Consider the following 135,985-nt stretch of genomic DNA (forward strand, 5'->3'; position numbering starts at 1 on the left):
GTCTCAGTGGCTCAGTGTCAGTTGAGTGAGTGGATGCTCCTTCTCCTGTTTGCACCCGATGGATTTGCCTATCAGTATCAGCACATGTTCTCCTGTTCAAAAACAACAAGCTATCTAAGACCACATGTGTCTGTCTGTCAGGGCGTACGACCGCACTGCTTTACTGAACACTGCATGAGTGTGTGTGTGTGTGTGTGTGTTTATATCTCTGCCTCTTTTTCACTTCTCCATTTTGTATTACCGAGAAGCCATTTTCACAACAATGATAGACGGACTTGATTAGCATGCACATATTGTCAGACACACACACACACACACACACACACACACACACACACACACACACACACACACACACACACACACACACACACACACACACACACACACACACACACACACACACACACACACACATGTTTCAACTCAACTCTCATTTATATTTAATTTTCTATTTGGTAGTGTGGGATGAAACATGGGGGTCCTAAAGGCAGTTCATTTAATTGTTCTCAAAAATAGAATATTGATGATCTTCAAAATCTTCATGTCAACATTGACTGCTCTCTGATAGATGTTATAGGCATGATCACACTTCCCCACAAATAAATAGATTGTTGTCTTAAAATTACAGCTTAAATGTTTATCTTCTCAAACATTTGGACCCTGCATCTATGAATATTCTAAACATATCTTTCTGTGAATAAAATATGCAGTCATTGATAATAGTATAGGAAATAGGAAAACTAGAATCTGTTTGATTACATTAGCAGAATATGCTTTGAAATTCAATCAGATGGAGGTTGGATAACATTATAAAAGAGCCACTGTTTTGGTCCACACCTGCATATGATTGCTGTGTTCAGATGTGCCCCAAAAAGTCTAACAAAAGGGTCCCATTATTAAACATTGTAGTTTAAAGAAATCCTTTAAAAAACTTCCTGATTTCCTTGGTTTGTGCCACTGCTGGACTAGGGTTCTAAAAGACAGGAAATTAAGATGAAAACATTTGAAAATATATAGCTTGTGGAGTGTGCCTTCAGTGCTGTCTGAGATTTGGGTCTAACAGCAGCAACAGCAGGTCTGCAGGGCCTGGGTTAGACCCCTCGGTGCTGTTGTCTTATTTCTGCCACTTCGATTTTAACCCAAAAACTAAATGTAATCATAGCTGTACTAAAAAGTGGTGCGGGAATGAGTCCTAAACCTGGAAATGAGTCTGCAACTGATAGCAGAAATAGAAAACTCAGTTTGAACTGCTTAAATCTAATGCCCTTGGATTTAATAGCAGTATTAGGAGTATAGCAGGATGGTGTTAGTGCATAGAGTATTCCAGGAACAACAAGTCCTCCAACTCATATGACCAAAATGGGCCGATTGTTCAGGTCCTTATTACGACCAAATATGTCGTTTGTTCAAGCGCTTAATACGTCCTATAATTACGTTTTAAAGTTTTCGCCCTCTAGTTCTCCCGTTGAATGCAAACGTTACAGATGGTCGTTTATTCACAAATAACCCTCTCTGTAAAATCCTAAATTGTAGGATAGTTTGGCCATTAAAACGCTTTTTGATTAGATTTCTAGCGAGAAGTGTATATTAGGGCTGAACGATATACCGTGTCATGGCGATAACCGCGATATGCGAATGCGCGATATTCACACCGCAGGGACGTGCGGTTTTATTCATTTAAAAAAAAAAAAATGCTAACGCACTTTAGCACAGAATTCAAAATAAAGATACCCTTATTACTTATCGAAACTGCACATACAATATATCCGATTAAAGCTGAGACTCCACAGATTATTTAAGTATAGTATCTAAGCGATCCGATCTCGCAACAGGGGAAGCAAACACAGACATCACAACACGTACCTTTTACGGAGCTTCTAGGGGAGATCGTCTCACCGTAGCTGTCAATCTGATCAAAAGACGTGTTCAATGGCATTAAAACGAGAAAAAACGCGGCTGAATCGGTTGATCCATAGGTTGATAATTAGGGATGCACGATATTGGTTTTTTGAAACCGATACCGATAACTTCCTGCTTCTCAAGACCGATACGATAACCGATAATAAAAACATTTTTACGCCACTAATTATTTTAACGCGATTAACGCATGTGTATTTTTTTTCCTTGGCCGCCCCGTAGTTTCAGAGCGCATCGAGTTTAAAATACCATCTACTGTACAAGCTGATGCTGACAGCCCCGCTCCTGCCGCCCGCTTGTGGCAGACCACACTTCCACGCTCACCGGCAGGCACCGACTGGCCATCTGGAGGACCGGGAGGGTGTGTGTATGTGTGGCCCGAGCGAGCGAGAGAGAGACCTTACCTGCATTGTTGTTGTTAGCATCTGGTGCTAGCTAGCTGCGCTAACGGATATAAGGAGCTGCTTAAATGAAAACAGAGGAGCGACATTTCGCCATAACTGCGCCGAGCACTTGACTTTATGCAGGAAGCCAGACAGTGGGACATTGTACAAAAAGTCAGCACACTCAGCACGGATAGTGCGCAACATGATTGCAGCGTCCAGGCAGCTCCGGTTCGAGCATATGCCTTGAGTTGCACATAGCTCCAACGCCCATACCACCGACGACATGTTTGGTTACTGTCCTGGCTTCACGGCCGCACACCATTTACATCACAGCCAGGCATGAGTTAGGGAGCGCTGGATTTGTGAAGAACTCCCCTTTTCCTAAACCACTAATACCACAGTACTGGTAAAACGGGAGGAGCCGAGTGAAAAACAAGCGTCCCTCATCCCAATCCACCCACACCGCAGTATTTTTTCTTTTTTATTACCCAAAAAATATATTGTATATTATCGGGGCTATTAATACTGGTATCGGGTTTATCGGGATGACGTCATAATTCCTAATATCGGACCGATAATTATCGGGCCGATAATTATCGTGCATCCCTATTGATAATGTATATGTGGCTTTGAAGCAATTGTTTATTATCCATAATTCCCTTTTTATGTAAAAATCGGAGCACAAAAGTTAGCTACTAATGGTAGTCACCAGAGTGTATGCAGCTTCCGGTTTTGGCTACGCGTCACTCTCACTCCTTATTTGGTAATGTGTGTGTGTTAGACTGCGCTGGACTGCCGCATCGCCAAGACCGGAAGCAGCAGCCACTCTGGTGGCTACCATCAGCAGCTAACTTTTGCTCTGCGATTTTTACATAAAAATGGAATTATGGATTATAAATGAAATGTATAGGTTAAAAACCTATGGATTAACCGATTCAGCCGCGTTTTTTCTCGTTTTAATGCCATTGAACACGTCTTTTGATCAGATTGACAGCTACGGTGAGACATCTCCCCTAGAAGCTACGTAAAGGTACGTGTTGTGATGTCTGTGTTTGCTTCCTCTGTCCGAGTTCGGATCACTCAGTGATGATACTATATACCTAAATAATCTGTGGAACCTCAGCTTTAATCGGATATCTTGTATGTGCAGCTACGATAAGTAATAAGGGTACTTTTATCTTGAGTTCTGTGCCAAAGTGCGTTAGCATTTTTCGCTCGGGTCATTTAGATGCTTCTTATGAGACTTGTGTTTTGTTTTGGTAAAAATGGTTTGTATCGTCAGTTAGCTGAGATTATTTCCGTTAATCTGGTATAACACATTAATAGGTTCTTAAATATTAAGATCCCCTGAGACACTGTGTCGTGAAAAAAAAAAGTAAAGTACCCGCCGGGACTTTGGGGCTTAACAGGTTAAAAAAAACGCAATATATACCGCAGGGGGGGGGGAAATCGCGATGTCAGTTTTTTTCAATATCGTGCAGCCCTAGTGTATATTGTACTTTTAGAATCCACGTCCAGTCTATATGTAGGATCTATAGTTTGATAGATATTACGAAGATGATTTGAGGTATACGGCAGCCTCCATGTAAAGTTACGGGTTGAAAACAGTATTTCCGGTCTCGACGTTTTCATAATAAAACCAATGATCAAACGATTTAAGTGATATCTGCAGTACTCATCAACTAAAAAACATCAGTTTATCCTTGTTAATTATACGACATGTATTGGTTTAAATTGTGTACAATGCTTTTGTGTTTTTCCCATAGGTTTTTCTCTTTCGATTCTGAGAGAAACCTTTCTTTTTTCAGAGGTTTTGATAGGCTAAAACATCGATTGTTTAGCCGCAATGCATGTCGGGATATGGTGTTTATGCGATATGAAATCGGAATTTTTTTTTTTTTAAATAAAATAATACTTTATTCCGAGTGTTCTTGCTTTTCTCTTTGGAAGTCACATAGCGGCATTGTAATACACGGTTCGGCTGCATTAAATATTACATATCTGCCGTAGATATTTATTTACAGAGCCCTGATCAGAAGACCTTTTGACAAACTGTAAGAAATGCCGGCAAAACTGAATACGTGACGAGGTTAACCTCTGAATTGTAGTGGAGTAGAACAAAGTAGTATGCTGCTGTAACAAAAACATTTCCCAACTTGGGATCAATAAAGTATATCTTATCTTATCTTATCTTAAGATGATCGATGGCTACTGACATATTTGCAAAATGTGCCTCTGAACCTTGACAAGTGCATGTTTCAGGCTTATCAATGAACAACAGGAGAGGTCACAGACATAAGACCAGCTGTTAAATAAAGCTCTTCTGACCTTACGGTACGTCCACACAGCAGCTTTAGACGAATCTTCCACCGCTTCCAACGCTTCTCTGCCCATTGACTTTGAATGGGGATGACGTCACTTTGCCTCGCTTTTCGCCGAACTGCATTGTGTGGGAGCAAAGCGAAGATTTCCAGGATTTCCAGGATTCAAAAGTTGAGCAATGTTCAACTTTTGAAGCTGAGCTGGAAGCATCAGCCAATCAAATCACGTTTATGCAAATCTGACAGTAGAAGCGCTAGCCAATCAAACCGCGTGTAAGCAGGGAGAACCAGACCGCAGTTCATTTCCTCATATTCCAAACGAGAAATTACGGTAGCAAATCACTCGGTTCTTTACGACCAGAACTATTAACGGGATACAAACCGGAGGAACCAGGCATGGAGGGAGGTGGCAGAGACAGTGGTAGGTTTTCGCCTGTTTGGGGAGTTTATATATATATTGCTCGCATAAAATCCCTGGGGTTTTTTGCTTTGTATGTCGGGGGCGGGAGATTCATGTGATTGGTTGTTGGTCGCGTTGCTCGCAAAAAATCCCCAAGCTTTCAGACATGCCCAGCTCCAAGATTTTCAAGATTTTTGAAAGGCTGCTCTGTGGACGTACCGTTAGGTGTCATGTGGGTATATTAATTCACCCATTTATTAATTATATGTTTTAAATTTTATAACACCACTGTGTTTCATATCCCCTAAACCAGGGCTTCTCAAACTCCGGACCAAACTGCAAATCAATCCGGACCGAACCCTGTGTCCCATTATAAAAAAAAATAATATAAGAAAATAAATTAATTGAAGTGGACCTTTTATGCTATATTGGAAAAATATATTGTAGAGCCATACCTATACAAAACATGTCTGTGAAATGTTTTGCACAGTTCACCCATTGTAGCCATGCCTCATACTGCTCATACCATACATCCATGGCTCATACCCCTCTTTTGCAGCCCTGCTAGAGAAATGCGGATTTTGGGTCCTTAGCTTTAAAAAATAAAAAGAGGAGGCGGAGCTAATGCCTGATCAGAATTCTACCGGAGATAAAGTTAAATTCTCCTGTGATAAAACGCCATCCTGTTCTAAACCACATCAAAGATTATTTCTGAAACAGTATGGAGCTCAAATTCAATTCAATTCAATTCAAAACCTTTATTTATCCAGGTAAAATCCCATTGAGATCAATGATCTCTTTTTCAAGGGAGACCTGCAGCAGTAGGTTCCACAAGAAGACATAAAAACTAGGGCCGGGACTCGATTAAAAAAATTAATCTAATTAATTAGAGGCTTTGTAATTAATTAATCGAAATTAATCGCATTTTTAATCGCATATACATATTTGACCTAAGAACAGTGAGAAGCAATTTTTTTTCACATGGATTTTAGTATACCATTAGGCGCATTCACACCGCAGTACTTTTCCCACAAAGGTTCATGAGAATTAGTTCATGAGAACTCTTTGAACCTGGGGGTGGATTAGGCAAATGAAAGCCGCTGACGTCACTTCTTCTTCTTCTGCTTTGGGTTTACTGGCAGGCCGCAAACCACTTCACGGCGTATACTGCCGCCCAAAGTCCCCGGCCGGGAAGTCCCCGGAGTTGGGACTGGCTTCAGTAGAAGCTGCTGGGAGTCCCTGCAGCCTACCGAGTAAATCGCCAGAACGCCGACACCTCCTCATCTCCACCGCTCCCATGTTTTATTTTGTGTTGCCATAAGTTAGTCTCTCTGCGTTTCTGCGCTGGGCTAATGCTAATAATGCTAATGCGAGGGATAATAAAATGGCGGCTTCACAAAACTTTTTGGGAGTTTTACGGGGCGTGGTTTGCAATCCGCCCAGCCAATCAGAAATATAGCTCTTTTCTCACAAGAGAGCCGTACGAAAGTCCCTGCTCTCTAGCAGCTCTCTGCTCTCTAGCAGGGACTTTCGTGGGGGTAAAAAGGTTCTCATTAACTAATTTTAGTACTGGTTCTTTTTGGTGTGAACGCGATAAAAGAGGCTAACGTCCACGCTAGCTGCTATATGTTTTGCATTGAGGTGATACTTGAGGCTTGATGTGCTGCGGTGATATGCGAATTCCTTTTTGCATAATTTGCACACAACCGTGCTCTTATCGACGCTTCCATCCGTCCGTTTTTTAAAACATTTCCCACTGTTGTTCACTGTGGTTTGTTGTTGTCTGAAGTCATGAACGTTAGTTGGTGCTCCAGTATAATCGGTACGCCTGAAACTCATCCAGTGAGAAACGTTCCGCGGTGCAAAAATAACTGCGATTAAAATGCGTTAATTTTTTTAACGCGTTAATTTTTGTGTAATTAATTAATCTTAATTAACGCGTTAAAGTCCCGGCCCTAATAAAAACATAAACAACAAAAGGACATCATACAGCAAAATGTACAGGGATTACAATGTACATATTTAACCACATGTACAGGTACCAACAGCATCTGATTTTGTAGCATCCAACCGAGCTTTAAAAACATGTAGTGGTACTAGCTTGGTAATTTTCCATTATTTTTGCAGACTGTTCCATGTTAGTGGAGCTGCACATCTAAAAGCTTTCTTCCCTAAGACAGTCCTAGCACTTGGCACATTTAATAAAACCACAGCATGCGATCTCAGGCAATAAGTACTTTCAATTCGCAGAGAGATCAGGGAGCAGATATAAGATGGTAGTTTATCCAACATGGCTTTGTAAATGAAAAAGTACCAGTGACTGAGCCTCCGTACAGTAAGTGATGGCATAACCGCCTTGGTATACAGGGTACAGTGATGCGTAAGTGCTTTACAATTTGTCAAAAATCTCAGTGCACTGTGATACGCAGCATCTAACTTGCTCAGGTAATTGGCAGGTGCATTCATATATAACAAATCACCATAGTCCAGCACAGGTAAAAAGGTCACAGTGACTAGCCTTTTCTTGGCCTCAAGCGAGAAACAGGACTTATTTCTGTAAAAGAAACCTAGCCTAACCCTCAGCTTTTTAAGCAGGTTATTGACATGAAGTTTAAAAGTGAGACAGTCATCAAGCCAGATACCCAAGTATTTGTAACAAGTAACCACTTCAAGTTGTATTCCTTGCGTAGTTACAATATCCAAAGTAGTCTCTGGTGTATTTTTAGCTTTAGCTTTCGAAAAGTGCATTACCTTGGTTTTATCCACATTTAAAAGAAGCTTAAGCTCAGAGAGCTGAGCCTGAATAATGTTAAAAACAGCCTGTAATTTAACAACAGCCTCGTTAATCGAGGGACCTGCACAGTACATAACGGTATCGTCCGCATTAAAATGTAAGGTTGCTCCTTCGACATTTTCACCTAAACTATTAATATAGATAGAGAATAATAGCGGACCTAAAACTGAACCTTGTGGTACACCATTAGTGATGTTTAGCCACTCAGAAGACAGCCCATCAAACTGAACACATTGGGACCTTTCAGAGAGGTAGTTTACAAACCACCCCACTGCATGGCTGGATATGCCTATACTGACCAGCCTTTGCTTCAAAATGCGATGATCGACAGTATCAAAAGCTTTGGATCGGTCAACAAATAGAGCTGCACAACTCTGCTTATTATCTAAAATACTCGTAATATCATTCACCACTTTCATTGTGGCAGTGATGGTGCTATGTTGCTTTCTGAAGCCTGACTGATGTTTAGACAGGATGTCATTGTTACATAAAAACACCTTTACTTGTTCACTCACTAGGCGTTCAAGAACCTTGTTCAGAACTGACAATTTATAGATGGGTCTATAATTGTTTAATAAGGTGGCCTCCCCTCCTTTTAGTAGTGGCAGGACATAAGCTGACTTCCATACTTTTGGGATTTTGTTCGTGCTGAGGGAGAGGTTAAAAAGAGTAGTGAGAGGTGGAGCAATAAAATCTGCAGCTATCTTTAAAAAGAAAGGTTCTACGTTGTCCGGACCAGCCGGCTTTTTAGGACCCGTCCAATTCCAGTTTTGGAAAGTCTGCCGTGGTTCCATTCCATTTCATAGAGCTGTTTGACGCTCAGCGTAAACTTGTCGCACTGCCACTCCAACATCCAATCACAGGGCTTGATGACTAATCACGGGGTTTGTAAAGCAAGGCAGATGTTGTGGTCCCAAACGATAGCTGGGGATTCTGGGTAGTGTAGTGTCTTCGGAAACTGTAGTGTCTAAACTCCGAAAAAACTATTTGTTTCTCTGAATCAAAGGTTAAAAACACAAAAGCATTGTACACAATTTAAACCAATCAATATTGTGTAATTAACAAGGATAAACTGATGTTTTTTAGTGGATGAGTAATGCAGATATCACTGTGTAATCATTTGACAGTGAGGGGAATATATCCGGTTTTATTATGAAAACTTCGAGACCGGAAAAACTGTTTTCACCCACGCTAACTTTACATGGAAGCTGCATACACGTTATCCTGGCGAGACCTCAAATTATCTTCGTAATATCTATCAAACTATAGATCCTACACATCCACTGGACGTGGATTCTAAGAGTACAATATACACTTCTCGCCAGAAATTGAATCAAAAAGCATTTTAATGGCCAAACTATTCCACAATTTAGGATTTTCCAGAGAGGGTTATTTGTGAATAAACGTCCCTCCGGAGCGTTTGCAATGAACGGGCCCGGGAACATGTTGTTTCTTACATGACCACTAGAGCACCTCTAGTGGTCGTGTAAGAAACAACATGCACTTTAAAACGTGTCTCTGGGTCGTAATAAGGGCATGAACAATAGGCCTATATGGTCGTTTTTTGTAGGAGGACAGGCTGTCCAGGAATGAGTCCTAAACCCAGAAATGGGTTAGCCATTTAGCACTTCTGGTCTCCCTTGTCTCAAACTTAAAAAACATTTGAAAGTGTTTGTGGCTAGATTACTGAATTCAAGTCTGTGGTTCAAACCAACTGAAACGTTTTCAATCTTTTGTTTGACGACTTAAAACATGTCAGTAAATATCCCACTGGTGAATATCACAAGCCTCTATGTGTCTTAATAACGGCGACTGCTATTGATTGTCTAAATGAGACCGAACATCAGTCCGCCTTTAGCTTAGCTTTGTGGACGTGAGTCATGCGACTGTGATGTAGTTCATTTCAATCATTTCCTGATTTAAAGACTCATTCCTGTCAGCCATCAGTCAGGGAAGCACTCCTTCCTCTGGGCGGAGGGCAGACTGAACGTTAGCTTGCAAATGCTAGTAGATATATCAATACATAGACGTATTTGACATAATGTCACAATTACTTCTTCACATTACCAAATGTAAATTCTAACCATACCTTATGCATTGCACCTGCCATTTGAGAGAGCAGGAAATAGTTTCCTTTCTAATATTGTCTGTATAACCTCTAACCTCTAACCTCTGATAATGGAGACCATTACCTTTGTTCGACTTCCTCTTCTTAGTGTTTGATAAATCTGCGTGGCAGGATGATCTTGACCTCTTCATTCAGAGAGAGTCCATAGCGGAGCAGACAGAAGGACGACTCTGCAAATGCTCCCAGGTCTGCAGACTGCTGCACTCAGAGGATACGCTCGGTGCTTCTTTAAGACGGTTTTCATCACTTACACACATTTAGCCTGCGTGAGAAAAATGCACAGTCCTTGGAACCTTGGGACTTCCTATATATTTAGTCAAGTTTAATAAAGTTTCAAATGAACAATATCTTGTAAAACAAAAAACGACAAATCTAATTCCATTTGAGATATAATCCAGTAAATGGAAATGGGGAAAATGAACAAAGAGGGAAAGAGAGAGGCGTTGATAAAGTATCTGTGGACACATGTTAACATTCCTCCCACTTCCTGTCCACTTGAAGGAGACAGGAGAGACAACTGACGGCCTCTGAGAGGTTAATGTCTGCTGAACAATGATCATGCATGTCTGTGTGTGAGAGAGTGTGTGTGTGTGTGTGTGTGTTATATGTGTGTGAGTGGGTCAGTGTAAGTGGTGAATCTGGCTGAGTAAACTAAACACTGAGAGAGACACTCAAAGAGCCATCAGAGCTTTTTGTACTGCTGACAAGAGCTCTTCGTGGAGACAGACATCCATCCAGAACAACCTTTACAAAGCCAAGCAGTTACACCTTCAACAGCAGAAATCTGCAGCGCCGTTCAAAACAAACTGCGTTCATATGCGTTAAAGCTGAATTTCCACATTGAGATCACTTGTAATCTCCTAACTGGCTCCAAACTGAACATATTGCTTCCCCTTCACTGGTTGATTTTTAGGAAGCCATAAGCAGACACTTTTTTTTTATAAGCACGTTTCTTACACAGGGATAAGCGTATACAGAGAGGTTTAAATGTTAACAACACACTAAAAGGTGCAAATTAATATGAAGTTAAAACAATATTATTCAAATTCAAGCAAATAAAGGTGGAATGACAAAAAAGGGGTAGATCTAAATAGAGCGAGCATCTGCTGTATTGAGTTTGTAACGCGCTGGAAAAAGGTCAGAATTGAGATTTATATATAAAATATATATTTCTGAAAGCTGAAGATCACATTTCAAAATATATATATAAGTATACTTTGCATATAATATTACATCTTCGATCGTAACGTTTTATAACAGCAGGAGTGGACCTGGTACCAGATTCCTGGGCGTCATATTGAATCATTAGAATCATTCATTGAAGGGGCCATCATCAGGACTCCTGTGTGCATCTAAATGTAAAATAGGAAGAACATGAATATTGGATTGCTGATAGACATGCTCATTCTCTGCTTGTCCTATACTTTACATTTGGAACATGTCATGAACATAAATGTACCTCTCTAGACTCTAATTAAATGTTTAACACATGTTTAACTTTATGATTAAAAGACCAATATTGACTTGAATTTTTACTTGACAAGGCAAACTGATTTGATCCTGATCAAAACAAGAGAGAAATAATGATGTTGATGAATAATAGTAGAAAGTGATTTAAAGAATTGTTGATTGTGAAGCAATGGTGAGGAGAGAAGCAGCATCTGGATAGTTGATTACACGTATTTGATTCATGTATTCTGTCAAAAAGGAAAACATGTACTTACATTTGTTTGGACATGGACATAACAATAACATAAGGGAGATGACATTCCCATCTCAATACAATAAGTGTGAGAGCACTCATTAGACAAAAACAGAAGAACAAAACAAGACAACAAATGAATACATAAATATAAATATAAACAACAGTCAATAGGATTGCTTCAACATGTCATTGGTTGACAGCTCAATACAACCGCAAACCCCACGCATAACATACATGTGTATTGTTCCTTATAATCCCACTCCTCGTTAGAGCTGATTGTTTTCCATACTATGGTGTGTTGAGCTACTCTTTGATTTTTTTGTGGCAATAATCTTTTCCAAAAGAAACTGTATTTTCAATCTACTTTTCAAACACCATAAATTCTGATTTCTCCTTGATTAAGTTTAAAAATAAGTATGTTAACATGTACTTATTTGGTGCCCTCTGCAGGGCAGCAGGCGTCAGTGCTCGAGACACAATAATGAAAACTTGAAACTTGAATCAAGTTGTTGACTGGTCCCACTGATAGATTTGCAACATTTTCACACAACACACAGTATTTGATTCATGGAAAACATTCATATTAAAAATACTGAACTTCAACTTGACAACGTCATCCATAAAAACACTAAATGAATGTTACAAAGACTACAGTAAAACCATTTTGAACATTACGGAAAATCTGATACAAACATAGCAAACCAACTCAAACACAACAAGGAAAGATATCTCATCTCACCACTGTGATGGAAAACCTCTCTCAAACCTGTATACACTCACATCTCCTTCAGACCCTACAATGGACTTCATATTCCAATAGAACATGGGAAAAGGCTTCATAATCCAAAGCAATAATCATTCCAGAACAAAACGTGTAATTACATCCTCTGCATATCTAGGAATACTAACATAAGTATAAAGAGTAAAAGCTCATTTACAGAAAACACATCTCAGCACAAAATGCACATAATGGGATTCATGGGATCAGACATGTAGTCAATTTAGGTAACATATCTGTGTATGATTTATGTATGTGCTTATTTACAAACTGAATAGAATAATACAACTAAACCAAACCCATCCTGCAAAGCCACATGCGACCCCTGTGACTTGTCTGCAAATTCTTGAATAAGTGAAAAAAAAGAAAATAGAATAACACACCATGGAGCCAATATAGGGTAATCTCTAAGATAGGCGTATTATCCCTGCTGCCAGTCTTTGTTGCTAAGCGAATCACACCCTGGAGGCAGTTTTCCATGAGATTTAGAGGCAAATTGTGTATTTCCCAAAATGTCAAACTGATACTTAACACATTGTAGTGGGAGCCTGGCCCTGCCTGAAACATCTGGACAACCTCTGTGGCTGTAGCAGGGGAGCGTCTCCATCCAGGATGTCCTTCAGGGGGATTTGTTAGCAGTGTAGCTTACAATGGAGGTCAGCAGTTGTATAGCAGCCTGTGGCCCGGACACACAGGGGAGCTGGCAGGAAGCTGGCAGAGCATGGAGAGGAAGAGCTCTCGGAGAGAAGAATAGCAGAGGGACAGTCCAGAGCCCTCGCTGCAGTGACCCATCCTCTTTCAAAGGGGACACAATCATAAGGGTTAGTGTTTGGTGATATGAAACACTAACAGACCTGCAATAAACATGGCTAAGTGAAACAAATTGTCAACATCAGTCACATCTGTCAGAGGCGGAATAAGACCTTGTACTTTAGTAAAAGCCACTACACCAGAGTAGGAATAACCTGCTACAAGTAAAAGTCCTGCATTCAAAATGTCAAGTAAAAGTAAAAAAAATGTAGCATCATAATATACTTAGTACCAAAAGTAAAAGTACTTATTATGCATAGTGTCTGAAAACACTAAATAAAGTAGTGCAGTGATAATGTATTTGTGTAGGTCGACCTGGATGTATGCATTGCAAGGGCTCCCTGGAGTAAAAGCAATGGGATTTTTCACGGTTGCCTGACTTCACGTCACCACTGTGAAGCTAAGCTAATGTTCGGGGTGATAACGTTTAGTAGTCTCATTTAGTCATGGATGTTTGACAATAACTTAAATTGTCTTTCTGTAAAAAAAAAAAGGGACTAAAACATGCTGCCCAAAACACGGGTATGAGATTATTGTATAAATAGGCAATTGGTGAATATCCAAATAAGATATTAAACTTTTGTATCTCTTATTCATGCGAGTAAAATACACATCACAAACTGGAAGTAAAGAATGTATGCCACACCAGTCCTTACGGGTTTTAGTATTGTCCAAGACCCTGTATTGTATATATCGAAATGGGGTCTGTGGTGGACTAGAGAAGGACAAGTATTTAAATGGTTACTGGTAAGAATACCTATGAAAATCTTGTGGATGTGCTTTTGGCTAACTCACAGGACGATAAATGAAATGCGTGGATGGATGGGCTGTTTCGAGGATAGGATTCGACTAACAGCAGAATGTGATACCGATGCTCACACACATCTGCTCCTCTCTAATGTGTTTCTCTTCTTTAAATCCCTTACAGTGATGCAACAAGTTGACAGTTACTTATTTAGACAAGTGTTTTTACTTGACGATCTGGATTCACTCAACACATGTTCAATACAAATCACAATGATTTTACCTATAGCCCTAACTATTACCAGGAAAACAATCTACATCTCACATTGGTTTGATCTAATAACGCAAAGATTATCAATGGAAGGACTGCAGGATATCAGCACCCTAAACCCTCAAGTTTAGTAAAATATACAAAGGACATGACCTCAGTGTCCTCAATGTTAGCCTCATAGAGCCTGACAGAAAGAACTAGAGAAAGCAATTCCTGAAGAAATTGCTAGTGGGAATGCTTTATGCTGAAAAGCTGACGCTGAACTGCTATGCTGAAATGTAATGTGTAAAAAGAAAGTGAAGAATTTAGATTGAAATGACACATGAACACTGGGGGCTTGAATGTGTGATGAGAGAAGAAAAGAAAGTAAAAAGGCTTGGAAAAGAAGCAGAATATTTGAAGTGCAAACCTTTGAACTAACTTGATGGTGAATGATCTGTCGCCATGCCAACGGCATTTGATGACTCCCCATAATACGCTTAGATAATAATAATAATAATAATAATAAATGATATTTATATAGCGCCTTTCAAGGGACCCAAGGTCGCTGTACATGGTGGACAAACAAAACAAACAGACAATCAACGGGCAAACCAAATAAATAAATAAAGGAAGCCAGGGGACCAGAAAAGGGCTAGGGCCCGAAGGCCAGGGTGAACAGGTGTGTTTTTAGTGATAATTTGAAGATGTCCAGGGAGGCAGCATTACGGATCTCGGCAGGAAGTGCATTCCAGAGGGTGGGGGCCGCAACACTGAATGCCCTGTCACCAACAGTTCGGAGGCGAGAGTGGGGGATGGAGAGCAGGCCCGTGTCTGAGGACCGCAGACTCCGAGAAGGGGTGTAGGGATGGAGGAGGTCCGATAAGTACTGGGGGGCGAGGGTATGGAGGGACTTGTACGTGAGGATGAGTGTTTTGTATTGAATCCGGGACTTGACCGGCAGCCAATGTAGGTGGATGAGGGTGGGGGTGATATGGTGCCATGGCTTGGTGTGGGTGAGAAGCCTGGCGGCAGAGTTCTGGACGTATTGGAGCCTATCCAGGGTTTTGCTGGGAACCTCGGACAGGACTCCATTGCAATAGTCCAGACGGGATGTAATGAAGGCGTGTACCAGGGTTTCTGCCACAGAGTCAGAGAGAGAAGGCCGGATTCTGGCAATGTTTTTTAGGTGGTAGAAGGCGGATTTGGTGACAGATTTGACGTGCGCCTGGAAAGAGAGGGTGGTATCCAGGATGACTCCCAGGTTGCGGACTTCAGTGGACGGGGAGATAGAGCAGCCGTCAATGGAGAGAAGCAGGTCTCCAACCTTCTGGAGCTGCGTCTTGGGAGCCACAATCATGAGCTCTGTTTTATTGCTGTTGATTTTGAGCAGGTTTGATGACATCCAGTTTTTTATGTCCTGTAGGCAGTTGACAAGGGATTGAGGGGGGAGCTGAGTGGACGGTTTGGTGGAGAGATAGAGCTGTGTGTCATCAGCATAAGAGTGAAAGCTGAGACCATGTTGGCGGATGATTTGACCAAGTGGGAGCATGTAGATATTGAATAGGAGGGGACCAAGCACAGAGCCTTGAGGTACACCTTGGTTGACTGGGGCGGGAGGGGAGCTGCAGTCACTGATGGTGACAAAGTTTTTCCTGTTAGACAGGTAGGACTCGAACCAGGCAAGAGCTGTGTCACTGAGGCCAAGGTAGTCAGACAGGCGGCTGAGGAGGATGGAATGGGATATGGTATCGAAGGCTGCTGAGAGGTCCAGGAGGATGAGAATGCTGATAAGGCCATAATCAGATGCGATGAGGAGGTCGTTTGTGATTTTGATGAGGGCAGTCTCAGTACTGTGATATGGTCTGGAGCCAGACTGGAGGGGTTCGTAGAGCTCATGCAGTGACATGTGGTGTTGCAGTTGTGCGGCAACTGCTCTTTCCAGGATCTTGCTCACGAATGGGAGGTTTGAGATCGGCTGGTGGTTGTTGAGGTCCTCCGGGTCCAAGCCAGGCTTCTTCAGGATTGGAGAGACTGAGGCAGTTTTGAGGCAGGGTGGGACTGTGCCAGAAGACAGGGACAAGTTCACAATGTCAACAATGATGGGGCAGATGGTGGATAGAGCTGCCTTGACCAAGGCTGTGGGCATGGGGTCAAGAGAGCAGGTCGATGTCTTGGCCTTAGTAACCAGCTTGGTAATTTGGATGACATCCACTGGGGAGAAGGTGGAGAGGCAACACCTAGGTGGATGAGTAATACCTTGTGTCTGGGGTGCGGTTGAAGTAGGTGGGGGGCCAGGCACCAGAAGCTGCTGGTGGATGGAATCAACTTTTTCCTGGAAGAAATCCAGAAACTTCGAGCAGAGATCAAGAGCACCTGGGGGATGGGGGGGATCAAGGGGGCGGAGAAGCCGGTTTATGGTTGAGAACAGCATTCTCGGTTGGGATTGTTGGATGCCAATGAGGGTGGAGTAGTAGGAAGACCTAGCCAGGGAGAGGGCTTCTTTGTAGACCTTTACATGGTCCTGGTATGGCGAGGTCAGTTCTTGTTTTGAGTCTCTCTAGCCGACGACCAGAACCTGTGAAGTTTTGGGCCGTTAGGAACATTTTCACTGAAGTTATGAGAAAACCGTGTTTCATGGCGAGCATTGTGTTGCCATGGCAACGGCATTTGAAGGAATCTCAAAACTGTCCCGTAGATGTCTTCACGGCTGGACATGTGAAGTTTGAGCACTTTTTGAACATTTTCATAGGAGTTCATCTTTTATGGCGAGGGATCCATGGAAACGGCATATGATGACACCCAATAATTGACGTAGAGCTGTTGAGGGCAGGACCATTAACCATTATCTGAAGTCTGCTGCTCTGAGCATGTCAGTTGGAGTGATGACATCATTGTGTTCCATGACACAGGTGTTTATATTTGAGCTAACGAGGTGTGCAGAGATCAAAGGTTTCCATGGTGATCAGTGAGAGGCATGGGCGTCGCAGCCATTATATGAGGGTGGGACAAGTCCCCCCCACTTTTTCAAATGATTAGTTTAGACCCCCCCCACTTTTACCATGTGGAAAGTCCGTGAATCGGTCTATCCACTCGCCACACTTTGTAGAGCGCTGTGTCAGTGCTTCATATCAAATCCATTCCACTTGCTTATTGAGAGAATGCCCAAATCAATGAAACTCCGTACCATGTTTTCACTGCTACTTTGTACCAAGGCAGATTCTCACATAGCGCGCATGTTCAAGGAGTGTTGCCATAGTTGGACAGCTCAGATCTGTTGTTTGAAGCGATGCCGGTAGCGGAGGTAAGGCACACACACCAAATGTTCAGGAAATAGTTAATACAGCGAAAATCAAAGCTGACGATCTCTTGGTTTGATATGTTTTCTCCCCCAGACAACATGGACATAAGAACATTTTTTTTCAAAGAAGTTAAGTTAACAGTGATGGCGGCGGCAAAAGCGTCTCACTTCTGGAGAGGAGTTTCGTCTTTATGTCATGATAGAGAGATACAAATACTGAATAGTTTAGATGAGAAAAGGCATCAAAATGCCAGGTTACTAGTATTTATCATGTAAACAGGGAACATGAATAACCCCATATCTCTGTGCTCATGTAAACACCATATCCCCAATATGATCATAACAGGGATAATACTCATAAACGGCTTACTGATGTCCATGTAGAGACGCAGTCAGTGTGTTTTTTACTGGAGCCTCAGTTCGATAAGAGATTATTTTCTGAGTTCTTTAACTTAGGTACTCTCTCTCAAAATGGTAATGTGCATTATGTTTTAATTATACTTCTTATCATTCAGAAGCTTTTTGTGTGTGTTTATGTTTTACTGAGTGCTTATTGAGGCAATTTCTATCCCAGTATTCAGTTAACTATTTATTTTCTGTGCACATTACATAGACTAGCTAATATTCTACCTACTGCTTGGGGCTTTGAGTCTTCAAAATATCCAATGTCACAGACTGGGACTTACTTTAGAGTCAGTTGTATTTACATTCATTATGACTTGTTATGATTCAATGTGAAAGAGTATACTCCCCAACAAATAATGATCACTCACTTCACCACCTCTCTTGACATCTAGGCGCTTGAGAGTGAGTCAGAGGCAGAACACAGGGACAGTGGAGAGAGGTCCATTGCTGAGGTGAGTGATGAAAGGGATATGACAGTTTAGAGTAAATTGTGATGTGGACTCTCATCCCAGAATTTTAAGGAAATCAGTGGGGATATTGAACAGGAAACATTTCAGTCAAGGGGCATCATATGACCAATATAGACAGAAGAGCAACATTTATTTGAACATTTAAGTCAATGATACCATTCCTAGGTGAACTTAACATCTGTATGGAGTCAGATCAGTCTCAATATTAATAAATGCTCACAGAAGGATTCACAAATGTATTTTGCGATGTATATATAAATGACTCTCCACAACAATATCTCTCAATGCACAAAATATTTATTGTTGTATATAAATGTACAAAAACATTTAAACTGCTTTTTATTAATTCAAAGACGGCTCTGAATTAATAATCAAATATGTTTCCTTTCTTTACTACTGGATGAAATTACAAAATGTACCCATCATTTTCCTCATGCTAGTATAGCCACATAAAAGTATCAAACCACCATCTACTATTTTTTTTTTCTCCCCCACACCCCCTCTTAAAAATGTCCCCCCCACATTCAGGATTCTTCCTACGCCCATGAGAGGAGAGCCTTTCCATTGTTCTGAATGAGAGATAAACCTGTTACATGTGAACGTTTTGTTGAAGAACCGTAACAGATATCGGTGAAATTTCAAAGCGTGAAGCATGTCAAGGAACTTGAGCATCTGAAGTGTACTTTTTGTGTACTTTCGGGTTAATAATGTGGCATTTTTGGCAGATTAACTAAAGGTGTGCGGCTGCTGTGGTGGGGATCAATGAGGCTTAACTTACAATGGGGTTTAATGGAGACATGTTGAAAGCTTTTGTCACTTCATGCCCTCAAGAGGCATATTGTTTAATTATTTTTGCTTAATTTTTTCTAATTTTTCAAGCTACGAGATGTTTTCCTACGTTTCCCATTACAAATTATGCCTCAGGAATGTAGGGTTTGGGAATTATGGCAGGTTTAAAAGAAAATATGTATGGAATGCCATTTAAGCCAACATTTTATAAATACATATATAATTAAATAAATACATATATATATATATATATATATATTAGGGCCGGGACTTTAACGCGTTAATTAAGATTAATTAATTACACAAAAATTAACGCGTTAAAAAAATTAACGCATTTTAATCGCACTTATTTTTGCACCGCGGAACGTTTCTCACTGGATGAGTTTCAGGCGTACCGATTATACTGGAACACCAACTAACGTTCATGACTTCAGACAACAACAAACCACAGTGAACAACAGTGGGAAATGTTGTTTTTAAAAACGGACGGATGGAAGCGTCGATAAGAGCACGGTTGTGTGCAAATTATGCAAAAAGGAATTCGCATATCACCGCAGCACATCAAGCCTCAAGTATCACCTCAATGCAAAACATATAGCAGCTAGCGTGGAAGCTAGCGTGGACGTTAGCCTCTTTTATCGCGTTCACACCAAAAAGAGCCGGTACTAAAATGTGTTAATGAGAACCTTTTTACCCCCACGAAAGTCCCTGCTAGAGAGCAGAGAGCTGCTAGAGAGCAGGGACTTTCGTGCGGCTCTCTTGTGAGAAAAGAGCTATATTTCTGATTGGCTGGGCGGATTGCAAACCACGCCCCGTAAAACTCCCAAAAAGTTTTGTGAAGCCGCCATTTTATTATCCTCGCATTAGCATTATTAGCATTAGCCCAGCGCAGAAACGCAGAGAGGCTAACTTATGGCAACACAAAATAAAACATGGGAGCGGTGGAGATGAGGAGGTGTCGGCGTTCTGGCGATTTACTCGGAAGGCTGCTGGGACTCCCAGCAGCTTCTACTGAAGCCAGTCCCTAACTCCGGGGACTTCCGGCCGGGGACTTTGGGCGGCAGTATACGCCGTGAAGTGGTTTGCGGCCTGCCAGTAAACCCAAAGCAGAAGAAGAAGAAGTGACGTCAGCGGCTTCATTTGCCTAATCCACCCCCAGGTTCAAAGAGTTCTCATGAACTAAATTCTCATGAACCTTTGTGGGAAAAGTACTGCAGTGTGAATGCGCCTAATGGTATACTAAAATCCATGTGAAAAAAAATTGCTTCTCACTGTTCTTAGGTCAAATATGTATATGCGATTAAAAATGCGATTAATTAATTACAAAGCCTCTAATTAATTAGATTAATTTTTTTAATCGAGTCCCGGCCCTAATATATATATATATATGCCTATGAAATAAATTCTGAAATAAATAAACGAGGCAATACATATGTATACATGTACTGTACATTTAAATACACATTTATTTATTTCATGGGACTTTTATTTCATAATGACACATTTATTTATTTCAAGAGACTTGTATTTCATAATGACACGTTTATTTATTTCAAGAGACTTTTATTTCATAATGACACATTTATTTATTTCAAGAGACTTGTATTTCATAATGACACGTTTATTTATTTCAGGGGACTTGTATTTCATAATGACACATTTATTTATTTCAGGGGACTTGTATTTCATAATGACACATTTCCATTCCTTATGCAAATGAACAGGGCGTGGTTAGCTCACAGATCCAGACCAAAGCAACAGCACCACAACACTGACTCAATAGCTCTTGTTTCACACTCCAGTACTCTTAAGTGGTTTTCAAACTGCCAATAAACCAAACCGGTTCCGGTTCAAGAACCGTTCTTGTGCTTAACTGGTTCTTCTCTGGTTCTGAGTCCAGAGCCAGTTCCGGGCTACAGCCTGATTTAGCTCTGGTTCTTCCTGTTTCAGCCGCAGCCGAGCCGCCGGCTCTAAACACCGAAAACCGGTTCTTAGCTGACCCCACTTGGCTGCCCGGCAAGAACCAAGAACCACGCTCACGTCGGAAGGGGGCTAGATTAACCTGAGCCATAATAACAGTTTATGGCGAGTACGGAAAATGAAAGTTGTAACAAGCAGTAGCGCTGAGCAAAGTGACTAGAACACAACCACACACTTATAAAAAAAATAACACACTTTATAAAGGCAGGGAACACTAACTAGGCTTCGTGTGATTCTGTTTATTTGTACCTTACTTTGACCATCCGTTCACTGTCATTGATCATTGTGGAGAGCAGGCAGAAGTGTTGTTTTGTATTATAGCAGCTATCTGTCACAAGTTAGACACTTCTATTATTGTTTGTTTGGTGGCTCATCTAAACTCTCCTGTCATTTCAGATCCCGCCTTCCTCCAGGCCCTTGTAATCAGCTCACTTCCCTCACCTGGTCTCCCCAGCCCTTCCCCTCACCTGTTACTCATTCCCTAATCACTCCACAGTATTTATACCACCTCACTATCACTGGTCCTTTGCCAGATTGTCTTGTCGTTTCCGCCAAGCTCTCCAGTGAGTGTTGTTCTCTAGCCTAGATTTTTGTCCTGCCCGGTTTTTGATCCCTGCCTGCCTGTTTACGGATCTCGAGTTCCTGCCTGCTCCCTGTCTGGTTTGGTTGCCTGTCTGACGGATTTCCTGGTTTTGACCCTGCCTGTCCCTGACCTGAATAAACTGAACATTGCAATACACTGGTTGTATCTGAGTCGTGCTATTGGGTTCTGATCTGTACCTGTGATCGTGACACTATCAGATGGAATCAATACATGGGCTGCACAGGTTGTGCTGTCGGACTATCACAAGTAGAATCATAATCAGTGCTTGAATTGGGCCGGTACTCACCGGTACGCAGTACCGGGACTTCTGATTTGTACCCATCTGGTACCGTACCAGTGCACGGTACGGCGGTACTCAGTACCCAGTAGATGCGTTATGAGGTGCCATCGCCGCTTTGCCCGCCTCGCCCACGGAGCAGCCGTCTTCGTCGCCCCAAACACTGCCACCCCTCGGCGGCCCGAAAGTGCCAGAGGACCTCGGCAAAACAGAGCCTGCCCAGGTATATTTAAACAAGTTCCCAACTCGCCTGTACAGTGGGGTAAGGTGCTCATTTATCAGCTCATGGTTTCAAAACAGAGATTGGCTGGAATTTCCTGTAAAAAAGATGCCATCTTCTGCTATGCCTGTAGACATTTCGGTTCAAATACATCTAACTCCGATGCCTTCACCACAATTGTACCAGAGTACCAAACGCTGTCTCCTGGTACTCTGTAACTCACTAAAATGAAATACTATATGACAGTAAAACAAGAATAGAGTTTAAAAGGGGAGTGATTTGTAAAATATCCATAAAGAAAAAGTAAATCTGTTTACAGTTCTGTTTCATATGGATGTTGAGAGATGTATCCATAGTAGAGATGTTAAGATTCACCGATTCGCATCGGTGCACCGGCATAAACGTTCAAGATGCGAGTGCACCGGTTGAAAGAGTGCACATCGGCTACAGTTTGGGTTGAACCGGGTTGAACTCGCGATGCATCGATTGCGTAGCGTCTTTGCATCGGTAAAAAAAACGATTCATTCATATAAAATCCCCTCATCTTGTCAACGCTCAGCAGAGACGATCTTTGATATTTGCTTCGCCACTACGGAGGCCGAGAGTCTCAGTTATCAACACACACGGAAGTTGAGGAGAAAGAGAAACACAGCGCACCGAAAAATACCTACAAATCAAACGTTTGGCAACACTTCGGTAAAATGTGCCTGTAGAAAACGGCTTATGCCACAATAGGATAGCAACAAGTAGTCAAGATAGTCAGATTAGCTTTGGTTGCTGTTGCATAACTGCGGTCAACTCAGCCGTCTCTCTCTTAATAGCGCCTTTACGGTAATCGCTGTACAAGAGTAAAATAATGCTTTTTTTTTTTACTCAGTCCTAGTTTGACTGCTACAATAAAATTAAGTTTTTACTGTGTACTTTTTGGGTACTCTCTCAAAGTCCCCTCCTGAGAAGAAAATCATGCCACTTCTACTATATTTGATGAGATACAATTATTTCTAGCAATAAGTTCTTAATAAAATTGGTAATGTTGGACTCAGTGCTTGTTAGACTACTACCCCAAATACAATGAAGTACTTTTATTGTGTACTTTGAGTAATACTCTGTCAAACTCCCTTCCCGAGTACAATAATGCATGTTTTTAGCTATCTTTGATGAGAGATAAAATGATATTTTGCCATCTCGCCCCCTTCCGACGTGAGCGTGGTTCTTGCCGGGCAGCCAAGTGGGGTCAGCTAAGAACCGGTTTTCGGTGTTAGAGCTGGCGGCTCCGCTGCGGCTAAAACAGGAAGAACCAGAGCTAAATCCGGCTGTAGCCCGGAACTGGCTCTGGACTCAGAACCAGTTAAGCACCAGAAAAGCACAAGAACGCTTCTTGAACAGGAACCGGTTTATTGGCAGTTTGTGTTACAGGTCCCCGATATGAGGACCACAGTAACAGTTATGATACCTGTATGGTGCAGGTGAAACAGAAGTAATGAGGACACGTTGTGTTCAGTTTCCTTCCAGATTACTTCTCCTGAGGTTGTTTTATTACACAAAATCATATAAACATATTATCTTATGCATTTCAGTTTCGATTTACATTCCTCAATAACCATTCACATACCTTCACTCTGTCTGTATGTTACTCTTTTATGTGATAAACACATGTTGAATTGAATTTCACATTCAATAAAATCTTACCTTAAATACATTTGTATACTGTATTAACCTGTATTTAATACTACTCTTCTTTTTGCTTTCACTTAAAAGTAGTATTTCATGACCCCTCTAACCTGTCATGTTGACTATTTACCTTCTGCCATTAATGGCAGGTCACTAAAATGCACTACTGAAACATATTAAAGTGTAACAAACAACCTTACTGTTTTACCAACAGTAACTAACTTATAACCCTTACAAAGTACATATTTATTACAAACTCACAATCACTATACATGCATGCAAATACTCGGTGTGCGGGAGCCTTCAGATATAGGCTACTAGCCTCATCCCAATACCCCTCCTCGACTCCTCTCTTCCCCTCCTCCGGGACTTGACCCGGAAATCGATCAAGACACGCCATTTTGAAGGACGTCCCAATAGCTGAAATGCACACGGAGGAGTCGAGGAGGGGTGAGGGAGGAGACGAAAGGGAGGATACACGCGAGCAGACTATGCGGAAGTGTTTTCACTACTTGCGTATAAAAGCCCCGCCCCCACCTTCACAGCTGGTCCATTTCAACAGAGGAAAACCGACAACTAGAAGATGAGTGGAAAAGCGTCACATAAATGTATAAGTGCTCACAGCTCCGTGGGAATTATTATGTGCAATTCATTTCTAAAAGGCTTTCACATTACTATAATTATATTTTTATTTAAATGTAGGCTACATTTTACAGTACTAAAACGGAACACAAAAGCAGGACCAACCATCATACATTGAATTCCTTGACTAACAAGAGAAAGATTCATTAATTTAATTAAATATGTAACAACAAATTGGCCGGTTCTAAGGGGTTATTCAGGTTCTGGTCCAGGCTCTCGTCATCTCACGCCTAGACTACTGCAACTCCCTCCTGGCTGGTCTACCTGCATGTGCCATCCGACCTCTGCAGCTCATCCAGAATGCAGCGGCTCGTCTGGTCTTCAACCTTCCTAAATTTTCCCACACTACTCCGCTCCTCCGCTCCCTTCACTGGCTTCCGGTAACTGCTAGAATCCACTTCAAGACACTGGTACTTGCTTACCATGCTGCGAATGGATCTGGCCCTTCGTACATCCAGGACATGATTAAACCGTACACCCCAGCGCGTGCACTACGCTCTGCATCAGCCAAACGACTCGCTGCGCCCTCGCTGCGAGGGGGACCCAAGTTCCCATCGGCGAAAACACGTGGGTTTGCTATCCTGGCTCCAGGATGGTGGAATGAGCTCCCCATTGACATCAGGACGGCAGATAGCTTGCACATCTTCCGGCGCAAACTGAAAACTCATCTCTTTCGACTCCACTTCGAGCGATAGAACTATTAACGAAGCACTTTTATACTAATAAAGGACTGGCTTATCTAAAGCCAGTTGAGTAGCACTTGAAATGTTTTTGCTCTATGAAGTCTGATGTACTTATATGATTCTGTTTTCTTCAAGTTGTATTTTGTTGGTCGAACGCACTTATTGTAAGTCGCTTTGGATAAAAGCGTCAGCTAAATGCAATGTAATGTAAGCCCGAAGAGAGGGGATACAGCTGTGCACATGTCATCATTAACAGACGTCGTTTAAGAGTGACGTTTGAGTGAACGAGGACATCCCAATCAGTACCTGAGGACTCCTCTGTCCTCGCGTCACCTCCTCAGCCTCATCCCAATACCCCTCCTCGACTCCTCTCTTCCCCTCCTCCGGGACTTGACCCGGAAATCGATCAAGACACGCCATGTTGAAGGACGTCCCAATAGGCTCTGTGCACAAGATGGCGTCTATCAACTTCCGCCGGCTGGGTGTGCGGCTGAGTACTTCCGGTTTGAGTACAGAGTTTTGACAGCTTGACAATTTGTTATGTCACACAGAGAGCAAGAATGAGCGGATTTCGGGGTAAAGAAAAGCGATTGGCCTTCCAGCGTGTAAGAAAGTCAGCACTACATTGCTGTGTGCCCCTTTGTACAAATTCGTCCCGTTATCAGAATCAGAATACCTTTAGTCTCACAGAGGGGAAATTTGCAGCGTTGAAGCAGGAAAGAGCCACAGACAGCTTAGTGTTGAATATCTTACATGCGTTAAAAAGTACTAAGTTATAATATAATAAACAATATGCTAAAGAAGTACTAAGTTATAATATAATAAACAATATGCTAAAAAAAAGTTACATAATTTTCAAAATCTGTGACGTTTCGCTCTCTCAAAAGTTGGGCCATTTTACATGGATGTATAATAAGATCTGGATACAGTGTGGGAGGCGGGGCCTCATTCATTCCTATGAGAGTTGCTCAATGGCGCATTATGACAAAATGGCCCAACTTTTGAGAGAGTGAAATGTCACAGATTACCCGGCATGCCTGAGAAGTACCCGTATGTGCACTCATAGAGCATGCGCAACTTTAACCACGCCGCCCAAAAGGCTCGTTCACATTAAGCACGTGAATTTGCGTACACGTAACAGCACCGCACGTTCATGACAGCATGGTACTGGATTTATGTTAACGAGGCGGCAGTTAGCAGCTAGCTAGTAAATTATGCTAAGTTACACATCAATCGTTATGTAGGCTACTTTTATATTACGCTGACATCAGGATCTAGTGATATCCAAGCAACAGAGCTTCATTTAGCACTTGGTAATATATAAAAATGTGTATGTTGAAGCCTGTTATGATCAATTATGAGTTAAAACTTTATCTAAAAAGTAAAGCTGATGATGGATTACTGTGGTGGAGTTCAAATAACAATAGCCTATTTCTTTTTGAAATGTGATGGAGTAAAAGGATAGTAACTGTGATTATTCATGTTAAGTAGCCCACAAGTAACTAAAACAATTGCAAGTGCAATAAGAAGCTACAGGAACGTTAATCTACGTCGGTAATATTAACTTTATTTAATACAACATTTACGGTACAATATTTACATCATACAGCCCATGTAGTATAATATTTTACAAATGATAAATTACAGCAAACATGTGCAATATATCCATTATTACAGCTCCGTGGGCTGGCAGTAAGGCGATATGGTCCGTTGTTATTGTGCATCCATGGGTAAAGAGAAACTCATGTTGTACTGAACACGTAACTTGAACGTGCCGGGCGGCGCGGTCCCGTGGGTTAGATGCGCGTTCATAATGCCGAGGGAAATAACTCTCAGAATAACGTTATAAGCAAATGTTTACAACTTGAGGAACGAATGTTTTTAATAAGGGCTATACAAACGTTCATACTGGGTAGTTTATTTAGTTTAAAAAAAAATTATCCAACGAGTTACAGACCATTCTTTCCCCATGTAAGTCAATGGGAAAAAGTGTTTCCGGGCCCAGCAACCTAAAGGAAGTGTAGTACCGCCGTTTGACCAGCACGAATATTCTCATCAGACTCCGGCGCACTTCCTGGGGGCTCGCCATTTTGTCATCATGCGCTAATGAGCAACTCTCATAGGAATGAATGAGGCCCCGCCTCCCACGCTGTATCCAGTTCGAGGAGGGGTGAGGGAGGAGGGGAAGTGACGTCCGTTTGTGATGATGCTACACAGCTGATCGTTTGACAGCAGCCAGCTCTGTCCCCATTATTTCCACACACACCCCCACCTCTGTTAGTACACATTTACTGACACAAACATTTGTATCATCTGTTGTAGACCCAAACACATTAAATAAAATAAGAACTCATACTCAAAAAAGATAAACGCCATTCTTAAAATGTATAAACGAAAAAAGCGATCATGAATATGTTTCCGATAAATGAAGAAAATGATTTTTGACCACTTTGTTGTTCAGATATATCACATGTGTAACTAAATTATACATTAATTGAAACAAAACACTGAGGAGTGACTCCCGTGAGGTTCATGTATTTTCTTCACTCCGCTGGGAAACTGCTCTCATCTCAAGAAGCATCAGATCAGTGCATGCACTGCATCGTCCAATCAGTGAGCGATACACAGTAAGGGGGCGGGGTGAGTGTCTGAGGATTTCATCGAAGGATGGTCTGGTGGTTCCTCAGTTATAGCTCCTCCATTATTGATCCTCCGGCAAACATAAGGCCATTGGGACGCTACTCAAGATCGCGGAGACAAATCAACTTCCGGTGAGACCGAGGAGCGAGGAAATTAAAAATAAGAGAAGTGAGAAGGGCCCTAGGGCTCTGGTCTGGATCTTAAACAATAATTTCCATGTCAAAAAGTCACAGTTTGTCGTAAAACTGTTGAAATATAAGACTATGAAAAATACGCAACTAGAAAGATTACAAATCCCAGAATCCCGGTCCCGCATGCTGGCTCTTACGGAACCGACTAACGCCCCTTGTGTGTATGTACAGCTCTCAACATGCCCAGACTTGTAGTGATTTTAACCTCTTTTAATACTTTTCGCCTCATTCTGAAAGAAAGAAGTGAAATGTGCCAACGTGACGGCCATCTTGGTGTGTGGTGTGAGACGGGAGCAAGCGGCAAACTCTGGGGAACAGCCGGGAAGCCAATACGGAAGTGCCACACACTGCAGTTCATACATGGGCCGCTAGGGACTGGCTGCAGAAAGGAGCAATTTCCATAGACCCCATGTTAAAATGCCCAACTTTACAGCAGAAAAAAACATGTTTCTACCCATGGATGCAATAAATATTATTATCGATATAGTTAGATTCCACCTTCATGATTATGAATCTGTGAGTGAATTGTTTTCTAACACGACCCTTTTATTTATATTAGGTCTTAAAGTTTTTGCATAAATTAGGGCGTGGTCACGTTGATGGACACGTACATGCCTTACGGCCCCTATACGCGACGGCGTGCGTTATCGCTTGCCGGCGGGGGGTCTGAAACTCGACCAACAACCAATCACATGAATCTCCCGCCCCAGACACACAAGCACGCGGTTTGATTGGCTAGAGCTTGTACTGGCATATGATTCGATTGGCTGACGCCTCCGTCGAAGCGTCAAAAGTAGAACATTGCTCTACTTTTGCAGAGAGCACCGCGAGAGAAGCTACGCTTTGCTCCCACAATGCAGTTCGGCGAATCGTGACGTCACCCCATTCAAAGTGAATAGGCAGAAGCGTTGAAGCGGCAACGCACGCCGCCGTGTGTAGGTAGGGTTGCCAACTTTCAGAAATGGAGAAACGGGACACATGCATGTGTTCCCCGTGCGCGCGAGGATTTTCGGGTTTCTGGCGGATTTAGTTACTTTTTTTTGTTACTTTATTTCGGGCTTAGGGTTATGTTATTTCATTCTTTTTGGGGAGCCAGCCCCCTAGGGTTCGAGGGGTCAAACCCCCCAAAACCCTCAAAATGCATAGAAAACTATGCATACCTATAACACAATACAAACACAATGGTCTTACACCTGCATTAGGCTACTACATCACATTGTACATCAGCATGTTCAAATCGGATAGGTGGGCACTAGGGACATCTGGGCACCTCGATGTAAAATTGACTATTTTGTCCAAAATGTTAAAAAATAAATATTTGAAAAATGGTATTAAGTAATGCAAAGTATACATGATGTGAACATGCACGGTACATCATTATTAGACTTAATGTTATCCTTCAACCAACCATTTTCCCAGCAATCAGCTGACTGACTCTCTCACACACACACACACACACACACACACACACACACACACACACACACACACACACACACACACACACACACAGAAACATATTTTTTATTTTTCCCTTTACACGGGAGTCCGGGACAAACATAGTCCCGTACGGGACACGCCCCTTTTGGCTCAAATACAGGAGGTCCCGGCTAATACAGGAGATCCCGGCTAATACGGGACGGTTGGCAACCAAGCGGCAAACTCTGGGGAACAGCCGGTACGCCAATATGGAAGTGCCACACACTGCAGTTCATACATGGGCTGCTAGGGACTGGCTGCAGAAAGGAGCAATTTCCATAGATCCCCATGTTAAAATGCCCAACTTTACAGCAGAAAAAAACATGTTTCTACCCATGGATGCAATAAATATTATTATCGATATAGTTAGATTCCACCTTCATGATTATGAATCTGTGAGTGAATTGTTTTCTAACACGACCCTTTTATTTATATTAGGTCTTAACGTTTTTGCATAAATTAGGGCGTGGTCACTTTGATGGACACGTACATGCCTCACTGTCAGCTAACAGCAACTTGTCCACTCTGCTAGGCTACAACCATAGAGGCTACAACGTTAGTTAGTCATAGTACTGTACTTGACCCTTTAGCTTTAGCTGTGTTCGTGGTGATTGTGCCTTTTAGGGAATATTGTTACAAATACCAGACAATTAAAATGTCGTGCTGTGCGCTTGAATGTACTAACAGAACTTCCAAGAAGTCTAAAATGATAATATTATACATGTTAACCCCGTTCGCAGGTGTTTGTGTGCTTGGTAGCTTAGCTTGTTACTTATTAGCCAGCTAAGGACGTAACCCTTTATGCATACATATACATTTTAGTTTATGATTCAGCCTTGGGTAAGACTTTTATAGTCTATGGCTATGACGCCCATAATGCTAAACGGGAGCAAATGTTAATAGGGGACCCAATTATCCCAATGGTGGCCGCCGGAACTAACGGAGCCGCAGGAGGCTAGCTCCAGCCGGCGTCTCGGAGCTAGCCCACTGCGGCTCCGTTAGGTCCGGGCGGTGGAGTCCGTCTTTTCTCAACGTGTGAATGACAAGCATTAAGAATAACAAAATATAGCTAATTCTCATGCAGATTGTCTCATTTGATTATGAATGTAACGTTTATATAGGGGAACTACACTGTTAGCAGTAACTTGGTATGCATGTATTTCATGTTAGCTTAGCTTCTTAGCCTGAGCTAGCTCTGTTTACTTCCAGTTCGGAGGCAGCAGGTCCCGCCTCGGCTCCGCCTCTTTGCCCTTATTTGGAGCAGGCGGGATTAGACTCTGACGTCACAGTCGATACGTTAGTGGCCGACTCCGCCTACTAAGGGCTTCACGGCAACTCTGCAGAATCCTATGGGTGACGTCACGGACACTGCGTCCATTTATATATACAGTCTATGGACGGGAGATGTAGTTCATTGAGCGGTTTCAAACAAAAAAAGTGTTACTTCACAGTTTTACGACACATTTTAATTGTTTTGACTTGTTAAATTATCTTTTAAATTGACAAACATCATATGTGTAAATCGTGGCACAATTCAAACGGGATCGAAAGATAATCTTTCTCTCTCCATTGACTTTTCCGAAATAAGGTCCCATGGAGCTCAACTGGAAAGGGAGGTACTTCGCCTCTCTATAAATGGGCCCAGCGCCATATAGATAGAAGAGTTACGACAACGGAAGTCCAAAAACGGTTATCGTCACGTGGTTCATGTAGACGAGGATCGTTCCCCGGAAGTTCATGGCGGGCAATGTGAATACATTGATAACAGGAGATAGAACTACGGTTTTTGGTAATTATTAGTGAATAAAGGTTTTGATTTGCAATATTTATACAACAAATCAATACGTGTATGTATTTACATCAATATGTTTTAAAAAATAAAATAGAATTTGCTAATATTAAGTGATAATATTAGGATTAGTGTGAACAACTAGTTTACATGTTAGGCTAACAGTGCCTTGGTTAAAGAGCCTGTTGCTGTTTATTTATAGCTTTGAATTCTTTAAAACCAATATTATCTTCTTAAACTTGTATGGTAGTCAGGAGCATCACTTTCTAATGTTTATTGATATATTTAGAGGGAGGGGATCTAAAGTAATGCTTTAAAATTCAGATTAGATTAATTTCTAGCAGCAGCAGCATGATGATGATGATGTTAAATGTGTTGTTTTAGGAACATCCATTGCAAATACATGGAATTCAATAAACATTGAATAGCATATCATGCAGTTTGTCTGTGCCGTTTCCTCCTTGTTGTCCTGGTTTGCTGTGCTGCCTCCTAGTCGCCACCATGGTTTGCTGTGCTGCCGGGGATGCTCAAATCGCTCCGAGAAAGGAGTACGAATGTACGGCTTCCCCACTGACACAGAGCGGAGGAAAAAATGGCTGGCTCTAGTCAGCAGGAGCAATTTCACGACCAACAGCAAAAAAATATGTGATTTAATTATATACAAAACGAAAACCACACCATTGGGTAAGCTTAATGTTTAATACAAAAAAACAGGGAAAGGCTTGAAAAACACTGAGTTGAGACTCAGGGTGCAGGGTGAGGGTCTCAGTGCAGGTATTCAGGCTCCATTGAATCCCCCTCTGGTTCTTGTGCTGAAAGAGGGAGTAACAGACAGGAGAAAGGGTTATACACAGGGCTGCACATAACTGGTGCGCATGCGCACCTCCGCCAAAAAAAGAGCACCGGGTAATTTGAAAAAAGGCGCATTTGCGTACCAAAATTGAGAGAGGGAGAAGAGAGGAGAGAGGAGAGAGAGAGAAAGATATTTGCGAGTTGCATATGAACTCAGGGTCGGCCCGTAGCACTGGCGTTATAGATGTTCGCCTAGGCCGCCAGATCTGGGGAGTCGCTGCGCTGGCAGTTCTGGGAGGGAAACATTTTTTTTTTACCGTTGTGGCTCATCCTAATTTTTGGCCTTGATGTAACAATATTCATAATTAAGTAAATGTAACACCCTTTTCACCCCGGTTACACTTTTCATTTGCCCTGTACGATGGGCGCTGTAAGTGATGAAAATGGGGGATGTTGGCTTATCTGGCGCCCGCAGCTCACAGCCAAAATGCGAGTGAGCGAGGGAGAGAGAGAAGGGCGCACCGCCTTGTGTTGTTATTAGAATCTGGTGCTAGCTGTTCCAACGGATATAAGAAGAAGATGTTTCTACAATGATGTGGAGGGAGAGTCCTCTCCAGTCAGACTGAGAGGCTGATACTACAGCTCAGTGAGGTAAAGGACTGAGTGTTTAGATAGTTCACTTTAGTCTAAGTTCACTGTCTGGCTTCCTGCATAAAGTCAAGTGCTCGGCACAGTTGTCGGCGAAATGTCACTCCTCTGTTTTCATTGAAACAGCTCCTTATATCCGTTAGCGCAGCTAGCTAGCACCAGATGCTAGCAACAACAATACACTTTAGGTCTCTCCCGGTCCTCCCGATGGCCAGTCAGGGCCTGCCGGTGAGCGTGGAAGTGTGGTCTGCAGCAAGCTGACGGCAGGAGCGGGGCTGTCAGCATCAGCTTGTAGATGGTATTTTAAACTCGATGCGCTCTGAAACTACGGGGTGGCTCTGAAATGCACATGCGTTAATCGCGTTAAAATAATAAGTGGCGTTAATTTTTTTTTGCGTTAACTTGACAGCCCTAGTTCACATACTTATTTGATTACATCCACTTGTCTCAGATGACAACAGAGACTTTCGACCTAAAACCAGCTGTTGACTTGTGGATGCAAGCAGCTAATCGCAGACTCAACCAGAGAGGAAGTAGTAGGCCTACATCATCAGCTACCGTGTCTGACAGAGAGGAAGACAGTGAGGAGAACAGTCAGGAGGGTAGTGATGACAGCTTGTAGGATTACTGGTCGTGCTAATGTTGTCTTGTGTTCACCTCTGCATGTGTGTTCTGTGTTCACATCTGCATGTGTGTTCAGTGCCGTGTGTCTGGCAAATAAAGTCAAGACCCCCTCAAAAGTTACAGTTTATTTCATTTTAAGGATGAGCACCAAGCAACATCTCCAGGTGCTCCTTTGAGAACCAGGGCAAAACAAGTTATGTGCACCCCTGGTTATACACACCTATATAGCACACCTATTGGATGGGAAATTGCCTTGGGGAGATAAGGTGTTTACTTATATAAAACAGTAGTATTAAACTTACCTTGTGTTTTCACTCTCACTTAAGTCCCTCTCCCTTTGCCATCAATCCAAAATCAGCTGAGCTGCAACATTATACAGACAGGTAATAATCAACATAATCACAAGGACACAATATGGCTCTGCTAAAAACACTCACTCTTACACGCACCAAAGTTATATTTATCTAATATTTAACTCCCTCCACCCCCGCATACAATCCCGTTTAGAAGCCCCTCTTCTCTAATTCAACAACGTTGGACGAAATGACAAGAGAACGGAATTTACAATTAAAAGGCTGTTCAACGTCTGTTGCTAACTTGCTTCGGTATCCTAGCTTAATCTGTTATCTGTAAACGTTCCCTAAATCTACTGATTTAGGGATAATCCACTGACATCCTTTAATACACATGTTAATTTGAATCAGATATACTGATAATATCCGCAATATAAATCTTTAAACTTCTTCTTACCTTTAAGAGTCCGTCACGAACGGTCTATTATGCTGCAACTCTACAGCTCTGCTAGCCTTGGCGCTAACTTCCGGGGAACGATTGAGAGGCTGCACGATCCGCCATTGCTGTAAAAAAGTGGTCCATTGGAGTGAACGGAGATGACATAACTCTCAGTCTATATGGCGCAGGTCTGGATGTGTGAGCTAACCACGCCCCGTTCATTTGCATATAAGGAATGGAAATGTGTCATTATGAAATACAAGTCCCCTGAAATAAATAAATGTGTCATTATGAAATAAAAGTCCCATGAAATAAATAAATGTGTATTTAAATGTACATGTATACATATTTATTGCCTCATTTATTTATTTCAGAATGTATTTCATAGGCATATTTATATATATATATGTATTTATTAATTATTTATGTATTTATTTATTTAATTTTGGCTTGAATGGCATAAATTATATCTGTCCTCCACTCTAGCTGTGACACACACACTCTAAAATCTGAAGAAGGCCTCTTTACCATGGTCTGAACAATGTTTAATATCTCTAAAAGTACAAATTAGATTTAAAAGTTGTGTTACACGAATAATGTCAGAAAGATGTGTGACATTTTAAAGCTGGAATGATGTTTCTGAGTGAAACTATGAAGGAGCAGTTAGCAGTTGAAGAAGGAGCAGTTAGCAGTTGAAGTTGCATGAAGATTGTTGAAGTCTGAAGAGTTTCTCCATTGACTTCCATGTTAAAAATTTGATGAATTATGGGATGTATCTCTGGAGTTATGAATGATAAAAGTAATAGCCATCGATTCCCGACTGAGCTGAACGTTTTGATGTTTGAACGGAGTTTCTACGATGTTCAAAGTGGGAGAAGAAGAGGCGCAAAATAACCCGGCGGAATAATAAAGAATTTTGTGCGTAGCATAACAGATAGTGGGAATGCTGTGTCAGCACTCCAACTAAATCAGAGGCGTTAGGAGTCTCCCTCTACCTGAAATGATATCTATAGTAGGGGATTTGTATTAAATGCCAACACAGGAAGCAAGTTTCAGGAAAGTAAGCGGATAGATTAAAGTTTTACGTTTTAACAAAACTTTCTGTATTCAAACCTTTATTTGACCAATCCTAAACCATATGTTTTTCCAATAACCACAGTTGTTCCAAACTGTTGTTGCCATGTGCTAGTTAAAAAAAAGAGGGGAGAATTTCGAAAATATTGGTACTGTTGACTTCTGTGGAGGAGCACACAATATCAATGCTCTTGGTGTATTTGTAAAGGCAAGGCAAGGCAAGTTTATTTATATAGCACTTTTCAACACAAAGTGCTTTACAAAAAATGAAAGACATTCAGAAAATGGCATTTAAAATCAGTCATTAAAAATAAAAGTTAATAAAATAAACATTAAAAGAAAAAATACATGGATAAAAGTTACAGTGCAGTCTAAGATATGAATAGTTCAATTAAACATTAAAAGAAAAAGTACATGGATAAAAGTTACAGTGCAGTCTAAGATATGAATAGTTCAATTAAAAGCAGCGACAAAAAGAAAAGTCTTCAGCCTGGATTTAAAAGTAGTCAGAGTTGCAGCGGACCTGCAGGTTTCTGGGAGTTTGTTCCAGATATTTGGAGCATAATAACTGAAAGCTGCTTTACCATGTTTAGTTTTGACTCTGGGGACAGAAAGCTGACCAGTCCCTGAAGACCTGAGAGATCTGGATGGTTCATAATTTAGCAGGAGGTCAGAAATGTATTTTGGGCCTAAACCATTCAGTGCTTTATAAACCAGCAGCAGTATTTTTGAAATATATTCTTTGACACACAGGAAGCCAGTGTAAAGACTTCAGAACAGGAGTGATGTGATCCACTTTCTTAGTGTTAGTGAGGACTCGAGCAGCGGCGTTCTGAATCAGCTGCAGCTTCCTAATATATTTTTTAGTGAGACCTGTGAAGACACCATTGCAGTAGTCGAGTCTACTGAAGATAAAAGCATGGACAAGTTTTTCCAAATCCTGCTGTGACATTAGTCTTTTAATCCTAGATATGTTCTTTAGGTGATAGTAGGCTGATTTAGTAACAGTTTTAATGTGACTGTTGAAACTCAGGTCAGAGTCCATGACTACACCTAGATTTCTGGCTTTATCTGTTGTTTTGAACATTGCAGACTGAAGCTCAGCGCTAACTTTTATACATTCTGACTTGGCTCCAAAAACCATTACCTCAGTTTTATCTTTGTTTAATTGGAGAAAGTTCTGACACATCCAGTCATTGATTTGTTCAATGCACTTACTCAGTGTTTGAATTGGAGCATAGTCTCCTGGTGAAATTGTTACGTAAATTTGTGTGTCATCTGCATAGCTATGGTAACTTATTTTGTTGTTTTTCATTATCTGAGCCAGTGGTAGCATGTAAATGTTAAAGAGAAGAGGCCCCAAGATGGAGCCTTGAGGAACCCCACATGTCATATTTGTCAACTCAGATGTGTATTTACCTATAGAAACAAAGTTGTTTCTGTCCTTTAAGTAGGATTCAAACCAATTTAGAACTGTTTCCGAAAGTCCCATCCAGTTTTCCAGTCGGTCTAGTAATATGTTGTGGTCAACAGTGTCAAACGCAGCACTGAGATCTAATAATACTAACACTGAAGTTCTGCCACTGTCTGTGTTTAAGTGGATGTCATTAAATACCTTTACAAGAGCAGTCTCAGTGCTGTGGTTTGGACGAAAGCCTGACTGGAACATATCGAAACAGTTATTTAAATGCAAGAAATTACTCAACTGTTGAAAAACAACTTTTTCAATGATTTTACCTAGAAATGGGAGGTTTGATATGGGCCTGTAATTGTTCATTACTGAAGCATCTAGATTATTCTTTTTTAAGAGCGGTTTAATGACTGCAGTTTTCAGGGCCTGTGGAAAAATACCTGAGTGAAAATATTTGTTTACTATATGAAGTAGATCTGAGGCCATGCAAGGCAAAACATCTTTAAAAAATCCTGTTGGAATAATATCAAGGCAGCAGGAGGAGGATTTCAGAAGTTGAATAATGTCCTCTAGGTTTTTATCATTAATCTGATGGAATTGTGTCATGGTGTTTGAATTGATGTTAAGTGGACACAGAGACAACACATTTGCTGTTCCTGATGCAGAGGCACTGACTGCTTGTCTGATTTTCTGAATTTTGTCAGTGAAGAAGGAGGCAAAATCATTGCACGCCCTGCCCTGGTGGATAGAAATTCAGAGGCTACTGACACTGGAGGGTTAGTTAGTCTGTCTACGGTAGCAAACAAGGCACGTGCATTGTTTTTGTTTTTGGTAATGATGTCAGAGAAGAACGATTGTCGTGCGCTTTTCAATTCCAAATTATAAAGGCCAAGTCTCTCTTTATAGATTTCAAAGTGAACCTGGAGATTTGTTTTTCGCCACCTGCGTTCAGCTTTTCGACATTCTCTTTTTTCTGTTTTCACGGTCATGGCCTTTCTCCATGTAGATATTTTCTTGCCAGACACTTCCTTTACCTTAGTTGGAGCAATGGCATCTATAACATTTTTAATTTTTTAATTAAAATGATCTACTAGCTCATTTACTGAGATGTTAGCAGGGGCAAGTGTGGAAGAAAAATTCTGAGTAAACATTTCCCTAGTATTTTCAGTTAAATATCGCTTTGTGGTTACCTCTTTTTGAACATATTTGTGAACAGAAATAGAGCTCTCAAAGAAAACACAGGAATGGTCAGAGAGTGCAACATCAGTCACCACAACCTTAGAGATATTCACACCCTTTGAGATAATTAAGTCCAGAGTGTGCCCCTTATTGTGCGTGGGCTCCGTCACATGCTGAGTCAGTCCATAGCTATCAAGAACACAACACAGTTCTTTTGCCCCTCTGTCCTGGGGGTTGTCAACATGGATGTTAAAATCACCAACAATGACTAGACGGTCAAAGTCAATACACACTATAGACAGCAGTTCGGTAAAATCATCAAAAAAGCTTGCACAGTATTTGGGTGGTCTATAGATATTTAGGAACAGAGCTCGAGAGGAGCATTTCAGCTGAAGGGCCACATATTCAAAAGAATCAAAGTTTCCATACGATGTCTTCCTGCATTGAAGGGAATCATTGAACAGAATAGCAACTCCACCCCCTTTCTTATGCATTCTTTCCTGACTCATAAAACTGAAGTTGGGAGGGGTTGATTCGATAAGCACAGCTGCACTGTTATTTTGTTCAATCCAAGTTTCTGTTAAAAACATAAAATCGAGATTGTGCTCATTGATAAAATCATTGATTAAAAATGTTTTTCCTGCCAAAGACCTGACATTTAATAAAGCTAGTTTAAGTTTGTTAAACACACTATCAGTCATGTTTTTTGTAACAAGCTGTGGCTGACATGGGATCACTGCTAAATTAGATAAACTCACACAAACGTTTGAGCGCTTCCTGTTTCTAAGATGATTCACCGCTCTTAATCTATTACCTATCAACACAGATATCGGCAAAGCTATAGGCAGGCAGGGCCCCGGCATGTCCTGGAAAGAGTTGAGAGTGCCATACGCCCTTGAGCCTGGACCCAGCAAATATCAGTTTGCAGCGTTTAGTACACACACATCCTTATCAGGCTTCGGAGATTGCAGATGCCCTCTCGAAGGGAGGGGAGGCGGCCGACGCAGGCACGGTGATGGAGACGTGGGAGATGGTGCGGGGGTAGAGGATATGCTGCCAGGGGGGGGAGGTGGTTGACGTAGGCACGGTGATGAAGACGGGGGAGATGGTGCGCGTCTCTGCGGTGATTTTGGTGGCCGTCGTTGAGGAGCGGGGGTAAAGGACATGGTGCCAGCCCTGCGTATCGATTTAGTTTGGTCTATGAACTCCAGGAAGGAATCGGTGCCAACCCTCTGTATCTCCTTCATGTGTTCAACGATCCCCAGGAGGGCGGGCGAGGGTGAAAGGGTGAACGGAGTATCCTCAAAGGCGTTGACAGGGGGGGGGGGGGGGTGACGGGCAGTGGAGACTCCTCCATGTGTCTCCCATAATCAGAACATTCCTCAGGCGGGTGCAGTGATAATTCTTCAGGGTTTTCTGCGCAATGTGTTGTGTCTTTCTCCTGTTTTGATTCCTCTTGCCGCTTGTCCTTGGCAGAGGGAACAGATTGATAACGCAGGCAGTTGAATATGTTAGAGATAAACAATTTCACTCCTGACTTGTTCAGGCAAACTCCATTTGCCTTGAAAAGATGTCTGCGATCCCAGAAAAAGTTAAAATTGTCAATAAAATGAACAGAATGGTCAGTACAGACAGTTGAAAGCCAGGTATTCAGTGCAAACAATCTGCTGAATCTCTCCACTCCTCTTCTGCCTGGCGGTAGAGGGCCACTGATGAACACCTCTGCATTTAAAGAGCTGACAGTTTCCAACAGACATTTAAAGTCTTCTTTCAGCACTTCTGACTGTTGTTTCACAACATCATTTGTTCCAATGTGTAGTACCACATTCTTCACAGTCGGATGTTCAGCCCAATATGCAGGATCTTCTCAGCCAAGTCAGAGACCACATCCTTGGGGAAAACAGAGTACTTTGGTGTTGTTCTTATTACACAGACCTTTTACATCTCTTACAGCAGAGTCACCCACAATCAGAGTTTCAGGCCCAGTCGTTAGCTTTCCCTCTAGCCTTTTACTTTTGGAGTAGCTATTGGTCCTTACCCTGCTGTGTGAAGAGGACAGGTTATCCAGGTCATCAGATCTCCGGTTCTCGGTCAGCGGAGCGTATCTGTTCTGGATTGGCACACTTGGTGGTTTAGGAGGATTGTTTGTAATTCTCCCTTTAGCAGCTGTCCACTGCTGTTTCCTAGTATGAATAGGGGTTGAAGAGGCGCTCTTCCTGGGTGATAACAATGCAGGCCAGCCGGTCGCATCACAGATTTCAGAGCGCTGGGCTCTGCATGTTATCCGTCCTCCCAAATCCCATGGAAATGATTTACTCTTAGGCCTTGCACCCAGAGAGTTCTAGGGAGGACTACCACTTGTAGATTTATTACCCGGTACACAGCCCTCCTGTTCCTTGGAATCCTTGTAGCTGCTAACTAGCTGTGAGTTAGCATACCCTTCTCCATTATTTTCCAACACTGGTAAAGTGGTGTCATTCCCATGACATAGTCCATTCACTTCCACGTTAACTTCCAACCGTTGCATTTTCATTTCCAACACAGCTATCTTCTGTATAAGTTTGTGGAAGTCATCTGTAGAGAACGGAGGCATTTTGCTACCAACTAGCTTAAGCTAAATAGCATGCAGTAGCCTACCAGGCTTTAGCTGTTGCTAGGCCACGCTACTGTAAGACTGAGGTCGTCAATATGGCTGAAACCCTCCGTCTATTTACGAAGATGAACTGTCCCAGTTAATGTCCAGGAGCCGCTGCTCGAAGTTTTCAGAGAATAAGAATAGTAAAATCAGCATAAAAAGTAAGCAGAGGCAGGAGCAAGCAGAAAAGCGTCTGCACTGTAAGAAAGAAAGATATGTATATAATCCAACACACTCTCACTCCCTAAGCGTCCAGGAGCGACGTTTGGTCAGTGTCCGTGGCGTCCAGTTGTGACGCTCCTAGGCTCCTTCAGCGTCATAAAGGGACGCAAATAGCTTTCAACTGATTGCAATGTATTCCCATCTGCGGCGGGATTTGACGCTCATGGAAGCACGGCATTCGTTTGTGTCGGCTGCCCTTAAAGGCAATGTGAGCGTCCATTCCCATTGGATAACGGAGAATTGTACACCCGGAAGTAAGTATTCCTCTTACTGTCGATTGATTTTACAGTGATATCTGCACTACTCATCGACTAAAAAACACCAGATTATCCTTGTTAATTACACAACATTGATTGGTTTAAATTGTGTGCAATGCTTTTGTATTTTTCCCCTTCGATTCGGAGAAACAAATATTTTTTCGGAGTTAAGGATGGCAGAAGACACTACACTACCCAGAATCCCCAGCTATCGTTTGGACTACATCATGTGCTCTGTTTGACAAACCCCGTTTGTTTCACTATTCATTCCAATGGCTGGCATCTATGTCACGTGATCTTCAAATTTCTCCCTGCAGAAAAAGAAAACTTTGTTTTATTCTCGGTGGAAAATGCCTATTTTAAAGTTAGTTTGGCCATTAAAATGCGTTTTGATGTCATTTGATGCGAGAAATATGAGTTGTTATTTCAGATTATGTGTGCAGTGGATGTCCATGATCTTTAGTTTGCTAGTTATTACGAAGATTACTTCAGGAAATCGCGACATTTTCATTGTTACCAAGGTGGTTGCTAGGGACGCTGCTATCGATATTATTTCTGTTATGTTGTGTAACTGTTTAATGGTGTTATCTTTATTGCTACCCCCTTCCCCGTCAATGTATAGTGTTGGTCCACAGCGCAAACATATTAGTTTAACAAAATCCGCATCTAAAGATAGCCTACGTTATTTTCCCCTGTGCAATTCCAGTCTCACATCTCACAGCACATCGTCATTAACAAATACCGGAAACAGACCGAAAACTTTTTTTAAAATAAAATAGTACTTTATTCCGAGTGTGCTTGCTTTTCTCTTTGAAAGTCATCACATAACGGCATTGTAATACACGGTTCGGCTGCATTAAATATTACATATCTGCCATAGTTCTGTATTTATAGAGCCCTGATGAAAAGACTTATAGACAAACATGAGGAACTGAAAACGTGACGTGGATCATAAATATATCAGCCATTAAACAACATCTTACATTTTCTTTTCACACAATACGTCTCCTTGCAGTATCAACACTAATTCGGCTGACTTTTATATTTGATCCAATTGGTAGATAGGCTGTATTTACACCATAAAGGTGCACAGCTGATATAAAGGGACACCTAGTGGTTAAAGCATGTTATTGAATTTCATTATTTGTATTATTAGATATTAATAGGATCCCTATAAAATATATTCATTACTCGTTATTCTCTACTAATAGTTAATTAAAGACTGTATATAATGACTATTTTGCACATCCCTTTCAAGATTTTCTAAGGTTTATTGACATATCATATAGGCCTACACAACTATGGTGTAGTTCTGCATTGAATGAAAAACTTGGGTCGCAGGTTCCTCAATAGTGCATAACAAGACATCTATCAATATTTGTGCATACCTCCAGCAATGTTAACTATGTTGAAGCACTTATTTTAACTGATATTATACATAATGTATTATACTCTTATAAGATGTATGTAGATATTTCATCTCCGGCCTTGTGAGGTATTGAACAATCAATAAATAAAGAACACAGAATTGTTAAATATAAAACACAGAATTTGTGTGATTATACTAAATGATTTACAAATAAACACCACTGCATATTTACAACTGTTACACATGCTGATGTAACGCAAATGTTCCAACTTGGGATCAATAAAGTATATCTTATTTTAAGCTGATCGATGGCTACTGCCATATTTGCAAAATGTGCCTCTGAACCTTGACAAGTGCATGTTTCAGGCTTATCAATTAATGTAATGTAATGTAATGTAATGTTATCAATTAACAACAGGAGGGGTCACAAACATAAGACCAGCTGTTAAATAAAGCTCTTCTGACCTTAGCTGGCATGTGTGTATATATATATTAATGCTGCCCATTATGGGCACAAGCAATTTTCACCCATTTATTAATTATATGTTTTAAATGTGAGTGTTTCCTACCCCCTAAACCTCCAGGGATGTACACAGTTTAATACTGGCAACTTCTTATTATGGGAAATACGAAAACGTCTTTTAAAACTCCCAGTAGAGACGTGCCATAGATAGAGAACATGTTGCGAAACAGAATAGCCAGCATGTGTAGTTCTGGGGATGGGGAGGGGGGGGGGGGGGGGACGCGGTGGACCGTTCAAATCCAGTTTTGGACAGTCTGCCTTGGTTCCATCCCATTTCAAGTGCTGTTCGAGAATCGGCGTAACCCTCGGAGCACACTCTCCAATCACAGAGCTTGAGGACTATCACGGGGTTTGTCAAACAGAGCACATGGTGTAGTCCAAACGATAGCTGGGGATTCTGGGTAGTGTAGTGTCTTCTGCCATCCTTTACTCAGAAAAAACATTTGTTTCTCCGAATCGAAGGGGAAAAATACAAAAGCATTGCACACAATTTAAACCAATCAATGTTGTGTAATTAACAAGGATAATCTGGTGTTTTTTAGTCGATGAGTAGTGCAGATATCACTGTAAAATCAATCGACAGTAAGAGGAATACTTACTTCCGGGTGTTCAATTCTCCGTTATCCAATGGGAATGGATGCTCACATTGCCACGGACACTGACCAAACGTCGCTCCTGGACGCTTAGGGAGTGAGAGTGTGTTGATATAATCGTATATTCATTTTCCATTCATCTGTCCTCTTATATCTTTGAAAACAGTTGGCCTCTTTTTTTCCCCATTGTCAAGCATCATCTGTGCGTCTGCCCCTGTAATAATGACACATTTCCTTAACTGCTGTGTGTGTGTGTGTGTGTGTGTGTGTGTGTGTGTGTGTGTGTGTGTGTGTGTGTGTGTGTGTGTGTGTGTGTGTGTGTGTGTGTGTGTGTGTGTGTGTGTGTGTGTGTGTGTGTGTGTGTGTGTGTGTGTGTGTGTGTGTGTGTGTGTGTGTGTGTGTGTGTGTGTGTGTGTGTGCGCACGCGTGTGAGACCACTTCTTGTTTTTGGTGGAGTAATAAGGAAACTCATAGTCAGGTCTTTTGTAAGGAGCTTATTGTCAACGACTACTTCCACACGCTTAATGGGCCAATGCATTTGGAGAAGAAAGGCAGGAAATAGAAAGTTGTTGAGTAAGTTGCTCACGACCTTCTGCCTTACTCAAAAGACTGTTTCTGAAAATGTGGTAACCTTTCTGTGGCTCCATTTTTGTCTTCTTGCTCTTACTTATACTTCCATCCTGCTTACTTAAATACATGTGTCTCACAAAATGCAACAGTTCCATGCACATGGTTTTATAAACAAAAACAAATTAATAATAATATTTATACTTCTGCAACACAAAACCAGTGAAGTTCCTTTAAAAATCACTCTTTGATATTGATGTTTTTTTCCTATTTTAACTTTCTTTGTTACCAGAATTACACATATCATTTCCATTCCATTTTGCTCTTGTTGTTTATGATTCATTTATTTACTCATGAACCACCTTATCTCTGGTCTGACTTTGTTTTATTATGCAGTGGCAAACAGCTCAGGCTTCTTCATGGACTTTTTAAAGGTTTATCAAATAAATAAATGAGACAAATGTACAAACAGGGAGCAGCTGAAGTTAGTTTTGTTGGTTTCAAAGTCCAGAGAATCACAAGGTCTCTTTATCCTGTTGCTCCCTCTTTTTCTGCTGACCATAGCAGGTGCCCTGGAATTCATGACACACACACACACACACACACACACACACACACACACACACACACATACGTTTTTTAGCTTCCTTCTCTTTCACACATGCAGATTTGTATTCCTCATTCGAATAATCTGCAAAAGATAAATGGCCAGTAACAGGGTCCACGCTGCTTTGCCTGACCCTCCCAGTCTGAGTGAAGAGGAGAACAAAGAAGAAGAGAAGGTTTTTGGGAATATATTTGCTGAGTTAGAATCTGTGGACCTGCCCCTAGGAACCACCTTAAGGTAACATCATGCAATATTCAATGCACTCTTTCTACTTCCATTTGATACCGTTGATGGAAGACTCGATAACCTGAGTAACATATCAAATGATTTAAAATTCTAATTGGAATTAACATATCAAGAGATGCCATCAACCAAGAAAACCATACATACATTTTGATGTACTCAAAATGCTAAAAGTGCAATTGTACTTTTAGTGCAATGCACTCTTAAACCACTTTAAATATACAAAGAATTTAGCTTGAAAATGGAATGAGTGCTTATTTCCAGCCTTTCATTTTGCCCCAAGTATTGCTTGTCAGGTGGTTGAGATCGACCATCTGCAGCCTGGTACAAAAAACAACGTATTTAGGCATGAGTGCGTTTTTTTCAATTTGTATTTTCATTCACATGTGAAGTGTAAATATATAACATTTCTTAAAATGTAAAATCAATCAAGGACAAGACAATAGAGCTCCCACTTTTTTACGTTAGATGCTTATACAATATTATCTATCATAGTATCAAATCTCTTTTAACTAAACTTAATGTGATGTTGAGCAATTTAAACAAACTTTCCTCATAACACTTTACAACCTGCCCTGTATGACCATAATGCACTTTCATTAGAATAGCACTTCCAAATTAACATGTACCTTAAGATAGCCATAATTATTCTTGTCTGAAAAATGTCATTATTTAATTATAATATGTATTTATATACAGCTCTGAAAAAACCCCAATTCACATTTATTTTAAATCTCAATGTCTACACGTATGGCATCCATTACATTCCAGTGTCTGTTGAACTGAGAAATGTAGTATAGAATACAAATATTTGTTGTTTAATTTTACTCAAACACATACCTATAGTAAAAGCAGAGAAACTGATCATGCTGCAGCTTTCCAGGTTGAATTAAATTAGAGTCAACAGTCTGCAGTACAGTCTGCGCCCCCCACAGGCCAGAGCCCGCGCTGCCCGGGGCTGTGCGCTGTAGCTGCAGTGTTAGCTGAGTGTTAGCCTCACACACACATAACAGTCATGGCGGAGAATGAGACCCTGGAGTGTATAACGGAGCACGAGCGGATTTTGCAGGAAATTGAGAGCACCGACACGGCTTGTGTTGGTCCCACTCTTCGGTAAGAATATACGGCTTAATGAAAAGTCCTTCCCAATAAAAATGTCCGTGTATGTTGAATGTCCTACGTTATCAGAGCTTTGTTCCTTAGCTAGGTTAGCTATCCTAGTCAGCAGGCTAACATTAGCTGACAGGCTATATGGTTTTGAAATGAACCGTGAGTCTAGCTGACTTGCTAGCTAACATTGACCACTATTTCAGTTATTTGAATGTACTGTAGGTATAGTAAAGGCGCGTTTGTGTGTATTTCCAGACTCAGTCTATTGTTGGACATCTGGTGACCTGTCACAATGTAAACACAGTTGTGGGTGTGGCTGTGGGACTCCTCATCTTATCATTATGAAGCTGATTTGAGCTAATAGCTAACTACTTCGGCTAGTTGTTAAGCAGACATTTCACATGTACGCTACTGTCATCCTGATATAAGTAACCCTGATTGGGGTGAGTCATCTTGAAAGCCTGGTAGCGGTAACATTGGATGTGGAATTGCTTAAGCTAACGTTCTAACACACTGCATAGGTTATGTTAGGTAGCTACCAAGCTAGCTTCCAAGGCCATAATGATTGACATTAGTTTGAAAAGCCAATGTTTATAAACTGACTGCAGCCTCAGCTGAATGTTTCCGCCTCTCACACACACCTGTTCCGTAGACATGCCTGTAGGCTATGGTTGTCTCTCTCTCATACCTGGGGAAACCAGTGAATATATGCCCTAAAGGTAACATTAAATACAGACCTCAGCTCAGTTTCAGTGATTACTATATGTTTTTACAACACTGTCATTGTATTTACAGATGAGCTTGACAGTCTAGATTAGTTGTTACAAAATGATTGTCAATTGTTCTTTTAAATATTAGTATAGAATGATACATTTTTGTTTTAGTTTTTTCCAGCATTTGCCTACTTTGTCATATCTTTAAGTAAGATATGACATCATTTATGCTAGCTGCTTTACTTGTCTGTGGCCTGCTTTAACACCCATTTAGAATAACTGGATGATGTGTATTGGCACTAATCTCAATTGATATTCTATAATTATGGCGCCTGTATGATCTACAAGTTTCAATAGCAGACTATTTGCAAATAGAAATAATGTCAAAATCACAGATTATATTGGCTAATTTGACTTGTAACATGTTTGTAACTTTACCTCTACAGTCAGGTACTTGTATGTATTTGTAAATGCATTTACATTATTTGTATCTGGTTTTTAACAACAGGAATTGACTTGATGGCAGTTTTAGGGATCGAAATTGGGTAAAGCATTATAGCTTGTTGAACCTCCGGCCGCTCTGACTCCAGCCTTTTCTTAGGATGTTTTCAATTTGCATACATTTCACTGCTTGAATGTGCTTTTCTTATTCACCTCGGTGCAAGTGTTTACTTACCAGCTGAAGTCTGGACTGTTTTAGTGAGTGTCGCCTGGCAGTTGCGTGTACCACCTTCTGGGATTAATTAAACCTTCATTTACAAAGTTTTGCCTTAAACATCTCTTTAGGGCTGAGTGGTTTTACTAACTATCTGACTGACTTTTCCTAACATGATAAGAGCAATGCTTGATAACTAGGGATGCACGATATTGTTTTTTTGAAACCGATAACGATAACTTCCTGCTTCTCAAGACCGATAACCGATAATAAAAAAAATGTACGCCACTAATTATTTTAACGCGATTAATGCATGTGTCTTTTTTTTCCGAGTTTAAAATACCATCTACAAGCTGATGCTGACAGCCCCGCTCCTGCCGCCCGCTTGTGGCAGACCACACTTCCACGCTCACCGGCAGGCACCGACTGGCCATCTGGAGGACCGGGAGGGTGTGTGTATGTGTGGCCCGAGCGAGCGAGAGAGAGACCTTACGTGCATTGTTGTTGTTGGCATCTGGTGCTAGCTAGCTGCGCTAACGAATATACGGAGCTGTTTAAATGAAAACAGAGGAGCGACATTTCGCCACAACTGCGCCGAGCACTTGACTTTATGCAGGAAGCCAGACAGTGGGACATTGTACGAAAAGTCAGCACACTCAGCACGGATAGTGCGCAACATGATTGCAGCGTCCAGGCAGCTCCGGTTCGAGCATATGCCTTGAGTTGCACATAGCTCCAACGCCCATACCACCGACGACATGTTTGTTTACTGTCCTGGCTTCACGGCCGCACACCATTTACGTCACAGCCAGGCATGAGTTAGGGAGCGCTGGATTTGTGAAAAACTCCCCTCTTCCTAAACCACTAATACCACAGTACTGGCAAAACGGGAGGAGCCGAGTGGAAAACAAGCGCCCCTCATCCCAATCCACCCACACCGCAGTATTTTTTTCTTTTTTTTTACCCAAAAAATATATTGTATATTATCGGGGCTATTAATACTGGTATCGGGTTTATCGGGATGACGTCATAATTCCTAATATCGGACCGATAATTATCGTGCATCCCTATTGATAACACTTCATAGATGTTTAATCTTTTGATTCACTTCTATTAAGGCCCTCGTAAACACAAATGAAAAACAAAACATGTTCAACTTATTCTGGCTTTCTTTGAGATGTCTGGCAGGATAACGTCGGAAAATGGCTTGAAATCATAAAGTATATGGGGACATTTTCCTAACGTTGTTGTGTCTTCTGGTGTATAGCTCTGCTATGAGGAACTACAAAAGTACTGAAGCATATCGGCCCACTCAGTCAGCATACACACTGTCTGGCTGGACTCTTTAAGAAAGCACACATTGACATTGTAATAACTTTCATGACGTGGACAAAGGTCCGCACAGACTGTTCATTTTTATAATAATTACTTTATCTAGAGCAGGGCTCGAGATTAAGGACTGCCCGATGGCCCGGGGCCATCTAGAATTTAGCTCGGGCAATGAAGCCTCACCTGCTGGTGGCCCGATCGGGCAATCTATTATGCCAGTATCATGCAGCTCGCGGATCCATTAATGAGTGACCCGACAGTAAAACTAAACATATCTATAACTAGTTTAGGTAGTTTGAGAGGTAATTAAAATAGCTACGTGTGATATTCTAACCTGAAGTGTGTGTTTTGTCCGCTCACCGCTGCATGTGATCATGCAGAGCTGCGTGTAGACTCGTCAGCAGCAGCTGATCTCTCTCTACCATCATATTAGACTTTACTCGCGTTTATGTCCATATCGATCAGATCCAGCTAGTTCTAGCTAATGATATGACTACCTGTTTATTAAAAGAAACCTAAACAATAAGTGTCGCTATGCAACCGGGTGAGGCCACAAAGTATAGCGCAGCATTATGCATTTGTTTACATTCCCACCGGAACCCCGAGGCACAATCAACCCATACAGGACATCTTTCTCCACATTAAGTGTTAGACATTATAATTGACTATTCATGTCTGTCACATACTCTTCTTGTCTGTCACATAAGTGGCGTAACTGAAGCGGTATTGCTCTAAAGGGAAATTATTTTGACCGGACATTTTGTTCCGAAGAGATTTAGATTTGCCGGATCACGGGAACTTTGACGTCGCCATTTTGTGTGCTTCGCGGATGCGCTCGGCTCCTCGGGTCTGCTCGGTCAGCTTCCGGATGAGGAGGCATTCGTTCTACCAATTTACAGTAGATAACATTACAAACATTTTTAACAGGGGCCATAATAGTGTAAATAATGTTTGTTTTGGCAGTTATAACTGAATGTAATGTTTTCTACTTTTTTACATCTGGGAAGGCATCTGCCTTCATCAGATGGAAAGTGTCTTGACCAACAACTTAAGTATTTATTAGGGTATGCAAGCGAGCAAACACAAACAAGAACAAACAAACAAGTGAAATGAAGAATACAATTGAAATTGTACAATACAATATTGTGGTGGTTCATCTTATAATTCAGTCTAGAGAACCAGACAGCATCTAAGACCTGCTAACATCTAAATGTTCTAGGGGGAGGCCCCCCAAACCCTTCGTGCGTCATTTCGTCCGTGCGCATTTTTCAGGGCAATCTCTATTGGGCTCAGGGCCATCTGTAAATTAGCTTAGATGGCCCACAGGGCCATCTCCCAAAATCCTTAATGTTATGCACTGTAGAGATTGATTAAATCAAGCTTTCGCTGTACTTTTTTAGTTATTAACAGTCATTTTAAAAAGTGTTATTTAATACCCTGCAGTGCAGACCTGTGACTACCCTTCTGGCCTGCGAGAGTAAACCTTACCATGTTTTTGTATTATTGCCAACCAGACACTTTCACACAGCTAACAGTTGCTCATAACTCCAAAGAAGTTCACATACATGTATACGTTATCTGCCCAAACTTGAAACATATTGGGAATCGAACTTGTTATTTTTATGCCAGAAAAAGTAATAACACCTTTTTTAAGGCTAAGAAACATATTCTTGGAGCACAATAAAGCTTTTAATGCTAAGTAAAGTAATTGCACTTCTGCTCTTAAACGTTAATAAGAACACAAAAGTAGGTAATGTGGAAGCAAAGTAGCCGAAGTGAGTGTAGGGTAAATGTGTTTTACCTGAAACACTTCCAGTTTAATATTGTGCTCCTTTGCTCTCTGTTTCCATCAACCATATCTATTTCTTTAACCAAATTAATACTAAAGCAATGGGTACAGAATATTTGGATCTTTCCCACCACGTGTCTTGATAAAGGAAATCCAGAAATAACATAGCAGTTGAGTTAAAACTGTGAGAATGTCCCATCCCTGTTATCAGTCTGTTATCTGGCAACAGTAGCAGTTAGAGCTGGAAAAACACACCCTGCATTGACACACACATTTAGTGAAAGTCTAAGATTACAAAGTGGTTGTTACATTCATTTTTGTTGTGTGTCTCTGTAATTATCTGAATAACAATTTGAAAGGTAGAATGACAAAGCATAGTGTTTGTAACACAGAGGCCACTTAGCGATAAGTTAGCTTCCTGCTATGGCAGGAAACAGGAAAACAGTGACAGTATTCTTTACAGCTCCCACCTGCTTTCAATTATTAATAACAGGAAAGAGGAACCTTGTATGGCAGCATGCAGACTGATGATTACTGGACTGCATTAGCATGCACGTTTCCAGTTTGCATGTGCTGTGCTGTTTTATACATCAGGCCGTGTTCCTAGCTTTAGTTGAATGGTAATCATTCATCAAGAACACCAAACATTAGCCAGTGCCTTCTTCCAATTGTAAGAATTGTTTCCTTGTTTCTGTGTCATATCCATTTCAAATAAATGCCTTTTTGAAATTGGTAATAGTGTTAATTTCGTTGACTAAAACTATGATGAAAAAAAGCGAATGCATTGTTTTATCAGAAGGGAAGCAATGTGGCCATAACACAGCTGGTGAAAACACCACAAACCAGATACTCTCTGCAAAGCTTCTTCATCATTCAACCTGTGTTTTTCATCAAATAAGGACAAGATATAATCTTATTTATTTATATATACTAAAATGACAAATGATTGGTTTTGGCTAGACTAGTTTGACTGAAATGTTCTATATAATCTGATGACTAAGAAAGACTCAACAGTTTTCATTGACAAAAAGTAGACTAAAATAATTAGTTTTCTTTGACTAAAATAAGACTAAAATGCTCAGACTTTTAGTCGACTAAAACTTGACTAAATAAAAACAGGATGAAGGCGACTAAATATGACTAAAACTAAAAAGGAAATTTAACACAGGACTAAGACTAAAACTAAATTAAAAAATAGCTGACCAAATTAACACTAATTGGTAAAAAGGCTAAGATGGCAAAAAGATAAAGGTGAGTACGTATATTATTCTGGATTGTACTTTTAAATCATCACAAAATAAATGATGTGCTGAACTGAAACACGTCAAAATGTGTCTGAAGGTTTAAACATAGAACAAAGTATTTGAGCTTAAAATATGTCAATTCCTAGCATATGGGATTAGTTTTGTATCATAAAGATAAAGCAACACTTTCTCAGAATAAAGCAAAACTATGAGTTTAAAAGAAAAAAAAACTGAGTCAAGCAAAATAAAATACATTTCAAAAATAAAACTATAAGTTGCAAACAAATCATTTGTGTAATCATGTAAACTATAAGTCTTTTTTCTTTGTTTTAACATAGGTTTTTGTTTGCAGTTCTTGTTTCTTCTTTCTCAATGATCAGACTTTTGCTCTCGCTGCAGCTCTTCTCATTTGCGCTCCTTCACTTTTTGTTTTCGATTCTGACACAAACCTCCCAGGTGGGCGGGACTTTCAGGGGTGCGTCCCCATTGGCTACTCAGTTTTTGAGTTACAGCCCAGTCCTCCAGTGATTGTACAGTGCAGCTGCGGTGCGGTAGATGAGCGTGGATCATGGATGTATAATAAGAACTGGATACAGTGTGGGAGGCTGGGCCTCATTCATTCTTATGAGAGCTGCTCATTGGCGCATGATGACAAAATGGCCCAACTTTTGAGAGAGTGAAACGTCACAGATTACCCAGCATGCCTGAGAAGTACCCGTATGTGCGCTCATAGAGCATGCGCAACTTTATCCATGCCCCCCAAAAGGCTCGTTCACATCAAGCACGTCAATTTACGTACACGTAACAGCACCGCACGTTCTGGATTGTTATGATGGATTTTATATTAACGAGGCGGCCACGGCAGTTAGCAGCTAGCGGCTAGCGGCTGGGTTCCTCGGGCGATATCATATGGTATGGCTAATTAATCTGGGTCAAAACGTGTTGTGCCACATGCAAAGGTTGTAAACTCTGGCTTATCCCTGCGTGGTGTTATAGTAATAGCAAACAGCAACGTTCAACTCCTTTTTAATGGTATATTGCAAGTGCAATAAGAAGCTACAGGGACGTTAATCTACATCGGTAATATTAACTTTATTTAATACAAGATTTACATCATACAGCCCATGTAGTATAATATTTTACAAATGATGAATTACAGCAAACATGTGCAATATATCCATTATTACAGCTCAGGGGCGGCGCCAGGGGGGAGCTAGGGGGTGCTGAAGCACCCCCCAGGATTGCCGAAGCACCCCCTAAGCACCCCCAATATATATGTTTATTTTTTTCGAAAATTATTATTATTTTTATTAAATTAAATCAGAAAAATTATTGATTACATCAATGCAAATGTGAAACAAATAAATGTTTGACCAAAAACATAAAGCCAACACAGGTGATATGATTAGGCCAATGGCCAGCACCCATTCGATTTTTGACCTACCCATAGGGTAAATTACTTTGTGACACTTGAGTGACTTCCTGTTAGCTGGAGCCCCAAATGATTTGCTAACAGCAAAGTGACAAATGGATAGTTTTTTAGTTCTTAAACGTCCACGTGTGGACACTCAATCAAAACCACCTGAAAGCGAGAGGGATTCTACACATAATAGGCCTCGTGAGTACAAGTAGCTTACTTCTGGGTCTGTTTCATTCAAGCTCTGCTCTGTGTGTGTGTGGCACGAGCCATTTTGTGTGCGTGCGCAAGCGAGCGAGAGAGAGAGCTCGCGCACCGGTGGGTATCTACCGGAGATCGTTGTGGTTAGCATCTGGTGCTAGCTAGCCAAGCTAACGGATATAAGGAGCTTTTTCAACAACAAGGTGGATAGAGAACTATCTCCTGTCAGACGGAGAGTCTCAGGTAACCTCAGCTCAGGTGAAGTAAAGGACTCTCAGTGTTTAGATAGTTAACTTTAGTCTAGTTATCTCAGTGGGTCTCAAACGGTTTGTTTTAAAAGGGGAGTGATTTGTAAAATATCTATAAAGAAATAGAAAATCTGTTTACAGTTCTGTTTCATATGTATGTTGAGAGATACTGTATATCCATAGATCTCTTCATTTTGGCTCTCAAAGTGCACCAGATTGATGCTTTTAACTTCAATATTTAAAAGTAAATGGACCTCACTAGAGGAAGTGAGGTCCACTCCCCATTTGTAAAAATAGCACTTTACACCTATATGCCGTGAGCTGATTACCGAGCCTTCATTGTAACAGTCGCGGGCACACTGTGTGTGTGTGTGGGGATGTTGCAGTAGAAAATTCAACTGTAGCGCTAGTGCATTAATGGGAAACCCTTAATGTTTGAGCACCCTCTATGAAACGTCAAGCTACCCCACAGCACCCCCTAGAGCAAATCTCTGGCGCCGCCACTGTTACAGCTCCGTGGCAGTAAGGCGATATGGGTCCGTTCTTATTGTGCATCCATGGGTAAAGGTAAAACCTAAAACTCATGTAGTACTGAACACGTCACATCACATGAACGTGCCGGGCGGCGCGGTCCCGTGGGTTAGATGCACGTTCATAATGCAGAGGGAAATAACTCTCAGAATAACGTTATTAGCACATTTTTACAACTTGGGGAACGAATGTTTTTAATAAGGGCTATACAAGTGTTCATACTGGGTAGTTCTTTTAGTTTAAAAAAAATTATCCAACGATTTACAGACCATTCTTTCCCCATGTAAGTCAATGGGAAAAAGTGTTTCCGGGCCTGGCAACCAAACGGAAGTGTAGTACCGCCTTTTGGCCACCACGAATATTTTCATCTGAGTCCGACGCACTTCCTGGGGGCTTGGCGTGGATAGAACACCCCCAGAAGAACCAGCATTTCAATTATTATAATACTACAAGTGAAAATATATGTAAGTATTGATCATTTGTGTTGTTTGTGCTGTACTATACGGTCTGTTTCTTTATTGTGTTAAGTGAGAAGTAAAGCTGTGCTATGAAAGTTAGCTTTTGCTAACTGTAGATCCATAACAATGCAAGCTAAGTAGCCTAACAGTTAGCTACATAGCTAACAGTGAGTGAGCGTTCAGACACCGACGCACACACTCAAACGGACTCGTGTGCCTGACTCTACCAACAGGCTTTCATGATTCTGTTTAGATATGCAAGTGATAAGCCATGATAGCTTATTTTATTTTATTAACACGCTAATTTCATATGAAAATCAATGGAGGCTGAGATAACTTTGTAGGAAAACCTACCGTCCATGATGCCCCTGAGCTGTGTTTTATTTGTTAACTTCATATTTTTCATTTCCTAAAACATTTATTTTCCTCTCATATTAACAGTGTGGATCATTGAGACAGCGTGGCGTCCAGAGGTCTTATCCCGTTTTCCCTCTTCCTCTGAGGGGAGAGCACGGAGGGGGGGCATGAAGAAAGACCTGCACCAGCTTCATCCACGCTGGGCGTTGCTGTTATCACTGGCTCAGTTAGGGGTGGGCGATATGACGATATATATCGTCGTGACGATATATATCGTCGTGACGATATTAGGTCTCCACGATATTAGGTCTCCACGATATGCTTTTTCAGAGATATCGTATCTATCGTGATAAAAAAAATAATTATAAAAAAAATAAACTTTTCCCTTCAGTTATGCTAAAGTCTTTTATTGCACTTCAAGTCTAAAGTTTACATTTTAATTGTTTGGCACTGACTTTTCCTCATTGATGTTTTATGTTTTACTTAGTTATGTTTTACCCTCCTTTTCATGTTTATTGATGTTCACTGCTAGTGCTACCTCAGAAAGTTCATTTTTATACTGAGAAACTGTACCTTGAAGCCATATCAAAATGTTGAATTGTTCATTCAGGGATTCATTTCAGAAATAAAACCAGCTTGAAATGATATTTTGGTCTGTTACTCGTTTTAGTTTCTGTTTCAATAAATGTAATTTGTATAATCACTCTTTTGTCTTTATTCTACATGAAAATGTTAGAGATTCCATTCAAATATGTTGATTATTCAGATCTTCCTCAGTTTGTAATGCTACATGTATATCATTTTCTCACAGGATATAGAATGCAGACACACAGTTTGTATCCATTGTGTATGAATGCTTCAGCTCTTCAGACCAACATGGTAAGATGTGAGCATGTTCCTAACTGTGTTTGTATGCAGCCTAGGTCTGGTCTGGTTAATAAAGCAAATCTGCCACTTTTATATTGTAGAATTTGTCTTTGTGTATGTGTCTGTGTGTATGTGTCTGTGTGTATCACCTTTAGCTTGAAAATACATAGATGTGTTTTTTTTAAATCTATAAAATAAATAAATAGACAGACAGACAATTTATCAATCCCAAATTGGAAAATTATTTAACAGCAGCAGTGTGTTCAGGTATTAAAATATTTAAAGTTGGAATAAAGTATAAACTACACAACACAAGTGTAATGCACAGCAATCCATAAGAGAAGTCCGATATGTTCATGAAAACTCCCCAGAAGACACTAACGTGGCCGAGTGGACTCCGGAGTTTGCTGCATGAGTTGCACTGTATGATCTGTGGTGTAGTGGGCTGTCACTCAAAAACTGAGTAGCCAATGAGGACACACCCCTGAAAGTCCCGCCCACCTGGGACGTTTGTGTCAAAACCAAAAACCAAAAATGAGGGAGCGCAAACAAGAAGAGCTGCAGCGAGAGCCAGAGTTCCCGTTAGAATATTTTTTCGCCGGTCAACATGTCCGTTAAAGTTTAAATCTTCCGGACAAAATGAGAAAAGTCCCGGTCAAAGGTCTTCTTTGTTATTTATTGAGCTTTAAAACAAATTGAAATGATTCGATATTAAACAATCTAATTATAGTAGATTAACTACATTATTCAAAAGTGTACAGTAATTTACAATAACACGGGAATAATAAACGGAGCGCTCTCCCCCTCTCCTGACAGCCCGTCAGTATCATGAAGCTTGCGGATCAGTAATGAGTGACCCGACAGTAAAACTAAACACATCTATAACTAGTTTAGGTAGTTTGAGAGGTAATTAAAATAGCTACGTGTGATATTCTAACCTGAAGTGTGTGTTTTGTTCCGCTCACCGCTGCATGTGATCATGCAGAGCTGCGTTTCGACTCGTCAGCAGCAGCTGATCTCTCTCTCCCGTCAGATTAGACTTCATTTGCGTTTATGTCCATATCGATCAGATCCAGCTAGTTCTAGCTAATGATATAACTACCTGCTTATTAAAAGACACCTAAACAATAAGCGTCGCTATGCAACCTGGTGAGGCCGCAAAGTATAGGGTAGCATTATGCATTTGTTTACATGCCCACCGGAACCTCGAGGCATTACCAACAGATCAACGCACAATCAACCCATACAGGACAGCTCTTTCTCCACATTAAATGTTAGACATTAGAATTGACTATTCTTGTATGTCACATACTCTTTGGTCTGTCACATAAATGGTGCAAGTTGCGCAACTGATGTGGTATTGCGCTAAGCGGAAATGATTTTGAACGGACACTTTGACCGGAGAGATTTAGATTTGCCGGTCTTCAGCATATTTTACCGGTCGTAGTCCGGTAATTACCGGCTAACGGGAACTCTGGCGAGAGCATAAGTCTGATCATTGAGAAACAAGAAACAAGAACTGCAAACAAAAACCTATGTTAAAACAAAGAAAAAAGACTTATAGTTTACATGATTACACAAATGATTTGTTTGCAATTTATAGTTTTATTTTTGAAATTGATTTTATTTTGCTTGACTCAGTTTTTTTCTTCTTTTAAACTCATAGTTTTGCTTTATTCTGAGAAAGTGTTGCTTTATCTTTATGATACAAAACTAATCCCATAAACAAACGACCAAACAATAAAAACGACCAACAATTGCTGAACCATACATTGAAACGTTGACCTTTAAGCAGTTAAAATTCCTCACGAACGAGAAGAAGGACCTCGTCTACATTGAGGTTAGACTAATATTTTAAATTTAAATTATTTTTACTATTATTATGCCAGACTACTTTATCTTGTGCACGTGACTAATAAAATGCTATTTGATTTTAAGGTTGTCCGTCTGGCTGAACAGCTACACCAGGAGACTGCCGCACCACCCCCCAAAAAAAGAAACGGCAGGAGACAGCGCAAAGAAAGAGATGGAGAAATATTTGAGAGACACGACTACAATCCAGTCTGGCCCACTTGCATGGTGGAAGCACAACAGTGACCGGTATCCCAAACTGGCATTTGCGGCCAAGTACTGCCTTTGCGTTCCGGCCACTTCAACCCCGTCAGAGCGCATTTTCTCAAAGGCTGGCTACATCGTGAACAAGACCAGAAGTTCACTTTTACCTGAGAATGTGGATAAACTCATCTTCCTCGCACACAACATGAAGAGAGTGTAGGTAGGCTGGCTTAAGGCTTAGTCAAATGAAGCTTGCAACCTGATTGTGATTTATTTGTTTATTTGAAAGATTGGAAAGAAATTGTTCGTTTCTTGAAGTGTATGCTACCTCCTACCTTGTTCTATTTGTTACAGTTCGTTTTATTCTATATAAAGCCAAGCCATTCATTTATTTGTATTTAAATTGTTCGTTTATTAAAATGTGTGCTGCTGTTATTATAATTGCGCTACCTTGTTTTATTTATTACAGTTCGTTAATTAATTTTTCGTTCTTCATTTAAATACTGTTTAATGTATCGGTAACAAGTATTACACTGTTAGGCCTACTGTTACGGCTATGTTATTAAAAGTATTGTTGTTATAACAGAAATATGTGTTTTGTATCTTTGTTTGACTCTTCAGGTTGTAAAACGTTATAGACGGAATTTGGAACCGGATTTGGTCCCCGGGACCGTTCCGAATATTCGCTGTTGATTACTACTGAATATCCGGAGACCAAAAAATGGTATTCGGGACAGCCCTAGTTACGACAACATCGTGTTTAATGGTGAGGGATGCGTTTCCATGGATACGGCATATGGTGAGATGTCAGATTTGACGTAGAGCTGTTGAGGCATGGAGAGGTGATATACAGGTGAAGATTGTGGGACGACCGGACCGTGTCCATTGGAGCTACAGCGACATCGTGTTTTATGGCGATGGATGTGTTTCCATGGCAACAGCCTATGGTGAGATCTCAGATTTGGCGTAAAGCTGTTGAGGCATGGACCGGTGATATACAAGCAACGTTTGGGGGGTGATCTGACCATGTCCATTGGAGTTACAGCAACATCGTGTTTCATGGCGAGGGATGCGTTTCAATTAAAACGGCATATGATGACACCCCATAATTGACGTAGAGCTGTTGAGGGCAGGACCATTAACCATTATCTGAAGTCTGCTGCTCTGAGCATGTCAGTTGGAGTTATGACATCATCGTGTTCAGTGCATAACATTAAGGATTTTGGGAGATGGCCCTGTGGGCCATCTAAGCTAATTTACAGATGGCCCTGAGCCCAATAGAGATTGCCCTGAAAAATGTGCGCGGACGAAATGACGCACGAAGGGTTTGGGGGGCCTCCCCCTAGAACATTTAGATTTTAGCAGGTCTTAGATGCTGTCTGGTGCATTCTCTAGACTGAATTATAAGATGAACCACCACAATATTGTATTGTACAATTTCAATTTGATTCTTCATTTCACTTGTTTGTTTGTTCTTGTTTGTGTTTGCTCGCTTGCATACCCTAATAAATACTTAAGTTGTTGGTCAAGACACTTTCCATCTGATGAAGGCAAATGCCTTCCCAGATGTAAAAAAGTAGAAAACATTACATTCAGTTATAACTGCCAAAACAAACATTATTTACACTATTATGGCCCCTGTTAAAAATGTTTGTAATGTTATCTACTGTAAGTTGGTCGAACGAATGCCTCCTCATCCGGAAGCTGACCGAGCAGACCCGAGGAGCCGAGCGCATCTGCGAAGCACACAAAATGGCGACGTCAAAGTTCCCGTGATCCGGCAAATCTAAATCTCTTCGGTCAAAATGTCCGGTCAAAATTATTTCCCTTTAGAGCAATACCGCTTTAGTTACGCCACTTATGTGACAGACAAGAAGAGTATGTGACAGACATGAATAGTCAATTCTAATGTCTCACACTTAATGTGGAGAAAGATGTCCTGTATGGGTTGATTGTGCGTTGATCTGTTGGTAATGCCTCGGGGTTCCGGTGGGCATGTAAACAAATGCATAATGCTGCGCTATACTTTGTGGCCTCACCCAGTTGCATAGCGACACTTATTGTTTAGGTGTCTTTTAATAAGCAGGTAGTCATATCATTAGCTAGATAGAACTAGCTGGTTCTGATCGATATGGACATAAATGCGAGTGAAGTCTAATATGATGGTAGAGAGAGATCAGCTGCTGCTGACGAGTCGACACGCAGCTCTGCATGATCACATGCAGCAGTGAGCGGACAAAACACACACTTCAGGTTAGAATATCACACGTAGCTATTTTAATTACCTCTCAAACTACCTAAACTAGTTATAGATATGTTAGTCCCGATCGGGCCACCAGCAGGTGAGGCTTCGTTGCCCGATCGGGCCACCAGCAGGTGAGGCTTCGTTGCCCGATCGGGCAACCAGCAGGTGAGGCTTCGTTGCCCGATCGGGCAACCAGCAGGTGAGGCTTCGTTGCCCGATCGGGCAACCAGCAGGTGAGGCTTCGTTGCCCGATCGGGCAACCAGCAGGTGAGGCTTCGTTGCCCGATCGGGCAACCAGCAGGTGAGGCTTCGTTGCCCGATCGGGCAACCAGCAGGTGAGGCTTCGTTGCCCGATCGGGCAACCAGCAGGTGAGGCTTCGTTGCCCGATCGGGCAACCAGCAGGTGAGGCTTCGTTGCCCGATCGGGCAACCAGCAGGTGAGGCTTCGTTGCCCGATCGGGCAACCAGCAGGTGAGGCTTCGTTGCCCGAGCGGGCAACCAGCAGGTGAGGCTTCGTTGCCCGAGCTAAATACTAGATGGCCCGGGCCATCGGGCAGTCCTTAATGTCGAGCCCTGGTGTTCCATGACATAGGTGTTTATATTTGAGCTAACGACGTGTCCAGAGATCAAAGGTTTATGCTTTAATGATCAATCATTCCAAAACATATCATATATATTATTCTGAAATGGACCAATCTGCACAATCACTACTTTTACTTTTGGTACTTTAACTATATTTTGATGATAATACTTTTCTAATTTTACTTGAGTAACATTTTGAATGCATACTGTAACAGAGTAACACTCTGGTACTTCTACTTTTACTCAAATACAATATCTGAGTACTTCTTCCACCTCTGTCTGATTTCAAACTCTTCCATTAAAGGCCCTGACACACCAAGCAGTCACCAGAGAACTCGCTGACGCCGACTGTTGCGTCGGCGTGTTATCCTGCGTCTTGGCCATGTGTCGCACTGGAACACACCGCAAAGACTTCAGCCGAGCACGTACGAACTGCAATAACTCTCCTTACCTGCAGGCGGCAGTAGTGTGTATTCGTCATTCAAAAGAGGCAACAACCGGAAGACAGAGAAGAAGAACAGACTACGTGATATAAACAAACAACAAATAGCGTGTGTGATCCATTTTCACTCTCGTCCATCGAAAACATGTTTCGTGCGGTACTTGAGCTATCAGCCATTGGAGTGTTGCTTGTGGAAGACATTCTCAAGCAACCGTTTCGCTTCTCATGCACTGTTTCGCTAGCTGAACAGCCAATCAGAGTGATGTATTTGTCCGACTGCCTGTGGCCGACACAATAATGCCAATAATAGCCATTGATTCCCGACCGAGCTGACCGTTTTGATGTTTGAACAGAGTTTCTGCGATGTTCAATGTGGGAGAAGAAGCAGCGCAAAATATCTCGGTGGAATAATAAAGAATTTTGTGCGTAGCATAACAGATAGTGGGAATGCTGTGTCATTATTCCCACTAAATAAATGAATGTTTTGCAATCCTAAGACGCTACTCTGTACACATTCCCTCAGCTTTAGTTCTACATATTTTCATATACAATTAAACTGAATATTTGGAAACAAACCAATATACACTATATACTGTAGCAGTGATGCAAATGAGTCGCTTTTCGGCGCCTCCCGCTATTTTAACGCTGATTTGGGTGACTTGTGTGATTCGTGGAGAACCGAAGAGTTTTCGTTTTGGGGCAAACGCCGCTCCAGCTCTTCAAATATTGCAGTACCCATACACATGCTGCAGTGTTTGCGTGGCTGTGTCTTTAGTTGTAAGCACAGTGGCGATCTGTTGTTATTAGCATCTGGTTAGCTAGCTATGCTAACAAATTTAAAGAGCTTTTCTACAACCAGGTGGAAGAGAGCTCTCTCCTGACAGGCTCAAATAACCTCAGTTCAGTGAGGAGGTTAAGGCACACCTTGATATGATCATTATAGTTATTAATGAGACATTAGAGACTAAATGAAAAACAGGTATAAAATACTATATCACAGTAACACAAAAGTTGTTAAAAATAACAAGAATAGAGTTTAAAAGGGGAGTGATTTGTAAAATATCCAAAAAGAAAAATCTGCTTACAGTTCTGTTTCATATGGGTGTTGAAAGATGTACCCATAGATCTCTTCCTTTTGCTCTCTAAGTGCACCAGATTGATGCTTTTAACTTCAATATTTAAAAAAAAGATCTTCCCGGGGGAGCATGCCCCCAGACCCCCTAGGTTAAGTCCCCCCCCACTTAAATCACGTTCACATGGATAGGATACTAAATACATTTGCACTAGGGATGGGAACGATTCATCGAACATTCGAAATTATTCAGGTATTCGAATAATTATTCAGGTATTCGAATATCAGTTATTAATTATTTTTTTATTTTTTTGGGACGGATGCCTAAGTTGACTACATATTATCAAATTGAATAATTCAATGTATACGACAGTGCCATAGCTAAATGTGTTAGGTGACGTCTAAAGGTGTGTTTTGCTCCGCTCACCGGTCCCTCACAGCGGGCAGAGCTGCAGGTGCTGATCTCTCTCTCTCGCGTCCGGTTATACTTCACTCGCGTTTATGTCCAAATCCATCAGATCTAGCTAGTTCTAGCTAATGATATGGCTGCTGCCCCTCCCTACACGCAGATCACGCAGACTCAAACCTCATCTTATAACCAAATGCGGCGCAAATGTGCTCCGCAGCCGTTGCGAGGTTCCGGCGCTAACAGTTCATGAGCGTGCTCCCCCGCCCCCTGTCAACACTCGTGACACATGAGTGGCCAGCCTAAACAACAATAAGCGCTGCTTGGCAACCGTGTGTGGCGGCAAAGTACATAGACATTTTGACAGGAGAGATTTACTTTTGCCGGTATTCAACATATTTTACCAGTCATAGTCCGGTAATTATTTACACTCTAAGAAGAGTCCTACACAACAGACATGGCGTCAAAAAGGAGTAATGTGTGGAAATATTTCGACCAGGTTAGTGAGTGCGGTGTAGAGGTCAAACTATGCCAAATTAAACTTATATACATGCTATACCTCCGTTCCAGCTGAGAGGGTCTTCTCTACAGCTGGCCTGATTGTGCCCATTCATCCAGAAGAGCATTTGTGAGGTCAGACACTGAAGTTGGACAAGAGGCATATTATTACTCCACCAAACTTTACAGTCGGCACAATGCAGTCAGGCAGGTAACGTTCTCTTGGCATTCACCAAACCCAGACTGGTCCATCAGAGGACAGATAGAGAAGCGTGATTGGTCGCTCCACCCAACACGTTTCCACTGCTCCAGTCCAGTGGCGGCGTGCTTTACACCACTCCATCCGACGCTTGGCATTGTGTTGGTGATGTAAGGCTTGATGCAGCTGCTCGGCCATGAAAACCCATGAAGCTCCCGGCGCACAGTTTTGGTGCTGATATTAATGCCAGAGCTGGAACTCTGCAGTTATTGAGTCAACAGAGCTTTAGCCACTTTTAGGCACTATGCACCTCAGCAGCACTCGGCAAACCCCCGCTCTGTAACTTTACGTGGTCTGACACTTTGTGGCTGAGGTTCCTAAACGTTTCCACTTTGCAATAATACCACTTACAAAGTTAATCGTGGAATATCTAGGTGAGAGAAATTCCACAAAGTGACTTGTTGCAACTCTGGCGTCCTATTACAGAGTAGATCGTAGTAACACACTGCTGCTGTGTGTTTGCAGACTAAAGAGTTTGGAGTAAACAACATTTATACAATATATATTTTACAATACAAAATTATTAGCAATAACTCTTCAATTAGCATGCTAATACAACCTACCACTTACATGGTAACAGCTAGCCATGGTTTGAGTTTATGACTTCTGTGCGAGTGATGGTGTAAAACGTATGTAAATAAGTAGCCCAGGTGCTCCAGGCCGCACCTGTGTTTTTGTGGATTTCCACCAGCGCTTATCAGAAATGACCCACAGTTCCAGATAAAATACCCTTCAGCAAATTATGCTATTCATGTTTTTGTGAGTGCCTTATCCTTCAACAGGATAAAGGTACAGCAGAAAACGACAACCTCATCTAAAAATCTTCTTTGAACAGCAGAAGGGAACACTCCCCTCCAAAAAACCAACATTGATACGACACACACCTCCACATTTAATATGTGCCAGTTATAGAAAGGAAAGGGGGGAGACAGTTAAAGGCATCATTGATTTGCTTATGTTATCTGACCATTACATAGTTCGGCCTGTGTGGGGTGATTTAACACTAGAACCTTTGTCTTCAGGTTTGGCACATTTAACTGTACAAAGACTTTGTTGTATAAATAATCTAATGTAGTGTTTTGTTATGAAAAGGCTGCATGGAAATGACGTGTAATAAACAGTGCTTTTGTAAAAAACAGTTACTGATGTGAACAGAACTGGGGTAATCACTACTCAACTTTGACATCAACTCTGTTCTGACTGCATTAGTTAAAATGTGTGTCTGATATGCTGTTCTGGTTTATGACTGCAACGGCTACGTACAAAGTATGTTGCGTGAATCGTGACGTATCGCCTCTGCTCTTTTTCTTTAAAGGTTTCAATACATTAACAAACTAATGCCCCAATACATATGTTTTTTTTTTTACATTACTTGTTAGACGCTTTTATCCAAAGCGACTTACATACTAAATACTGTGGCAATCCCCACAGGAGCAATTTGGGGTGAAGTGTCTCAGGGACACAACGACATGCTGACTGCAGTGGGGTGTGAACCTGTGACCCCCTGATCCCAACACCAACACACTAATCCACTGCGCCACGCGCCACCCTCCCTTTTGACAATGCACTATCAATTTCAGCCTTTTGGGTTGCTAGACAGAGTAAGGTGATGTAGCTTGATGGTGTGGACCAGGATCATTTTATGCAGCTAATAATACTGTTTTAAATTACAATATGGCTTGCAAAAGTTTACCTAACAGCCTACTGTCAAAATGACACAATGTTACACAGTATATGAGTGTAAAGATATGTTTACTTGTTATTGTTTTCCTGCACATAACACTACGGTACCATAGTTAGTTGAATGTTTAACCTGTACTTCTAAACACAAAGAAGGTGGTGTGTTTAGCTCGTTATTGTCAGACACAACAACAAACATGTCAAACAGTTTTTTCTTTCAAATTGTTCATTTCAAAAGTATCATCCCAATGTGTATCCCAAAGGCCTAACTTCAAAAGTATTCATTTGATTTGTGCTTTCCAAGAAAATTCAAACCTTCTTCTTAAATCTGGATCCATTTTCTACTTTTAAAAAGAACGTCATGAACATATTTAATTTGATAGTTTTCTTTTTAATTATTGAAATTCAATTCAATATTTGCTACAGATCTATAAAACAAAGTCAGCAGATAACTTTTCTGGTAAATCACATGTGTGTGTGACTCCATATCATTGTATTATTCAATACTTTGGAAGTCACGAATAGCCTGCCTTGTCCCCCCCCACCCTCCTCCTCATCAGTGTGTTCCTGAAATCGCTAAAAGGCACATGGGACCTGTGGTCATTTTTTTTCCGGATAACATCTACATCTGTGACGGATGTTTACACAAAAGCACTGTGATCATTCCTAATATAATATTATTTATTATCAATTCATGAATGTAGCACTCCATTACAGTTTCACTAGATGGAGCTGTTACTCCAGAAAAAAGAAAGGGTAATTATCGGTAGTTAAGGCTGAGGGCTCAAAGACTGTGTCTGATGGATCCTGATTCATCAACCCTTCTAAATCAAAAGCATTCTAACTTAAAGGCCATATATGTATGTGTATATATATATATATATATATATATGTATTCATGTTTTTATTCTGTATCCATTTGTTTGGCTCTAGAATGAGTTGTTTTAACATTCTTTGCGCCAAAGTATTAGGTTAGAAGGCTATTTAAACATTTCAGGGCTTTTTTATTTTACAACCAAAGCCAAAATATATTGGGGTTGATATAATGAAGAAAGTTGTAAGCCATATTTGTAAGTTTAACACTGGAAAACGTATTTTAGAGAAGGAAAAGTTTTTTATTGTCATGAAAGTGAGAGAAAAAAATATGCAATTTCAACTCGTTTAATGTAGATTTACTCGACTTAAAGCTAAGGTATTCTCTCTTTAAGAATTAGTATTTATAAAAGGGTGATTAAAGCTTATCAAAATGTTTACGAAATACCATCTTTAAAATAATTGTGAGCCTTCTTGGGGCTACGCCTTCAGTGCTTATTATACATAATAATTAGGGCCGGGACTTTAACGCGTTAATTAAGATTAATTAATTACACAAAAATTAACGCGTTAAAAAAATTAACGCATTTTAATCGCACTTATTTTTGCACCGCGGAACGTTTCTCACTGGATGAGTTTCAGGCGTACCGATTATACTGGAGCACCAACTAACGTTCATGACTTCAGACAACAACAAACCACAGTGAACAACAGTGGTTGTTTTAAAAAACGGACGGATGGAAGCGTCGATAAGAGCACGGTTGTGTGCAAATTATGCAAAAAGGAATTCGCATATCACCGCAGCACATCAAGCCTCAAGTATCACCTCAATGCAAAACATATAGCAGCTAGCGTGGAAGCTAGCGTGGACGTTAGCCTCTTTTATCGCGTTCACACCAAAAAGAGCCGGTACTAAAATTAGTTCATGAGAACCTTTTTACCCCCACGAAAGTCCCTGCTAGAGAGCAGAGAGCTGCTAGAGAGCAGGGACTTTCGTGCGGCTCTCTTGTGAGAAAAGAGCTATATTTCTGATTGGCTGGGCGGATTGCAAACCACGCCCCGTAAAACTCCCAAAAAGTTTTGTGAATTTTATTATCCTCGCATTAGCATTATTAGCATTAGCCCAGCGCAGAAACGCAGAGAGACTAATTTATGGCAACACAAAATAAAACATGGGAGCGGTGGAGATGAGGAGGTGTCGGCGTTCTGGCGATTTACTCGGAAGGCTGCTGGGAGTCCCAGCAGCTTCTACTGAAGCCAGTCCCCAACTCCGGGGACTCCCGGCCGGGGACTTTGGGCGGCAGTATACGCCGTGAAGTGGTTTGCGGCCTGCCAGTAAACCCAAAGCAGAAGAAGAAGAAGTGACGTCAGCGGCTTCATTTGCCTTATCCACCCCCAGGTTCAAAGAGTTCTCATGAACTAAATTCTCATGAACCTTTGTGGGAAAAGTACTGCGGTGTGAATGCGCCTAATGGTATACTAAAATCCATGTGAAATTGCTTCTCACTGTTCTCAGGTCAAATATTTATATGTGATTAAAAATGCGATTAATTTCGATTAATTTATTACAAAGCCTCTAATTAATTAGATTAATTTTTTTAATCGAGTCCCGGCCCTAATAATAATACAATCTGCCACAATGTAAATACTACATATCCACACACTATAACACACACTGATAAATGCACATGCAACAATATAGTGTCAGCTCAACAGTTCTGACAGTTTTCTCTTTTTCTCCATCTCTCCCTTCCCACCTTACCCCCTTCTTCTTCGTTCTCCGCTCCTGTTTCCTCATCTCGTGTGTCTCTCTCAGATCTATTTACGATGACCAGCCCAACGCCCACAAGCGCTTCATGGAAAAGCTGGATGCCAGGATAAGGAACCATGACCGTGAGATTGAAAAGATGTGCAATTTCCACCACCAAGGCTTCGTAGACGCCATCACAGAGCTGTTGAAAGTCCGCGCTGACGCTGAGAAGCTGATGGTAAGAGAGCTCACTGTAAAGAGGACTGAGGCCAGGAGCTCATATAGCAGGGCAGTGTGCTCTGCAAGACAACATCCACTCACAATACATAGGCCACATGTTCTTACAAACTAGATAGCTAAAGAACAAATAAAATATGTTTTTCCATTATTAAGTCTGAAACTGTTTTATGCATTTTAACTTAAATAACTTTAAATAATCCACTACATTTGTATAAGGTTAGTTATTGTGAAAGATTAATTCCAATACCCACAATAAATGTTTCTAATAGTGTTCTGTTCATAGGCTTCAATGTTTCAGACACATTCAGAGGGCTTTATGTTGCAATAAACATTATTGCACTATACACATATATTATATTATTATTAGTTGCAATTAAAGGGCAGCCTGTATGCACGCTCCCATTATGTTCAAAAAGTTCATTATCATCTTTACTTACTTTACTTCACTGTGCCACATTTCTCCCAGAGGTGGAAGAAGTACTGATTTACTTAAGTAAAGAAGCAATACTACACTGTAAAAGTACTCTGTTGGAAGTAAAAGTCCTGCATTCAAAATTGTACTCATGTAAAAGTACAAAAGTATTGGCAACAAAATATACTTAAAGGTCCCATGTCATGCTTCTCTGGTTATTACCCGTCCCCTTGTGTGTTATGAAGGTTTTCCTGCATGTAAACGGTCTGCAGAGTCACACACCCTCAAAGTACACCCTGTAGCGAGTAAAACTCTAACACAGAGAAGACGTGTCTGTGCTGCCCCAGAACGCCTCCTTGAACATTTTTCGTTTTCCATTTTTTTCTTCCTGAGTATGGTGACGTAACCATACCCAGGTCCAAATGGACCATTCCGTGGAGCTCCTCACACACACACACACACACACACACACACACACACACACACACACACACACACACACACACACACACACACACACACACACACACAGCATTAACTTTTCTCAGCCGCAGCTCTGCGGATTTCTCAGCCTGAGACCCCACGCAGCAACCAGGAAACGACACCAGTAATCCAGCTCACACTGTCCGCTCCTCGATGTGCATTTAGAGAAAGGAGATGTCCTTCAACATGGCGCGGTGAAATCCATTTCCGGGTCACTACGGAGGACCGAGGATTCGAGGAGTCGAGGAGGGGAAATTAGAGAAATAAGAAAGGCCCCCGGACTTGTATCGGAGCAGCGGAGGAGTGATGAAGTATCTAGAGATCTGAGCTTGTGTTTCTGTTCATCAGGACATCATATGACCAGCAGATCCAGTGTGAACGCACTACGTTAGTCAGTGGACGTCCGACAACATGCACACTAACTTATATTGCAGCTATAGGCTATACTTTGGTTTACATTGCGTGAATAAACTAGCTAGAGAGCTACAGTTAATTACATTCATCCAATGTCAGAAGGATTACCTTTTAACAAACGTTGTTGTGACGGGGTTCAATTTGTCCATTCGATACATGGCTTAGTCGGTTGTTTAAGCTCCAAAAAAACTTTATTTGTATCAGAAACAAAAAATATACGAACCAGCATACCTTAAACAAACAAAATAAAAGACAAAAACAGGCCGTCCATCACTCATTCAGAGTAAACGTGTTCTGGCTGTTGCCTTCTCTGCAACAAACCCCCGAACACGTCCCAACTGTTGCCTTCACTGCAACATTCTTCAGAGTGACACAGTCCAAAAAACCAACAAGGAACCAACACCGTCCCTTTTGAATCCATGGCCCCTCCCACAGGCTCACCGTCAACAGGTGACACAATCAACTCAAAACCACATTTCAAGATAAAAATCCGACCCAAACATAAACAGGTTAACCACCTCTTAACCTCTTAAGCCCCAAGCCTGTTTTTCAGGTTTCAGGCTTGAAAATGACATGCCCAAAACAAAGGACTATAACTTAACTTCTAAAAGGGTTATATGAATAATTTATTTTATCAAAGCAAGGTCACATCTGTGAGTTGGATGTAGAAGTGTCAGAATCAATAAAGATGTTTCAGTGTCAGAGTAAATCCAGATGGAACATAGTCAAAAAGTGTACATTTTTGTTTCCGCCCAAATAAAACCCATTACTTATAGTGAAAACCACCCTTAAATGATGGGTTAGTAGCCTAAAAGCTTTAGGAATCCAAAGTACAACATATAATAAGTACCTGTATCAAGATTGAGGCAAAACAAGTGAGAATTGACCTTTTTAGAGAGATTTAGCAAAAAAAAGTCCAAGCGGACTAAGGTTTGGGCACATTTGGGTACATTTGGTTCCATCAGTGCCATTTAACCTTTTTCAGATACCAGACTGTAAAAATCATTGTACAACATTTAATTATCACTATAGGTATTCATTCCATAAAAAAAAAAAAAATTATTGTTAAAGGATGAATTATAAATGATCGTTTTTGTGAGTTATGAGCAGACATAGCAATTGCCCGTTTTTGACATGGGGTCATTTAGAGGCTTCTTGTGAGACTTCTTTTTCGAAAAAAATAATTGTTTTCGTATCGTCAGTAACCCAAGTTTCCTCCGGTCAGATGGGTATGGAATATTAATAGTTTCATGAATGACACTTCAGATATAGCACTGTTGCTACATATATAGCATTTTCGGACCCGAGCTCGGGTCCGTGGGGCTTAAGAGGTTAACACAATCATTCCCCATAATTAACAAAGTAAAAATAAATAAGAAATTGCATGGTTCATTTGACGGAAGAGAGCAGGAAATGTTTGGTGTGTCGGCTGTCAGTGGCGGAGTCAGTCACTCTGTGACCCGCTCCGTCACATTATCCTCTCCCTCCCCAAGGTTCGCGATGTGCGGCAACCTGGAAAGGCAAACAGCCACCTCCACGCTTTGGCAATGCGTCCCAAACCGCAACAAACAGTTTGCAAGTCCTCACCGCACTGGCACTGTGGAATCTCCGCACCGCACAGTGCCTCCACCCAGGCGCCGGCTGATCAGGCCGGCCATCGGAGTCCGACCGAAGATACGGATCACCAACCGAAACAGAAGTCCGTAGGTCCCGAAGCTCTGCCAACAGGAACCCCTCTTGCCCTGTTCCACTGGCCGTTCCCGAGGCCGCAGGAGCCGCTGGGCCCACCCAGGACCCGTCCTCATCCTCGTCCTCCGTCTCCCATGCCCGCTCCGACCCGGCAGCCGCGCTCTCCTCCTGCTGCTGATCATAGTCCCGTTCGCCGCTCCGCAACGCCGCCCAGCTTCTTCCGACTAGCCATCCCACTTCTGACACCATATGTGACGGGGTTCAATTCGTCCATTCGATACATGGCTTAGTCACTTGTTTAAGCTCCAAAAAAACTTTATTTGTATCAGAAACAAAAAATATACGAACCAGCATACCTTAAACAAACAAAATAAAAGACAAAAACAGGCCGTCCATCACTCATTCAGAGTAAACGTGTTCTGGCTGTTGCCTTCTCTGCAACAAACCCCCGAACACGTCCCAGCTGTTGCCTTCACTGCAACATTCTTCAGAGTGACACAGTCCAAAAAACCAACAAGGAACCAACACCGTCCCTTTTGAACCCATGGCCCCTCCCACAGGCTCACCGTCAATAGGTGACACAATCAACTCAAAACCACATTTCAAGATAAAAATCCGACCCAAACATAAACAGGTTAACCACCTCTTAACACAATCATTCCCCATAATTAACAAAAGTAAAAATAAATAAGAAATTGCATTGTTCATTTGACGGAAGAGAGCAGGAAATGTTTGGTGTGTCGGCTGTCAGTGGCGGAATCAGTCACTCTGTGACCCGCTCCGTCACATTATCCTCTCCCTCCCCAAGGTTGGCGATGTGCGGCAACCTGGAAAGGCAAACAGCCACCTCCACGCTTTGGCAATGCGTCCCAAACCGCAACAAACAGTTTGCATGTCCTCACCGCACTGGCACTGTGGAATCTCCGCACCGCACAGTGCCTCCACCCAGGCGCCGGCTGATCAGGCCGGCCATCGGAGTCCGACCGAAGATACGGATCACCAACCGAAACAGAAGTCCGTAGGTCCCGAAGCTCTGCCAACAGGAACCCCTCTCGCCCTGTTCCACTGGCCGACCCCGAGGCCGCAGGAGCCGCTGGGCCCACCCAGGACCCGTCCTCATCCTCGTCCTCCGTCTCCCATGCCCGCTCCGACCCGGCAGCCGCGCTCTCCTCCTGCTGCTGATCGTAGTCCCGTTCGCCGCTCCGCAACGCCGCCCAGCTTCCTCCGACTAGCCATCCCACTTCTGACACCATATGTGACGGGGTTCAATTCGTCCATTCGATACATGGCTTAGTCACTTGTTTAAGCTCCAAAAAAACTTTATTTGTATCAGAAACAAAAAATATACGAACCAGCATACCTTAAACAAACAAAATAAAAGACAAAAACAGGCCGTCCATCACTCATTCAGAGTAAACGTGTTCTGGCTGTTGCCTTCTCTGCAACAAACCCCCGAACACGTCCCAGCTGTTGCCTTCACTGCAACATTCTTCAGAGTGACACAGTCCAAAAAACCAACAAGGAACCAACACCGTCCCTTTTGAACCCATGGCCCCTCCCACAGGCTCACCGTCAACAGGTGACACAATCAACTCAAAACCACATTTCAAGATAAAAATCCGACCCAAACATAAACAGGTTAACCACCTCTTAACACAATCATTCCCCATAATTAACAAAAGTAAAAATAAATAAGAAATTGCATGGTTCATTTGACGGAAGAGAGCAGGAAATGTTTGGTGTGTCGGCTGTCAGTGGCGGAGTCAGTCACTCTGTGACCCGCTCCGTCACAGTTGTAATTAGGGCTGTCAAGTTAACGCGTTAATAACGCGTTAACGCAAAAAAAAATTAATGCCACTAATTATTTTAACGCGATTAACGCGTATTTTTTTTCCTCGGCCGCCCCGTAGTTTCAGAGTGCATCGAGTTTAAAATACCATCTACAAGCTCATGCTGACAGCCCCGCTCCTGCCGCCCGCTTGTGGCAGACCACACTTCCACGCTCACCGGCAGGCACCGACTGGCTGTTGGGAGGACCGGGAGGGTGTGTGTATGTGTGGCCCGAGCGAGCGAGAGAGAGACCTTACGTGCATTGTTGTTGTTAGCATCTAGTGCTAGCTAGCTGCGCTAATGGATATGGAGCTGTTTAAATGAAAACAGAGGAGCGACATTTCACCACAACTGCGCCGAGCACTTGACTTTATGCAGGTAGCCAGACAGTGGGACATTGTACGAAAAGTCAGCACACTCAGCACGGATAGTGCGCAACATGATTGCAGCGTCCAGGCAGCTCCCGTTCGAGCATATGCCTTGAGTTGCACATAGCTCCAACGATCCATCACACAGACACACACTCACACTCACACGCACGCGCGCGCGCACACACACACACACACACACCATTTGTATTGTATTATTGTATGAGAGAGGTTCCAGGTTGAATTGAGGCGAATATTTGTAATGTTCAGAGGTTGTTGTTTAATATTCATGAGGGTATTTGTCATTGTTCAAATGATAATAAACATTAGCATAAAGCATATTTGTCCACTCATATGTTGATAAGAGTATTAAAAACTTGAAAAATATTCCTCTAAGGTACATTTAGAACAGATAAAAAATGTGCGATTAATCGCGATTAACTATGGACAATCATGCGATTAATCGCGATTACATATTTTAATCGACTGACAGCCCTAATTGTAATGCTTTCATTTCAATTTGAGAAAAACATTGAAGATATAACATTGTATTGTTTTCTTTTTACACTGACTCAGATATAATGAAATAACTACGTCAGTCGAAGCTCAGCGTTGGTAAGGAAGAGACAGGACAGAGAGAGAGAAAGTGATGGAAGTCAGGGAGGAACTGCAGGTACAGTCACACAAAAGAATGCAGGCTTAATAACCCCATCTATCCATCCATCTATCTATCTATCTATCTATCTATCTATCTATCTATCTATCTATCTATCTATCTATCTATCTGTCTGTCCGTCTATCTATCCATCCATCCATCCATCCATCCATCCATCCATCCATCCATCCATCCATCCATCCATCCATCCATCCATCCATCCATCCATCCATCCATCCATCCATCCATCCATCTATAACAATAGTCTTCATTTACAATATAGACAATAGGTATCATTTTTAAAACAACATACATCTATTGCAGTTATGATGTCATAATAACATACAATTGTATAAAACACCATTTGCTTACATCTTTGTTCTCTTTTGAGAATCAAACAAAACAGATTTAAATAATTTTAAAAAATGCAAACAAACAAGTGAAATGAACTAAATGGCTGAATTGCTTTTAATTCACTGGCAGGAGCGACAAGTGAGGAGGAGCAAAAAGTGAACAACGAGGGAGAGATTGAACAAGGAGAAAGAGTAGAGGACAGAGAGAGTAAAGAACAGGAAGAAGACAGAGACTAAAGACGATGGAAGAGAGGCTGCAGGTTATGGAAAGGAGAGAGACATGGAAAGTGAATGTTGACAATGTGTTGTGATCATTTTAGCCTCTTCTGCATGTCCAGATCATTAATAGTAACAATCAACTGATTCTTATGCATTACACTTTCAGAAATAATTTATGCTGCAGCACACTGACATGGTTTGAAATCAATATATTATCCAATGTGTGACCCCCCACAGGACTTAAAAAGCACCTAACTAGATCATGAAAATCCCAAAAATCTCGGGGGGGGTATACCCCCCTAGCATGTTTGGACCTCGGTATTTAGGAAATCCTGGATATGGCCCTGCTTGGTATGTAAAAGTTGTTCATGCGTTATTAAGTGAATATGGCATTAAAACACCTATGCTTTTTGACTGTCCCATTTTTATATTACAGCATTGCATCACCAATTTAAGTTCTATGTTTTGCTTGTTAAGCAGTCTGTAACCCTACACACCTAACATATAACTTTTCATGTATTTTTGTATAAAGGTTTCCTTTAGCTTAGCTTCTTAGCCTGAGCTAGCTCTGGAACTTCCAGCTCGGTGGCAGCAGGTCCCGCCTCGGCTCCGCCTCTTTGCCCTTATTTGGATCAGGCTGGAGCAGGCGGGAGTTAGACTCTGACATCACTGTCGAGACGTTAGTGGCCGACTCCGCCTATTAAGGAGGCTAATGTTTTCAATTTCACTGTTAAGTCATTTACTCTTTTCTGATTTTCTTTTTTGAAGACAACATTATGAGTTTTCCTCTAAGTACCGCCCATAAAACACTTGGTGAAATATCTTCCATACTATTAAATTCCAAGTAATCCTTAACATTCAGAGTTATTACATTGTACTCTTGCATTTGTTTCTAAGTATATTTAGCATTTCTATATTGCAAACCCTGGGTGACTTTAACATGGTAACACAAATAACGAAAACATCTAACTCTTGAACATAACAAATGGCTTCCTTCATCGAAGTTACTTATAGAAGTAAAAACAAAGTTGGAGAGGAAGATACCTTCGATGAATGAAGGGCCTCTCCCGCGTAAACTGAAATACCTCTGTATGAGTGTGTATTTCAGTAAACACGAAGGGCGACAGAAAGGTTTCTTGTTTTACATTATATAGGCTATGGTTTCCCACCCTAAGGAAGACCCTGTCCTGTAATGAAATGTCATTGGTTCTACTTCCTGGTAGCTGACCAGTGCAACATTATGCTGTATTAGATAACAGTCTTGGGTACGTTTCTAGAAACATCAATTATCTCTTTGCTCTCGAGCACTTCTGCTGTGGTGCTGCGTGCCTGAATAAGGAAAAAAGAAGCATTGATTATTTGGTCGGTCCCCCCTCGTTTGGAAGCTTCACTGTTGAAAGGATTGTCATCAGAAAGCCGACTGGTCAATTGGGTCACTGCTCTCAGCCGTGTGACAAGAGCCGAGAGTTCAAAAATCCTCATCCAGAATCGAGAAGTTTGTCACTGAATCTGTGAGAAAGAGCCTGTCACAAGTCATTAAACCCCATGAAAGGCCCAGTGCACCGGCGATGGGTTCAGGTCCTCGCTGCCTGGTTAATCTGAATTTGCCAGCCTTTGTCCTTCCCCCTTCATGGACAATGAGCTGATTACAAGGCTGAGCAGCTGCAGTGAGGGAGGTAGAGAGGGAAACAAGAGGGCATGAAGAGGGGGAGCAGACAGGGAGGAAGGACGGATAGACATTCTAATTGGTTTTGTTAACATGGAGCCATTCAAGAATGTCAATAAACCAGTATTTGTGTTTTAGAGTCTTTAAGATATGTGATGAGTCACAGAAACCTGAACGTCTCATTATGAATACATATTTTCACCACCTTTACCTTAATACCAATGAGAGGAAGACCCCTTATTTATAGATGAAACATTGCAAGATATCCTCATGATAAGCTTTCAAATTCAACCTCGGCCATGTTTTTGTTTTCTACATGCAGCAACTTTTAAAAGATATGGCTGGTTTTTATGACATTTTCCCCCTTTAAGTCACACATATAATGTAAGGACAAAATCCAACAATGTATAAATCGGTCAATGTCTATGGAGTTCAGTCACCCAAGCCCATTGTATACTACTAAAAACCAAAATCTTAAATATTTTGTATATTCAATATATATTTAAGTAAATACTGTAACAGCTAAATGCTGTATTTTGTAGCAAATGTTGCTCCAACCGGAGGAAGCGGTGCATTTGTTTGGGATTATTTTCTGCTGCAGATTAATATATATTTGGTGTTGTAGCAAATCTTTATGGCATCAGGCGGCTTTCTCTACACTGTGTGTTCATTGCAGAGTTTCCGTTAGAATTTTTTTTTGCCGGTCAACATGTCCGTTAAAATTTAAATCTTCCGGACAAAATGAGAAAAGTGCCGGTCAAAGGTCTTCTTTGTTATTTATTGAGCTTTAAAACAAATTAATATGATTCGATATTAAACAAACTAATCAGGCCTATAGTAGATTAACATTATTCAAAAGTGTACAGTAATTTATTATAACACGGGAATAATAAACGGAGCGCTCTCTCCCTCTCCTGACAGCCCGTCAGTATCATGCAGCTCGCGGATCCAGTAATGAGTGACCCGACAGTAAAACTAAACATATCTATAACTAGTTTAGGTAGTTTGAGAGGTAATTTAAAATAGCTACGTGTGATATTCTAACCTGAAGTGTGTTTTTTGCTCCGCTCACCGCTGCATGTGATCATGCAGAGCTGCGTGTCGACTCGTCAGCAGCAGCTGATCTCTCTCTCCCGTCAGATTAGACTTTACTCACGTTTATGTCCATATTGATCAGATCTAGCTAGTTCTAGCTAATGATATGAGTACCTGCTTATCAAGACACCTTAACAATAAGTGTTGCTATGCAACCAGGTGAGGCCGCAAAGTATAGCGCAGCATTATGCATTTGTTTACATGCCCACCCAACCCAGTCTCATGGCATTTCGTGTTCACCAACACGATTTTTTATCTATTGATTCGTGTTCACCAACACGATTTCCCCCTTTTTTCGTGTTGTTCTTCGCTGGCCTGGGAGCGCCTTGGGATCCCCCAGTCAGAGCTGGTTGATGTGGCCAGGGAAAGGAAAGTTTGGGGCTCTCTGCTAGAACTGCTACCCCCGCGACCCGACCACGGATAAGCGGGAGAAGATGGATGGATGGATGGATGGATGGATGGATGGTTATTCTCTACTAATAGTTAATTAAAGACTGTATATTATGGCTATTTTGCACATCCCTTTCAAGATTTCAAGATTTTCAAAGGTTTATTGACATATCATATACACAACTGCGGTGTATGCAATGAATACAAATCTTGGGTCACAGGTTCCTCAACAGCGCATTACAAGACATCTACAGTATCAATATGTGTGTATACCTCCACCATTAAACTGTCATATTCTGCACATTTCTTATACTATCTACATACATAAGTGTATAATTCATATGTATAATATCAGTTAAAATAAGTACTTCAACATAGTTAACATTGCAGGAAAGCAATATATTAGACGTTAAGTACTTTGTCAGGCTTAATATTTATCTGTAGATAGATACCCCCAACGTTTTTTTCCTATTTAAAAGAAGACCTTAATCTAAAGTTGTATTTAATGTTTAAATAAAGGTTAATTTGTTTTTCTGTTTTGCACCTCCTCCTAATAATATCTTTGTACATCCTGCACTAAACTGTTTTATTGTAGAGATCACTTATAGTATCTTCTTGATTTTTTATATTCTATATTTCTATCACAGACCTTCTACTTTCCCCCTATGAAAGTATGTACTCTTAATATTTTTTTTATCAAATATAACACATAAAAACAATAATTCAATAACGTACTTTAACCACTAGGCGGTGCACACAAGGTACACACAGCCATAATAACGTTGTATTATTAGTGTAGGACACTTATACACTTATATGTACAACATCTGAAGATGTGTAGTTTTATTCATGCTTTCACATAATTTTACAGCATATTGCTATACTATTTAAGACTCAGTATTTACATTCTTACATTCAAAGAAAATCAGTAATATCTTTAAAAACTACAAGTCCTTTTATATCAGCTGTGCACCGTTATGGTGTAAATTAAATATAACCTATCTATGAATTAGATGAGGAGGAACAATGCGGATTCCGTCCTGGTCGTGGAACGACGGATCAGCTTTTTACTCTCGCAAGGATCCTGGAGGGGGCCTGGGAGTACGCTTATCCGGTCTACATGTGTTTTGTAGACTTGGAGAAGGCGTATGACCGAGTTCCCAGGGAATTACTGTGGGAGGTGCTGCGGGAGTATGGGGTGAGGGCCATCCAATCTCTGTACTCCTAAAGTGAGAGCTGTGTCCGGGTCCTCGGCAGTAAGTCGGACCCATTTCAGGTGAGGATTGGCCTCCGCCAGGGCTGCGCTTTGTCACCAATCCTGTTTGTAATATACATGGATCGGATTTCGAGGCGTAGTCATGGGGGAGGGGGTCTGCAGTTCGGTGGACTAAGGATTGCACCACTGCTTTTTGCAGATGATGTGGTTCTAATGGCTTCATCGGTCTGCGACCTTCAGCACTCACTGGATCGGTTCGCAACCGAGTGTGAAGCGGCTGGGATGAGGATCAGCACCTCCAAATCTGAGGCCATGGTTCTCAGCAGGAAACCGATGGACTGTCCACTCCAAGTAGGGAATGAGTCCTTACCCCAAGTGAAGGAGTTCAAGTATCTCGGGGTCTTGTTCTCGAGTGAGGGAACAATGGAGCGTGAGATGGGCCGGAGAATCGGAGCAGCGGGAGCGGTACTGCAGTCGCTTTACCGCACCGTTGTGACGAAAAGGGAGCTGAGCCAGAAGGCAAAGCTCTCTGTCTACCGGGCCATTTTCGTTCCTACCCTCACCTATGGTCATGAAGGATGGGTCATGACCGAAAGAACGAGATTGCGGATACAAGCGGCCGAGATGGGTTTTCTCCGCAGGGTGGCTGGTGTCTCCCTTAGGGATAAGGTGAGAAGTTCGGTCATCCGGGAGGGACTCGGAGTTGAGCCGCTCCTCCTTCGCGTCGAAAGGAGCCAGTTGAGGTGGTTCGGGCACCTAGTTAGGATGCCACCTGGGCGCCTCCCTAGGGAGATGTTCCAGGCACGTCCAGCTGGGAAGAGACCAAGGGGTAGACCTAGGACTAGGTGGAGGGATTATATCTCTTCGCTGGCCTGGGAGCGCCTTGGGATCCCCCAGTCAGAGCTGGTTGATGTCGCCAGGGAAAATAAAGTTTGGGGCTCTCTGCTGGAACTGCTAACCCCGCGACCCGACCACGGATAAGCGGGAGAAGATGGATATGAATTAGATCAAATGTAAAAGTCAGCCAAATTATTGTTGATACTGCAAGGAGACGTATTGTGTGAAGAGAAATTGAAGATGTTGTTTAATTGTTGATATATTTATGATCCATGTCAAGTATTCAGTTTCGGCGGCATTTCTTCAAGTTTTTCCAAAGGTCTTCTCATCAGGGCTCTATAAATAAAGAACTACGGCAGATGTGTAATATGTAATGCAGCCGAACCGTGTATTACAATGCCGGTATGTGATGACTTTCAAAGAGAAAAGCAAGAACACTCGGAATTAAGTATTATTTTATTCTTTTAAAATGTTTTCCGGATTTCATATCATATAAACACCAAATCCCAGCATGCATTGCGGCTAAAACATCCAATCAGCGAGCTTAAACCATAGCTGAGGATCTTGGGTAATCGCTCGAAATGCCTACATCTGTTTCCGGTTATTTTATTTTGAAATTCAGTTCCTGACGGATGCCAAAAAAGCCCGAGATTATGGAATTAAACCAATAAATAAAATTAAGGATAATTGTGTGTTATTGGTGAGTAAATAACAGTGTGTTATTTTGAAAAGAATAACAAATTAGAAGGAAAAAAAGATTTTAAAAAATACAGATTTCAGTATTCTGAGGCTCTGAGCCCCATTTCTTTTCCTCACAGACGGCAACAAAAGTCCGAAATTATACGATTTAAAATAAAAGCAATAATTGTGGCTTGATATTGAGTAAGAACATATTTTTATGAACCACACAGCTTCCGGTCTTCCACGACCCGACCGGAGAAAAAGACGTGCTGCAGGCACGAAACACATTACCAGTAGAAATACATTGCTTTTAAAATCGTACTGTGCAACACGAAAAAAAGGGGGAAATCGTGTTGGTGAACACGAATCAATAGATTAAAAATCGTGTTGGTGAACACGAAATGCCATGAGACTGGGTTGGCCCACCGGAGGCATTACCAACAGATCAACGCACAATCAACCCATACAGGACATCTCTTTCTCCACATTAAATGTTAGACATTAGAATTGACTATTCTTGTCTGTCACATAAGTGGCGCAACTGATGCGGTATTGTGCTAAAGGGAAATTATTTTGACCGGAGAGATTTAGATTTGCAGTAAATACCAGCTAACGGAAACTCTGGTTCATTGTTGTTGTTTTTATAGGATAGTTCTATAGCATATAGCAGAGGAAAAAGACAATATATGTTTTGACATTAAACAGAAAGTTGTAGGAACCAAAGGCGGAGCAAAGACAAAATAAATGTAGAGATTCTGAGTCTACATTTAAACTGTCTGTGTTTGTTTTTAAAGGGTCAGGTGACGGACACTAATCGAAGGCTACAGGAGTCGGGGAGGGAGGTAAGTCCACTTATAAGTGTATGCATAAATGTGCTGAGGACAACAAGTGTGCTTTTTGTTGTGCAAAGACAGTTGTGCATTACACATGACCGTTCTTTAACCCAGTGGTGAACAGTGGAGGCCTCTCTCTCATCGTTTCCTTCCATTGTGTGTTCCTGCACTCAGGTGACGTGTCAGACAGAAGAGGTGATTCGCTGCCGCATCCAGCAGAGGAACATGGCCACCACTGTGGAGAAGCTGCAGCTCTGTATACCAGGTACCACTGCTGCATGTGTGTCAAGATGATGGTCCCTTTATTCTAGTTAGTCATCTATGTGACTTTAGGGTGCCACTGGAGTCCATCAGCGACGTGCAGTCAGGGGAGGCAGGGCCTCACCTGTCATACTCCAATGTAACGGAAAAACAACTAAAGAAAAACTAAATAATAATAAAATATCTCCACTGATCTGTGTTGTAAATGTGATTTCTGTTTGATTCCAATCGCTTTTTATAGTCAAAATCAGCAAATTTGCCGAGCTCCGCTACAACTACGGGTCGCGATGAGAAGTGAGGCAGGGACGAGCTCTGCCTCACGTAAGCCCACAGTAACTGGCTGGAGCGCGGGCACTAATTTAACGCGGGCACTTATTTTGTGAGTGCGCTCAAGCCAGTTACTGTGGGGTGTCACTACCCGATCCGTCCCCTGCCCGATCGGTACTGCGCATGTGCGAGATGGTCCGCCATATTGGACAACTCCGGACGGCAACCCAAGATGGACACTTGACACAGTGGCTTTTAGCAAAGCTCAAAAAGAAAACTCGAGAGAGATGAGTTATTTTTATTACAACGTGACTTCACTATTATTTAACAACTCTTTTTATTGGGTTATTTTATTTGGGGTTAAGTACATTGTCAGAATAAGTGAGGAATGAATTTAACTTATGTTAGACAGCCATATGCCATACATTTTTGCATACATTCACAGTAAATATTTATTCAGTATGATAGCTGATCTAGTGATATCCAAGCAACAGAGCTTCATTTAGCATGAAATAATTATTGCACTGTATATATATATATATATATATATATATATATATATATATATACAGTGCAATAAGCTTCTTAGTGCAATAATAAGCTACAGGGACGTCAATCTAACGTCGGTAATATTAACTTTATTTAATACAACATTTACGGTACAAGATTTAATCATACAGCCCATGTAGTATAATATTTTACAAATGATGAATTACAGCAAACATGTGCAATATATCCATTATTACAGCTCCGTGGGATGGCAGTAAGGCGATATGGATCCGTTCTTATTGTGCATCCATTGGTAAAGGTACAACTCATGTAGTGCTGAACACGTAACATGAACGTGCCGGGCAGCGCGGTCCCGTGGGTTAGATGCGCGTTCATAATGCAGAGGGAAATAACTCTCAGAATAACGTTATTAGCACATTTTTACAACTTGAGGAACGAATGTTTTTAATAAGATCTATACAAGTGTTCATACTGGGTTGTTTATTTAGTTTTAAAAAAATTATCCAACGATTTACAGACCACTCTTTCCCCATGTAAGTCAATGGGAAAAAGTGTTTCCGGGCCTGGCAACCAAACGGAAATGTAGTACTGCCGTTTGGCCACCACGAATATTTTCATCTGAGTCCGGCGCACTTCCTGGGGGCTTGGTCTCTACCATGGATGTATAATAAGAACTCTCTACCTGACCGGTCTCAACGCTGTGTGTGTCCGTCAGGAAACAAGCTGTTAACAAGTAATTCCAGCAAACATCCGCTGATAAACTGCGATGTTAACAACCTCATGATAGCCTCATATGTTTTAACTTAGGATCGTACCTGTGTTTAGTCTAGAAAAAGGTAAATGTGTGCATTTTATTATAAAGTTGTGTATATTTACAGACTATTGCAAAAACTAAGAAGCTTATAAACATCAGGTTTAAAACTAAAAGAGCTTTGCAAAAAAAGTAACACAATGAAAGATGTTTGGAGTTTTATTTGAGTTATTCATTTACATTTTTTGTCAAAGAGATGCTGATTTGAAACCGTTGTTACATACAGTTACGGCATTTCCTGTTTCTGCCGGAGAGAGGGGAGGCCGTCCCAAAGCTTGCTGCTGTATTTACTCCCTCCATCTGACAGGAGGGAGCCTTGTTGAGCTGCAAGTGTGGCTACAGACTGAGTTCACTCCGTCACGGAGGGGTAGGGTCGAGGGAGTGGTTTGGGATTGGGCCTGCCTCACCTCAGAATGCGTCACCCCACAGAAACTGTCTGGAAAGCGGGCCCTAAGCGCATGCCTGCGCCATCTCACTGAATGTCACCAATTTAATATTTGTAGATCGCTTTATTACATTTATCCTCGCCATCCATGGTCTCTAAATAACTTATTTCACGTATATATGATATTTAGGCCCGCTGGTCTCCTCATACAACGGCAATGAAAAAAGCACCAGGGGAGGCAGCCATAACCTCTGCCGCACTGAAGGGGGCGCAAGTGAGCCCACATGTTATTGTTGCTACTGTTATTCTACGCAGGGACGGTAGACATGAACAACAAACTAGACTTTTGAAACTAGAGGAAGATAAGGAGGACTTTTACAAAAAAGTAATAGAGATTGTTGTCCAGAAGGATAGCATGGACTTCATCTTCAAGTCAAGGTAAGACCCCAATTGTAATGCAAATGGAATCTTACTAAGAAAGAACAATCCAATATTTAGATTTTGGGTATTCTTTTGTTGAACAGTCTGTTTAAAATGAATTGAAGCATCAGACTAAAAAAGCTTTTGAAAATAACCGAATATTTCGATAAAGGTCAAAATATAATATTTGTAAATCTGACTCTGAAAGAGTCAGTGCCTCACCAGCCATGAACCTCACCGCACGTCACTGGAGTCCATGTATGTGTGCAGGTAGGAATGTATATAGTATTTAGTGGAAATAGAGGATTTGAAATGAATTATTTTCTAATCAACCCTACATTCTCAGTTAGTCCCTGCATATAACACATCCCAATATTTGGAGCAGTGTGCAACTATTATAAGGCGCCAGGGGAGCGGTGTGGATATCTGGTGCCTTGCTCAAAGGCATGCAGATGTATTGCCAGACAGACAACCCTCCTGTTACGGTAGACTTGTTAGTTAGCCACTGTTTTGAGTTAATAGTAAAGTATAAACTTTAATATAACTTCCTGTCTTGGGTTGGTCAGACACTTTAGTCTAGCATGTGTTATCTTGTATGCACAGTAAATGAGTAAAGTGAATGGCTTCAAGTACCGATCCTGTTACTGATCCTGTTTCCCGTCTTGTCTTCCTTTCAGTGCTAGAAATGTACAGCAAACTAAAGGAGCAGCTGGAGTCCAAAAGGTATCCATAACTAAGCATTTCATCACGATGTGACTCATGAACACTAATATTAAAACAACTTCAGAAGTGTAATACTCTTAAAGTTCCCAGATTACGTCACACTATCTATAATCTTGCTTGCCAAGTATCAATTATTGGTGACAGCACCCCTTTCCCATCAGTGTCCAACTGTGAGCTACCATAGGCTATAGCACTATAGTGCCATGCTACTACCCAGCTCGGCACACTTACAAGTATATGAGATCAACTGAGGTGTAGCATGGTAATATATATCTATATATATGTATATATAATGACTATATACAAATGTACTAGTATACTAAATATACTTTGAAAAGGCATGTTGTTGCCAAAGGTTCAACAGAGTTTTCCCTTTCAAAAATGTAGGACCCGAAAGAATGAAAATAACAAATTAAAACAATGATGAAAATCAAATTTCACACAGCCTGAGAAGTACAACAAAATATACATTTAAACAAACGTGAACCAAACTAAAACTCAAAATGAATGGTTTACCATACGAGTTAAAACCTTGTAAACGTGTTTCAGTCCATGAAGAGGTAATTTGTCATCCATATATAGTATAGGGGATTAGTCATCCATATAAAGTAAAGAATGAGTAGATATATTTAGTAAATGGAACAAATATTATCAAAAAAGTATTGCATTTGAGCCCCAGCCTTAAATGTAGGAGTATAAGTGAGGCTGGCTGTGGTCAGAGTTTAAACTTTGAACCACAGTAGGCAGTAATATATTGCTTACTAATCTGGTATTAAATTACTGAAGTAACTAAGTAAATGGAGATGTAAATCTAAATAGCAAACTATATACATGTTTCCGTTTCCATTCTAAACAACTGCTTTAGCAAAGAGCTAACAGAATAATCAAACATCCTAACGAACCATGAACTTCATGTTTGGTCGTAAATACATCAGGGGAGGAGAGTTCACTTTGGGCAGGAAAATAATTACCCTTCCTTGTTCATTACTGTGTACCAAAGGAAAAAGGCCATTCACTAGCAGGACAATTGACCCTCAGTGTGCCCTTGTTCACAACAAGGCCCCCTCACTGCAGCCCTGTCACGACCCTCAGCCAATCCAAGGCAATTAGACCATGCTGACCACCTTGTGGGATTTGTGTTTGTGTGTGGAGTGTATTTGAAGCACTAATGACATAGCCTAAACACTTACGACAAAATTGGGATGAGTTTGTATATTGAAAATGCACATTATTTCCTGTGCGGTATGTGCCAATGCCCAGGTCACATTCTGTCCAATGCCCAGCCACTTGCAGGCTTTGTGTCGTCCATCCTGGAGCTCTGCACTCTGACAAACCTTTTCACTGTACACTTTATGAGGCTGTCTTCTGTTCATGTGTATACAACACATTTTACACTCACTGACTGACCAATTAGATCCCTTCACAGCCTGCCTATCAGACTAATGATGGGAGCCCAGCACACTGACCCAAGGCTGAACCCTGGTGATGTGTGCACACTATGAAAGAGCACAACATCTATGTAGCACAGGTGGCCCAATGAATGAAATACAACACTTAACTGCATGCAATGTATTAGACGTGCATGTGGCTTTATGATTGGCTTGTTGTGCACAAGCCCATTAGAAGAGGATCTAAATGAGACAGCACTAACCCAATCTATTTGTATACTATACAATTTGAATACATTAGTCTTATATCCTTTAGGTGTTCTCTCAGAACATTGTCATGTACTATCCCGTTTTACATTTTTCTGCTGTTAATGTGTTTTAAAAACCTGGTTCATATATAATCGGGCCGCCTACTGCTCAGTGAACCAAACACAAAGGGATTGGTTAATATGTTTCCATGTCTGTCTTAAAACATTTGTCAGGTTTCCTGTCCTGTACATTGACTTTTAAATTCATTTCTGTCCATGTTGGCCATTTAAAGGAGTACTCAAAATGGTCCTCATACAACACAGTTGGAATCATGACGGACCATTAAAAGACATTTTAGTATGAATTATAAGAAATGCAATATGAAATGTCCTTTTAGGGGTTTCCCAGACAGTGCTTGATTTCTAAACTTCAATGAAGGAAGAGTTATTTATTTGACTTTATCAGAGGGTGGAGACTCAAATCATCTTCAAGTAAATGTTGGAATATATCCATAGCTGTGATTGCATCCTAACTGCAGCTCTACTGTTTTCCTCTGCAGATACTATGCTGCGTTGAAAACCATGGAGCAGCTGGAAAAGGTCTTCATCCCCAGGTAGGATCATTGTATTAAACCGCTGTAGTGTTTGTAGCTTAGATCATCATTGGTGATGATTCATAGTTATGGCAAAAATCACGTGTTGCAATCTTAGAAATCTCTCAAACGGCAGCAGGATTCACTTTGCTGTTGATGCTCACTGTGTCCCAAACATATTGGATGAACGTATTGGATTGATCAGAACTGCTGCTAGAGACGAGGTTGGATATAGAGTAAGGAAAAAGCAAACTGAACCCATATAGTAAAAATGCTACCATTAAACCTAAATAAGGATCTAAAAGAGACCTAACAGTTCTGTAGAGATGACAGCTTTCACATTACACATGGTAAACAATCATTGTGTATGTCAAATATTGATTAGTGCAGCTTTAATATAGATTCCTTCTTCCGCCTTAAAAAGCTGTTGCAGCAGGAATCAAAATCTAATTAAGAAATCCATTATGCCATTTTATGGGAAGTTTGAATTTGTATAAGTCTTTGAACATTCTTTTCACATTTAATAGAAATAAGATGAATCTGCTTTTGTATTGCATTGTTTTACATATAAAATGATACAATGCTGGTTAGATTAGATAGTATGTTATAAAGTGGACCCAACTGGACTGGTTCTGCTGTCTCCTGCAGGGTGAGTCAGTACAGGTTCTGTCAGATCATGGCTGAAAACCTGCCCAGACTGAGAGAAGAGATCAAGGGAGATCTCCATGTCGGACCTCAAGGACTTCCTGGAGAGCATCAGAAAACACTCGGACAAGGTCGGAGAGACTGCCATGAGACAGGTATGAGAGGTTGTGTTTCAATAAGTCCCACAATAGAAGTGAACATGTATTGTTCAGCTCTCTGATCTGTGTGTGTGTGTGTGTGTGTGTTGTGTGTGGTGTGTGTGTGTGTGTGTGTGTGTGTGTGTGTGTGTGTGTGTGTGTGTGTGTGTGGTGTGTGTGTGTGTGTGTGTGTGTGTGTGTGTGTGTGTGTGTGGTGTGTGTGTGGTGTGTGTGGTGTGTGTGTGTGTGGTGTGTGTGTGTGTGTGTGTGTGTGTGTGTGTGTGTGTGTGTGTGTGTGTAGGCCCAGCAGCACAGGACCTTTAACAGCGCAGTAGCCAAGCAGGCCAGTACGGGCCACTACAACAAGCCTGTGTACACCCTCAACGGACACACACACACTCACAACGGCCTGATGATGGATGAGGACACAGGAGACGAGGATGAAGGAGATGAAGAGGTGAGGAAACCTTCTGTGTAGTTGTGTGAGACAGAGAGTGATCAAACTATAATGACACTTGCACCTGTGTGTGTATATTTGTGTGTATGAGTTTCCATTATCTTGCTACTTCACAATTGGGTACCTATTTTCATTGGTTGCTGTTTTTTTTAAATAATTTGTAGATCATATAAATATATTGGACATGTTAAATATATATATATATATATTTGTTTCTCATGTTGTCTTACAGATTCTTACTGCTCAGGACCTAGTGGACTTCTCGCCTGTCTACAGGTGTTTACACATTTACACAGTGCTGGTAGGTGTCTCTCTGGTCACACACACAAACACACTCACAAAGACACACACTCATCCATAAAAAGGATCATAGAAACAATTTGGTGTAGAAGTGCATTATTCCAGAATTGAACATGATGATTAAATGACCTCCTTGCGTACCTCTGCACACAATGTACTGATGACTTCACCTCAGAAACTGAAAGGATTTGTGACATGTTGGAGGATTCAAGTCAACAAAAGAAAAGAAATCCAAGTCCATAACAGCAGAACACAAATTTGATCCAAGCCCTATTCACACTCAAAACAAAATGTATTTATTTTTAAGTGTGAATAGGCCAAGTAGCTCAACCAACATTAGATATATAACACTATACTTTATTTTACTTTTCAAACAACAAAGACTGTATTATTTCATTTTCAAATATAGATGCTTAAATGTTTATCTTTCACTTTCACTTTCTCCACTATGATTTTCAAATGTACCCACTATGCTCAAATATCCATATTTCCTCCGCCATCATTTTTTGATTTTAATATTTATTTCTTTGTCATTGTCAGTAAAGTTCGAAGATGTACTAAAACTTTTGTATTTCTCTGCAGGGTGACCGAGAAACATTTGAGAACTACTACAGGAAACAGAGGAAAAAACAGGCCCGGCTCGTCCTGCAGCCACAGGCTAACATGGTGAGCCACAAACACACATGCTGATTGAAGCAGTATCATGAATCACCCATACTGCATATTCATCAATATACTCTATTTATATTCCATTATGTATGGTTGATATCCCTGACGTCAACAAATGTTTCTTTTCAAGCAGCTTTGACTCAAAGACTTAACAAGTTGATATGCAATTTAGTAACAACAAATAAGGCAGCAATAACTAGACACTTTCAGTCATTTACTTGAATAATGTTTCACTAAAAACATTGATTTAGTGTGTGTGTGTGTGTGTGTGTGTGTGTGTGTGTGTGTGTGTGTGTGTGTGTGTGTGTGTGTGTGTGTGTGTGTGTGTGTGTGTGTGTGTGTGTGTGTGTGTGTGTGTGTGTGTGTGTGTGTGTGTGTGTGTGTGTGTGTGTGTGTGTGTGTGTGTGTGTGTGTGTGCAGCATGAGACAGTGGAAGGCTACAGGAGATACTTCAATCAGATTGTGGGGTAAGATGTTCCTCCCTTTTTCTCTTCATTGTCACAGAACAACATTTGATTTTAACATTACAATCTGTCTGTCAAGTTTATCAGTCAGTCAGCCACATGTGAACATACATATAAATCCTGATATGTGTGTGTTTTCTGTGTGTGTCAGGTTCTTCGTTGTGGAGGACCATATCCTTCATGCCACGCAGGGGCTGGTGACCAGAGCTTTCACTGATGAAGTGTGGAACATGGCCCTGTCCAAGATCATCGCCGTGCTGCGCACACACTCTGTATGCACACACACACGCACACATCTACACGCACACGCATGACACACACAGTAACAGCAGGGAGTGGACAGTGAATGAGAAGGGGACTGTTCAGAGTTAATAGAGATAATAGAGCCTGCTGTGGATCTATTTATCCTGCAAGAACCTTCATTCACTTGCTGATACACACACACACATGACACTGTGGAGGTCAGCGCACCCACAAACACACTAATGATGTCACTCTCAAGAGAAAAGGTCAAAACACATATACGCATGCTGCCAAAGAGGAGGTCATTGGGGCCTTAATGAGAGACAGATTGCAACAATAACAGCAGATTAAGCAGGCATATTCCTGACCGCTGGGCTCCAGTCAGTTGTAAATGACCCAGAGGATTATGCTAACAGGCCAGAGAATGGGCCGCACAGCGTGGGGTGAGCAGACTAACAAAGGCCCTGGTCTCCCCCGGGGCCTCCAGGGCCACGACACCGCCAGGGTCCGACCTTACAACCACGACATGGTCAGCCCACAGGCAGAAGAAATGGTTTTTCACAAACCTGTCCATGCAACGGTCCCCTTCTAATTCACCGTCAAATGTCAACCATTTTATTGCACATAACAAAAGGTGTTCATACTGTTAGTTCTCACACTATTGGAATACACAAATTCCTCACAATTCAATTTATTTTGTTCACAAACAGTTAGAAAATACAATTATAAGACATAATGGAGATATGTGAAATGGGACAGCTTGCTAAACTATTTCAAACTAGGAATAGGGGCTCCGACACTAAACTAAAAGTATTTACAATATAAATGACTAATACATCTAGAATATAAAAGAGTTCATGTATTATACAGAGACATTTACAAACTAAAAAAACAAACCCTAAAACTAACCAAATGCCCTGAAAACTAATAATCAATTATATCATTATAATTATAATAAAAATAATCTAACCCTAAATACTACATTCATTAAAACAACAAATTGAAGAATGCACTTTTAATTAATACCAACGTCATGTCATATTCACATATAGCATGGATGAGAGCATTATACCAAGAGACTCATAAAACTGTCCAAACTGGTGGTATACATTAGTACCACTGCTGTGATTGCTGCTGTGTAGTGCAGTCTCCAGCTGATTGTTGGTGTGTGTCTGTGTAAACAACAGGCAGCCGGCCGCTGCTTTAAGACAAATCTCAGGCTGTGTTCATTTACTCTGGTGATTTACACACTCCTGTGTTTGGCAGGATCCTTGTTAGAGTGAGGGGACTCAACTGTGCTGCTTTCAGGGTCGTAAATCACTCTGCATGTAGGAAAAATGGAGACACCTTGTTGTTCTTGATTGACCCTTAGCTTAGCCCCTCCCCTATTACTGTTGCTACGCCTGTCAAGCTTTCTATTATAACACTATGTACACAGTTTACAGGGATAACTGTGGAGGATGTGTCTCAGATTCATATTTGTAGCATTGGAGCTGTGGGTAAATCACCACTGAATAGTGATGAGCAGTCTGGCACCTTGTATAGCATCAGTGTATAAATATGTGTGGATGGTTAAATGATGGCATGCAGTAAAAGCTCTTAGTAGTTGAAGGACTAGCAAGGCACCATTTCAAATGCAAATCCTCCTACCATTCACCATGATAATACTTTTTGCCCAGAGGTTTGACCATTATCTCCTGCATACAAAATATGTAATTATGAATTGTAATTCCTATTATTTTTGTTATTGTATTAAGTTATTATAGTTTTATAATATATAAGAAGTCAGTACATTTAGATCTATCTATTTATTTGTTACATTTTCTTTTACAGAGTTAGGAAAGCAATGTTTAAGTCAAGCTTGATGATGCCTCACAAATGATCCCAGTCTATTCATCCCAGTGAGACATACAGCATACATACCCCTGAACATACATTTGATGCACTAAAAACACCAATACGGAGGTTAGAGTGGTGTGTTATTGTTGCAGTTAACAATAACAACAACTGCTGTTTTTCCGATCGCATGCCTTTGGGTGTTGTTTGCTGATTATGATGTTTGTTATTCCCAGTCGTACTGTGATGACCCAGACCTGGTCCTGGAGCTGAAGAACCTCATAGTCATCTTTGCTGACACACTACAGGTTGGTTCACAATGTGCTGTTCTTCATTTGGACATCTCCATAAGCATGCAGAGCAACTGTGATGAACACACATGATTTTCTGCGTGTGTGTGTTCAGGGTTATGGATTCCCAGTGAACCGGCTGTTTGACCTGCTGTTTGAGGTCAGAGACCAGTATAATGAAACTCTGCTGAAGAAGTGGGCTCTGGTTTTCAGGTGAGCTTTGATCATGGGTTTGTCTATAACTATTTTCTGTTCTTCATGTTACATGCTACATTTCAACATTAAACCCAGCTGTAAGCAATCTTGCAAAGACATTTCTTGCAATGATAAAGAGTTCCTTTAGACATTTTTCTCTCAGATTATTTGTAAAGCGTTGTTTTCTGGCTCATCGTAAGGTGCATGTAGAAGAGTAAGGTCCTAAAAGTTTCAAACTCAGACAACACTTGTAGAATTAAGAACAGCAACACACGTCGCAAAATGTCGCAGAGAGAGAGATTCGCAAAGCTCCAATACTAACCCAAAATGTAAATGTGCAAACACATTACATTGTGTTTTTTTTCCACAGGGAGATCTTTGAGTTGGACAACTACAGTCCCATCCCCGTGGAGACAGAGGAGGAGTATATACTGGTTGTCAGCCGCTTTCCCTTCCATGATGCTGAGATAGAGAAGGTAACAAGTTCAAGTGCTTTACACTGACCAACCTGTGCAGCACAGTTTCAGAACACGTTTCTTTTAACTCGCTCAATCAAATCAAGTAGATCAGAATTCTACCGCCACAAAGTGCATTTTGACTTGCCCCTTTGGAAATCTTTAAGTTAATTGTCATGTTTAATCTTTGGTTAAGACAATGAATGTAAAACAAGCCCCCCTTCAACCAACCCTCTTACTCTCCCTTACTTTCCACTGCAATTAGATTTATAGAACCATAAACATTGAAGCAAAAAATGTGAAATTTTCAAACGGAGTGTATAATAGATAATGAGTCAATTAATACTGTCATTCTCTGTGTTTTGTTCACGTGTGTGTAAGCAGCAGGACTTTCCAAAGAAGCTGCCAATGTCCCAGTCCGTCCCTCAGATCTACACGCAGGTCAAAGAGTTAATCTACGCAAGCCTCAAGTTCTCTGAGTCTCTACACCGGAGGTTGGTCCACACAACATTAACATGGGTATACTTTGAGTATTTTAGAGCAGATTCTAGAGCACTTCTATAGTGCTAATTAGGGATGGGTACCGAGCCCCGGTATTAAACTGGCCCCGGGGCTGAATTATTAAAGACAGTGGTACCGTTAAGCTCCAACGTTATCGGTCTTTTTATCGGTACTGGAGACATGTAAAAAATATGTCATATGTATTATTGCTACATAAACATTACATTGCAGTTTAAGTGTTGCCAACTCCGTTTCTAATATGCAAAAAGACAGCAAAATGCGTCTATGATTATTTTTAGTATTTTCGATCTTTCCAATCCAGACGAGAGATCTCTCTCCCCCGCCTGCTTGCGAGGGGGCGGGGCAGTTTACACACACACAGCTGCTACATGCAGCAACACACACACACGGCGGAGGTGGCGGAGAGAACGCGCTCCGAGGTGTGGCTACACTTTACCCGTCTCGATGTGGACAATGCTCGTTACCAAAAGTGGAATAAGAGTTTAGCATGTAAGGGCGGTAACACGAGCAATTTGTCTAAACATTTAGCAAAAGTGCTCCACATCCAGACGGAGGAATGCACCGGGTTCCACTGTCTTTCTAGCAGCTCTGTAGCCCCATCCACGAGGAACGTTTCCACGTCAGGTGTTATGTATGCTAGCAGCAACACACAGAGTTAACTACATTATACAAGCATGGGTTAATGATTAGAGGAAACTGAGTTATTTATTTTGTTAAAGTTTCAGCTATTCTGTTTACAGTTCTGTCATCAGATTATTTAATACGATGTGTGTTGTTTCTTTTGATGTGAAATATTATGTATTTCATTTAAATAAAAAGCAATGTTAGTTTTGTTCACAATTTGTTTAGTTAGTTTACCTTCTTTTTTTCTCCAAAAGAACCGATAAGAGAACCGTTAAAAGACCGGACCGATAAGCGGTATCGATAAAAGTAGTAGTACCGTTAAAACCTTATCGATACCCATCCCTCGTGCTAATATATATTTATTTTTTTGTACAACTAAATATCTAAAATGAATAGACTGAACATTTGTTTGTGTGTCCAGTTCAACAGAGATCGATGACATGTTGCGGAAATCCACCAACCTGCTGCTGACGAGAACACTCAGCAGCTGTCTGCAGAACCTCATCAAGAAACCTCACATAGGACTGACCGAGGTATGCACCACTACTGTTACAGATCACACACACTGTTATTAAGTCTGACAATAAGTCTGAAGCTGTTACCTTGTTTCTCTAGCTGGTGCAGATCATCATTAACACCACCCACCTGGAGCAGGCCTGCAAGTATCTGGAGGAGTTTATAACGAACATCACCAACGTCTCCCCTGAAACAGTTCACACCACAAGACTCTACGGCTTGTCCACGTTCAAGGTGAATGTGGGTTTGGATTGTTCTTTGTCAATTATTGAGTTTTCATTGTTTCTGCTTGTCTATATTTTCACAAGTGTTGCAAGGGATGAGAGAATGCACATTGTTTACTTTGGTTTCCAACCTGGTGACAGGCTGTTCTGCTCCTACAAATAGACCTGCAGTATATTCGGTTTTTCAGAAAGCAATGTGATTCTACCCACACCAGAGATGGACTTGAATACCGATTTTCGGGACTCGTGACTCGACTCGGACTTGGGCACTGATTGACGCGACTTGGACTCGTGAATTCTCGCGTATGATGACTTGGACTTGGACTCGTGAATTCTCGCGTATGATGACTTGGACTCGGACTCGAGCAAGTTTTCTCTGGAGTCTGATGTCCTCTATCCTGGCGTGTGCACCTGCGAGGCGAGTTCACGTACTGGGCCCTGCTATTCCAGTCTAAAGATGTCTAGAGACACACCCGCATCGTGCTGTATGCTTTCACACATTCTGCTTCCACATTGGAAAAGAGCAGCGCAAAATGCTCGTTATGTGGAAACAATATTGAAGAAGGCTCCGTAACACATTACTCTAAGGATCCAGTTCAGACATATAGGCTGTCTTGAACACTATCACCAGAGGTGATCTAATCAATAAATAAAGATTCAGCCATAACACGAAAGCACATGGCTACTTAACATTCTGCATGCTAAGCAGCCATGTGCTTTCTGGGGATTCATCTTTATTGATAGAATTTAAACATTCACTTCTCTAAAAGGTAACTCATTTTAAATATAGTTCTACATATTAAAGGTCATTTACAATAATAATAATATGAATATTAGTAATAAGCTTTATATTTGTATAGCACCTATTACAAGAATTGTAGCCAAACTGGCTTCACAGCAGTTCAATAGACAGATTAGTATAACATGACAGGGTGAAAGCAATGTAGAGGAGCAGCTACATTTCAACACATATCCACGAAGATGAATACATGAAGACTTGTGACTCGGACTTGACTCGAACACAGGTAATGATGACTCGGACTCGACTCGGACACTCCTTGGGTGACTCGGACTTGGACTCGGACTCGAAGAGTGGTGACTCGAGAGTGACTTGGAATCGTGAATTGGTGACTTGACTACAACACTGACCCACACCAAATGATTGCAAAGTCTCTTTTGATCTCAACTGAAAGTCAAAACATTGATCAGTTCTGTTCTGAACACATGTTGTTCTCAGTACTGGCAGAAGACTGTCCGACACTGTAACCATACTCTGTTTTATAAAAAAACTGAGAAAAATGTCATTAATATGGTCTGAAGTGCATAATAGCTAGCGGTACACTTCTCAGGTTTGCGTTTCGCCAAGTTGTCTCTATATTCCTTATACAGTTATGATATACAGTATAACTGTATTGAAATATGTATTAAGTCCTATCAGTCTGGTAATAGTAGCTTATAAAATCAATTCCAGGATGCTCGTCATGCTGCAGAGGGAGAGATTTATACCAAACTCAACCAGAAGATCGATGAGTTCATCCAGCTGGCGGACTATGAATGGGGGATGGCTGAGTCTGACGGGCGAGCCTCAGGATACCTCATGGACCTGATCAACTTCCTGCGCTCCACCTTCCAGGTCTTCACACACCTCCCGGTGAGTCTGATCCACCAATCGTTGACACACTGATTGTCTTTGAACTGTAGGACAATGTCTTTTTAGTTTTTGATCACATCTTATCAGCTTTTGATGGTGGTTTCCATTGTGTCTTGTTGTTAGTAGGGATGTGATTTTATTTTCTTTACATTTTCCCGTAACCCCACCTGTTTTCCTGGTGTTTTGCTACATGTCCATCACATCCTTAATACAAATGTGTGTAGAGTTTTACATTGTTAATTTAAGGGTGTTTGGTAATGTGTCTGTATGCATGGTTAGTGTGCTGTTACTGACTGCTTTTGCACACACTGCCATTATGTTCAACAAGACATATTTAGTGATATCAAAGGGTTAAAGGTCAGTTAATGTGTTTTAATAGCACAGATACAGCTTGTTGAGTTCCACTCCTGCATTTCTCTCCAACGTCTCTTTTCCTGTCTTGAATAAATTCTAGATTATTTCTATAAGAATGTCTGCTTTCCCCATTAACCCCCCTTCTAATAAGCAGCGCTGTTACTAATTTGTTTTCCTAGCAGTTTTATTCCTTGATTAATTTGACTTACCAAGCATGAAAGCTATCTCTAGTTGAATTTACCTCCTCCTGTCCATTTATTGTTGCCACATTTCTTTTCCTGTCCTTTCCCTCTTTTCCTCCCCTCCTCCATTTTTGGTTGGTTTTGGGGTGTCTCTGCTCAGAATAACAACAATGACCATGCATCGATGTCGGTGAGTATTCCTGCCTGGCTGTTACAACACTATGCTGCCATACACAGGCAGAGGGGAGATGTGAAGCATGCTAATGTTTGACTGTAGACGCTCCACTACTTTAGGCTAGTTGATTTTTCGGACACCTGTGGTAACCCTTCACGCCACGCGGATGTGCGCGTTGTTCCATTCATAACACACACGCGTCGGTTTGGAGTTCCATGCATGTGCATTTACTGATCCACACTGCATTATGTCTAATTCCATTTATCATTGTATTTCTTAAAATGACATTTAGATGAATCTTGGTAACGTCCATAACGGTAAATCTCCCCACACACTACCTCTATAAAACAATCACTTAGTTTTTCATTTGTTACTTCTTTTATTCCATTAACATGCTAGTGGTGCATACACCACCAACTGGACTGGGTTATTTGAACAACATTTTCTGTGCAAACGCCTAATAATTGTGTACAGTTTAAAGATTACAGTCAATGCAGTCACACATGTTGGGCTGCGCGCGATGATGTAATTTGCATCCCAAGGCACATGGTGGACCGATGCAGAAAATATGAATTTGCTTTTACACATAATTTCCACATTGGCATAGTTGGGTGCTGTCATTATTTCATCTTGGATTATATTAGAGTTTTGACTGTTTAAGAGAATGTATAGCATCTGGCCAAGGAACCATGATGTAAGGCATCCAGTGCACTCTTTTGCCCTCATACAATGTCATGTTGCAATTTGTTTACAAGAGACACATTTCTATCCAAACGGAAAAGGACACTGGTACAAGTGAATTCAATTCTTCAATAAATAAAAGTGTTTAAGCGTAAATGATAGTCAGTGAGACTAAACACCTAAAGACCAAAATGGGCTGTGACAAGAACTGGCTCCTTATTGCAGCTTGCTATAGAGCACCGAGACTAATTCATCCATTCAGTTTTACATTTTGAAGATGGCTGTAAATGTAAGACAACTTTAGCATTTTCAGGTTGTTTGTGTAAAGTTCTTTGTCCACATCACATTGGATACAACGGCTAATCTCTCTTATCATGCATTGAAGCCATCCTCAAACCACTGTTTTTCTAAACTTATGATTTAGTTGATCTCATTTACATGCTTTTTTTCATTATGACCATCATCATCAAACAGATAAACATAAATACAGTTAAATGGTAGCATCTGTGCTGCTTGATTTGGTGAACTGACATTTCATGTAAATCATCTTCCTAATGTTACAGCTACACATACCATAATGGTGTCTTAGTGTTAATGCATGGCCAACACAGTTTTCTAAATGAAGCAGGCTTGGTGTGGAAGTATACAGATACTTCCGTCAGTGGCCATGCATGGAGTAAAGTATTTGTCAGTGTGCCACATCTGTGTGTGAATGGTCTCTGAGTTAGCTAGCTGTCTACGCAGCAACTCACTTATAGCAAATGGACAGACCTTAATATTCCTGCCACACCATGTGTCACTGCTCTCTGTCTGCCGGTCACCGGTCAGCATGAAGGATGTTAAAGGGATGTTTTGGAGCTCAAAGCCGCAGATTATTCTATTGGTTTTGCAACTAAAACACGTGTTTGAAGGTGCCATCAGTGATTCCTGTTTTTACTAGCAAACAATTTATGAAAAGAATCACTGATTGTCTCTTCAGTGTGTTTTGGGGTTTCTTTATGTAACTGTAAATCAACAACATTATTGGCTGTGCATTATCCTTGACATTGAGCTTACCACATCATCCCTGCGTTTTAGAGTTGTTGCATGAGTGTCTGTTGAGCTGCTGTTCTGTTTCTGGGTAGCACAAACACTTACTGTAATGAACAGAAACATTCACATTACTGTTAGTGTTTCACACACTTGAGGAAAGGTTTAACTGATTCAAATCCCACCTGTTTCAATGTGGATCACGTGTTTAAACACCTCAAGTAGTGGAAACGCTCACAATTCCTATTTACTTTGAAGTTGTAAACATGCTGTGGAGTTATGTGGAGTGTTATGCATGCGTTAGTCTATCTGTGTTTTTTGTCCAATGTGTGATGTTTTCCAAAGAACAAAGTTTGTCAAATGAAAAGCATTGTAATTGGTATTAAACCTTTTAAGTAACACATTGCATGATAATGGCCTGTTTCAGAAGATATCCACGGTAAGGTGGGAGTTTATGACATCGAATCCTCTCAAAAAAAGAATAGATGCCCATTGCCCTGTATAATGGATAACTGTTTGGTGGGGAGTCCCATTCCAAAGTAGCTCTTCATCTGGCTTGATGGAGGCTTGGAAACATATAACATCACGTCTTTTTTAAATCATTAACTCAACAACACTCATGTCAGCTTTGTATACCTTTTTGTCAAAGATTCTTTGTATGCACTTATTAATGCAATGACTTGTTAATTTACTACTTGTGGTAACAAACTATTCTTGACTTTAACTATAATCCACAACTGTTCTGTTAGAAATACACTTTGATCAAAAAACATCCAAAAACGCAATAAGAGAGACTAGATAATGGGTGTTTCTCAAGTTAAAGATGCTTCCTTGGTAGGATGGGTCCTGAAATTCCTCTAGAACAATTCAGTATTAAAGGACTAAAGTTGCAATGGCATTCAACAACAAACCGTTACCACTTGTAGCACCAAACACACACATGCTCTGTCTTGGTGCTTTTGGGTCAATTATCCATCGTCATTGACTGTTGCAGTTCTTATCAACATAATGCAGAATATTGATAGGAATAACTGCTTTTAGACTTCATGCATCTTTCTGTGTGCACTGAAGTATACATCAGGATACCTGGTGCAGAGACATGAGGGGGGTTTGCCTTCAGTGTTCAGTCTTGCTCTCAAGACACACTGCGTATGATACAGTATTAGGCTATTTTCTTCTGAAGTCTTTACCATCAAAAGTGTACTCATTATCTGTGCTTCTCATCCTAATATCTCCCACCTTTCCATCTCCCCCTCCTCTTTTTCATCCTCCCATCCTCTGTCACCTTCCTTCTCCTCCTTCCTCCTGTGCATCTCCAGGGTAAAGTGGCCCAGACGGCGTGTATGTCAGCCTGCAAACATCTGTCCACGTCCCTGATGCAGATGCTGCTGGACACAGAACTCAAACAGATCAGCATGGGGGCCATTCAGCAATTCAACCTGGATGTCATCCAGTGTGAATGTAAGTATAAACGATCTAATGGTCATTTCATGAAATCCTTCAAAGTTGAATTAAGATCTTTTTTCACCAGGGAAAAGTGAAACACACAGACAAACAAATATAGACACAATCTAATTGATATGCAAAATAAATAAACGATTCAGTAAACCAACAGCTTCTCTTACATTTCAAATTCTACAATTCTTTTCATTAAGACTTTAGAGGGCAAGGGAATACATAACTAATCAATCCTGGCCTTTATTGTTCACGGAACATATCACTTTTATCATTCATTTATTATTTTATTTGAAACTATTAATACTCATAAGTGGTATTGGCCTTAAAAGAACATGTGTTGGTCAGACTATAATGGCTGTTATCAAAATCAATGCTTTCATTAGGGGAACGTTTCAATATGTGGAAGAAACCGGTGGCATCCCATCATCTATGTTATTATTTATAGTCCATCACAATGAAAGTGAAAGTTAGTCTGGTTTTTTTCACTGAGGTATATTTGTATCCCTTTTTGTATCTAGTGTTTTGTTGATGTGATTATATGTGGTCCCACCAATATAAAGCGTACTTTTTTAGCACTGATTATCTGTAATCTGTGAAATGTATTTGATATTTCTGCTTCCTCTCAGTGTTCGCCAGCTCAGAGCCGGTTCCTGGTTTTCAAGGAGACACGCTGCAGCTGGCCTTCATCGACCTGCGACAGGTAAACTATAAACTCAGCTGGATTGAATTCATTCACTTATGATGTTTCTCTGTAGGAAGACAAAGCTTCATTTACTGCACCAATTATTATTTCATGGTAGTTATTTCATCAATGTGTGGATTTTCTTGGATTGGAGTAATAACAATCCTGGTGTTTGTTGCCATCTGTGTTGCGTCCATCCTCAGGCTATATCCACTCGCATACGTTTCATTTTAAAAGGTGTAACTAACTCCTAGCGTCTACACTACTCCAACGTTTTTAAACCTCTGATACAGGACGTTTTAGTCTTCACCACTTAACAATTATGTTATGAGTGTTATAGTTAAAAGATTCCAGAACTGCCAGAAGAAGAACAGTTTTTTATATTTACTTCAAATGTTTTCCATCTCACGTTTGAACTCTCAACTGTCCCACATCTTACCTTTTACACATCTCATCAACAATTGTGGGTTTAACTGGCCGTCTGTGTGTAACCTTTTCAACTTTCACATGTCCCTAAGTTCACCCGCTCAGGAAACATTCCTATAGCAACACACACGCACTAACCCCCTGCCTCCCTTCTTGTTGTAAACACCAGTGGTATGTAAAGTGTTGCCGGCTCTCATTACCTCGTGTCTTCGCTGAGCGGTTAATCTGAGCCTGAGGTGGAGGCTTGGTTCTGAATCCAGTCCAGGTCACCGCAGTACTCAGAACGTTTGTTGAAAGTGCAAAAAGACAAGAGAAGATAAACCAACCTTTCACATGAAAACATTAAGGCAATTGTGTTGTGCATTTTCCCAGCCTGCATCAGTTTGAAATCCTTACACAGATAAGACACATAGAGCGTTAGATGCATTTTAGGCATAAAGATGAAGGTCTTAATCAGCCTAGTTAGAGCTCAGACAAAAAGCCTTGACTGACAAGAAGGCTAGATCTGGATATGGAGTGCAATGTATGTTATAGTAAAGGCTTTTATTGGGATGCAGCAAGTAGAGGAATAAGACATATTTTTGACTCTTCTTAATCTCTCAAGACATGAGTTTTGTCGAAACAATGCAACAGTTGTAAACTTATTAAAAGCTGTTATTAAAACTGTGAGCTGGAGATGTTCTATTTCTAATTCCTGCATATGAAGTAACGTTGTTTGGATTCTTTAGTGATCCCAGCAGTTCCCAGTGACCTGCTCTTTGTTTGGGGTCATGGGGCCTTTTCTAGATTTATGCAACATCCATTTATATTTTCAACAATACATCTGAGACTGTTACTAAAGTAGCTGATCCATTTTTGCAATATGTAAATCAAATATTGTCATTTTATTTCTCCATTTTTTCCCGCAGCTTTTTGAACACAGATTAAACCCCATCATTTTGTGTGTCTTTGTATTTTATAGAAGATAACAGGTTCTAGAGTACACAATCCAATAAACACCACAAGATGGATCAACACAAAGTGTATTGTGCAACGTTACGATCTAATGAAGATCTTCGTCTGGTCTGGTCCCACAGCGGGACATTTACATTGTTACAAGAATGGGGACAGTGCAGATAAAAACACTAACTTATTAAATAAAGAAGCAAGCACAGGTTAATACAATAACAAATGTATAAGTACACATCCCGATAGTAAAGATAACTTGCAGCATTATAAAAGTAATGAACATATAAAAGGAATGATCTAACAGTCCGTAAATAACAGTACCAAATGGTCAAAAGTCAATATTGTTGCTAAACCTCTACATATTTTCATAACCTGAAGTTAAAGTAAACTACAACTATAGTTTAATATTTGATTTTTATATTTGCTGTTGTAATGTATTGTCTTCTGTTTGCGATCGCAGTAATGTGTTTTTTATTTGCATGTACAGCACTTTGGCTCCACCAAACATCGTTTTTAAAATGTGCTATATAAATAAAACATGATTTGATTTAATACACTTGGGTTTTACTGAAGCAATTGTGCTAAGAAACAAGAAGTGCTTCTCAACTCAACTGGTTCCCTCCGATGCAGCTCATTAGACAAGATGTGGCCATGTTCCTTTTATTCAGGCTGCTGGTTGACATGTTAATCCTAGCCCTAGGTGAAGGCTTTGGAGGCTTCCACAGGCCGGGTGACTCCGAGGTCAGCCTTTACTTTCCCTTTATCCCACGGCTCCTGATTCCATATCTATAACTGCTTTTTAGATCCTTATCCTCCAACCAGTTCAAGTGATTGAAAGTCAAACATGTAGGGCGAGTGATGCTAAAAGGCTTGGCAAAAAGATTTACGTGATAGTATTTGCTGTTGCCTGCAATATAGTTGATGTGCTTACTTAAAACAAATCTTGATCAAGTATATTCTACACTTCAGTTATCAAATCACCTTTCATAAATAACATGTGAAAAGTCTCGTCAATACAATGTGAAACTTATTTATACAGTATTTCCTTTCAAGTGGCCACCTCAATAACCTGTGCATGACGAATATTTGAGTTTGACTTAATGATATATAAAATCATTTTAGATGCTTTTCTAGGAAAATGAAATGCACTTCTATTATTATAATGCAGCTATTTACTTTTACCTGTACTTAATTGAACTTGTTTAATCCCAAATGCAATGTATAGAAAGGCAGTGTATGATGAACTATACTGAGGGCTGAATGTTAAGATGAATACAGTTATAGAGGCTAATGCGCTGCTGGTTGGGTATGTGCTTGTGCCGCTTCTTCTTAATATTTGAAGTGATCAGGTGATTAGGTTAGCAAGGCTACAGTATATGCATCATGTACACAAAACTGATTGAAAAGCATCTTATTGTCTTAGCGAAGGCTCTAACCAGCACTTACCTGCCCTCCTCTGGTCCTCAACAACACTCACAGCAAGCGTGAAGTAGCTAGGTCCAAGGGTTGGTGAGATAATACAAAGTCATATATTATATACACAGATAAAGAGATTTCTGTCGTTTTAGTTTGATCTCTATATGTGTGGTCATTGCGGAGACACACAATACACTAATGCTTAATAACATATTGTTGTCAATAACATCAACAAGGACAAATATTAAGACAAGATACAAGGAAAACAGACATTTAACATAACATCACTGTCACTAAAGAGAAACATGCCCAAGACCTCTAACACACATTTGATTTCTGATTTGAATCGGCCTGAATAACTTGTGACTTTAGTTGACTTTGTTGCTTTGGACAAAAATCATAGGAGGAGAATATATATATATATATATATATATATATATATGTATATATCTGGTACATTTCCTTTTTCATAGCGTATCTCCTGAGGGTATAGGTTTGAATAAATAGGAGTGCTGCTTGGCCCAATATCATGTAGATTGTTGGAGAGAGTTGTGAGTTACCTGTTTACACAATGCTCGCTAACAAGCTTGCAAGTGTTGACATTCCAACAAGGACAAGCAAACAGTGGCCTCACACTGAGTGGCAGTGTGATTGCATGCAAAGTCATACAGCAACATGAATAGATGCAGATTTGACTCTAGGTAATGCAAATGGTGGCAAAGATGCCTTTGTGTGAGTTAAACATGTTCCAGGCCTTTACAAATATCAACATAGAAATCTGATATATGAATTGATCTTTGTTGTTTGTTTTGGTTTTTTATTGTGACCAACATCCGCACTGAGCAGAATGCTTCACAGTGTAAAAATCAACTTGTCAGTACTCTGGTTGATATGTAATGGAGATGCTTTTCTTTCTCTGCTTGCTGCGCACAAAGGCACACGCATAAATGCACCGGGCAGTATGAGAGCAATCCAGCAGTCCATCCTTCCATTTATTTATACAACCTCAATAACAACAAACCTATATTTCCCCCCAATAAAAGGATAGTAGTCATATACTATAATAGTATGTAAATGTTGAAATGATGAAATAAAAAATGACTGTCTCTTACATGTCTGTTAGGGGCTGTATTTACACTGTAGTCACGGAGCTGCACACACGATACATTATACAGGCTTCTTAAAGTGTAAACATAGTGTAACAATGATTTAGAGGTGTCTCACCTCTTGGCTACCACTCTCTGATGACAATGTAATGGTGACAGAGATAATAGCCTCGTATACAATTCTTACTAATGTTTTACTTAACAATACTAGTCAATGAGACAATAGCACCTTATGGAACACATCCAAAGCCAAGCTTAATAAAGGGAAGGAAAGCAGAGAGGGATTTCTCCAATTTCAGAACGCCAATACTCATTGTTTCAAAGTCAAATGTGAAACCTAAGATTGTCCCAACAGTCAGTGTTCCTATCCTAATTGCTAATGCGACCTCTTCCAGTCATCGAGCAATGCGTAGATATGGACGACTGGCATCGCCGCATGTCACCTTATTTGCCCATGGTTGTAAATAGGGCTAACATGCAACCCTAATTTCAACCACTTGTGTCCGCAAGCCTATTCATTCAAAGCTTAATGCAGATAGATATTGGGAGGGTAGATTCTGAATTTGAACATTCAACACCATGACCCTCAGTGATTTTTTTCCAGGAAAGGTCAACCTTTATGCAGTAAATGTGCACACACTCAGCCTTTCTCTTTATCTCTCTGATGCCAAAAGAATATTTCCCAGAAGTGTTTACTATATCAATGTTTTTATAACATGACCCAGCAGAATCTGGCGCATTTCCACTGCAGGGCCTCGCACGGTATAGTTAGACCTTGGTAGGCCAGGCTCACTTTATGCTGCGTTTCCATTACAGTTTAGTAGCTGGGGCAGTAACTATAGTAACGCAGTGTAGGCGGAGCCGTGACGTCATCTTCAATGCGAACCACAACATCAGCCGTTAGCTGTTAGCACTCAGAGCTCACAGCTCAAACAAGTACAAACCTGTCTGTGTCATGGCGAACACAGTCGCTGGTTTATTTCTGTCTGTAGGCCGTTGTTGTGAGTGTGGACGGTCGGATACAACGTTAGCTTAGCCAATCTCCATTCAGAAAACACGCATTTTAAAAGGTTTTTCGCCTGCCGTCTGTCTGCAGACTTGTCAAAGCATTAATTCATGGTTGTTACTTCGGCATCATTTTGAAACGTGTATTACAATTAAATCACGGTCAAATATGTTCATGTTGTTGTAGTTGTAGCCCCCTTGCCAGCGATTCTCTCTGACCATTCAGCAGTCAAGAGTGTTTACGTCACTAGTTTAGCATATTCAGCCCGGTTGTTGGCCCGGTAAGAACCTCGGTTTTGGAGGGCCAGAAAAAAGGTGAAAAAGTAGCCCTGAGCCGGAACTACCCCTAGTGGAAAAGCAACACAAAAACGGGCCGGGTTTGGCACGGCACGCTTAAACCGTGCTACGCGCTGCAGAGGAAATGCGTAATTGAGTTTACACTGATTGTTGTCCTCACTGCATTTGAACTGCTCGTGCATGAGATCCCCTAGTTGGTGTTGGATATTGAGGAACGGTTCTAAAGTGCAAACAGTAGTGTGCAGTGGGCTGCATTATTTCAACAACATCATTATTATCCAAGCATGAGTATGTCTGTAAGGTTTGCATTGATCTGGATGTAGTTCTAATGTAACATGACTTTAGCTCTTAGATCACTTATTCAGTTTGGTTTGGACATCTTTCTTTAACAGTTCTGATGATTCTTTGCAAAGTAAACAATCACACATCATTTGTTTACAAGACAACAGTTAATCCAGAAGATCTACACAAACTTTATTTGGACGTCAAACTGAAAGTGAGCATCATAATGTATCAGTCCTAAATTGGTACAGGCCCAGTAAATATAAAGACATTTGAATAGAGGAATGCCGAGGTTTTGTTTTGTCATTGTGTTTCTACCAGAGAGCATTAGTCTTGCACCTAAGATGTTTCGACCTCACTGCAGAATGTCCACAAACTCTCTTTCCATAACGTGGTTGGAACCCATTGGAGTTTTCCTTACCAATTAACATTAATTGTTGTGAGCTGTGGAGGGCTGAGTGAGCGTCAGAGTAAGATGGCTGCTGCTGGTGGCTCATCACTTAGCTCCAGGTGAGAATAATGGCTTTGTTGCTAAGCCTCTCTCTGTGTGTCGGAGTCCGCTGAATAATGCTATTATCACTAAGCTGCTCTTTCAACGTGAGCCAAACACCCAGCTGTTTCACCCTATGACATTAGCATACACTATGGGTGGGGCAGGGGGGGGTCATCTCCATCAGGTTAACCAGGGGTCGTGGGGGGGTCATTTTAAATGTTCCTGTTTAGACTTAACACTCATCATTTTAAGCAGCAGAACCCCCCTCCTCCCTTCTTCTCTCACTCTTCTGAGTGACGCAGTGACCCAAGATACGAAAGTGTTTGCCATCGTCACATTATCAATGAAACTGGAAGCTTAGAATCAAAGTGTTTGCAGGTAATTATGTTCCTGTTTCATTGTCAAGTGCATCACAATGCCTCAAACAAGCTAGAGTTAACATACATGTTGCTTTAGCAGAGCTCTTGTTCAAACTTCACAATAAGAAGGGGTTAGCTGACGGATGGACTGTCAAACCAGAGTTTAAACCTCTTCAATCGAACCTAGACTGCAGAGGGCCCAAATAAACACACTAACTCCGACCAATAATGATCAAGAATCACTAGCACTATGCTCTAGTGGAAATGCAACACCGTGGGGACATCAACTAAATGGGACTTTTAATCAGTTTATTCATATGTTGGGGCTCAAACTGTAAAATGTTTTTGGTCAGATTGCCCTTTTTTGGAGATTGACCGTTTTGAAAGGGGAGATAAAGGGGAAGACTTGCTTAAGAGGAGCAGGTTGGATTCAAATGTGTGTCCGCTGCCGCAAAGAAAGAAAGAATAGAATAAAAATAGCAGACGGTTACAACGTTTTTTACGGTAGTGCAAATGCTATTTTTATGTTATGTAGAACTCACCATATTTGACAATATTTGTATTATCTCTCATGGAGGGAGCATTTGACCACCTCCCAACAATACTGGCTGAAACACTGAAGTCATTTATCCTGTATTAAAAAATGACTGATAACTCTCCGTTCAAACTGTCACCCGCCACCAGCCTCAATCTTCTTCTGTTCTGAGTGTTGTGTCTGTTTTACAGCTCCTGGATCTGTTCATGGTGTGGGACTGGTCAACGTACCTGGCAGACTACGGCCAACCAACCTCCAAATATCTGAGAGTGAACCCAGCTACTGCCCTGGCTCTGCTGGAGAAGTGAGTCCACACACTGCTGCTAACGTGTTTACACTATTGCAACACTTTTAAAGGGCCAACTCTAAGACCTTTGCTAAACAGATGCAGATTTGAGATCCTCAGGATCCAGAGGAATCTCCAGGAACAAGCATTGATTTATTGTAAAAACAGGTGTCTAGGATTGTTCTGGTCAGAGATTATGAGTAATATGATTTTCTGGCTCCTCTCATTGCTGAGGAAGCGTTCTGGTGTTCTCTTGGGGACATTTGATATACAGTTAAGGCCTGAATGATGCGCTCTACAGGCCTTTGGATTTCTGAGGTTTGAGCTGGAGAGTGTACTTTGGGAAAGAGCGATGGAGGAAACCAGTCTTGTGTTTTTCGGCTGAAACAAACCTCTCTAAGCCATCGAGTGCTGTGTAACAGTCAGCATGCTCCTGAAGTGAACGAAGCACAAGGCTCAGTAAGGCTCAACCTTACTTTTTCAAAGTAGATGGAAATAACACTTTCTCAATATGAAAGAACGTCATAGTTAAGCATAGCTGAGTAAATGTTCGTTCTAATTTTTAGTATGAATTCACCATGAATTTAAATATAATGAAGTAAAAACCAATATGTACTCTAGCTTAATAGCTTGTTTTTCGTTTTTTTCACGTTTTGTACATGAGTACAGTATTTGAGTAAATGTACTTTATTACTCTCCAACACTGTCAGAGGATAACAAATGTTCCTCTTGCTGCACACCGCTGGAACGTTTTTCACTGACCGATTAAGAGAAGATGGAGCTTTATTCATCCCCGTAGGGAAATTCACATGTCATAACAGACAGAGAAGGAAACACAGATAGTACACATAACAAGAATTACAAAAAAATAATAATAAGAATAAACATGTATTCACATTATTTATAGAAATAACAAACATAATGTGAGTTAAACTGTGATCCAGTGAATGTAAATATATACAGAAATGTGAGCAGAACAGATATGTTGAATATATATATATATATACACATTTAAGGTGCATACATAAACAATCCATATCATTTTTTTCCAACTTCAGCGTTGTTAACATGGGGACGTCACCCAGAGCTACATTAATGCGGAAGTGGGCGTGGTTTAATCTAAACTGGGTTGGAAAAACGCATCCCATGTAGTGAAAATGAAGTCAAACCAGCTTAACCAGAACATTTACTATATAAGTTTGTTTTAGTGTGGGTGGTTATTGCCCTCTTTCCTTCAGATATTAAAAGGAAAAGATTAGGTGATGGGTTCCAGGCTTGCTTTTGGATGAATCCAACACAGGTGTCATAGTTGTGATGTATGAGAACAGAAGGGAACAAAATCTACACCGGAATTCTTATAGAATTTAAGAAAATTGTTGGTGTGATCAAATGTCAACACATATTTTGTATTCCTATTTTAAGAAGTTTTCAGTGAAAGTTGTACCATTGTCTTTGATATTTTCAGCACTTTATTACAATAATGCTTGCATGTCATTTATATGAATGTGTCTGCTGTGCTGGTGCTTTTCTGATCCTAAATCTTTTTCTCTGCTGTTTTTCTGCTGCTGCTCAGAGTCTACAGAGGGTAGGTGCCGCTTCCTCACTGCTTTTCTTTGCTTGTCCCCATGCATGCTCTGATCATCTCAACATTGTTTCCACCTCCTACAGAATGAATTGTCTCCACTTTATAAACGCACAATAGAGAGTTTTATTAAGACTAAATGCCATTGATGAATATATAAGGGTGCTCCTGATTGGGAGGAAAACCCCACAATGACATGGTGACACACATGATTACAAAATGATCTTTTATATGAGTTACTCCACACTGGTACAGGTGGGGTAATCGCTCTCTAAAGAGTTCAAGTTCAGCAGATGGATTTAATAACAGTTTAGCTTCTGAATTCCCACTAAAGTCTTCAGCAGTCATTAGCTCCTGTGGTTCTAGTGTTCTGCTTTCACAGCCTGCTGCAGCCACACGAGGACGATAGCGGTCGCATCTGCTACAGTTCTCTATCAGATAGACGGTTCGGCCACACAAGGCCGACATGGAAATGCATAAAACGATAACGGGTCCCAAGGTGGATAGATCTGCGAACGAAACGCTCTCGGGGGCCAAACGGCTCCGTGTCTATAACGATCATTTCCTGATAACGATGACGCAATAGCCCCGCCTCTCCCCACCTCTCCTGCTCAGCCCCGCGTCATTGCTGATGTGTTTCGAGCCAGGTCCCATTATCTCACAGGACAGTGCACCCAGCACGAGCTTCCAGCTAGATTTGATCGATGAGAGGAGACACGCAGCTCTGCATGACAACCTGCAGCTCCGCCCGCTGTGATGGAGCGATGAGCGGAACAAAACACACACTTCAAGTTAGATCATCACCCTTAGCTATTTTAATGACCTCTCAAACTACCTAAACTAGTTATAAACTAGTTTATTTTGACTGTCGGGTCACTCATTACTGGATCAGCCAGCTGCATGAGACCACGGATACTGACGGGCTGTCAGGAGAGGGGGAGGAAAAGAGAGGCTCCGTCCTCCGTCTATTATTCTTATATTATTATAGCGTCGTTATTCATTAGTTTTAAAGCTCAATAAATAACAAAGAAGACCTTTGACCGGCACTTTTCTAATTTTGGCCGGAAGATTTAAACTTTAACGGACATGTTGACCGGCGAAACCCCACCTCTGCTGCTAAAGCCAGTGCGGAGAATAAACAGAAGGGCAACCATAGCAACCATGCATGCGGGAGAAGTCTTCTTCGCTGCTTTTGGTGTATTTTGTAGCCGAAGTACAGCGCCACTTACAGGCCTGGCATATGTACTAGGCCTGACAGGCCTGCTAGGACTGTCTTAGGGAAGACAGCTTTTAGATGCGCAGCTCCTCTGTCTTGGAATAGTCTGCAATTGAAATGGAAACTGAGCAATCTGGTGCCACTAAATGTTTTTAAAGCTCGGTCGGATGCTACTCAATCGGAAGCTGTTGGTACCTGCTCATGTGGATAGTTATTGTAAATTGTAATCCCTGTAATGATGCTGTAAAATGTCCTTTTTGTTGTTCTGTTTATGTTTTTATGTTTCATGTGGAACCTACTTGAGCAGGTCTCCCTTGAAAAAGAGATCAATGATCTCAATGGGATACACCTGGGTAAATAAAGGTTTGAAATCAAAACTACAGCGTCTCCAGCGGTTTCGAGCGGTCTCGTGTGGACGGACACGTTTCTGGTGCCTGTTGCGTGTGGATGGAAGAGTTTTTGATAAAGATTTTGGCTCGTTTCCGTTCGTCCTCGTGTGGCTGCAGCCTTAGTTTTTCCCCCAGTGTTTTGTCCACACTAGAGTTTGACTGGCTACTTTCACACCTCTTAAACATCTGTCTGACTCGTCTCTTTGTCTTCCTCTCTGACAGGATGAAGGACACCAGTAAGAAGAACAACATCTTCTCTCAGTTCAGGAAGAACGACAGAGACAAACAGAAGCTGATAGAGACTGTGGTCAAACAGCTGAGGAGCCTGGTCAACGGCATGTCCTCCTAAACACACACACACACACATGAGTGACATGCATGCAGTCACATGCACACACTGAACTGCCAAGACACTCACTGAGGGAGGAGATTTTGGCACATGTAATGAAGTAATACCACACAACACACACATACAAACACACAAAAGGAACAGATAGACCGCTTACATACACACACTTTATGAAGGCCCAGCAGTACACACGCTGTACAAGGCATGCAGGGAACAGACTTTCAGCAAATACAGCACACGCACACACACACACACACACACACACACACACACACACACACACACACACACACACACACACACACACACACACACATACACACACACACACATACACACACACACACACACACACACACACACCACACACACACACACACACACACACAGGCATATCTCTCCTAACTGTTATACCTGACTGGATACTCAATGTAAATAACACACATACTACACATTTCACTGAACAGTAATATATGTAAATTATTTGTAATGGCTATGATAAGACAAACTATGTTTTGTACCTTAATGAGAGAGAGATGATTGTAGCTGCAGATGGAGGCTCATAGAGAGAGGAAGTGACATCACAAAGTACTGGGACAATGAGCTGAAAGGGTCCACACTTTTCTCCACAAATGAGAGGGGATAAACGTTTCAGAAAGGTTTTCAGTCAACGTTCTTACACACATCAGAATCACAAAGTGATTGTTAATCTACAGAAATCTGGATATCAGTAATATATATTTTATATATAAATAATATTCCCCTCATCCTCTACTCTTAGTATGGTAACCACACTTACACTTTTTAACAATAAATAAATACAATAAAAAAAAAAAAACACATAACTGCAACCCACTCTCTTAAGTGACTTCTGATCTGGGTCCTAAAGAAGCTGCATGTTGATTAATAATAAAGACTTTAATTAATAACATTTCTGTTATCAAACTATTTAGTTGCGAGTTGTGGAGGCAGTCTAAATATACATTAATGGTTTAAGTCTGCCAGTCAGCCATGAAACGGTGGATACTTTTAACAAATTTGTATATGTGGCTATTTCTCTTGTAGCCGAATGGATATTGAAAATGTCATCAAAACTTCCACTTCAAACCGACCTCTTGACGTGTGTGTGTGTGTGTGTGTGTGTGTGTGTGTGTGTGTGTGTGTGTGTGTGTGTGTGTGTGTGTGTGTGTGTGTGTGTGTGTGTGTGTGTGTGTGTGTGTGTGTGTGTGTGTGTGTGTGTGTGTGTGTGTGTGTGTGTGTGTGTGTGTGTGTGTGTGTGTGTGTGTGTGTGGTGTGTGTGTGTGGGTGGAGCTCATGGATGGGTGAAGGAATGGATGATGACGTCTTGAGAGACTGATGTTCATGAAACAAGGGAAGTCATGTTGAACTCCTCGGTGGCTTTGCTTGCTGTTTGTCTTTCTTTTGACGTAATATTGAACATTTAAGCCAACGTCCTGAGTGACGCAGACACTGTGTTTGAACACAGCACATGGCAGAGAGCTGCAATGGGGGCGGAAACATATGGGTTTGGTCAGCAGAGGCTCCAAGGAGCTGGTATGGATGTTTCGTCATAGAATACACAATAGGGAGGGTTTGCATGAGGTGTTACCAACATCTGGTTTTAACATGCACTCAGTATCTGGATATGTTTGGTGTAAATGTAAAGCAGTAGGAATGTGATTGGATCAGCCCGACATCATCTGAAAGTGTTGTCAGATCTCAGCCATGTGTCAACGGTTCTGGTAATAATACCAAAGAAATCAGATGGCTAGCAAGCTTAAGTATTTAAGTGGCAGCTTTAATATAGGAGTGGAGATGATGGCGTCCAACAATAAATAACATCCGCCGTCACATAATGACGTATCCTAAAGTCAGTGCATTGGTATACTCGTAGCACTGCGGTTGTCTTCTCCTAAGTCCTTTTAAATTCTCCTTTATATCTCTTATGACCTCATACCATGTGTTTGTGGTTAGAACACCACTCTTACCTTGTGTGTCAAAACTGTTCCTCAAGAGTCTTTCACGTTGTTTTCATTTGTTCCATTTGTGAACACGTTTTATGGGATATCATGATCTACTTTCCTTTTGTTGAGGATTGTCCTGAGCTGAAGGAGATAATAAAGGAAACGTTGAAGCGTCTCTCATATCATCTAGAGAACTCAATCAGCTCTTATCATGGCTGACCCTTTGGTTCTTCTGGGTTATTTCACTCGGGTAGCAACCTTGCTAAGGGATAGGAACATGTTTTGTTGCAGGTGTAAATGCGCAGGTGATCAGATGTTGTCCAGATACAGAGCACATGTTACTACCAGGTGGAGATGACTGTAAACTGCAAATTCCCCAACATGTCAACATCCTCAGAGCGACTGCACCTCATGGTTAAATGTGATGAATGTGTCAGGTGACAGTGTGCCTCCCTCTGAGCGGTGAAGGACTATATTTATGTTGTGTTGACTGCAGTTTTGTCTTACAACAAACTCAAACTTCTTGAATCATGCTTACAAGAAAACAATATTATTGGTGATTTTATACAAAACATATTTATATTTAACAGTTTTATTCTACATTCTTTCTTTTTGATCCTCTGGGTGAAATGAAACTTAAGAATCTCAAACCCACCGATATTCACAAAGCACAGCAATAATGAATTGGACGATGCTCACCTCAAACATTTGTATAATAACACTGTTTATGTTTTGGCTCTGTGCTCCACGTTCAGAAGGCATTGTTGCACTCAAACTGACTGAAGTGTTTTTCTTTTTGTTTGCCTTTTTTAAAAGTTGCTTGTAAATGCCAATGTAAATATTGCATATTTTGTAAAGAAAATATTAGGGCAGTTTGTCTGTCAGAACTGGAGGTTGACTGTGATGCTCCTCCAGCAACACCTACAGTAAATATGTAATTAATAAGAGTTTGAATCTGTGTTTTTTGCTTACATGGTGAACAGAGTGCCGTGTGAGGAGCTCAGTGACCTTCTCTCCACATTTGCATGGTTAAGATGTGAAAAATAAGATGATTTATTATGTTATATCTGTATAACATTTCATATTTAAATACAGCTAAAGATTTCTGCTCATGTTCCGATCATTTTACATTCAGTAGCAACACCTTGCCACCACCCATTTATGTTAACTCACATTATTTAATTGACATTTCCTCATTATCTGAATAGGAAACTTCCAGGCAGCATAACTTTCCATACACAAACTGATTTGTTGTTGCAAATGAGTTGTATATAAATGTAACAGGGCTGTAAAAAGTGGTACAATATGCTATGAGAATCAAGGAATTTCAATTAAAAGCCTGTTAATATAATGTATAATGTGTCACCTAATCTCCTGTGAGAGAATAATGAAAGTGTCTGTGAATGTAATGGATTCAGATCCAACACAAAACTCAATACTGAAAACGTGCTTTGATCTGGAGCCTTTCTGCTATAATGGCACACACCGAGACTTTACATAACACTGCTTGAATGCCAATGATTATTTCAATAGGAATATCAAATGTGCGATAGTTTTTCTTGCCTTCCACAGAAGTGGAGAGAGGGTACATTTTGATATCCAAAGGAATCCTTGCTTTACCTTTGTCCTTGTTCTCAGTGAGGAGAGACAGAGTTTTCCTTCATGTGATGTTTTTATTTTGTGTGCTGTAATAAAAGGTTATTCAACAGGAACTCTGTGTGTGTCATTCCAGCAGTTGGTTACAAAGAGTAAACATCAGTTTAGGCTACATGACAGGAAAACAAAAGAAATACAGACCATTTCACTGTATAGATAATGTTCCTTTCCTGTAGTGTGTTATGTAGCTTTTTGTGCATGTTGTGTGTAAATGGTCTACAAAGGCTAAAACCCCTGTTCGCTTCAGAGGGAGTTTCTCTCACAAACATAGTGACAACACTATGTACCACTTGCACTCCTATTGGCTAGCGCTCCAACACATTGTACCTGACTGGCTAAGTAGCAGGACATCTCTAATGGCGCTTTTCCACTGCAGCACGGAGCACGGCTTTTCTTTGGCTCAGGGGCCTCATTTATAAAGCCTTGCTTAGGATTGACGTGGGAAGGTTGCTTACGTAGGACAAAGAAAATAAATACGCACAGACATTTTACGATTCATAAAAGACTGCGTACCGGTGCAGGACTTGCGTACGGCACATCCTACGCCGGTTTCCCTTTATAAATCACAATCAACTCAAAATGCGGCGCAGCTTTTGTAACGCCCATATTTGCTTATAAATAGTCAAAGAAACGCCCATTAATTCATTCATTTTGGGCCCTTCTCACTTCTCTTATTTTTCATTTCCTCGCTCCTCGGTCTCGGTCTCACCGGAAGTTGATTTGTCTGCGCCATCTTGAGTAGCGTCCCAATGGCCTTATTTTTTCCGGAGGAGCGAGGAGCGATAATGGAGGAGCTATAACCGAGGAACCACCAGACCATCCTTCGATGAAATCCTCTGACACTCACCCCGCCCCCTTACTGTGTATCGCTCACTGATTGGACGAGGCAGTGCATGCACTGATCTCATGCTTCTTGACATGAGAGCCGTTTCCCAGCGGAGTGAAGAAAATACATGAACCTCACGGGAGTCACTCCTCAGTCTATACCGTGTTTTGTTTCAATTCATGTATCATTTATTTACAAATATGTGATATATCTGAACAACAAAGTGGTCACAAATCATTTTATTCATTTGTTGGAAACATTTTCATGATCGCTTTTTTCGTTTTACATTTTCATTTATTGTCATTTCCATTCAGTCAGTCATTAAGTGCTATTAAAATGTTAATGTGCTACATATCCACACAAACAAACAAAGTGTGCAATCCAATGAATGTTAATCTAACTGGGTTTTGATAGATAACATATATATTTTTCTTCTCTCAATTATTTTATTTCTATTGTGCACTCTAATCAATATTAATCTAACTATTGTTCGTTTATACATTTTAAGAATGGCGTGTATCTTTTTTGAGAATGAGTTCTTATTTTATTTTATTTATTGGGGTCTGCAACAGATGATACACATGTTTGTGTCAGTAAATGTGTACAAACACAGGCGGGGGGGGGTGTGGAAATAACGGGGACAGAGCTGCTGTCAGACGATCAGCTGTGCGGCGTCATCACAAACGGACGTCGCTTCACGTGACGCTCCGGAGGAAAGGACGTCCCATTGTTCTTAAAACTCATTTCCCTGCTTCTCGTGGTTTCCTTGCGTCTCTCCATGCTTCCCTGGTGGGAGGGACTAGTCGCAGGGAAACGACGCAAGTGAGGGAAGCAAGGAATCCATTTAACCGAAGTGAGAAGGGCCCTTTGACTGACTTTATGAAGAAGATCGCAGGAAATGACGACAGAACAGCTAAAAAAGACATCTCACACCGTGTCAGATGTGGGTTATTTTGGGGAGGTGGAGATAAATCATATTGTTTGGTGGATGCAGTTTGAACCAGAGTAGCAGCATGGAGGTCGGATCGTCACCAAAATAAATAAATAAGTGGTCCGAAAAAGGTTAATGACGAAATAAATACACATAGCCTTCCTCAGGCAGTGTGTTTGTACCGGGGACAGGAGACCCCCCCTTGATGAGAGACTGTAAGAAGTGATCGGGGAATCCCTCCGGAGTGGAGTCATGACGACTGGATCTGAATTATGTTTTTGTATTTGGTGGTTTGTGTCCCAGCTGTCGATCAGCTGTGCGCAGCGTCTCCACTGCAGCAACTCTATATCCACCAGTTAAAGGAAATACAACTAATGTGTTGTGTTATATTAGCTGTACAATTGACCACATATGGTGTTCTTAGTTTCCATACCTCCTGTGTTTTACGAGCGACTTATCAAGTAGGCTATTGGCGAACGGCATAAAACATGATTAAACATGATAGTATATAAAACCATGCTCGTATCTACAACCTATAGAAATGCAAAACGGCGTCAGTTTAAAGTAATGCTGTCCTCCTGCTTACCGCATCATTTATGAGAATACATTTCTTAACAAGAGAACAAAATTGAGGGGTGATCAATAACATTTCCGTATTTATTTATTTCTCCAAGTTATGTTCTTGTGTGCACTGAGGAGTCGCAAACAGGCGTTTGTTAAATCATTTTAAGATTGGCTTTAATCAATGTTTGAAAATGAATTCTTCATATGATAAATGAGAGGTAACATTTTATTTATGGTATTATTTCCACATATTTCTCTCCATCCTTCCTTCTGCCAACGGTGTCGCAGTTTCTCGTCTCTCCCGTTGTTGTGCTTAGTGCGTACGCATGGGTTAGAGTTTGCGTGGTGGACCGCACGTTTTCCCGTCAAGTTAGTATTTTATAAATCGCAAACAATGCGTAGTTCTGGCGTACGCCATCTATTGAGCGTACGCACCGTTTATAAATGAGGCCCCTGGGCTACTTTTTCACATTTTTCTGGCCCTCCAAAATCAAGGTTCTTACCGAGCCAACACCCGGGCTGAATATGCTAAACTAGTGACGTAAACACTCGGCTTCTGAATGGTCAGAGAGAATCGCTGGCAAGGGGGCTACAACTACAAAATGAACATATTTGACCGTGATTGAATTGTAATACACGTTTCAAAATGATGCAAGTAACAACATACTGATACCGGTCTGCAGACAGACGGCAGGCGAAAAACCTTTTAAAATGCGTGTTCTCTGAATGGAGATCGGATCGATCAGGCTAAGCTAACGTTGTATATGCTCCGTCCACACTCACAACAACGGCCTACAGACAGAAATAAACCAGCGATTGTATTCGCCATGACACAGACAGTCTGTGGTTTGTACTTGTTTAACTTTTGTCTAGTTTCTGAACAGATATGAGGAGCTGTGAGCTCTGAGTGCTAACAGCTAACGGCTGATGTTGTGGTTTTGTGGTTCTCATTGAAGATGACATCACGGCAGTTTTACGCAGCATTGCTTCGCCTGCCGAACAGCCGATCGCCCCGCCTACACTGCGTTACTATAGTTACTGCCCCAGTTCCTAAACTGTAATGGATATACGCAGCATAAAGTGAGCCTGGCCTACCAAGGCCTAACCATACCGTACTAAGCCGTGCTAGGTCCTGCAGTGGAAAAGCACCATAAGTGGTTGACCAATCACAACAGAGCCGGCCAGCTAACCAATCAGAGCAGACTGGGCTCTGGTTTTAGACAGAGGATGAAAAGAGGTGCTGCAGGACAGGCAGTATGAGAAAAATAAAGAGCTTTTTGAACATTAAAGCATGGAGACATGTCACGGCAGAGAGACTAAATACTGATATGAACCTGAAAATGAGCATTATCCAGCCTCTTTAAATGGTTACTTATTGGCCATAATCGTTGCCACCAATAAAAACACAAATGTTGATATGACGCTGTTTGTCTGTGCATCTTGGAGCATGCAGCTGAACCAGGTGCTTCTCAGTTCGAGGACAGTAAACCTCTGGGGATCAGCGTGACTGCACCAATAACCATAAAACCTTACACCAGACTGGACATAGATACATACAGTATCAATTAAAGCATTTCAATTGTAACTTAACCATCAGTGAGAAAGTATTTGTCCATGTCCACTCTGTTACGTGTTGTGTCTGTCGGTTTGCACAAATTAAGTGAGTCCATCAGTGTGCTCCAGTCCCATGTTTCCATTGGTCATGTTTTAATATTTCCGTACTGCTCCACAATTATAACAGAAGGCTGCATGTTCTACCACAAGGGTGCCCAACCGGTCGATCGCGGGGAGATTCCCAGTCGATCGCGAGATGTGTCCTGTGCCAGAATAATGCACTTGAACCATCTTGCTACAGGCAGTTCTCTCATTCATAACATTATGGTTTACTATTTAAATAACCATAGCTTGCTCAATTTTCAACCAATTTTCAAACGGTTTGGTTTTTTATAAACATCAAAGATGTAGTTATGATACTGCATACTTATAATCATGGACTTTCATATGAAAATAACATTAATCAGATAAAGCAATAGCTATACACACACAGACACACAAGGTATTTATATTAAATATTTGCCGGTGTATATATTTCCATTTATTTTATTATATTGTTAATATTTAAAATAAATTATAAAATTAAAATACATTTATATTTTATATATACAAATTGGTCTCATGTTACCACTCTGTAAGAGAGTTGTTAATTTAGCAATGCCTTAGCTTGAAGAACAGGGACACAACTAATGACAATAGCATATGTTGGTATATTATTTAGATATTCACACCTTTATCAGAAGAACCAAACCAACATAAAATGTGCTCACAGACAGGCCAGTTCTGTCTCATTTATCACAATTATTTTTGACATGAGATCTTCATATCATCCTAGTTTTGTATTTAGTTTCTAGATTTGTAAACAAATCCAGAACCTTTGAAATATGTTATTGAAAAAAGACCAAGAATAATATAAACTGTACCATGTGTCCTTTTGTGTCCTTCTGTAGTCCATTTGTGGTTTGTCTTGTCTCACCCCGGCTGATATATCACAAAATCCACTGTTTAAATTGTTCCCTATATTGCCCCTATGCCCCTGTAAGGTGTTATGAAAGGCGGCCCCCCCAAAATAAATCTATTATTATTATTAAGAAGAACAACTTGGTGTGGTGTGGAGGGGATGTAGGAAGCAGGAACAGGTGGGGAGAGATGGGGCTTCAAGGTTCAAGGTTATTTGTTTTAAATGTGTCTTGGAGATAAGGACCAGCTGCACACAATAAAATACAGTATAACACAAAACCAATAAGACACACGGTGACACATGGCACACCAACAATCAATCATTGTCCAGCCTCAGCTTTGGTATTCTTTCACAACCATGTTATGGGTTTATTAGACTGAGCAAACATAAACATATGTGGGGAACATAGTGCTGCGTCTCATGGAACATGAAGATTTAATAAATACATAGTAGGTGGCGATATATGCTCCTAGTGGTAGCGATTCGCCATTAAACAAAGAAGAAGAAGAAACATCAGGGGGAAAGAGAGGGAGACACACAAGCACCCACTACGGCACGTAACACATGTGCACACACAGTTGGAGCTAATGCCCTTTGAAAAGGACTGTTTTTGTGAGCTTCTGTCTCATGCTGCCACTCTGTAAGCTCAGAGTAGTTATTTTTGCAATGTGATGCAGCCTTAGCTTAAAAAACAGGGACACAACTAATGTCAACAGCGTATGGTGGTGACTGTCAATGCCATACTGTGTGTCGACAATGTGCTCCCCGAGCAAAAACACATCCTCTGGACCTATCCTCTTCCGCACAATGTAGAGGACCTCGAGCAGTTTGATGGGCTGTGATCGTCTAGAATCTGCTGATGCCTGGCGAATTACCCACTCTGCTGCCCTGAACACTCAGTGGCTCCCTGTTGCTTTGGCAAAATATACGAATATATAAATAATAGTAATATGGAAATTAATATCCTTCTTCTAATATCCCTTCTTGTGCACAGCGTCAGTGTTGATCCTCCAGTTCAGCCCATTGTCTAAGTGCACTCCCAGGTATTTGTAGTCTTCCACAACAGCCACATCCTCTCCCAGAATGCACAGGGGTAGAGGAGACGTCCTCACCCTCCTGAAATCAATGACCATCTCTCTGGTCTTGGCCACATTCAGAATACTCACAACATTAGGCTGAGGTTCATCTTCCGCTCTTCTTGAAGTGGTTGTGCTTCTTGTTGCTTCCGGCTAAAATAAACATTAAAGACATGTTGAGTGTTTAAAATGTGCTGTAATACACAACACATTATTTATTCCTAAACTTGCAGAAAGAAAAACTAAAGTGTGACATTTAATCAAATATTTATATATCAATCTTATACAACTTGAATTGTTGTTGGCCAATGATACACATACCCTTTGAAGATGAGCTGGGAAATTGAATATTGTTGGCACAACACCATCTTTAAGCCAGACAGTCTGCCCCGTCCTGTCAAAGTCCTCACTCCTGAAGTGCTCACTGCAGAGCAGCGTCTTGCCAGAGGAAACAAAACCGTCCCTTCTTAGGGCGAGTTCCCACTGCCTCCTCCTCTCTTCGGTTTTGGGAAACCTTAAAAACATGAGAAAGGTAGCCAGATATATAAATTATTGTCAACATTTTCCTCCCTTCTTTCCTTTAACATTAAGGGTAAGGACAAAAATACACACCGAAATTATCCTATTTTTGGTATGTATGTATGTAATGTATGCATAGCCTACGTTAAGAATAAAACAACCACACTAAGAGTAATACAAAAGGTGTCCAAAAGAAACATTAAATAATTGTGTAAAGAAATGGTAACAACATATTCTAAAGAGGCTGGGTCAACAACAATCTTGCAATACTATTATCTCACATAGCCCCACTGATCCTGTGTAGCAGGACTTGTACATACATCCACTAAGTAATTAACGATTATCCTAATTTTAGTCATAATATTGTCATATCTTACATGTGAAAGGTGATTCCACGGGTTCTTGTTTGCAGACAGCGGCGATTGGAGCATCCGTAGGCTGCACAAAAGTCCGGCATAGTCAGATACTTCTGTAAACACAAAGCCAGCAAATTCCTGTATCATAATGCAAGATGTTTTTAACAAGCCAAACCACTTGGAAGAAATCATGTGTAGCAGTTCTGCCTCTCCCACTGGTGTAAAGTTGCTGGGTCAACTTTGTAATACTAGGTCTCACTCACAGCCTCTTGTTATTAGCCAGCTAATAAATACAACTTTACACAACATACACAAAGAAAAGCTGCAATTTCAACATGTCCAAGCATCCTGTATCATAGCCATGCTAATAATGTTTATAATAAACCAAACCGTTTGTAAATCAGTCAAGATTTCAGCGAGTTAAGAGTATTTTTGTGCAGATCACTCACTTTACAACAGCTACCATAACGCGAATCAGAGTAACTGTTGACTGTAGCAAGATGGCGGCCGGTTAGCTACGCTGGAAAATCTCCCATGAGCCATCTAGTGTTTATATATATTAGGGCTGTCAAGTTAACGCGTTAATAACGCGTTAACGCAAACAAATATTAACGCCACTAATTATTTTAACGCGATTAACGCATGTGTATTTTTTTTCCTCGGCCGCCCCGTAGTTTCAGAGCGCATCGAGTTTAAAATACCATCTACAAGCTCATGCTGACAGCCCCGCTCCTGCCGCCCGCTTGTGGCAGACCACACTTCCACGCTCACCGGCAGGCACCGACTGGCTGTTGGGAAGACCGGGAGGGTGTGTGTATGTGTGGCTCGAGCGAGCGAGAGAGAGACCTTACGTGGATTGTTGTTGTTAGCATCTAGTGCTAGCTAGCTGCGCTAACGGATATAAGGAGCTGTTTACATGAAAACAGAGGAGCGACATTTCGCCGACAACTGCGCCGAGCACTTGACTTTATGCAGGAAGCCAGACAGTGGGACATTGTACGAGAAGTCAGCACACTCAGCTCGGATAGTGCAACATGATTGCAGCGTCCAGGCAGCTCCCGTTCGAGCATATGCCTTGAGTTGCACATAGCGCCAACGATCCATCTCACACACACACACACACACACACACACACACACACACACACACACACACACACACACACACACACACACACACACACACACACACACACACACACACACACACACACACACACACACACACACACACACACACACACACACACACACACACACACACACACCATTTGTATTGTATTAATTTAGGTTCCAGGTTGAATTGAGGCGAATATTTATAATGTTCAGAAGTTGTTGTGTTTAATATTCATGAGAATATTTGTCATTGTTCAAATGATAATAAACATTAGCATAAAGCATATTTGTCCACTCATATGTTGATAAGAGTATTAAAAACTTGAAAAATATTCCTCTAAGGTACATTTAAAACAGATAAAAAATGTGCGATTAATTTGCGATTAATCGCGATTAACTATGGACAATCATGCGATTAATCGCGATTAAATATTTTAATCGACTGACAGCCCTAATATATATATATATATATATGCCGGTGCACCCTCCCTCTCTCCCTCGCTCCCTCGCATTTTGGCTGTGAGCTGCGGGTGCCAGATAAGCCAACATCCCCCATTTTCATCACTTACAGCGCCCATCGTACAGGGCGAATGAAACGTGTAACCGGGGTGAAAAGGGTGTTACATTTACTTAATTATGAATATTGTTACATCAAGGCCGAAAATTAGGATGAGCCCCAACGGTCAAAAAAATGTTTTTCCCTCCCAGAACTGCCAGCGCAGCGCCTCCACAGATCTGGCGCCCTAGGCTGTTGCTGTTGTGTTTTCTGAAATGCTGTTGTGTTTTCTGAAATGCTGTTGTGTTTTCTGAAATGCTGTGGCGTTTTGTGAAATGCTGTGGTGTCTTGCACTTCAAGGCCACCGTAGGGTTCAGAGTATTTTCTTTTTTCCCTGTGTCATATGTGGCAGCACTGTTCAATGTTTCTTGAAAACATTACCCACTGTAGTGTGACGTGTGAATAAACTCAAACTCTGTATCAACAACACTGTTGTGTAACTTCAGTTAAATACTTGTATGTGTGTAGATTAGAAAGAGGTAAGATAAAGGATCTGCAGTATTGTATGGAGTATTAATCGTACAAAGGTCAGTTTTATACAAGTAGAAGTGTGTATTTACCTGGTAGTAGGCTGTCAGTAATGGCTACGCCTCTCTATTTGGACTGGTAGATCTCGGCAGACTGGCAACTTTAAAAGTAGCTCTCGGTTCAAAAAAGGTTGGGCACCCCTGAGCTACCATATGGTCAGTTTTTTAAAAGGTCCAGTTTTCGACTTGAAATTAAACAGTGATGTACACTGTTGAGAGGTGGAGTTCTATACATCAGTGGTTAGCTTGTTGCCATGGCACTGGGAGGGGCACAACAGACTTAACACTGCCCAAGTGAAAGAACACCCAACAGATACACTTCTGTGACGGTCTCACATGTAGTGCAGCATGTTTGGTTTCCAGACACATATCCAACCTTTGATAAACAATGTTACCACAGTTTTTATCCAATCAACTCATGTTCACTGAAGGCTCCTACTAGTTTCTACACAACCCAACCTGTTGTATAGCTTTGAGGTAAAGGAGATAACTGTTTCTTTAAAGCCACTGAGTGAAACAAATAAGAGATGTCAACATTTACTGTCTCCTTGCGGCTACTCTCCACCCCCCCCCCCCTCTCTCACTCACACAAAGACAGTGGCGTGCGTCACTTGTCCTGTGAAGGTTTCTGTCACCTTGTCTTCCCCTCGCAGCTCGATGTGTCCCACCACACTCTGGGAAACAGAGTGAACTTTGGCCCGGGTCAGCGCCTGAGGCGAGGATCCCTGTCGCCGCAGATGTAATGAGGCGAGAGACATTTGGAGAGATCTATTCTCACTGGACAGCAGCCACCATGCTGACAAACACACAGAGATGTGTTTTCCACAGACAGTCAGTATTGCTACACTCTCAGAATACTGTCTGTTCACAGGTGGAGGTGATGTATTCCCCATGACTATATTATTGTTTAGGTATTTGTAGTCTTTATAACTATATTTATGGTATTTTTCTACTTCTAATCCACTTTTATTTCAGAGGATAATGTTTTTTACCGCACTACATTTATTCATACAAATGATCAATGCTTATATTTTGTTACGTATGCACATTTTAATTATTATACTCATGTTTTAGAATTTTAAATACTGTTTATAATTGAGTATTTGTACTGCTACTTCTCACCACTGACCTTTAACCTTTTGCCTATACCCATAACGTCTACAGATAAGAGAGTCTCTATTTTCATCACTAATAATCCAACTTGTCATCATGGTGTCAAACTCTCCCAGGAGGGGTCTTCTGATGCAGACATTGTGGGAAGCCTGAACCTGATTCATAATAAAGTTATAGCGTAAAGCATGTCAAGGATTCTCTTCAAAAGCAATGTATAGACTCTATATTGTTTTTGTATGAGTGTACACTTATGACCCACTAGAAGTGTGTGTCTGCAGTCTAAAAACGAATTCAGGCGACCTTTCACCTCTACTTAATTAAATGCACTGGTTGCAAGATAAAAACGTGAGTTAATTGATTTAGATAAACATTTTAAGTTGCAAACATTAATTTATAAGTTGTGTTGACGTAATAATGTTGGTAATTACATCAACTTAATATTGTGTGTAATTTGAACTCTGATTTCTGCGTTAATTGACTTAAAACTAAATTCAAGTTGTAGTAAGTAATACAATTGGCTTGATAACTTAATTGTTCTACACCTTGAGTTAAGGTGTTCAAGTCCACTCCCACTTAACATGCCTGGAAAAGTTCCCACAGTTAAGACAAATAGAAATATACAAAGGACATTTTAAGGTGAGTGTCATCTTTTGTCATTCAAATACAGTAGATAGCCTTGTAGTTGCACTGTATAGGCAAATTGATGTTTGACCAACATTAGCAGCCTTTGAACTGTGATTAGTTCTGTGAGAGGATACAAAGTAGTAGAGGCTACTGTGAGAGTACAAATACTTTGGTTACTATTGTGATATCGCTTTTGATTCAAAATGAATCTCGTGAAGCAGATCAAGGATGCTTCTTGAGGTAGGATCGTTATTTAGAGTTGTCATTGAAATGCAAGTTGTTGGCAGTCACCCATTCAGAATATATTCATTTAGGTCATTTCTCTTTTTTTCCTTTTTCAAAAATAGCACAATACAATTGAAGTACGCAGAGAACTATAGCCATCCGCTGCCTTGTCGTGTACCTTGGAGAAAAGGAAGAGGACCTTTTCAAGGAGTTTAGCGGCGTAATTAAAAGTCTTGAAATAACATAAAATCCATGGACACATGGACAAAAGCACTGCTCTCTGTCAGCTACATTCTGAAGCATATTGCACTTTTGGCCACACCCCAATCAATAATATCTTAGCAACATTCAGCATGGATAGGTGTTGACAGCAATGGCATAGGAAAAGGATTGTGTAACATTTGAAAAGTGGCTTCTGCTCTTCTGCTCCAGTTCAAATATTGTATGGAACCTGCTAAAAAGATGAGAAGATACACTAAAACTTGCACGGTTGTGATTGACAAAATCTGTCCACATGCATTCAAACATAGGCAAAGTACTCAAAAGCACCTCTGTGTGTCTTCAGGACCACATTGCCATGACGACACACACATGCAGACTCAATAGGTGAAAACAATACCAGCGTTGCTTTAGCAGCTGGTAATAATGGCTCTGAATTCGCTAAGAGTGACAGTTTAAAAAGTATTCATTACCTAATTCATTATCTCTTCTGCGCTAACCTATGATTTAATGTGCTTCAAAAGGACATGAATATCGCCTTCATCAGTGACCGGTCCACCCAGGATCTGACCATACGATGGCAACCATCGTGGTCGAGGGAAACAAATGAATGAGCATTCTGCATTAAATTTGTTCATACTGTTTGAGATAATGACTGTCTGCAGTGTAAACATCTTTGTTACATCTTTTGTCAAATGTATGTGTGTGATCTGCAGACTGGTGGCCATTGAGAGTTTGTTTCTGTAGTTTTACAAAAACCTTTACAGATTTTACATATTTGGCACTGGTTTTAAATATGCAAAGGCCTCTAACTTCGATGTGACGGCAGCATGTATTTGCTGTGTCCCCATTTCCCATGGTAATATGGCTAATGTGTTTATTTATTATTTGTGGGGCAATTTAAATTTGTGTTATTTATCTTTTTTTTCAAGATTTAAATGAAGCTCAGCGCAAGTTCTTTCAGGAAGACTGGGTGTATATACATTCACTCCGCAGCTGCATATAATCAGCTCATCACAGGCGTTCTATTTCGTATATGGCTTCGCCCTCTAAGGCTATCGCTATTGGGTTATCCCTCTGCGCCCCCGCGCAGCACTGAAACACTTGTAGTCCACGCCCACCCGCTAGGTGGGCCCCACCCTCGGGCTTCCTTCCGGTATAAATAGGAAGGAGGCCCGGCAATCTGCTCCCTCTTTTCTTCAGCAAACCAGCACAGTTACTGAAGCACAGCCTACCTGGGGTCAGAGCACGCATACGCGGCTCTAAACCAGCAGGTAGCATGCACACACTGCGCTCGTCTCCCCTCGGGCGACAGGAAGCGGAGAGCGGACGCTCTTGCTGCTGTGGCCGAGGAGGACGATTGGCCCGTCCAGGCTTACGAGCCCGCGGACGGGGCCGAGTGCCGGGCAGGAGTCCGAGGAAAAAGGCAACTCCCTGTCTCCCTCCACAGTTCGGTTCTCCCCTCCCTCCTCTCCCCCGGACGGGGGAGACAGAGTCGGAGCAGGGGTGGCAGCTTGGTGGCCGAACATGCTTTCCCCCTCTCCGTCACCACAGCGCGGCGGAGAATAACATCGCGCGGCTCTCCAACTCGGTGGGGACACTGGTAGAGCGGTCCACCACCGAGGCAGAGGAAATCAGCAAGGCAGCCAGCACGGCGCTCATTCTGTGCGCGTCCGTCGCTGTCTCCCAGGTGAGGATTTCCACGTGGGTGACACAGATCCAGCGCCACCTTGGGCTGAAGTCTGTTACGGAGACGGCCAGAAAAGTGCTACTGGACGCTCCAATCAGCCCGGATGGGCTGCTCGGAGTCCATGAAGACGGCTGCGGAACAGGCGGACGGCATTCGCCAGCATGTACAGCTGGCTCCAGCCGGCTGAGCTGCCACAGCGGCATCAACGCCCGCAGCAGCTGCGGCGTCTACGCCGGCCACAGGGGGCCGCAAGCGGAGAGACGCCCACAGCAACCGCCTCGGCGTCAGACTCGCCCTTCGGCGGCTGCAGGGGCTCCGTCCCACGTCTCCGCTCCCCCACCACCCCAGAGACAGGGTCTCCCGGCGGCGAGTCAAAGGGGAGTGAGGCTCCCCCGCTCCTGGTCTGCTCCGCGAGAGCCTCCGAGGAAGCAGAGCCGGTAATTAAGCCGGCTGCCACTAATCTGTTGATTAAGTAGACAGCAGGGCTCCTTGCAGAAGCCTGCTGGTTTTAACCTATCGGTTAATAACCTGCAGAGCTCGCGGCATTCCTCTGTCCGAGATACGCCTCCTACACACGGTCATAATAACCCATGAGCGCCGTTTTAACGCCTCATGTGGACAGCACTGCACACACTCAGCGTGTACACTCATCCCCTCAGCGTGTACACGCCTCATGATGACAGCCGGAGTGAAACGCAGCGTGTGGAGGCTTCCTCGCAGCCCTTTCGCCTCACGGGCAGTGGCGGCGAGGGCAATGGCGTGGCTCGTCACCAGGACGACCATTACGCACATCACAGAGAAGCCAGAATGGGGGAAAGAGCAGTATTCCAGGCTGAGTGCCCCCAGCGGCAGCGCCCGCAGCGCCACGGCGTCAGGGCTCGCTGCAGAATTCTGCTGGTTTTAACCTATCGGTTAATAAACTGCAGAGCTCGCTAATTAAGCCGGCTGCCACTAATCTGTTGATTAAGTAGACAGCAGGGCTCGCTGCAGAAGCCTGACAGTTTTAACCCCTGTTAATAACCCGCAGAGCTTGCAATATTCCTCTGTCCGAGATACGCCTCGTACACACGGCCTTAATAAACCCATGAGCGCCGTTATAACGCCTCATGTGGGCAGCACTGCACACCTCCATCCATCCCCTGAGCGTGTACGCACCTCATGATGAGAGTCAGAGTGAGACGCAGCGTGTGGAAGCCCCCGCGCAGCCCTTTTGCTCTAGGCCCACCTTGGGTTGCCTCACGGGCAGCGGCGGCGAGGGCTTTGGCGTGGCTCGTCGTCATGACGACCACAACATATCTCGAGCATGTGCGCCCGCTCTCAGAGTGTTTCTCGGAGTGGCAGCGCGTGTGTCTGATGGACAGATGGAGGAGCAGGCTGATCAGCAGAGGGTACACCCTGCAGTTCGCCTCCCCCCCCCACAGTTCAACGGGATACAGGAGACACGCCTGTCATCCCGAGGACAGTGGCTTGCGCTCCAAGCAGAGCTACGGGAACTCCTGTTGAAAGAGGCTATTTCCAGGGTTCCCCAAGAGGAAGAAAATCAGGGCCAGCTGCCTCCAATCTGTTGATTATAGGCAGCAGGGCTCGCTGCAGAGGCCTGGTGGTTATGACTTTTCGGTTATTAAACCACAGACCTCGCGGCATTCCTCTGTCCGAGATACGCCACCTACACACGGTCACAATAAGCTCATGAGCGCCGTGGTAACGCCTCATGTGGATGTCACTGCACACACCTCCACTCATCCTCTGAGCGTGTACGTGTCTCATGATGAGAGTCGGAGTGAAATGCAGCGTGTGGAGGCCTCCTCACAGCCCTTTCGCTCTAGGCCCACCTTGGGTTGCCTCACGGGCAGCGGCGGCGAGGGCTCTGGCGTGGCTCGTCGTCATGACGACCACAACACATCTCGAGCATGTGCACCCGCTCACAGAGTGTTTCTCGGAGTGGCAGCGCGTGTGTCTGATGGACAGATGGATGAGCAGGCTGATCAGCAGAGGGGACACCCTGCAGTTCGCCTCTCCCCCCCCCCCCCCCCACAGTTCAATGGGATACAGGAAACACTCCTGTCCTCCCAGAAGCTATGTCTTGCGCTCCAATCCGAGCCGCTGGAACTCCTGTTGAAAGAGGATATTTCCAGGGTTCCTCAAAGGGAGGAAAATCAGGGGTTTTCACCCGTTAATTTTCTAATCCCGAAAAAGACTGGGGCAATGAGACATTCTCGATCTGTCAGTATTCCACATGCTGACGATCAAACAAGTGCTGGAATGTGTTCACCAGGACGACTGGTTCACTTCCACCTGAAGGATGCATACTTCCACGTACCCATCATCCCGAAACACAGGAAATTCCTGCGGTTTCTCATTTCAGGGAATATCAGACCAGACAATCGTCTGCAGTTCGGATATTTCCTGGCTCCTCCCATTTTTGTGTAGAGAAGGCTGGAGCCTACACAGAGGAGGGATGAGAGTGTGGTTTCCTCTGGACGACCTGCTATTTGCTGGCTCGCTCCAGGGAGGAAGTCGCTTTACAGACGGTACATCTTGTATCGCATCTGTCAAAGCCTTGGTTTCATAATAAATTGGAAGAAGAGCTGTCCTCTTCCCTCTCAGACAAACGGTTATCTGGAGTGGAATTAAACTCAGCCAGCAGCAGAGCGCGGCTCTCGCGGCAGCGAGTGGAGAAACTGACAGCTCTCCTCCGGCATGTCACAACCCACACAGCCCTCTCCGTGACGCAGCTGCTCGGCGTTGGCGTCAGCTGGTCACGTGGTGATTTTTTACATTACATTGCATTTAGCTGACGCTTTTGTCCAAAGCGACTTACAATAAGTACATTCGACCAGGAAGACACAACCTTGAAGAAAACAGAATCATATAAGTATATCAGGTTTCATAGAGCCAAACATTTCAAGTGCTACTCAACTGGCTTTAGGTACTCCAGTCCTTTATTAGTATAAAAGTGCTTCGTTAATCGTGATCCCCTTGGGTCTCTTCCAAAAGGGGGACACTCCAGAGGTGGTTCATTCGCTGCAGAAGCCTGCTGTTTTTAACCTATTGGTTTATAAACTGCAGAGTTCGCGGGATTCCTCTGTCCCAGATATGCCTCCTACACACGGTCATAATAAATCCACGAGCACCGTTATAACGCCTCGTGTGGACAGCATACACACACCTCTCATCCTCTGGGCGTGTACGCGCCTCATGATGAGAGACGGAGTGAAATGCAGCGTGTGGAAACTCCTTCGCAGCCCTTTTGCCTCACAGGCAGCGGCGGCGATGGCGTGGCACGTCACCATGATGACCATTACGGCACATCACAGAGAAGCCTCTCCCCCCAGCAGTTCCATGGGATACAAGAAACACCGTCTTCTTGCCTAAGGTCATCACAACTATTTTAGGTCAAGAGTGATCACCCTGGCTGGCTTATTCCCCCCTCCTTACAGGTCGGAGGAAGAAGCCACGTCTCATCTCCTCTGTCCTGTGCGCGCGCTGTCCTGCTATGTGGCGCGCACGGCGGCCTGGCGCCGTTCTCAGCGCCTGTTTGTGCACTTGAGAGCGCTCGATCGGGCAACCTCTGTCTGCACAACGGCTGTCACACTGGCTGTGTGAGGCTGTGTCACAGGCATATGTCTCCTCTGGGGTGGAGCCCCCGGAGAGTATCAAGGCGCACTCCACCAGAGGACTTTCCTCCTCCACGGCGTTGCACGGAGGAATGTCAGTGGAAGATATTTGCACGGCTGCATCTTGGTCTTCCCCCTGTTCATTTATTCAATTTTATTTGAGGGAGGTCTCCCATTCCTCCCTGTACTGGGTGTCCTGTCGGAGTGAGTGACGTCAGGGATCCAGCTGTGCGCTCTCCTACCTGTCTGACACGCAGAGAGCTGCTGTTCCCCCTCTATGATCGCAGGACAAGGTGGGACCTTCGTCTCTACTTTCTCACAGCGGCCGGTATGTATTGTTCCCAGCCTTCACCCCGTCGGGAAGATAGGCATGTTTTGCTATGTTCCAGGGACGGTGATGCGCCATTACGCATGGCACAACAGGCAGGGGGGTGTTATGGAGCAGGTGTGTCTGTGCTTGTGCCGGGCGGACCCAGTGGGGCGCAGACTACATCATGCTTCGCCCTTAACCCAATAGCGATAGCCTTAGAGGGCGAAGCCATATACGAAATAGAACTGAGGTTACCTACTGTAACCCAGCTTCTATGAGTAAATGGCGCAGCCCTCTAAGCGCTGGGCCCCACTGGCTCTACGAATAGCTAAAGAAAAGTTATTTTGTATGGGAGCAGATTGCCGGGCCTCCTTCCGATTTATACCGGAAGGAAGCCCGAGGGTGGGGCCCACCTAGCGGGTGGGCGTGGACTACAAGTGTTTCAGTGCTGCGCGGGGGCGCAGAGGGATAACCCAATAGCGATAGCCTTAGAGGGCTGCGTCATTTACTCATAGAAGCTGGGTTACAGTAGGTAACCTCAGTTCTATTTCGTCCCTACTGACCGCCAGAGGCGATGCTTTAAGCACTGGATATGTCCATCGCGTGCATGCGCAGCTCGAGTACCAATAACAACTATAACGCCATAAACAACAAAGTCACCTGTGACCCACGTGACACCGGCTATATCAGCCGGTGTCGTCAGAGGATCTGTTCCTTTCATCTTCTCGCTGCGCGAGGGTACCGTGGCTACATTTTTGTAGCCTACAGCGTTCAGGTTTGAACGTTTGATCTGAGGGATTTCTCTGCAAACAGCTGGCCGCGTGCAGCTTCGCGACTGACAGTCGGAGCTACGGGTCGTTAACGCGTCCTCCAGGAGCTGTGGCCGGCTGTGCGCTGTGCAGAGCCTAGACAGACAGGTTGGTGTCAGCTTGTTGCTGGTGATGGCTGTGTCCCCGCACCCTCTCCCAGCCAAGTTGTCCTGATTGCCGTCTTGTCTTTTGTTTGGCTTAGACTTTCTGGTGACGACAGTGTTCCCGCTTCTTCTCCCATAAAGTTGCCTTTATGCTCTTTTGAAAGTTCTGCTTGTGGCGTTGTGCCCGAGCTACCATTAGCATTTGAGTCCCAGCTTTGGCTGTGTCCCTCATTCAATTTAGTAGGGAAAGCCCAGAGTGTCATATTTTAAACCCGTTTTTCGTTTAGATGCAGAGAGTAAGGAAAGTACTTTCTATTTCATAGAAGCTAATTATCTGGTCTTAATCTTTGTGTTCTGACTTGGTCGCTTGATTGTTAGCAGTGCTCTATCGTTGTAGTACTGTCTGCTCCTAGTAGGCTACTAGACTCCTAGCACTAGGATGATATGCAGAGAACATCTTCACTGCAGGTGCTGTGTGCTCTGCATGTGCGGTTACTACTGTAACCATGGTAAACGCATGCATGGTTGCAGTAGCGCTATATCGTTGTATTTACTGCTCCTAGTACTAGACTCCTAGCACTAGGACGATATGCAGAGAACAATCTTCACTGTGTGCCATTAAAGAGCCGTTTGGCTGACACTTTTAGGTCAATACCGTAACTACGGCTCTAGGCAGTGTAAGTACTGGCCATAGTTACTACTGTAACTACGGTTCCAAGCCGTGTAAGTACTGGCCATAGTCAATACCGTAACTACGGCTCTATGCTGTGTAAGTACTGGCCATAGTTACTACTGTAACTACGGCTCTATGCTGTGTAAGTACTGGCCACAGTTACTGTAACTACGGTTCTGAGCCGTAAGTACTGGCCATAGTTACTACTGTAACTACGGTTCCAAGCCGTGCAAGTACTGGCCAGAGTTACTACTGTAACTACGGCTCTATGCTGTATAAGTTCTGGCCATAGTTACGACTGGAACTACGTTTCTAAGCTGTGTAAGTACTGGCCATAGTTACTGCTGTAACTACGGCTCTGTGGTGTTCTCTTCTTTAGAAGCTAGTTATCTGGTCTTAAACATGTGTGTTATTCGACTTGATCTCGCTTGATCGTTAGCAGCAGCCGCTCGATAACGTCTTGCGTGTACTGTTAAGCTTCTTTATTTTACCCAGCTAGGTGAAGGCAGTGCTCTCGCTCCCGCTCCCTCTGCCGGTAATGCGGATGTAGCTACATCCCTTTTTCTGTTCGGCGAGTAGCAGCACCGCTCTACTCTTCCCGTTCAGCAGGTAGCTGGTGAAGGCTGTGTTCCCGCACCCGCTCCCGGTTACGCTGCATCTGGCATTCGTCTCTAACTCAACCAGTGAAGGCAGTGTTCTCGCCCCCGCTCCTGGTAGACGCTGAACTGCCTCGTTTTTCCGTTAAGCAGGTAGCAGGTGAAGGCTGTGTTCCCGCACCCGCTCCCGGTTACGCTGCATCTGGCGTTCGTCTCTAACTCAACCAGTGAAGGCAGTTCTCGCCCCCGCTCCTGGTTGACGCCGAACTGCCTCGTTTTTCCGTTAAGTAGGTAGCTGGTGAAGGCTGTGTTCCCGCACCCGCTCCCGGTTACGCTGCATCTGGCATTCGTCTCTAACTCAACCAGTGAAGGCAGTGTTCTCGCCCCCACTCCTGGTAGACGCGGAACTGCCTTGTTTTTCCGTTAAGCAGGTAGCTGGTGAAGGCTGTGTTCCCGCACCCGCTCCTGGTTACGCTGCATCTGGCATTCGTCTCTAACTCAACCAGTGAAGGCAGTGTTCTCGCCCCCGCTCCTGGTAGACGCTGAACTGCCGTGTTTATTAATCCAGCCAGGTGAAGGCAGTGCTCTCGCTCCCGCTCCCTCTGCCGGTAACGTGGGTGTAATTACATCCCTCTTTCTGTTTGGCGAGTAGCAGCAACGCTCTACTCTTTCCATTAAGCAGGTAGCTGGTGAAGGCTGTGTTCCCGCACCCGCTCCCGGCTACGCTACATCTGGCTACCTGCAGAAGGGCTCATTCATGTAGCGCCTGTATGGCTTCTCTTGAGCCCGAGGATGGCCACGACCGCAGCCCCTCCTGCCTCGGCTGCCTCTGGCGGTCAGTGGGGACGAAATTTGAGCATCTGAGGGAGGTTCTCACGGTAAACGCCTGCATGAGCTGTAGCTGCATGCCTCGGGTTCTCAGAGTGGCTAGAATCACTGAGGTGGAACGTCTGGCAGCAGCCAACAGACACCTCTCCTTGTCACATCCTCCTCCAGATCAATTTGGCCGTTCCCGGCGACTTGGGGGAGCGATGGCTATGGGTGCTCCCCCCAATAGAAGGACTAGAAACAGGCTGTCCTCTAAAGTGGATCGGCTAGCTGCCGATAGGGGCATGATGAAGTCGCCTCCTGGCCCTTCAGCTGGGCCCGGTATAGGGGCTGCTAGCGGGCCGCCTGCACCCCCCACCCCCCTTTGGTTGACGCCCCTCCTTCGGTTGGCGCACCTCCTTCGGTTGGCGCACCTCCTTCGGCTGACGCACCTCCTTCGGTTGACGCACCTCTGTAGGAGGACGCCTTGTCGCTGGTACAGACTCGTCGCCAGGTTTGGCTGGCCTAGTCACCACTAACGGAGGCATGTAGGAGAGTCCTCCGTAGCGTACCAGTCGAGCCAGGGGAGCTGTTTGGGTCAGCTGCCCTGGAGGCACTGGAGCGTGCTGCCCAAGCTAGGCAGACCAGGCAGCAGCTCTCGGGTCTTCGCAGGCCTGTGCCCACTCCCAGCAGGCCCAGGGACCGCTCTAGCAGCCGCACTCAGCCGCCGGATTACAGGGGTGGTCTGCAGAGGTCTTAGCGGCCCACTCAACCGCCTCCCAATGACTTTCGTGTCCCAGGTCGCCCGCCTTACAGGGGCTCCAGGGGCCGGGGGGCTGGGCCCTGAAATCCAGGGGGCGGTCGTCGGCTGCTTTCCCAGCAGCAGCTCAGTTACTGGGCGGTCTGTACTTCCGGCCCTTGGGTGGTTTTCACCTTAACCCAGGGGTACGGACCCCAGCCTTTGGCTGGGTCTAATTGACAGTCGTCAGCGATCCGGCAGGGGCCCTTGCTCTGGCCCAAGAGTTGTCCGTCCTTCTGTCCAAGGACGCAATCGAGCCAGTAAGACCCTCTGCTTAGCCCAGGGGGTTCTACTCGGCGTACTTTCTCGTGAGCAAGAAAGTCGGCGGATTTCGCCCGATCTTGGACCTCAGAGGAATCAATAGATTCCTGAAGGTGCTGCCATTCTATATGCTGACCACTGCACATGCACAGGTGGAGTGGTTCTCAACCGTGGACTTGAGGGATGCCTACTTCCACGGGGGCCGGGCAAGATGGTGCCTTATATTCAGTTCCTCCGGCCCTTGGGCAGACTGGCAGCTGCCTCGGCCGCTGGGCCCTTAGGCCCGCTGTCGTTGCGCCCCATGCAGATGTGGCTGAACAGCCTTCACTTGGACGCCAAGTGGCACAGGCACAGGGAAGTCAGGGTGTCGCAGCATTGCCTCCACTCTCTGTCACGCTGGAGGGGCAGGGCCTATCTCCTGATGGGCGTGCCCATGGGCGCTATCCCATCCCGCCAGGAGACCATCACCATAGGTGCATGTCTCTCAGGGTGGG

At 42.0% G+C, this 135,985-nt stretch overlaps 3 protein-coding genes across 3 annotated transcripts; 2 read left to right on the plus strand and 1 right to left on the minus strand.

Moving 5' to 3' along the window:
- The first annotated feature begins 44,628 nt into the window (after nucleotides 1–44,628).
- LOC117537663 (exocyst complex component 6-like) lies at nucleotides 44,629–114,715 on the plus strand. The gene is given in 25 exon segments (XM_034202968.1): nucleotides 44,629–44,847; nucleotides 67,641–67,812; nucleotides 80,917–80,964; nucleotides 81,130–81,220; nucleotides 84,287–84,332; nucleotides 86,529–86,582; nucleotides 87,210–87,276; nucleotides 87,278–87,361; nucleotides 87,645–87,800; nucleotides 88,033–88,101; nucleotides 88,683–88,766; nucleotides 89,190–89,236; nucleotides 89,385–89,505; nucleotides 91,549–91,620; nucleotides 91,718–91,815; nucleotides 92,168–92,273; nucleotides 92,637–92,746; nucleotides 93,820–93,931; nucleotides 94,014–94,148; nucleotides 95,610–95,789; nucleotides 99,530–99,671; nucleotides 100,295–100,368; nucleotides 107,409–107,521; nucleotides 109,077–109,088; nucleotides 110,913–114,715. Coding segments are annotated over 25 exon segments (2,460 nt in total). The 5' UTR covers nucleotides 44,629–44,707; the 3' UTR covers nucleotides 111,040–114,715.
- Nucleotides 45,766–58,608, plus strand: LOC117537664 (zinc finger BED domain-containing protein DAYSLEEPER-like). Its single transcript, XM_034202969.1, has 2 exons — nucleotides 45,766–45,966; nucleotides 57,711–58,608. The coding sequence occupies exons 1-2, from the start codon at nucleotides 45,869–45,871 to the stop codon at nucleotides 58,045–58,047; spliced, it is 435 nt and encodes a 144-aa protein (XP_034058860.1). The 5' UTR covers nucleotides 45,766–45,868; the 3' UTR covers nucleotides 58,048–58,608.
- A 5,751-nt stretch (nucleotides 114,716–120,466) lies between the features above and the next one.
- LOC117537668 (THAP domain-containing protein 5-like) lies at nucleotides 120,467–121,548 on the minus strand. Its single transcript, XM_034202972.1, has 3 exons — nucleotides 121,468–121,548; nucleotides 120,893–121,085; nucleotides 120,467–120,724 (listed from the first exon to the last, which is right to left on the minus strand). Exons 1-3 carry the CDS (start codon nucleotides 121,545–121,547, stop codon nucleotides 120,467–120,469), a joined length of 531 nt encoding a protein of 176 aa, XP_034058863.1. The 5' UTR covers nucleotide 121,548.
- Nucleotides 121,549–135,985: the final 14,437 nt, after the last annotated feature.

Source organism: Gymnodraco acuticeps, unplaced genomic scaffold (assembly GCF_902827175.1).
Source record: "Gymnodraco acuticeps unplaced genomic scaffold, fGymAcu1.1, whole genome shotgun sequence".
Lineage (NCBI taxonomy): Eukaryota > Metazoa > Chordata > Actinopteri > Perciformes > Bathydraconidae > Gymnodraco > Gymnodraco acuticeps.

Bases quoted from the DNA above. Each gene is read 5' to 3' on its own strand.
- LOC117537668 (XM_034202972.1), bottom strand. From the start codon at position 121,547: ATGCCGGACTTTTGTGCAGCCTACGGATGCTCCAATCGCCGCTGTCTG. The intron at 121,086-121,467 runs GTAAGATATGAC...CATGTTTTTAAG, and splicing joins CGTGGAATCACCTTTCACAT to GTTTCCCAAAACCGAAGAGA. The intron at 120,725-120,892 runs GTATGTGTATCA...TGTTTATTTTAG, and splicing joins TCCCAGCTCATCTTCAAAGG to CCGGAAGCAACAAGAAGCAC.
- LOC117537664 (XM_034202969.1), top strand. From the start codon at position 45,869: ATGGCGGAGAATGAGACCCTGGAGTGTATAACGGAGCACGAGCGGATT. The intron at 45,967-57,710 runs GTAAGAATATAC...TTTGATTTTAAG, and splicing joins TGTGTTGGTCCCACTCTTCG to GTTGTCCGTCTGGCTGAACA.